At 41.9% G+C, this 144179-nt stretch overlaps 1 protein-coding gene and 1 long non-coding RNA gene across 8 annotated transcripts; one reads left to right on the top strand and one right to left on the bottom strand.

Moving 5' to 3' along the window:
* Positions 1 to 53072: 53072 nt before the first annotated feature.
* On the top strand, positions 53073 to 140580 carry LOC143821096 (uncharacterized). 3 transcript variants are annotated; one of them, XM_077304726.1, is made up of 7 exons: positions 53073 to 53177; positions 53458 to 53625; positions 57554 to 57625; positions 110848 to 110908; positions 111013 to 111165; positions 130662 to 130802; positions 139683 to 140580. In XM_077304726.1, the coding sequence occupies exons 3-7, from the start codon at positions 57613 to 57615 to the stop codon at positions 139750 to 139752; spliced, it is 438 nt and encodes a 145-aa protein (XP_077160841.1). In that variant the 5' UTR covers positions 53073 to 53177; positions 53458 to 53625; positions 57554 to 57612; the 3' UTR covers positions 139753 to 140580. The 3 variants fall into 3 exon arrangements, with proteins under 3 accessions (XP_077160841.1, XP_077160839.1, XP_077160840.1); XM_077304724.1 differs by lacking the exons at positions 53073 to 53177; positions 53458 to 53625; positions 57554 to 57625 and adding an exon at positions 98073 to 98224; XM_077304725.1 differs by lacking the exons at positions 53073 to 53177; positions 53458 to 53625; positions 57554 to 57625; positions 139683 to 140580 and adding exons at positions 98073 to 98224; positions 131245 to 131351.
* LOC143821098 (uncharacterized) lies at positions 70748 to 140448 on the bottom strand. Of its 5 annotated transcripts, XR_013225668.1 has the most exons (6): positions 140389 to 140428; positions 140016 to 140128; positions 75117 to 75230; positions 74106 to 74231; positions 72981 to 73030; positions 70748 to 72900 (listed from the first exon to the last, which is right to left on the bottom strand). It is a non-coding gene; the product is annotated as an uncharacterized LOC143821098 (long non-coding RNA). The 5 variants fall into 5 exon arrangements; XR_013225669.1 differs by lacking the exon at positions 140016 to 140128 and having other exon boundaries at positions 140389 to 140448; XR_013225667.1 differs by having other exon boundaries at positions 74106 to 75230.
* Positions 140581 to 144179: the final 3599 nt, after the last annotated feature.

Here is a 144179-nt window from a genome sequence, read left to right as displayed (position 1 = left end):
ATCGTGGCTTTATAAAATGATGCTCCAGTGACACAACACAGAGAATTTATAAAGCATATTTGTGGATGTGACTCTTGCACTACTTGTTTTTCTCATGTAATAATGCAACTCAGCCCCTACTCTGTTAATGGCAGATAGTTTAAAAGCTATATATTAACAGTCATGTGCTTCAGATGCATTTTACAGGCCTCTGTGGCAGCCATTCTCACCTCATGAATTGAAAACTGTCTTTGAAATTGGGGATTGTTGCTGGTGATGATCTCATCTTCTAGCTTTATGAATTCTCTCATTTCATTTTCCCTTGCAACTCATTCGCTGTATTTACAGCCAGATTTTGCAGACAGGGACAAATAAGCTGGCTGCCTTCTCCTCCCTTTGCATTTCCGATAGCATTCATCACCTAAGGGCAATATAAAGTAATGGTTGCCACTCAGAAAGAGCCATTCTTTGCGATGCTTTCAATAATTTTTTAAAAAAAATTTAAAGGGGGACTTCCCAATTCTTTGGGCTCAAAAACCCCCATGGTGATGCTGAAAACAATGGCAGTTTCAACATGGCAGCTGTAGCTGCCAATTAGACTTTTAACAAGTGGCCTATGAAAAGTGGATTCAGTGTCTAGCCAGTCAAAATGCCGTAAACGGTTCCATCCGGGCAATAAAGTGTATACGAGCAGCCTGTAGGGCTATAATAGAAGGAAACTTTTCCGTGAAATAGGATTGCCAACTTTGGGTTGGAAATTCCTGGAGATTGGAGATGGTGGGGTTTGGGAGGGCAGGAACCTTAGTGTGCTATAATGCCATAGAGCCAATCCTCCAGAGCAGCCATCTTCTAGGGAAACTGGTCTCTGTAGTTTGGACATCACTTATAAGACTGGAGACTGGCAACTATCCCCTGAGCAAGATATGTGAAATTTGAATAGGTTGCCATAGTCATGTGGTGGCACTGGGTCACACGGTGGCACATTTCCATCTTCAAGCAAGCCTAATACAATGCCTGATTTCATAGCCAAAAAACATGTCTGGATGATGATGTTGCCATGGCCTCAGGTTTCAACAATACTGCTTGGTTGCTATATTTTATTTATTTTTATTTTATTATATTTATATATCACCTTCCCTTGTGGCTCAGGGTGGTTTTCATTGAAAGCTTTAATAGAAAGAGTACAATGGCCTCCCTGGGGCCAGAGATCACCAATGTGTTGATGTTAGCAGAGCGTAGTGCTCTCTGGGAGGAGTAGGTAGCGAGGCAGTTTCTCAGGTACTTGGGACTCAGACCATGCGTGGCCTTGATGGTGATTAACAGAAGCTTGAGATCGATCTGGTAGTCAACTGGTAGCCAGTGCAACTATTGGAGTGTGGGCTGGATGTAGGCCCTCCAAGGTGTTCCTGTGAGAATGTTGGCTCCTGCATTCTGCACCAGTTGAAGTTTCCGGATCAGGGATAAGGGAAAGCTCACACGGAGCAAGTTATAGAAATCCAGCCTAGAGGTGACTGTTGCCTGGATGACTGTGGCTAGGTGTTTTGGGGCTAGGTATGGCGCTAGTAGCTTAGCTTGATGCAGATGGATGAAAGTTAGCAAAGCTACTCTGGTGACCTATTCCTCCATGGAAAGGGAGGTATTGAAGTTCACGCCCAGGTTCCCGGCTGAGTGTGCAATGAACAATTGCACCCCATCCAGGTAGGGCAGTCATGCTTCTTCGCCTAAACCTTCCCTACCAAACCACAGGACCTCCATCTTTCGCAGGATTAAGCTTCGGATGGCTCTGCCTGAGCCAGCCCATCCCTGCTCCAGGCAGCTGGCTAATGAGTCTGGATGTGAGTCAAGATGGCCAGCTGTCATTAGGAAAAGTTGGGTGTCATCCACATGTTGATGGTATCCCAGCCCGAAGCTCTGTATCTGCGGAGCAAGAGGGCACATAAAGATGTTGAACAGGATTGGGGAGCGAACTGCTCCTTGTGGTACCCCACATGGGAGTTGCTAGCAAGTAGGACCAGGGTGACAGATTTTATTTTCCTGGGCTCCAAGATCACTGCAGATGGGGACTGCAGCAAAGAAATTAAAAGACGCTTGCTCCTGGGGAGGAAAGCTATGGCAAATCTAGACAGCATCCTAAAAAGCAGAGACATCACCCTGCCAACAAATGTGCGTTTAGTCAAGGCTGTGGTATTCCCAGTTGCAATGTATGGCTACGAATGTTGGACCATAAGGAAGGCCGAGCATCAAAGAATTGAGGCTTTTGAACTCTGGTGCTGGAGAAGACTCTTGCGAGTCCCTTGGACTGCAAGGTGAACAAACCGGTCAGTCCTAGAGGAGATCAGCCCTGACTGCTCTTTAGAAGGCCAGATCCTGAAGATGAAACTCAAATACTTTGGCCACCTCATGAGAAGGAAGGACTCCCTGGAGAAGAGCCTAATGCTGGGAGCGATCAAGGGCAAAAGAAGAAGGGGATGACAGAGAATGAGGTGGCTGGATGGAGTCACTGAAGCAGTAGGTGCAAACTTAAATGGACTCCGGGGAATGGTAGAGGCCTGGAGGATCATTGTCCATGGGGTCGCGATGGGTCGGACACGACTTCGCACATAACAACAACAACAAGGACCAGGGTAAAGTGGCAGGGGCAATTGAATACTGTATTTACCTGAAAGGAAGACAGCCCTAAGACAAACTTGTACCTGAAAGGGTTTATTACTGACATTATGGATGCAAGTGATCACCTAAAACCGTAATACAGTGTCATGACTCTCAACAATGATCACAGTGTGTGCAGCCAGGAAACCATGTTTGGTCTCATTTCTTCACTATTCCTGCAACATGGAACCTACAGAATTTTTTCAGTTCAGTGACACAGTATCCCCCTGGCCGTTTGGGAAACACAATTGACAAGGGAGATTCTCATGTCCAGAAAATCTGAAAAATGCATAATGATACAAAGTGGATCATAATATGACAAAAAATGTGACTTGTGTGGCCATTCAAAGTAAACTCCAAGATGGTTAATATCTCATGGGTAAATCTGTAACAGGTTGTAGCCTAAGGCTGGATCCGGCTGGCTTTTTCACTCAGTTATCCAATCCCCCTCTCTACTACAACCCATATCCTGCATGGCTTTTGCCCACTGAACCTCAACATAGCTGTTTTGGTCGTCAGATGGGGCCTCATTTTCCTTTTTCGCCTTTTGAAGAGGTGGTTGTATCCCTCCCTACGAGTTGAAAACAGGCTGCTTAAAGTCAATATTTGTTCCAGGCAGGATACATGTGAAGCCCTCTGAAATCCTCAGTGGCTCTCTCTGTACATGCTTAACCTGTTTTGACTTGCATATAACACATTGTATATAATAATTATAAAACATTGTTTTAGTGTTATCTCAGATTTGTTAGTAAGGACTGTACTTGCTATATTCCCAGTTATCAAATGAAGAAGCCTTAAGCTTCAGGCTCAGCTAGAGGAGAGGTGACCTGAGTATTAAAAAGACACAATGAATAAAGAGCACGACGAATCAAAGCTAAGGGGTCCTTCTTTCTAAAATTCTTCTGGAAACCTGTGCATTTAATCTGGGAGCCATTAGAAAGTGTGGTATTGCAGATGAAAGGAGCCTGAAAATTCCATATCATAATGTAGTTTGATCAGTAATTCATGGTACAGGTAATCCACAATGACTTGTCGGCCCTTTGATTGTGCACGGTTTATGGCTATTAGCAGTTTCCCCTTTCAAATTTGTTTGCCTCCATACTTCCTTTCTGACCTCTTTTTCATCATTTATGATCCAATTTGGTAGTGAAAAAACATAACTGCTGCTCGAGAGCATGGCTGTCATTCAAACCCCATTACGTTGCCAAGACATTTGACGTTTGTGACTTTGAGGAAAGGGGGGAACATTAAGCAGGTGTACAGAACACTAACCAGGTGCCCTTAACAATGCTTTATGGGATTCACAACTTGCCTGCAGGCTATAAACCTGCTTCAATCTCAGCTTCTAATATAGAATGAATCTTAATATTTAGTCTTCCACGCAAGTTCTGCAGGCATTATGATATGTAATTTGAATAGGAGCTGAGAAGGATTAATAATTTGGGGAATGATTAGCAAGAACTTTCTACGGCTCCTTCATCTTTATCAATGCTTTTAAAGAAACACTTTCTTGCTCTGCCATTCAGCTGCATCTAGGGATGCCAGTCTTCAGATGGGACTTGGGGATCCCCTGGAATTACAGTTCATTTCTAGATTACAGAGATAAATTCCCTAGGAGAAAATGGATGCTTTGGAAGGTGGACTCTATATGGCATTGTATACAATGGAGGTCACTGTACTCCCCAACCTCCACCCCCAAATATCCAGGGCCCATTCTGCATGCATTGGCTAATGCACTTTCAGTGTGCTTTTGTAGCTGGATTTTCCTGTGCAGAAAACTCTGTGTGCAGAACGGGCCCAGGAATGTCTGAACCTGGAGCTGGACCCCTATCCCCCACCAGTGGTCAGGAGGGACTTGGCAATTCTAGCCATATCAGGACATTGATACAAATTGAAAAAGGCTAAAAAGGAAAGCAAGTTCTGCTATAACAATGAAATGCATAGTTCTGCTATAACAATGAAATGCATAACACAAGCATATAGCCTTTTTTGCTTTCATGCTGTTTTTAGGGGAAAACCAAGAAAGTAGTCTAAACAAGGATTCCCCCCCCCCTCCACGCACGCCACTCAAGGTTGAGCAGAAGCCCTGGGAGGAGCTAACATTGCTTTCATAATTTTATAAACAAAGCACAATATTACATTATCGCTTTACACATACAATATTATCTCTATCTAAATTTCAAAACTGTGTTTAGTGAAAATAAACTTGAAAGCCATTTCCATTTTATATTGCCTTTATTAGTGATTATATTTGTCAAGGTAAATCAGAAATACTTGAGAGGGATATTTTGGAGGGCTGGAGATGGAGTATACAGTTTTGGGTGTCTACTTATATTTTACTTCTAGAAACACATGATCAGTCAGTTCCATATTTATTTTTATATGCTGAACTTTCTCCTGTCATTCTTTTACTGTAATTCCATCCTTGGGTTCATTCCTAAACAATGATCTGACAAATTTTTGTCCATATTTCCTTCATTTCCTGGTTTTTTCTTTTCATTCTTTAGGTCTCTCCTTTTACTGTTTTTAATAATTCCCCTCTACATTGAACAAGTCCAAGTGTGACCTTTATTCCTCTTTTTGTACCATGTTTCATATTCTGTGGGGGGGGGGGAATAGGATAGTATAAATCTGTGGATGTGATCCTGTGCATAGTTTCTTGAATGTGTCATGTTGAAATAAATGCTATTTTAAAAGTGAGTCAGTATTTTTTCTACCGGTCCTGATAGAGCTGTTCTGACAGATTAGTAATATCAGGGTTCTCTCAGCCTCACCTACCTCACAGGGTACCTGTTACGGGGAGAGGAAAGGGAAGGAGACCTTAAACTGTTTTGAGACTCCTGGTAGAGAAAAGCAGCATATAAAAGTCAACTCTTCTTCTTCTTCTTCAATCCATATGGCTGAATGGCAGCAAGGGGGGGGATCGTAACCTTAGTGGGTATAGTGAAGCCGCTGTAGAGGACCGGCAGACATGGGTGGAGGCCATGATGTCACTGGCTCATGCTGAGTGACACAGGCAGTCAGCAGCTTGACCTTTTAGCCCTCTTTCCTTCTACAGTAACTTCACAGTCCCTCCCTGTAAGATTGCTTTTCCTCACTCTCCAGTGATGGTGGCAGCCTTACATCCAAACAGGGTTGCCAACCTCCAGGCAGGGTGTGGAGTTTATTCCAGGATTATAGATCTTCAATTCCCATGAAGAAAATAGCAGCCTTAGCAGGCAGACTCTATCGTTTTGCATCCCAGCTGAGTCCCCTTCCCTTCCCAAATTCCTTCCCATGCTGTGCTCCCAAATTTCCAGGAATGTCCCATGCCAGAGGTAACTCTTCCCACCTACCCCTCTAGGAGATGTTTACTGGGTGTGTGTGTGTGTGTGTGTGATGAGAATAGTGAGAGAGTTTTTCCCTTTCTCCCCCCCCTTTCTTTTGATTAATGAATTGTGCTGTTTTTATGTCTAGGGTTTTAATGGGGGTTTTATGGGGTTTTCATTCAGACACATGTAACCTGCCACGAGCCATCTGGAAGTGGCGGGTAATAAATTGAATTAACAACAACAACAACTAAAATAGCAGCAACAACAACAACTGCCCTATAACCAAATCCAAATAAATGTTCAATATTGATTCTTTGTCTATTAAAATATGTCCATTTTTCACAGCCCTGGATTATCTGTGACAAACTTATTTATCTGTTTTAGCTTCTTGGAAGGTGGGAAAGGGGAGGTTGTTGAATGCTGACACAAATCCGTTGTGTTCATGGCTTTCATTTTATGAAGACGCCAGAGAGTGACATCATTTCAACTGTATCTCTCTTCAGCATTTGGTCTGCAACTTCTCCGCATGGTGGAGATGTTGGGGGGGGGGGAGGGGCGATTGATCTTGACTTTTACCAGCACTGCAGTAAAGCAAAGGTAACAAATGGTGTCATTGCTGAAACGGGTGAAACAATATTTTCAGTCATGGTTACAGTTGGAGGCAGAGTCTGCGGCAATGAACCAGAACTTAAAGAAGAAACCAAAATATTCAACATTTCACACAGGATCCTGCACGATTGTTTTAACTCAGCTAAGTAGGTTTTTGATCACACAACCATGACCTTTCTGCTTAACAGTCATGGTGATTTATAGGATTAACAAAAACAAGGGCAATTCCTGACTGTTTTTTTTTTTAAATATATGTTTATTCAAAGTAGTTTGCTTGGTGGTTCAGAGGTGGTTTTTTTTTCTTTCTTTCTGTTTCTCAGCAGTACTGAAGTTGCAGATTTTGCTCACATATTTTCTTAAACTGGTGTATACCATTGTATCCTGGAAAGTACTACTTCATGTGGTCTCCTTGTGAGTATTCTGTAGTACTGTCTTTGTATGCTTTTCACAAATATAGTCCATATTGTCCTGTTGAAACTCAGGTAGAAAGCAGACAATCAAATTTTATTACTGTTATCCTTTCCTGCACACCATCAAAGGCAACATTCTAATTTTAATTGATTTCAAGACTCCAGGATGGGGTCCAGCTACAACTGCAACCACAGATTTACTGGTGTGTGTGCAGGGACAGTGGACGGAAATGTTATTGCTAAGTTGCATAATGCAATGGCAAATAAAATCTAACAACCAGATGCAGCATTGTTCTCCATTTCCATTTCAGCCACTTCCCACTTTGAAATAAAACAAGGTTCCTTGCATGCTTAAAAAAAAAAAAAACAACACATCTGGCACGTACAGCCCAAAAGCCATTGTAACGTGAGCTTCATTCAGAGAAGCAAGTGTTCAAAACTGGATGATTAGCTGCAAGAGAAGTCTAGGCAGCCGCCCTGCATTTTTTTAGTATTTTCATCTGAACATTTTATTTAATTGCTTTGTTTTACTCATCAAATTGTAGCTATACCTTTTAATAACAGCATTAATGTTGTAGTGACAATGAAAATCAGCTCAATCCACAAAAAAGGGTTCAGGGCCTATATATTCCTCAGCAGGATATGGGCAGAGGATGAGACCTGAACTGTCCATAACGTAATCTATATGGAGTGATTGTTGTCCAGTATGATTCTTGTGTCTCTTAAACTTCTAACAACATCCCTGTGACATAGGGGTCGATGGTTCCCATTCGTCAGTGGAACAAACTTTCTGCATTACCTGTTTTCCTGAACACAGTAGGCTCATTCAGGGGTCAGAGTGGTGCCTCCTCCTCTCTTCTCCCCTCACATACATCAGTTCCATCCCTGGTTCCTGTTACATATAGCTTCCCTTGACAATCCAAACAAGCAAACAATGGTTACCACAAACTCATACCTTCTGTATCTTTTTAGAGTGACTGGCATTATGCAGTATTTAATAAACTAAACTAATTGCAAGTTTGCCACAAACTACAGTTTATCTGGGGATTATTCCATAGTTTGAAGGCAAGCTATGGTTTGTGAATAATTTTGATTTTGTGATAAGTTGTAGTCATAAGGATCCAGGAATGGATACAGAAAATTTGTCACCTTTCATACAGACCCTTTTCTCTGTTTTTGAAACTGAACCACAATGGATTGTTTAAAAAGTTCTCACACTCCTTTGTTGCGCCCATGATTTCCTTTGGTGATTTCCTTGTGCTTTCTTTGCTTTTTCTGAAATCTACTTTGATCCAGTGCTTTCTTCTGCTGTGCACATGAATCACTTTTGGCATTCATTTGACAGATATGCCACAGTTAAAAGTGCTGCCCTCATTTTGGCTTCCATTTTCTATGTAAAGAAATAAGCACCTAATAGATGAGGAAAAACTGGAATAAGAGACACTATGGATGATTCCGCATGGTGGTGGTTGCGCCAGGCTGCTGCTGGTGCTGCGGAGCTGCATACTCTGCAGCTTTGGTGTCCTCATGAGGGACACATTTCAGCAAGATACCTGGTGACCCGCTGAAATGTATGTCCCCCGGGAAACAAAGCAGCAGCAGCATGGTTCCACCATGCACGGGGATTTATTTTGCAGGAAGGTGGGATTGCATAGAATAAAATCTCACCTTCCTGCAAAATAAAAATAAATGTCCTGGTCTACCCTGAAGCACGGCAAAGTGACATAAAGCTGACTGGGGCATTTTTTGCTCTTCTGGGCCACTGTAGGGCAGGGAGACCCCCACAGCATGCTATGGGAACATCGAAGAATTTGTGTTCCCTTAGCCCGGGGCAACTGAAGGCCTGATCTGTGGCAGGCCTGAGAGGGGGCTTGCCTGATGGCTGCATCATATGGAAGCAGGAATTAGCTCCACTTCCATTAGATCACCCTCTCAGCCTTTTCTGCCCATGTAGAATCAACTTGTGTGGAATCTCTGCTGCCACCAGTCTTCAGTGGAAGCTGCAGCAGCAATGGACAGATGCTGTGATAGCATTGCCATGTCAAAGACACCTTAGAGCAGGGCTTCTTTACCAGGGTTTTATGAAATCCTGGGGTTTCTTGATGACTCTGGAAGGGTTTCCTGATTGGGTGGGAGTTAATTAATTTTTAAAATATTTTTTAACTTTGTTAAACATTTATTAGGTGATATGACCATGTATGGTCATGTCGGCCCCCCTCCCAAAATGGGCAATGGTGGGCGGGCCTGGAGGGGATGGGGAGGGCCCCCCAGAGGGTATGTGCACAGTTATGCATCCCAACCATGTTCTGCACAATCACACCACTGCTTGGGTTTCTCAATGGTAAAAAGGTTGAGAAAGGCTGCCTTAGAGAACATATGGGTGGGGAGGGGGAGCTAGGGTTGCCAAGTTCTTCCTGGCCACTAGTGGAGGATGGGGAAGCATGTTTGTGAAATCCAGACTGGGAAACTCCTGGGGATTTTGGGGTGGGGGCTGGAAAAGACAGGGACCTCAGTGGATACAATGCCATAGTGCCTAACCTCCAGAGCATCTATTTTCTCCAGGGGACCTGATCTCTGTAGAGTGGAGATGAGCTGTAATTCCAGGTCGCACCTGGAGGCTGGCATCCCTAGGGGGTGGAAGTGTGTCCTAGCACAGCTTTGACAATTATATAGCCTGAATGTCAGATCTTATTCCTGTTTTTGTAAAGAATATTTGAGCAGACCTTACCTATTCCTTTCTCCTCCTCCTGATTTGTGGTCTACTTCTGGGTTTCTGGATGAGAATATGTATTAGGGTGTGACACTGCCAAAAAGAGGATTTTAAGTCTTCCTCCTGCACAGTTTCTCCAGTAATAAAGATTGGAAATGTTCTCTGTCCAAAGAGCTTTTGGGATGAATTCCTGACATACTTGGTCATATTTTTCTGAGCTCCTGTTTTGATGTTTTGGATATCTGATGTTTCGTTCAATATTTTGACACTGTTTTTACTGATTACCTCAAGGATTTCTTTAAGCTAGAATTATGCCTTATGACTGTATAGAAAGAGAAACTGATCTGAGACTAAATGATACTAACAAAATGAAACACCAGTCTGAAGGGGGGTGAAACAAGGGTGTGTGTTGGCACCTTTGCTGTTTAAACTGTACACCAACGATTTAGCAACCAAGTTGGAGGGGCCTGAATTTCTCCCCCATCTATTGGTCAAACAAAGGTGTCAATTCTATGCAGATGACATGGTGCTGATCTCTTTGACCAGAATTGGTCTGAAGAGACTTCTAGATAAACTGGGATTATGCTGTAAGGAGGAGGGGTTAAATATAAACTAAGAGAAAAAACAAGGTGATGGTGTTTATGAGGTGATCAAAAAAAATTAAATCACCTCCTGGAGTATCTTGGGCACACCAACTGAACAATACAGCACCTATAAATACTTAGGTATAACATTCAGTGAGACACTTTCTTGGAAAGCCCATGTAACAACTCTACAGGCAACAACTCTGAGGACTTTGGGGGCTATAGCTATTTTTTTTTCTTAAAAGGGGGTTGCCTGGTGGATCCAGCCATCAAATTATTTGGCAGCAAAGTGATTCTTGGCCTGTTGTACGGTGTCAGAATCTGTGGCTGGGGGACCAAATTCTGACTAACTTAGATAGCGTTCAAAATCTCTTCATGAGAAGAATCCTTACTCTTCCAATTGAGTTTCCAGCAGCCCTTATGAGGACTGAGTTGGGACTACCTTCGCTAAGTGCTAATGCAATCATCCTGAAATATTGGATGAGGCAGGCACAGAGAAACAGAGGGGATTTCTGCATCCATTAAATGTAGCATCATGGCAGTTGAATGTAGGCATCCAGCGTCTGGTCAGCTGACTGGTTGCTACATCCTCCATTTTAAATGTTTCTTTGGGAACTGCATAAAGTGGATTCACCACCCTAAAAAGTACTAGTGATTGGAGAGCAAACAGCAGGCAACCAACAGCAGGAAGGTATGGAGGCTCAAACATGCTAGAGGTATCTGTATCGTCCTGCCCTCACACCCGCCTCCCTCTCCCAGGGACAGGAATTTCTTTTTAAAAATGGCAACATGCTTGGAGCAACGAATAGGCAGGCATGTGTGTAGGTGATTCCAGAAATAAAAGACCTTGAACAGAGACAGATGTGGTGGGGGAAGAAAAGGCGGTGTGGCTCCTCCAAGCAGTGAATAAAGACAAAGGTTTGTTTGTGGCACAAAGTGTGGCTCTCAAAAGTGGCATTCAAAAGCACTATGCATCTATGATTCTATGCATAGGCATTGCAATGGATAAATTTGAATTTTAAAAAATTATCATGCATTATGGAACCTTTAAACTAATTCAAAAAATGGAGGGAGGAGAGTGGTTGCCTGGATTGATTGACTCGTACATATAAATGTTATACATATGAAGAATAAGAAGAGTTGGTTCTTATATGCCGCTTTTCCATACCCGAAGGAGGCTCAAAGCGGCTTACAGTCGCCTTCCCATTCCTCTTCCCACAACAGCCACCCTGTGGGGTGGGTGAAGCTGAGAGAGCACTGATATCACTGCCCAGTCAGAACAGTTTTATCAGTGCCGTGGCGAGCCCAAGGTCACCCAGCTGGTTGCATGTGGGTGAGCGCAGAATCGAACCTGGCATGCCAGATTAGAAGTCCACACTCCTAACCACTTACCAAACTGGCGCGTTGCTCTCTTCCGCCGTTTCCAGCAGCAGATGAGGAGAGTAAGACACGTGAAAAGATGGCAGACAAAGGCAAGCCAACAAAAAATGTGAGAATGGCCGGGGAGGTGCAATATAATTTAGCGCTTTGCACACCGCATGTGTGATGCTATTTTAGCTAATGCGCGTAAATGCCCAGAGATTCCCTTAGTGCAGTGGTCCCCAACCTTTTTATCACCGGGGACCACTCAACGCCGGGGACCACTCACTGGGGACCACTCAACGCCTTTTACTGAGGCCCAGTGGGGGGGTAGTTTACTCCTCTACTCTCAACCACTGCCCTAGTGCTCTCTGATAGCTATGGTAATGTTTAAACATCCCTTCAAAATAAGATACAGACACACCACAACAATGAAGTGTGTTGTAAAGGGCTGGGGGGGATGAAGTAAAGGGCCGGGGCGGGGGGGGGGAGAAGGATTCCTTCGGGGCCCACCTCCAATTAGTCGAAGGACCACATGTGGTCCACAGCCCACAGGTTGGGGATCGCTACCTTAGTGGACAGAGCCTGCTGTTATTACTGAAACAAGATAAAGTCCACTCCAAGTACCTCAGCATAATCCGATCACAATACTCTTTCCCTGTTGACCTAATAAGAACTAGTTGATCAGGAATTGACCTAAGGGACTGGATCTATCTTATGGACACAGTAATTGAGAGAGGGGCAATTGCTCAATCTAAAGTAACATCCTTTTCCAATTTTTTAAAAAAGGGACTCAGATCTGTATATCTAGCCAAGATTCCAACTCTAACCTTAAGGATGGCATTTACCTACTTGAGATTCCAAGCAATTCTGACTGAAGCCCACAGAGGTAGATTTCCTGTTTCAGACTGGCATTGTATCTGTGGCAATGTGGCAATCGAGGACCTCATACACTATGTCCTGGACTGCCCTCTCTATGATGATGTGAGAAACAATTTTATTAGGACATTTTTGCCCTGGGGCACTACAAAAACTGAGACCTTGACCTTTCTGCTGTCAGATGAAGATCCTTATGTCTCCACTAGTTTTCCACCGGCTGCCAGCTCTTTTAATGCTCGATTGTCTTCTCTAAAAATGCCAATTTATCTCTTATATGGATTACACTATTTTTAGATCTGGTCATTTTATGCATACCTATATATACCATTAGTTTTGGCTGTGTTTAATTTTGTATGACCTTGCTTTGATGTGATTAGCCAATGGCTAATACAATAAACATTTCTTAGCTAACTCACTAACAAAATGAGACAGCTTTCTTTGGAAGATGGCAACCAGTTCCATTTTCAAGATTCATTGCTAATTTAGGAATATATGTTATTTTTTTTTAAGAGCCATTTCCCTACAATTATCAGCAACCCTGGAAGAATAGTAAGTGGCCTTGGGATACCACAAAGCAATCACTAGAGTTTAAAACAGCATCAGTGACTGTAACCCATAACAGGTCCTTGTTTGGGGGAACATGCTCAAAAAACATATGTGCCTTTAAGAGGTCTTGAAAGAATTTACACCCATGGACCATTACCATTTCCAAACACCCTGCAGCTTTACCAGCCCAACATGTGCTGACTGTATATCACCACAACCCTTTTACTAAAGCCCCTTTGACTGGAGTGCTTTTAATACCCACTTTCTCAGCTGAGCTCAGGAGTGATTTGTTTTACATGCCACATTAATCCTTTCCACATTTTCTGGATGAGGCAACCACAATTCCACTTGTGAGGTGTTTCTAAAACAGAGTTATAGGAATAAAGCAGCGGGGTCCAGGCTTGACAACTTCCCTCCAGGCAGCTGACAAAGTGACTATCGCGACAGGATTTGGATCCTTAGAAGCCACTATTTGTGCCCAGCAGTAAGGGTGGCCCTTCATGGTCGGTAGGAGGCCCAATTATTATTGACTGTTCTGTCACAATTAAAACCCGGTAGGGTGCTTTGTAGATTTAATGTCCAGTGAATACTGAAGCAGATTAATAAAACAAAGTCCTTTAAAAAAAACAAAAACAAAATAAGGTTAAGATGAAATGCAAGAGAGAGCAGACAGACTGAACATGTAAATCGCAGCTTCATAAAACCTAAGACATTTATGCCTCACACCTACATGATTGTAGAAAAGAGCTTTTTTATAAATAGGCAATTAGCATTTGGTACTCTGGCTTTTATGATGTGGTAATTTTACAGTTTTCACTTGAAGGACACACGCACATGCACACAGAAATATCAAAGAGCAAATGATTTTCTGTTCTATCCACTTATGAGCTTTCCACATTTACGGTGTTGTTACCAAAGCAGGTTTCTGAAATTCAGCATTGTCAACAGGCCATTGAAAGGGGCCCGCCAATCATAAAATGGTTTTTTACATGTCAGCGCTGTGCTAATTTTATTAACAATTTTGTATTATACTTTTTAAAAATCCGCTAAACATAACTGAGCAACCAGCTTGAGGGCCAAGTTATGCTTCCACCCAGTTTTAATTTATTACTCTTCCCCTATAAAAGTTAACTTGTAAGCTGAGTGGTAGGAACTGAACTATAAATTTAAGTAAACCTAGTTTCCCGTATAACTTTAGTTAGGCTTGTAATTAATGAATGAAATCTATGGATCACATTTCCCACTGACCTATACTTTTTGCCGGTGATGCATGCAGCAGGGAAAATAAATTGTGGGCAAATTGAGCCTTTTGTTCTTTAATTAGATGATTTCATATTCATACATCGAGCAGAACAACAGGAGCAGGAAACAGACACTTCAGATGACGTTATTATTTCATAAGTGAACCTCCTACTTCTGACTAGCTTACTGGTTCTGCACACTGACTATGTTACAAACATTAAGTGGGCTCCATAACATATATTCATGGCAAAGGCTGAAATCCCCTTTGCTTTGACGGGTTGGTATTACATTGCTATACTTAATATTATGAGGTATAAACAAGCAACCACCATCATAACAAGCAGTCTTAAAATACGCTACTTTTTGAAAGTTAACATTTTATCTTTGGTTATCATTACAGAAGAAGAGGTTTTTATACTCCACTTTTCACTGCCAGAAGGAGTCTCAAAGTGGCTTACAGTCACCTTCCCTTCCTCTCCCCACAACAGACACCCTGTGAGGTAGGTGAGGCTGAGTGCCCTGATAGGACTGCTCGGTCAGAACAGCACTACCAGGGCTTGTGATGAGCCCAAGGTCACCCAGCTGGCTGCATGCTGAGAAGCAAGGAATCAAACCAGGCTTGTCAGAATAGAAGCCACTGCTCTTAACACCTATACCACACTGGCTCTCCCCATCTCCTGCTTTTATCCTAATAACTCTGCAAGGTAGTTAGGCTGAGAGTGTATGACTTGCCCAAGGTCACGTGACAAGCTTCGATAGCATGAGTGGGGATTTGAACCTGAATTTCCCATATCTTAGTCTGACTGTTTAACCCAGGGGTAGTCAAACTGCGGCCCTCCAGATGTCCATGGACTACAACTCCCAGAAGTTTCTGGGAATTGTAGTCCATGGACATCTGGAGGGCCGCAGTTTGACTACCCCTGGTTTAACCACTACACCATGCTAACTGTTAATCGCACAAGTGGTTATTTGTATGGAAAGCTGATTGCTCTGTTGGGTCTCAAACAGCACTGTGGACATTTGTTGACACCTGATGGCCCCATTCATAAGAATCTCATGTCCATAGGTATGTCTCATCCATCATTAGAACATAATTACATCTCACTTCTCTGTAGGGCTTCTACAGCCACCTCCTGAGTATTCATCCAAAGCACATTGCTGGTTCCTGGTGCTACAAATTGCTCCTAGTTTTAAAAGGGAAATGTCTGATAAAGCATGTTATCCTTATGCAAGGCATTCCCAGGAAAGAAAAAAAAAGTACTTCAAATACATAGCCGGGAAGAAACGGATAAGCTTACTCATTACAATGATTTATAATGGGTCTGTGATAACACCACTTAATGTATAACATGCAAAATGAGTCATGGAAAAGGCTGAGCTGTGAACAGCGTTCAAATCCTCAATGGAGAGTATATGAGGCAAATGAAAAGCAGGGTAGCAAAGGAAAAACAGCTTCCTGTTTTTAAATATATATTTTAGGGTCGTGTTTTTTTGGTGGAGAAAGTTGACCTAATTCTCAGTAATCCACTGTCCACTGAAATATGGCCACAGCCTCTAACAGCAGTTTCTGTTGGTAGGACAGTGAACCCAGGAAAACTGCAGATATTGTAGGAAAATTGTGCTAGTCTCAATTTTTGTTGTTCTACTACAGACTAACATGGCTACCCACTGAAGATAAAGCAGGGGTTATACACATAGGTTAAAATTAGCTAAAAAAAAAGTCTGATGAGGATTGATCGTGCTCAGTGTCCTCCGAGGGGCATGGGATCTTGAGTGCTGTGGAATGCCAGTTTCAGTGGAAGGGTGGGAAAAAGCTAGTGGTGGTGGTGAGGGGGCAATTAGCCTCTCTGTGCCTCTGATAATATGCTGAAGACAAGATCCTCGGTGTTACGATTAGGGATGCGTACTTCGGGCCGCCTCAGCTGAAAAATCTCCAAAGCACAGATCGCCCCAAGGTGATCCAAAGCGGCAAATCCCATCGGCAAACAGATCCAAAGCAGTCTTTCTGAGGAGCGCATTGGGGTGTCTCTGGCTGACTCAGAGCGCTTTGGGGTGCTCCGAGCCACTTTGGACACGGTCATTTTAAAGGAAAGGTGGGATGTCCCTACTTCCCCTCCCCCCGAGGAGGAGGAGGAGGATGACGATGTGCCTGCCTGCCCCCTCTGCTCCCTCACCCCCCGCATGGCTCACCTGGTGGCTGGGCTCCAGGCCAGCGTGCGGTGCACCTCACAATCTGCCCGTTGTAGGTCCTGGGCCTGGCGGTGTGCCTGCAGAAGTGTGCAAGCCCTGTCCATGCCCACCACCAACAGCCAGGCAAGAACAGCTGCTGCTGCCGCCACCCCTACCCTCCCTGCCTCGGCTCCATGGACCTTTACTATAATGGACTCTGAAGTGCTGCCTCGGAGATCTCTGAGGCTTTGGAGATCTCTGAGGCGGCTGAGGCAGTCCGGATCTTTAGGTAAGTGCACAACCCTCGTTATGATCTTTTAAAAGCTCTGAAAGTTTTAAAACTAAGGAGTCCTGAATGTTTTTTTTCGGGGGGGGGATAATTAGGGGGAAAACTGCAGTTATTCACCTCCCCCCAAGGGCTCTAGGTGCTGGCAGGGGTTCATGAGAACTGAAGCCCATGGACCTCTAGAGAGCCACAGTCAGGCCACTCCTGCCATAGAGTCTGAGCAAGTGCTAGACTATTATCCCCTAGTGTGATAACAGCACTCCCAGGTCATGTCATTAGTTGTATCAACAAGCAGGGAATGAAAATCAGTGCCCTCTCTCAGTAAGTTCTAACCTCCCTCACCTTCTTCTGGAATAAGTATTGCATCCAACTTCATTCATGAATATTTTTGCAAAAATTTTATGTTCAGGAATACATTCTTAAAAAGCGAAAGAGGTTTTGATTTGATCCAGTACAAACGGAGAAGACCACACAGAATTCAGCTTTTGACCACTTTTGGATTCTTTCCACTCTTGCGATACCATTTAGATTTGCCTTTTTCAAGGGCTGACTTTTTCATCCGAAGTGCAGATCCTTTTCACTTACCACACTGTTAAGGAATTCCTGGTTACAGCGATTTCATTTTTCAAGGCGGAACTAATTTGGGGCTGCCCAATGGAGAAATGCTTTCATTTTCTCTCCCCCCCCCCCTTCCTCCTTCCTGCTGTCCCAAAACATCTTTTTTTTTTTAAATGGGGTTATTGCATTACTACACTGCCTCTGAGTATAAAAAACAGTGGCCGTCTTGTTCGTTACACTGCAACACCGTTGTAATGAGGTAACCAATGAGTTTGATTTTTTAAAAATATATGTATCATATATATTTGTGGGGAGAGGGGAAGTAATTGATGGCATAGAATGGTTGAATTAAGTGCAAGTAGCACCATTTTGGGGGGGGGAGCTTTTTGAAAAAGGGGAAGAGAGCAAAGCATGATGGGAGGCTGCTTCCTTCCAACTCATGCGGAAAATATATGGTGAATTTCATCCTGGGAAATGAAGGAAGGAAAGCCCAAATGTGGAAAGTCTAGTGTGAACTCGGCATCCAAAGGAAATCTGAAATGAGTCTAAAACAAGACATATCTTGGTAAGCACTTCTAGTTCCTTTAAGATTAGAACTGTCTTTAATCAAAGAATCTTGATTTGGGAGAAGACCCTATTCACTTCAGTGAGCTTACTTTCACACCAGTGGACTGAGATTCCAGCCTCCAGATGAATCTTGTGCTAGCATTTAGCTCGATCCACAATTGCCTGCTTCCCCCCCTCCCTTCTGCCTTTCGGCAATTTTTCAATCTTCAGAAAACTTAAACCAAGGCCATAATGTAGGTCTGCTGGCCAACATTCCAGGTAAATGAGCAGCTTTTAAGGGGAAAATGATGCTGTTTTTCAAACACTTGACATTTTAAAAATACAATACCAGAACTGAAAACTTCAACAATATTTTCATGCTTATATATTGCAAGCAGCACAACATTATACAAATGAATACATCTGGGATTATTTTCAAGCTGTTATTTCCCACTAGGGAAAATATTTAGAAACATGGCTTAGGTTTTGGGCTAAAACTACAAAGAGGCCATCTATCTTGATGCATTTCCAGCTCTTTTTAATGGCTTTCCTGATATTGTATGGTGACTTTACTGCCCTGTTTTCTATGCCCTTGTATTCACCAGTGGTTGTGTTGGGCATATTCCAGCAAGTCTGTTTTATGGCATGTATGGCCTACAACTAATAGAGGCACTGTGCTTATTCTTTTAAAAGGTGGAGAAATTGTGTCTACCAGGGAAAGGAGGATAATGCTTTGAAGATCAGACAAGCAAGCAAAGATGGGGATTTAATTTATTGGCAAGGAGAGGACTAATAGTTGTTTTCTGGTTCAAGCCTAACACCCCTGTCTGGAGCTCACATGGACTCTGACAAGTAGAGGGAGCTCCTCCATTCACTCAAGATGAAGATAGTAGTGAGTGTAGAGATATAAATGCACTTCTTTAATTTGAAATGAATGGTGGTCCTTTCTTACTTTCTACTTGGAGCAGTTTTCTTGTGTGATTGCAGTATACATTCCCCACTTAAGAGCCCCTGGTGCCCTCCTGTTCCTCCCCCCTTCTCATTTTTAATTTGATTTTCATTAATTTTGCCTGTTTGGCTATTTATTTGTCACATTATCTGTGTCTTGTAGTACCTGTTCTTCTTTCTACTTTTCAAAAAGTGTTATAGATATATATTACACACAGCTGGCCTGGTGGGTGAGGTCTGATGTGTCTTTTCAGACAGTACATTTGGAATTTTTCTCAAGATCTTTCATACACCATTCCAGATTTTGGTCTATCTCTTTTTCTCCCTCACTTTTCCTCTGTTCTGTTTCCGTGGATGAGGGAATAGTTTGCAACACATGATAGCCTAATTGTACTTTGGCGGGGTCTTCAAAAGGAAAACCTGTTGGGACTGTCACAAATTGTCTTTGCCTTACTGTCTTCAAGGGAATCAGACCCCCAGTGCATGTTATTATTTACTTACGGCTTTGCTTTATCTTCACATTGCTGCCACTAATAATAGGTTCTTGGCCTAAATAAATGAAAACATGCCCTCAATAAATGCAAACAGATTTTAAGATATCTCTCACAACATATGGTATGTGCAGAACCTCCAACATTTCACAGATGAAACTGGGGATATTTGCATACCCAAGACCACTGCGTAAGATTGCACATTGCTGAAAGCTGTGCTCTACCTGCTGTTTTCATTTATTCTGCCATAGCATGCACTGTGCTAATTTAAAAGCAGAGACGGTATTTGTTCTTTTAGTTAAAGATCTATTAGAAAAGCATATTTTCCCTACAATATATTATCTATCAGCAATTCAAAATGGTATGGGGTATGCAATGGCAGAGTGTGCTATGTGCACTAGAGATAAGATGGTAAGGCAGCAGACATGCAGTCTGAAAGCTCTGCCCATGGGGCTGGGAGTTCAATCCCAGCAGCTGGCTCAAGGTTGACTCAGCCTTCCATCCTTCCAAGGTCGGTAAAATGAGTACCCAGCTTGCTGGGGGGTAAACAGTAATGACTGGGGAAGGCACTGGCAAGCCACCCCGTATTGACTCTGCCATGAAAACGCTAGAGGGCGTCACCCCAAGGGTCAGACATGACTCGGTGCTTGCACAGGGGTTACCTTTACTTTTACCTTTACCATTCCTTAGCCTCTAGAGCAGTGGTTCTGAACCTTGGGGTTGGGACCTCATTTGGGGTCACCTGGACCTTCCCCAGGTTGCCCACTGCTGCAGTGGCAGGCGGCAGCATGTGGTGGCAGCAGGCGGCGGTGGGTGGTGGCGGTGGAGGCAGGAGGAGGAGGTGGTCAGCAGCCAGTGGCCAGCAGAGGTGGGCGGAGGCAGCAGAGCCATGGCAGTAGCTGCCTCCACGCCACCTCAATTGTTTCCAGAACCCCACTGGCTCCTTCTGCAGCTGCCCAGCCTGCCCAGAGGGTTGTGCTGGTACCTGCCGAGGAATGCACCAAAATGCTTCATTCAGCTCTTTTAGAGCTGGCAAGAAAGTTACCCCCTCCTCCCGCAGGTCCAAAGTCGCCCTATCCCACCCGATTCTGTCCGGAAATCCCCGTGTGCTCTGCAGCAGGGCCACTGTGGAAACCACCCCCTTCCGTGGTTAAAAGGAGGGAGAAAGGAGAGAAGAGGCAAGCCAAGGGAGCAAGATGTGCGCCCAAGACTGGTCCGGAGCGGGACAGCAAGCAACGTGGATACAGTGGCGGCGGCAGTGGTCGATTCAATATCAAACAGTTTTATTTCCCGTTTATCTCTCTGCAGTTTAAATATGCGGGGAGATAAACTGGAAATAAAGCTGTTTGTTATACAATTTACCACTAGAGAGAGCAAAACACATGCAGAACAGGAAGCCTCCAAAGAAACAGGAATCTAACAGCGAAGGGAAATGAGAATGTGGAGAAGGCCACAATAATTTTTTAAAATTGTATGTAACCCCCCTTTTTTTAGAAGAATTATCTTACATTCGAGAACATCTTTCTTTTGGGTAAACATGGTTGGCTCCTTGGCTGGGGCCAATTCAGAATCACAATATGGCACCACTTTTCAGGAGAAGTATGGCAAGCTGTTTGCATTCACGACTATGAAATTCATCTATCTGTAGCTGCAATGTTTCTCCTTCTCCTGATACCATCCTGGTCTTCTCAGCAAGGACAAAGCTTCCTAGAGTATCAGACCAACTGAGACAACGATTTCCAGTTCAGATATCTGAAACCGCAAAGGCAATTAGTCCAGATGGCTGTGCTGTTGAATGCTGTGAAGCTCCGCATGGGCCTGTAGTTCGACTCTTATTGAAAACAGTGGTGGATGTCAGGGAGTCTCAAAGTCTTGCTGCTGTAACATATGAGGAGATCGTATCGGTGCTTTTTGAGTTAGGGGAATGAATCGTAGTCTTGTGTGGAGATTGTAGTTTCCTAGCAGGCTAGCAGAGATCAGGCAGATAAGTCTTTTAGAGGGCTTAATTCCCCTTCCCCAAAATCTCCATATTGGCAACTAGAACAACTTGTAAATTGACTAATAATTCTCTACATCAGCTTGCAAACCTGTGTTGTTCCTGTGAACAAAAAAATTCAGAGATTAATACTGCAGCTGGAATCATATTATGGGCAAGCTGGATGCGGGAAGGAGTCTATTTACTATATCAACTTGCTGAGTAATTTTAAGAACAATACTTGGGTGCTCTGTACATTTGTGGGAAAAGAAAGAAAAGCAAGACAGGTTGGAAACAGAAAATTGTAAAATGATTGTTTTGTTTTTAGTAGATTCAAGACTTATTCTCGCTTTCTGTTGCCCAGTGGTGTATTTCAGTGACATAAATAATCAATCCATAGACTTGTTCCATAAGTCTTGGCATAGTGTGGCCTGTATGTAGAACACTGCATAAACCTGACAAATAAATGTTGGCAGCCAAATGAGGGTGCACACACATGGTTCTCATCCTAGGTGATGATCTAACCCACATGAATCTACCTTTTCCCACTTTGAAAGCACATCCCTTGGTGAATATGCTACTGAAATGGCAGATTTTTATGTGTTTAGCTCATGTTCCTCCAGATCATGGTACATTTTTACAAGTTTAAGTGCATCTATTTTATACCATTAATACTAGTAAATCTGATAGGGTTGCCAGCTCTTGGTTGGAAAATGCTTGGAAACTTTGGTTGGGGGGGGGGGAGCCAAGGGTGGACAGGATTTGGGGCAAGGTGGGACCTCAGTGGAGTATAATGCTATGAAGTCCACCCTTCAATGCAGCCATTTTCTCCAGGGGAACTGATCTCTTTTGCCTGGAGATGAGCTGTAAAATTAGGGGATAATCTGACATTTTATTTAAGGGGACTTTTTTTGGGATAGCAGTGGATAAGACAAAAACACTGTTCTGTTAATGTCATGATTACTACATAACTCTGACATGGCTTAGAAGGTTGTGTATAAGACATTGAGTAGGATACATGTCCTTTCTTTGAGGTCATTCATCTATAGAAAACTGTCTGAATCCTTGTTTGTTCCCCAGCATTACCCTTGAACAGTCCTTGGCTACAAAGGCACCAGGCCAGAGCTGGACAATGAATCCAGCATTTATCAAGGCAATCTAGGATTTCAGTGATTGTCTGCAAATCTAACTCAGGTTTCATAAACTGCATTTACTTTTAGTCTTTCCTTTCTACTTGAGATATATTATGGTTAAAAAAAACCATAGAGCTCATTTGGACTATTAGCCTCTCTCTCTCTCTCTCTCTCTCTCTCTTTCTCTCTCTCTCTCTCTCTCTCTCTCTCTCCATCCATCCATCCATCCATCCATTTTGTGATTTATATCCCACCACTCCCATTCCAGTGGCTCATGGCAGGTCACAAAGTCCTCAATAAAAGCCCATTAACCCCAATTAAAAGGGCATACCAGATACAATAAACATGATAAACCTGATCCCCCCACCCAGCAATCTAATAATCCATTATAGGGGAGGGAGAGGAGGCCCTAGTTGACAACAACCCAGTTGCTAGCACTAGCCCTGGGAAGGGGGGCACAGTCACATAATTTCCAGGTTTGTACTGTAAGTGATATTGCAGTATCCGAGTAATATCAATTAGTATGTCCCTGCCTCGAAAAGCTCATGCCAGGGGCTAGCACTGGGCTGGCAAGTATAGCTGAAGTTGGCCTTTAATAGGAAATTAATGATATGATTGGGGAAAAGGAATACATGTGCTGAAAAATAGTCAGGACTAACTGAAATTGCAAATTCTGGACCTTATTTGAGCTTGTAAAATAACTAAAACATAGCCAAAGTATCTTGGTCTTTTCTAATTTTGAAGTGGCAAACCAGTAACATTTACATAACATACTTCTGGATTATTTTTCTTCTCTCCAAAAAGAAATATGGGTATGTATGTCCTGGAAGCTAATAAAAATAGGTCAGTTGTTTTTTTTGAGACTTTATTTGAAAATAATAATATAATATACCCTATGACCCATGTTTTGGAAGGATAAAATACAACTAGTTGTTTAGAGCAAAGAAATCTATTGCCTGAAACAGTGGCATGTCCTAGGCATTGTAGGAATAATTAGAGGCTCGTTACCCACGCTCTGCTACTGCCATCAATAAAACTTGGCACAGAAGTTATTCTGGACCTTTTATGCTTGCTGGAGGAAACTCTGGTGTCTACAGATCAAAGAGAGTTGACGAATTGCCAAAAATGGTAACCTACGCGTAAAACATATGCTTCATTTATTGCCATCATTTGAAAAGTTTCCTGCTACCTCAGAAATGAAGATTTCATTGATTTATGGACCAGAACTGCAGAATACTGGGAAGCTTCTCAATGAAATCTCTTTTATGCATCCCCCCACCAAAAAAAGAAAAACTGGTGCTCGAGTGTTGGGTTTTTTTGTTTTAGTACTTCCTTTTACCTTTGAGACAAGCAATCATACAATGTATGGTTTTCTTTTACTTGGCACACTATGCATGGAAATACAGATTTAATAATTCTCTGGTCTTTGTGCCCCACACCTCTGGATTTAAGCCAATATGTGCAAGCATTCATTGAGCGTTACGCATTCATATTATTGTTTAGAAGATCAATGTATTTTACTATTTAGAATTTGGTAAAACTGCATCTTTCTTCCATGCTCTTGAATAGTTCTGAAATCCAGGGCAGATATGCAGAGCCATTGGCCTTGCTGGAGATGAAACCTCCATTTGCTTTCTGAGGTCCAGGTTTTGCAAAAAAGATGCAAAACAGACAGCGGTCTTTCCAGAGGTAGGATGTGATGATTCCAAAGCGACATCAGTCCCCAGCTCTACTGTGAGCTCCAAAGGTTTGAGCAAGCTTTCCTTTCTCAATACTGACTCCTTAACATATGATAGAAGGGAGTCAAGACTCAAGAAGGTATAGTTGAAATGGGAGGATTTATTTTTTGCCCAGATGGCATCATAGCTGAACTGCAATTGGGACCGTGACTCACTCAAGGTCCCAGGTTGCCGCGGTGGGGGTGCATTTCCACTGAGAGGGGGAGTGTGGCCATCACCAATGCCTTTAAAAGAGGCCAAGCATGAGCGCTCAGTCTCTTTTTCTCCAGACGATACTGGAGGAAGCTTGTTCCCTGCTGTATTGTAAAAACTGAGGTAGACTTCTAGGCTGTGATCCCTGAGTGTGCAGTTAGACGTGGGCTGTTTTTGTGCACTGTCTTTCTTAATTCAGTTCACAGTCTTTCTTAATTTACGTAATTAATTGGATTGAATTTAATTAATATATAATTTTAAAAACCCCAGCAAATAATTATGTGTAGCATTATGGCCCCTAATAGAAGGTGCTGCTCTGTGGGTGGGTGGGGAACAAACTAAGCACTGCGGGACTACCCAGAGCAAGTCCCAGATTTGTGTAATGACAGGGCTTCTTGGCCTGCAACTGTGCAGGGAAGTCGAACACAGTCAAACACAGTCACACAGTCCTGGGACTGGCAGAGGATGTGGTTCAACATGAGCCTTCAGGGAAATTATGTGCAGGAAGATAACACCAACTTGCACTACATCAGATCAAAATTCTGGCTCAGAAGCCATCCATGCAATCGTTGGCACACCAGCAGCCGGGACGCAAAGTGCCTCATGCTGGGCTGCTCCAGCTCCTCCATCCTCATGGAGGGTGTGAAGCTCATTCTGCCTGTGTCACAGTTGGGCACAATGCAATCCAGGGTTTGCGTGGGCTCCAGCCTGCAGAGCAAAGGACCCAACCCAACTGGGATGCTATGCCCATAATGAATTTCCAAAATCACCATCTGACATGGGGCACTCATGGAAAAATGTGACATTCAGTCAGCATTTTGCCTTCTCCTAAGCAGCTGAGAAATATCAACAAGCAGGGAGAAATATCAACAACCTCAGATATGCAGATGATACCACTCTAATGGCAGAAAGTGAAGAGGAACTAAAGAGCCTGTTGATGCGGGTGAAGGAGGAGAGTGCCAAAGTTGGCTTGAAACTCAACATCAAGAAAACAAAGATCATGGCATCCGGCCCTCTCAATTCCTGGCAAATAGAAGGGGAAGAAATGGAGATAGTGACAGATTTTATTTTCCTGGGCTCCAAGATCACTGCAGATGGGGACTGCAGCAAAGAAATTAAAAGACGCTTGCTCCTGGGGAGGAAAGCTATGGCAAATCTAGACAGCATCCTAAAAAGCAGAGACATCACCCTGCCAACAAAAGTGCGTTTAGTCAAGGCTATGGTCTTCCCAGTTGCAATGTATGGCTGCGAAAGTTGGACCATAAGGAAGGCCGAGCGTCAAAGAATTGAGGCTTTTGAACTCTGGTGCTGGAGAAGACTCTTGCGAGTCCCTTGGACTGCAAGGCGAACAAACCAGTCAGTCCTAGAGGAGATCAGCCCTGACTGCTCTTTAGAAGGCCAGATCCTGAAGATGAAACTCAAATATTTTGGCCACCTCATGAGAAGGAAGGACTCCCTGGAGAAGAGCCTAATGCTGGGAGAGATCGAGGGCAAAAGAAGAAGGGGACGACAGAGAATGAGGTGGATGGATGGAGTCACTGAAGCAGTAGGTGCAAACTTAAATGGACTCCGGGGAATGGTAGAGGACAGGAAGGCCTGGAGGATCATTGTCCATGGGGTCGCGATGGGTCGGACACGACTTCGCACATAACAACAACAAAGCAGCTGACTTTTACTTTGTTACTTGTTACGAGACATTTTATCCCCAGGATGATGGGGGTGGGGCATTTAAGAGCATGACTTATGGCCCAATTCTATATGCATTTACTTAGAAGTAAGTCCCGGGATTTCCTGCCCTTGCCAGTTGTTCAGCCTTAAAATATAACTCTGGTTGTTTGGAAGGGCAATGAAAAAGCTGAAAAAGATTGATATTCCAGAGTGGGCTACATGCACATTGTGTAAAATGTAAATACAGAAATACCTCACAATGTGCTGGGCAGAGGGGGAGGGGAGAAAAGTCTGTTCACTGAAGAGACTGTATGCTTGTACACCGTACAGTGACTGAAGGACTCCTCCCCCTTCACAGAAGGGCTTTGAACAAGAAACCACATTCTCACAGGAAGTCCTGTTGTTTTTCTACAGAATCTTCCCCAGCGGTCTTCCCATCCATCAGATGAGACCAGCAGGACCACAGGAAGAAATTATTTCCTTGAGATCACTGGGCAGTAATAGCAAAGCCCATTGCATGTTGGACAGGCGTTTAAAATTAACAGCCATTTAGCAAATGATTTTTCACTGTCTCTTTCCATGCTTAGTGCAGATCCCCATAGATTTAAGCTGTATCTGAATAAAAATGAATGAAAAATACTTGAACCAAACCTGAAAGGGGTTATACCAGAGCTATATATATTTTTCTGTTTAAAAAAGGACAGTGGAAGAGAGAGAGAGAGAGAGAGAGAGAGAGAGAGAGAGAGAGAGAGAGAGAGAGAGAGAGAGAGAGAGAGAGAGAGTTCATCAAGAAGTTCTGGTGATTTTATAAACCAAGAAAGGAAGCATTGATTTTAATGGTGGCCGCATGACGGAATTCCCTTACTTCCCTTTGAAAAAACAGAGGGGTTCATTAGATATTATAACAGGGGTTCCAGACAGCACCATGTCAAATTGCTTCTCTTTCTTCTTCAGAATGGTTTACATGAAGCAAATAAAAGGCTGAAACGGAAAACAAATACTACTTGCCTCTGCTAGGGAAATCTTTTCAAGTAAATATTACAGCTAGATAATTTTTTTAAAGAACAGATAAAACTGGCTGCACAGCTAACAATTAATCTGAAGAAACTTCTTTCAAGGAGAGTTATGAAGGGGAGCAGCAGGAGGAACGCATCAGAATCACTCTGGATCAATCCTTCTTGCTGCAGAAGGAAAATTTAAATTGCCCCAAATCCAAACTGAAATTGCATTCTGTGTAGAAGGCAGGGACTGAATAGATCTGGGGTTGGAATAAAAGCTCTGTGCAGTTTACACCATAGTAACATAAAAGAGCTCTCCTGGATCAGGCCAGTGGCCCATCTAGTCCAACATCCTATATCACAGAATGGCCAAACAGTTCCTCTGGAGGGCCAATTGGAGGACCTTCCCCTGATATTGCCTCCCGGCACTGGGATTCAGAGGGATTTCTGCACAGAGTTTCGTGTTTCTTACCATGGCTAATAGCCAATGATGGGCCTATCTTCCATGAATCTATCTAATTCTCTTTTAAAGCTTCTATGTCTGTGTCCACTACTACATCCTCTGGCAGTGAATTCCAAATTTGAATCACTTACTATGTAAAGAAATTTCTAGTATTTTGGCAGAGGAGGGAAAGTTCTCTTAGTTAAGTCTCTCCACCCCCACTCATAAATTTATAAACAACTTTATGATTAAAACAACTTTCCACCCCAGTCTTTTGGGCAAGGTACTCAGGCAGGTGGTGGCTTTCCGGCTCCAGATGTACATGAAGGAAATCAGTTATCCATTTCCATTTTGTTTCACCTTGACAGAGAGGGATTCTAATGAACCTTTCAGAGCCCTTCTGTACAATTGAACATAGCATCCTTCTGGTTTGTCGGTTTAAGATGGGAATTCAGGGCACTGCACTCCAGTGGTCCTGTTTCTGTCTCTCAGATCTTTTCCAGAAGGTGGCAGTGGGAGACAACTGCTGAACACCATGATGTTTTTCCTGTGCCCTAAACTGGAACTGATTATGGACTGGATATGGTCCAATAATTTGAAGTCTAGTGCAAACTAGACTCAGTTGCTGTAGTCCAATAGTAAAACTAATGAGGGTATACTGAGGCAGATGGGGTTGCACTCCCAGGTTCACAGATTGGGGTAATTTTAGATCTTGAGTTAATGATGGAGGGCCATGCAGTACCTTTCCTCATTTTAGGCTGATATACCAACTGCAGCCTTTCTTCAGCAAACATTATTTGGCCTTAGTTACCAACGAGTTTATCACATCTAAACTGGAGTATTGCATAGCATTCTCTAAGAGGCTTCCTTTGAAAATAATTCAGAAGCTTCAATTGTAACAAAGTGCTGCAGACAATTACTGTAATTACAGTTCTAAATGGCCGTGGGTGAGGTGCATAAAGGATTGCTTTCTCCCATATGGTCCTGACAGAAAATTGAGATCTGCTGAATAGGCCTATCTCCACTTGTCCCTCTCTGCACCTGTGGCCACAAGGGCAAAGAACTTCCTTATGTTGTAGGGTTGTCTATGCAATTCTGTGTTTTTGCCATAAAAGATAAAGGTAAAGGTATCCCCTGTGCAAGCACCGAGTCATGTCTGACCCTTGGGGTGACGCCCTCCAGCGTTTTCATGGCAGACTCAATACGGGGTGGTTTGCCAGTGCCTTCCCCAGTCATTACCGTTTACCCCCCAGCAAGCAGGGTACTAATTTTACTGACCTCGGAAGGATGAAAGGCTGAGTCAACCTTGAGCCGGCTGCTGGGATCGAACTCCCAGCATCATGGACAGAGCTTTCAGACTGCATGTCTGCTGGCTTACCACTCTGCGCCACAAGAGGCTCTTGTTTTTTGCAATAGTTTCTAGCAAATTCCTAGAGAGGTATGATCTCATGTCTGAGTTTTCCCAGAAGTGATGCCAGACTATAGCTGATCGCTGCCCCTCGTGTTCCTGCCGTTATAGCACAAACTCAACTAGCACCTAGCTTTGCTAGGTTTAGATCTGAAGCGGAATCCTTCCTTTTAACATTTTACTGGTGGTTTTGTTTGTGTGGTTTTTAATGTATATTTTGTTAGGGTTCTTATTTTATTAAAAATGTATCCCATGGAAGTATACACATGGAAGTTTTTATTGTGAGCTTAGACTAGAATAACTGTTTCAGACATATCTTCAGTGAGGACTTCGAGTGAGAAATTTGTAACAGTCTTCAGAAGTATTATGATCACCCAGGTGTTTGTACAGGAAGAAGCTTTATAAAGCATTTTGGTTAAATGAAAGGACTGTCTTGACATTTCATGTAGATGGCTACATGTGCCTGGTTTGCCTGTTGTGAATTTTCCAGAATTTTCCAGATCAGATATTGTAGCTTATTCATTTGGTCATGTTAACATGTCTCTTTCCTCCCTTCTTCAGCTTTGCAGTTCTCCAGCCCAAGGCAATACACTGAGGAAGAGATGGCTAACAGAGGAAGGAGCTAAGCTGTCTTCCTGGCAACCATCTGAGGCTCAATGTTGTAATAGCTCCCTAGTACATTTTTCTTAGGCAAGAGAAGCACTGAACAAAAGCTGAGAAACCTCAGCTCTCCCCTAACCAAATGGAAGCAAGCAGCTTTCCTACATTATTGGCAACTTTGGGGTAAATGTGGAGAGGTGGTAAAAAGGAATTATGGCCCTTTGTTTCTGAAGGAAGCAAGTGGACCTACCACTGGAAAAGACCATGCACACTTTGCACCACTGGGATTACATGGCAATGGGTTGCACATATACAGCCTTACTGGGTTTCCCTCCCATCATGGGGGGGGGGGTCATACTTTTCTGCAGACAGAGTTGTTCCCCCAGGTATACAGATACATCCCGGTTCCCTTTCCTTCCTGTTTTGACCTTGTTATCCATACAGGGGCAAGGCATTGTAAACTGTTGCTTCAGTATTTTGTGCAAGAAAAAAGATGGCCAAGATGTCTTGAAGACCAGGGGGTTGAATCAGTCAGTCAGTTTTGGCCCTTGCAATTGTATGATTCCTGGGTGACAGTTGCTATCACTTTATACTCCATGATTACATCTGTTTGCAGTTCTCCCACCATACATTGTCTTTGGTTTCAGAATGGCTTATACTTTCACAGAAGCCTACTGGCATAAGATGCACAGCTGAGCATCTGAGATGAATTTTACATGTGTGCTGGGATTTTTTGATAGTGTATATGTGTGTGGCTTTTTGAGCCCGCAGGGTCTGTATAGTTCTCACACCATATAGCCTCGGTTCTAGCCAATTTTCCATTATGCTTAGTGTTGTGTATCAGGTTCACTCCCTTTCAGTAGAGCAGGTTAGTTATATTGTAGATGCCACAACAGTTCTCTAACACCCTCCTTACCTTCAGACTTTTGAGGATTTCAACTTTGTATCTACATCTTGTGCTGTCAGAGCCTGATCAATTAAATTTATAATTTGTACCAATTTGGAAAAGGCATTGTTGAAGCTTTACAGACTTCTAAAAGAGCTAGGATTATTGGTTTCATTTCTGCTCCTCTACAGAATCTTTAATGTTCTTTCAGCCATCGTGTCTTCTATCCTTTGGGACTACATCCGAGACCTGGATCAGGACCAAGGAATCTAGTAAGAAGAAAAATGGAGAATGGATTACCATATTGCATGAAACGGTCATTTTTTGTGCATTCATGTGATGGAGAGGAAGCCAAAACAGACACACCATTGGCCCTAAAAGAGTTAAAACTCGTTTAGGAGGAACTTCTGCCACTTTACTTAAGACATTCCTGAAGCAGGGCAGAAAATTTATTTTGAAAAAATGACAAAAGCATTTCTAGTCCCCTTAATAATCTCATAAAAAAGATTAATAGCTTTGGAGTAGCTGGACATTTTTTTTAACTTCCTTTCTGGAGGGGACACAAAGGAAAGCTGGGTTATTTGTGGTTGCAGAAAAATCAGGGGTAGCTTTGCTAAAGAAATGCAGGTAGCTGCCAGAGAAGTGCAAGCAATTTTATACAATACCTTCCCCCCCTTTTTTTCCTTTCCTTTCCTTCTTTAATATTATGCTGTCAGTGTTTTTTCTTACTTTTTCCTAAATAAAGTGAAATGTCAAATCAGTAGAGAATTAAATCATATTTTTATATGTAAAAAACAACCCAAAAGGGCATCTGATGTTTTACAGACATTCCAACACCTTCAAGGAAATTTGAACTCACACCAAAGAGTCTGACATTCATTTGGATCTCCATCTGCAGTGAAGCACATGTGCATATAGAATACACATTGAACCACTACACTGGAAAAAAAGGGGGAACCCCCTCCCTATTCTTAAATTATAGCAGCCTTCTACAGTTCTTTTGCAACCACACAAAGGCGTTGGTATTGCACAAATGCGTGCAGTGATTAGGTCACAAAGCTCCATTTTACAAATCATTTTGGGGGGAAAAATCACAAAAACCCTGTTTATTTTGAAGAAGTTGTATAATGGGCACGCAAAGTGCACAATGTCAACAGAAAACCATTTTGAGTAGGAGGAATGGCCACCTGGGAATGGCAGACTGTCCATGGGTGGAATTGTCCTTGCCCTGGCTACATTTTCTGCTCCATTCCTAGTTTTGGCAAGTTAAACTGAGGTCTTCTTCAATGTGCATCTTCCTTATTAATCTTATTATTAATATATATAAGTATCTGTGGTTTCAGAACAGTATTAAATCCATAGTATGTGATCTGTGTGGAAGAATAAAACTTGACTTTCTGGCATTGGCTTATTCCATTCTGAAATCAGTTATGTTACACAAACACACACACACACAAACACACACACATCCCTTTACCTACTGAAATAAAATATTTTCCAGTTTCCAGTCTTACTAAAACCATATCAATCTCCCCCCTCCCCACTTACGTTTCTGACACTTTTTAGGGAATTAAGCTCCATTGACTCGACCTGAGGAGGACCCCCTTAATATTGCTGTCTTAATTATACATTTCTGAAGGCCACTTCAAATGATCCTTTTTTTAATGCTTCTATATGACGCCCAATTACAAAACTCCTCAGGAGATCACAGCTTGAACTGCACATACGTCTGTGATACTCATAACAGGCACTCACATATATATTAAAGAGACAAACAACTGAAAACACAGAAGTGTGTTGTTCAGCTTGAGACCTGCTGCATGTTTTCTATTAAGGAATATGCAAAATATTGTTTGAAGTGCCCCAGAACATGTATTTGAAAGAGTACAGATCTTTGTTTCTTTGTTTTAATGCAAATAAGGATTTCTAAAGTACTTCTGGATGCGACAGCATTTTATCTACTTACAAGCACGCATTCATGCATGCACACGGAAAGCTCTCATACTCTGCCTAAATAACTGAAAACTTCCTTATGATTTCTTTCCTAATCTCAATTTTATTTTTATATCTGTGCAGACAATACGCTCATTGATATTTATTTTCTAAACACTGCACTAAATAGTACCAGTAGTAAGATAGCAGAATTAACCACTTGGGTATGGACTCCATAAACAGTATGTGATGTGATTCAGTTAGATTGCTAGTTAGTATAACACTGGAAACTGTAAATTATTTATTTAATGCCAAGTGGGGATTGTTCAGATTTTAAGAATGAGGGAAGGTCAGCTGGCATATCCACTGCAATCTGTCTGGAACCACAACAAGAGGTCCTCATATCCATAGGACTGACTTTTTCTGTTCATTCTCCACTTGTACAGTTGGTCACGGAATGTGGCAAAGCGGCAGCAATGGGGTGGTGCTTATGTGCCTTGTGCATGGCTGTCTGCATGCATGGAAAGCAACCTACCATGACGAGCACATAGAACTACAGCTAAACCAGTGCGTGCCTAAGCATCTCTGGTTATGAAAAGTCTCTGGTTATGAAAGGCCTAGTATTCAACCGTGTGCTCCGCCTATGGTTGCAACAGTGTTTTATCAGCATATCAGTGACAAATAATATCAAGACTACTGGCTCCAAAATAATTACCAGGCTTTAAAAAATTTCGGTATGATTTCCAGTGTGAAAGTTAGACTGTAAACAACATTCAGGTGTAACAGGTTCAGTTATTGGACCATTCTTGACTTCATGGCTGATCGATGTTGTGATTCATTGAATGGGACAACCTGTGATCTGCAGCTGAGAAGATGGCAAAATTACACTTGGAATTAAATCGTGATGCAGAAATGGGTAAGCAAGAAAACACTCCTCCCAGGCACAGTAGGGACGTTTTACAAATGACTGACAATTGCACTTCATTGAAAGCTGCACTTAGAAAATACACCTGCGACGTAGTAATCCTTCTCTAAATCTTAACTTACATTTTGTCAGCGTTTCAGTCAATTACAGCAGAGCCGCTCTTGAGTTTTCAGATGGTCAGGTAATATGATTTTCTGTAGCTTTGCACTCCTACAAACCACTTTAGTTTTCCTTCCAAATATCACAGATGAATATCTAGATTAGAGGTGTAAATAATAAAAACAAACAATCCGTGGTATATAAACCATAGTAAATTATCGCCCTCCGAGTTGTATTATTACCATACATGAAACATTTATGTTTTTAAACTGCCCTCTCCCTGCTCTTGTCCTAAAGAATATGGTGCTTTTGTTTCTATTCAAAGTTTGATTTTGTTTCATGTATGGGGAATCTCTTTGTAACTGCATATTGCAGCAGCATGGAATTTCTGGGCTTGTTAAAATAAACAAGCCCCTCAGTGTTGAAAAGATTGTCCTCAGGACATAAGATTTTCCACTGGAGGTTGAGCCAGTTCTCATTCAGATTCTGTGTCTCTGTGTGTGTTTTCTGGGAAGTCTATGCCTTGTCTCCACAGAAGGCAGCAAAAGTAACTCTCTGGTTTAAATAAATCAAAAAGACTGCATTCTGCGCATGGAAGGAGCATTCATTCCTAGCCTGTAAAGTAAAATGAGTTCACAAGCCATGGGTTATGACTTGTGAGTCATTTTATCTTGTTAGTGAAACTTAGAGTGAAGCAACTTTACTGGACATGGACACTAAGGTCCATTCCACATAGCGCTAATGGTGCTGAAGTCTAACTGTTGTGCAACGCTATTTTTTTAACATTATGCATGACGTCGTACACAATCCGCAACACTCCTGCAACACTTCCGCAAGAATCACCAGGGAACCTCTGTAATATAATTGTCATTTTGATACATATAAATTGTTAGAGTTTCATTTAATTTTCATGAATACAAAACCCATTACTGCGCGTCCTTTCCTCTGCAGCCAACGGGAACAGCATCCTGACCTCCTCCAAGTGACAACCTTTCAAATACTTAAAGAGGGCTATCATGTCTCCTTTTCTCCAGACTGAACATTCCCAACTCCCTCAACCTATCTTCATAGGGCTTGGTCTTTTGGCCCCAGATCATCCTTGTCACTCTCCTCTGTACCCTTTCAATTTTATCTACGCCCTTCTTGAAGTGAGGCCTCCAGAACTGCACACAGTACTCCAGGTGTGGTCTGACCAGTGCCGTATACAATGGCACTGTATACGGCACTGTTCCTATATCCTGATTCTGTCTTCTGGTGTGTTTGCTCCCCCTCTCAGTTTAGTATCATCTGCAAATTTAATAAGCATCCCCTCAATTCCTTCAACCAGATAATTTATGAATATGTTGAACAACACAGGGCCCAGGACAAATCCCTGAGGCACTCCACTCGACACTCCTCTCCAAGAAGATGATGAACCATTTACAAGCACCCTTTGGGTGTGAACTATCAACCAGTTCTTGATCCACCTAACAGTAACAGGATCCATACTAAATTTTACCAACTTGCTAATAAGAATATAATGTGGAACCTTATCTTACTGAAATGAAGGTAAACAATGTCTGTAGCATTCCCCTGATCTAGCAGGGTAGTAACTTTCTCAAAAAAAGAGATACGGTTAGTTTGACATGACTTGTTCTTGAGTAAGCCTGCTGACTATTAATAATTACAGCCATCTGCTCTAGCTGCTCAAGGACTGATGATTTGTTTCAATTTTGCCAGCTATAGATGTCAAACTGAGGTTGGTAGTTACCCAGATCCTCCTTTTGCCCCTTCTTGATGGGGACATTTGTCCACCTCCAGTCTTCTGGTACTTCACCTGTTTTCCAAGAATTGTCAAAAATAATGGATAGAGGCTCAGAAATTACATCTGCAAGTTCTTTTAGTACCCTTGGATGCAATTCATCTGGCCCAGAAGATTTGGTTTCATTTAAAGAAACTAGGTGTTTGTGGACTAATCTTACAGAGATCTTAGGCCATAACTCCCATCTCTCATCACATGAAATTATTTTGCCATGTTTAGCAAAATTTCCCTTGCAATAGAAGACTGAAGAGAAGTAGGAATTGAACAATTCAGCCCTCTCTTTATCACCTTACACTGTCACTTTCTGGTCCCCGCAATGGTCCTACCATGTCCCTATTCCTTTTGTTATTTTGAATATAACTAAAGAACCCTAAAAGAACCCTAAGATAAAATGCGGGAGGGGAAGAGACCTTGCGTATTAATGAACAAAAGCCTCTTGCCAGACCCGGAACTAGACATAGGACTTCCTGGGGCTTGGTGGGTGAGGATATGCTTATTTTTCACCAGATGGGCAAATATATTTTGTAATTTCACCAATTGGGCAAAGATGTCTTTGCAATTTTGTCTGACAAAAATGAAAAGCAATTAAGAACCAGCAAGGAGAAAGTCCATGAGTTACTGATCTGGTTTTTCACTTATTTCTCTTCATCATGGTTTTTGTCCTGTGCCAGCCATACTGCACCCCCAATTAGAAGATGTGGAATGCCTGACCCTCCACCCTTCCTGCAGCTGTGGAGCCATTATGACTTCAAACAATGCTTTACAGCTGGGGCCTAGGGCTTAAAAATTGCATGTGGTTAACTATTAATGGTATCTTTCAGGTCCTGTTTTTAGGTAGGAAAAATATTGATCTTCAAAGCTTGATTTTCTTTTCACTTCTATACTGTGATGCAGCACCCCCCAACCCCCCCCCCAAAAAAACCCCACCACTCTCAAGTTTTCCAAAATGTCACTCTTTCCCCTGCTACTCATACCGGCACCAACAGATCTGTGAGTGAGTAGGCCTGTCAGTATGGAATCTTTGCTATCCAGTTGTCCTGGATGAATGACATCTCCTGTGCTTATAGGTTTGTGTCCAACAGATCAGCAATCCACTCTAACTTACCATGTCTGGCTGGAGGACACTGACCTGGAATTCACTCCTAGGAAAGGAAATTGCTTGACTTCAGGACAGGAGAATATTGTGCAATAGCTGAGAGCTCTAAACTGATCATTATGGTATTACTTGAGTAATTAGGGGAAGTTTATAGTGGTAGATGGAAGACTTTGGTTTCACCAACTGACACTTAAAAAAGGAAACTATTTGAAGGGTTTTACTTGCAGCCTTCTTTTGAATGGCCTCTGTGATTTGAACAGGAGCATTTTGCATAACAGTAAAAAGATTTCCATTATATCCTGGTTATGGAGGGGGGATTAGATTTCTGCAACTACAAGTTTGGGACATTTATCCAAATGTCTTTATAAAGTTTGCATACTTATTTCAGGAAAACATGAGTCTATGTTCCCTATTTCATTTTTTTATGTCCCCTGCCCCCCGCAGTTTCAGCTCTTTGCCTTTTGATGTTGGCATTATATGTTCATTTATATTGCCTAATCAGGTTCTGATTTCCATATGCAATTTTTATAGTATACTCAGGGCAAAGCCCATTGTAGCTAAGATTACAATGGGCACTAGAGCATGGGAGTGGGAAAAGTAAGTGGAGAGCTGTCCAGTTTAGGAGGACATGTGACTGCAGGGGTGTGTTGGTCTTAAAGGTGCTACTGGACTCTGATTTTATTGCCCTCCCCATTAGAAAAGGTTACACATGCACAAATAATGTTGGTAAATGCATGCATGCATGTGTGTGTGTATGGGGAAATCAGCACATGTTACAGAAACAAAGGATGACATGCTCAGTTTGCCCAAGGAGGAAGCAAAATCAAAAAGGGGATTTCTAAAGCAGTAGGGATAACAAATTGAAAATAATTCCAAGTAACTATAGTGAAGAAATGTTACTTGCTTGTTAGTTATATATAATGGGAAATGGAAAAGCAAACAGGCACATATTTTAAGGAAGGACACTGAAAGCAAGCATTTTTAATTTACAGTATTCTTTCAAGGCCATAGTACCTACATTTTGTATTCCAGAATGACATTCCAAAAGTCAACAAAAGAAAGAAAATGGGTTAAGGCTTGTATCATACCACAACTGTTTTTTCCAACCTTCTATTTTCAGTCAGGTTCAAAAGAGACATTCACCAGGAAAAGTGGGTCACCAATTCCTGTGCATAGTCAGCAATATTTAATTTTATCACCCAGTTCAGTTGCATTCTACAGTAAACTGATGCTCTCACTAGCATTTACTCCTTGAGAAGTTGAGAAGTTAATGGTTTTTTAATGAGAGAGTTGCTAGTGTTGACAAAATGCAGATGGCTGTGCATGTGCTAGTATAATCAATTGATGTGTTTTCTGGTCCCTGTGTGATTATTTGGTTATAGCTTCGGCATGGCTAATGGATATGTTCAAGGTAGATGTTTTTCAGTGCATAAAAAGCTCCCCAGTTCTGACAAAGGAAAATGGTGGTTCTGTGTTAACAGAATCCAAATTCTGCAGCAAAAAAAACTAAGAAAATAATTATATTTTTATATATGAATGCTAAATTATGGAAAGTATTTTCTCAGTTCTGCATATACTATGCCATGCTAAAACTGGACTTGTCAGTCTTTTCCTTGTAACAAAACTAGACTAGATTTTATTGGTGCTCGTAAGCTATTCATTTCAGTGTAAGATTGGTTTTAATATTCGTTGAGCTATTCTTTCAGCACAAGACATTCAGCCACGATTTCCACTGCTGAAAAAAAGATGGAGGAAGTCTTCTTTGGTCACCATAGAAGCTATGCCAAGGATCATGGGATTTGCATGAGATAAGCCATGTGGGACAAGCCTTGTCATGAGGAGGAAAATTGGGCATGATCTTGGTCATTTCCAAACTGCCTTTATATTCCATTTTAGTAACATGTTGCTAATTGATTTTTTCTGCCATTTCAGACAGATCTATTTTAGTAAGTGGCTGCTAGCAGAATTTATTTCCCTGTTCATACAAGCCTGTTTGTGCCAAGTTAGCAAAGCATGGTTGAGTCACTTCTTCCTTCCATTTTCTATCCCTTTCATTGGACTTCTGAATTGCCGTGATGAGTTGTTTAAAATGTCCATAGTGCTTCCTACAATGATGCTTTCCCCCAACCCCCTTTTTTTTAGTGTTTTAAGTTGAACACTATAAAACTAAAACAATATAGCACTTGGTTGAATCCATTGAGTCAAGGCATCTCAATGCTCCTGCTATAGCATGGAAGTGATATATTAGTTTAGCACTATAGCTAAACATAAAACTCTGAAAATATTCCGAGGATTATACAGAGAAAGGGGGTGGGTGTAATCTTCCTTGGATTTTTTTGAGAGTTCTGAGTGCTATAGCACCAAACCAATATATCACTTCCATGCTATAGCAGCATAGAGATGCCTTGACTCAATGGATTCAACAAAGAGCTATATTGTTTTAGTGTTATAGTATTCATTGTTTGAATTGAGCATAGAACTTCAGAAATGGCTCATTAAAATTTGCTGTATGAAACCTCCATCCATATATCACTTTACTGGAAATCAGGCCACCAATGAATAACATACAGTTTAGAACAGTAATGTGAAAATCTTCCTAGTTAAAATTCTGCCTGCGTACAACCTATTGTAAAGTATACATAGATTGAAAATGTTTGCCAAACAAGTGAATGAAAAATAAATTTATGTCAAACTTGCAGAATAACACAAGTGAAAGGATTGTGATTTATACAAACCAAGGATCTATTTCATCTTATTTATTAACATTAGCTTATGCAACACAGTTTTCACTGGTGGTATTACATGGCCCCTGAGAATAGTCATTGCAAACCTCAATGGCTTCCCCCACTCTCTGATTACCTTTTAAAAAGTGCATATGAAGAACAAAAAGCCAAGACATTATATGTTTTTTATTAATAATATAATCTACATGTGATGAATCAAATCAAAGGACAATTCTTGGGATGATGAGAGAGATTACAAAAACCCATTGTTACAGCTTTGACATTTCTTTAGAGCTGGCAGTGCACAATACACCATTTTCAAAGGCTTATAGGGGCCCATTAGAGGTTAATGAATGAATAATTGCTGTGGATAGGCACAGGCTGAAAGTATTTCCTGCATATTTAAGAAAATCTATCAAATTAAAACTAGCCTTCATCAGGACTTCAGATTTTGTTTTTGTTGGATATGGAACAATGGTGAAAGCCTGGTTGCTGAAAAGAACTTATTTAGTATCTAGTGGAAGTGAAAACATCATGGAGAACAGTCATCTCAGTATAAGATTTTTGACCTTCCTTTGTATTGTATGACAGTACTTGCTGCTTACATTTGTCACTGGTAAATCTCAGATTCTTTTTGGTTGTGTGTGTCTGTGATTATGGTGTAGCCTTTATTAATATAACTCATTCACAAGAGTTTGAATCCACCAAGGGATTTTCAAGCAATTTCCGCTTGTGAGTTTTAGCACCTTCCTGCCTCTTTAGGTCAATATGCCTCCTCAAATGCTATTCCTGAAGGTCCTCTGTCCCATAGGAACAGAATACGAGGAGGCCTCTTAGGCTGCAGCTGGAGGAAACGCAACAAAGTCACTCTATTGTGAGAAAACCTCTTGTGGATCCACACCACGGTCAGGAACATAGAATGATGAGCTAAAAGGAAAAGTCCTTCCTGCATTTATCTGCAGCTCTGTGGGCTAATCTGGGGCTCTGCAGCTCTTTATCTGCAGCTCTGGGGGCCTGCAGCAACATCAGGGCTGGAGGAATCCCCCCACACTCACTATTAACACCAGAACCAGGCAGGCAGCTGGAGAAACACTGGTGGGGCAGGAAAGTCTTCCTCACACTCAAACACAGCGCATGGGGGCAGACAAGCCAGAAACTTCAACTGATTCAAAATGTGGCAGCTCAGTGATTGTCAGGGGTTGTTGTGTGGGGAAGATGGAGCCTGATACAGCATAGCTATCCTTCTAGCACAGGTCACTGAGCAGCAAAGAGGCAGCCAGGGAAACCAGAGGCACACCTGCCAGGAGTAATCTGGGAGGGGGAGAACAGGGAGAAGGCCTCACCAGCCCACCCAGGGACAGGCCAAGGGGCTGGACTGGAGTAGGCCAGAAGCCACAGGAGGGGCCTGGAGCTAGGCAGAGGTAGGGGATGGTGACTTCCTGGGAACAGAACCAGTCATCTGGAAGCTGTTTTGAAGGCTCAAGTTGGCCAGGGGGCAATGAGGAAGGGAAGTTCAGAGGGACGCCCATTGGCTCAGTAGCCGGGAGTAAGCCGGCCAAAATGGAGATGCTGCTGCTATAAAATAGAGCCACTTGACTTGTTGACTTGAACAAATCAAGAGCTTACGGATGTTCATAGACCCAGCCTTACTGTTTGCAAAGCAGAATGATGCAGCAGCCAAAATGGGCTCCTGTCAGTTGGATTGCGTTTAACAACTCCCTTCCTTTTTACACCCGCCAAGCTGACCATGCTGATCCATGTCTTTGTAACTTGGTAGCTTGCATACTGTGAAGCACAATGCATGGAGGCAGACAAGCCAGAAACTTCAACTGGTTCAAAATGTGGCAGCTCCGTTATTGTCAGGAGCTTGTGATATGGGGAAGATGGAGCCTGATACAGTAGATCTATTTTTCTAGCACAGGCCAATGAGTATGACTCCCCAGATGTATGCCTTTAGAGTATCATATCTAAAACCATAAAAAAATTTTTTTTAAGTGATGTTGCTGCAGGATCCAGGTTAGCCCCCAGAGCTGCAGATAAATGCAGTGTTTTCAGGTGCAAATGCAAACACATACCTTTTTAAAGAAGTTTGCCTTTCTTAACCTACAGGATCCAGCTGTTGATATGTTAAATAATTTGTTTTCTGTAATTTACTCTCTGCTCTCTCAAACAAACCGTGTTGAATTTCCAATTCCTTTGTTTCCATTCTGCAAAAGTGTATCTTTTCCCTATCTTTACTGTGTCTTAGGATAGCTCCTAATGCAAACAGACATAGAAATCCCACAGGTTTGGGTAGGAATTATATGGTTAAAAAGATAAAACCAAATATTTTCCTTTATTATTGTATCCATTTAGGATGACATACTACATGAATTATAGGCAGTGATCTGAATTTCCTGTTGTACAGCTAAACATCCACTTGTTTCTCACTTAGCTTTTATTGGTTATGTGTTTTTAAAAAACACTTAGCAATTCGACATTTTTTGATGGGTACCTCACACCAAACCTGGTTTCAGGGTTCCTGATACTGGAAACACTATACTTGCTGGTAAAATGTCCTTTGGGAGAGGTGAGCTATGTACATTTTGCATCAGTTTAACAGAGAGACCAGAAAATGGATATTAAAGACGTTCTTTTCAGACACAACAGCAACATAAGAGGGACTCTGGAGCATGCCAGATACTCAAGCCAGTTTTTGGCCATGTCCTCTAACTGGGTGTGTTTCTCATGGAAAACCCTACTGAAGCAGATCCACCAACCAAAAAGATTTCCATCCAATTTAATTTCCACATATCAAAAGGAAATACCATGCCAAAAATAAAAGACAGTCTTCTATCTAGGATAGCAATAATAATCGAGTTGATGTCCTGAAAGCTGCCCAACAGAACCTAGAAGAAGAAGAAGAGTTGGTTCTTATATGCCACTTTTCTCTACCCGAAGGAGGCTCAAAGAGGCTTCCATTTGCCTCCCCACAACAGACACCCTGTGAAGTAGGTGAGGCTGAGAGACCCCTGATATTACTGCTTGGTCAGAACAGCTTTATCAGTGCTGTGGTGAGCCCAAGATCACCCAGATGGCTGCATATTCCAATGTAGAGGTAAGATTTACATCTGAGAGCCAGCTTGGTGTAGCGGTTAGGAGTATGGACTTCTATTCCAGGAGATCCCAGGCCCGACTTGGAGGCTTGCATCCCTAATATCACACGTTACCTGTTCCTTCCACCACATGCTACCTTTTCCTGACATTTGTTGTGGAACAACTACATTTGCCTGTTTATCACGTCTTAAGAGTCTTCTTAATAATTCTTTATGTAGTCTCTGAAAGTTTACATCAGAAAAGATCTGAGAACATCTGTACATTTAAAGGTATTACTGAATTGTAAGAACTATCTGGGAAATTCAGTGCAGAAATGGAACAAGCAAACAACAAGAGTCTGTTTCTCACTTTCCTCTTAAAAAAAAAAACATTTGATGAGCTCTTCCAGGTTACTCCCATAACTGGCTGGTTCACAGTGCTACAAAATCATCTGAAGGTAGCTCTGCTGGCAGGAAGGGTCTGCTGTGAAACATTATTATTGTTGCGAAGGGCAGTAAGACACAACAGGCACAAATGTTTTTCTACACTTTTATAGGCATGATAGATTTAAATGGTGTATACATATTATTTTGCTGTGGTTGATTTGTATAATTCAGAAGTGTCTGTAGAAGTATCTGTAGGACATGGTAGTTTGTTCATTATTTTGTTTAACAATGCCAATGCTATCTTTGTTTATTTTATTCATTCATATCTTTTTCACCAGCCTATGCAAATTACCCAAAGTGCCAATGTTGATTTCTTCTCTGACTTTGAATTTCTGATCTCTATCATTTGATCTGCTCTCAGCGTTAGAATCATAGAATTGGATGGGTCTTCTAGTCTAACCCCTTGCAGAATGCAGGAAATTTACAACTACCTACCCACCCATAGTGACCCCAATTCCATGTCCAGATGTTGCCCATCAAAAAAACTGGAATCCGTGGTCAGTCTGGTCTGGAGGAAATTCACCTTCTGATCCGAAAATGGCGATAAGCATTTTCCTGGGCATTCAAGAAAGGGACACAAGAGCCAAGCTCAGACACAATCCCTTTTGCCTGCCCAATTACAATCTGCCTAAGTTCACAGCATTTCTTTGGTGTAATTAGTTCTCTCTCTGTTTTATAAGGGGTTTCTATGAAAAGTAAATTATTCTGGTACAATGAAAGCTCTTAAGAGGGAGCACTTGAGAATTTTGTCCTACACCCAAATAACTTCTTGAAATGCTGAAAATGCAGAGATGTTCATAAAATATTATGTCCCCTGCTCCTAATATTTTGGTAGTACAACATTTGAGGGGATAAGTGCTAACTTCCGTTTAATTTTGGACAGAATTCATACAAGTGTTTTAAAACCCAAGGGATGGCCAATGGTGGCTAAATGCCAACAAAAACATGATAAAACTGCATGAGGATCTCAGTAATTTGCTCATCGTAACCATTTCTATTATTGATCGGTCATTCTTCCTTCTTCATGGTGTCGTCAAAACGGGACTGTGCAGACAAGTATAATCTCCATTTAAAAAGAGTCTTAAGTAAGCCGTGGAGGTTTCCATGATCTCATTCAATCAATCCCTTATGATTGCTACAAATATCTTTCCATTCTCTTAGGGAATTTATAAAAGGGAAAGGATTTACATTTCTAGTTTATTTTGGCAAAGACACTCCAACCAATTATTACTGTTGGATATGCTATTCCTATGAGTAATACTGATATAATCAGGGTTTTTTTGTTTTTATAAAATTGTGGATAGACGGTTGTCAGTTGGTTGCCATTTTGGGGATGTATTTGTTTCACTTTTGACTTGCTTGATCTAACCAGTTCCTGTTTGCATCAAGAATATAGATTGCTGATGGAGATTCTGAAGTTTGGAGCGGTAACCTCAGATCTGGAACGCAGCCTAATAAGGAACCTGGAACTGTATATATACAAGCTTCGGAGTGTTCTTTTATTGCAGAAAGGGTAGGGATGCAGCATCAGTTCACCAGTTGTCTGGCAGTTGGAAGTCTCTAGACTGGCTGAGGGCAAGTTTGGTGTGATTACTTTCTGCCCATGCCTGGTTCATATCAGACTCCTGCTGCTGACTTTTCCCGTTTTGATCTCAAGACTGTTATCTTGAAAAAAAAGTACAGAAAAATATACCTTCAAGGGCTAGATTTTGGAATGGCTGCCCACAGCTTTGGCCTGGCTGTCCAGACAGTTGCATGAGACATAGTCTCTTGGCCATAACCACTGGAGGGACCTGTTTATCAAGAGGAGAGTCCTGTTCTGGTGTGACAATCAGGCAATGGTAAGCACTGTTAACAGGCGAGTGCTGTGGTGTTCACCACATAAAGACACTGAGGCAAGCCCAGGTGCCCTTAAGAGGTGCCGTGTGTACATGGCCTCTTCATTCCTGTCTGCCATGGGAACAGCTTCTCTCCCACCCACCCTGGTATTTTTGCATTGGAATGATTGTGCTAGTTGCATGGTTGGTTTTGGTTTGGTTAGTACATTTCAATGTTAAAGTTTCATCACAGCTGTGGTTTGGGGCATGGGATGGAGCTGGTTGGCATGAAGTCCGGTTTGTGTATTGGACTCCCTGGGATTCAGGAGTCCCAATAAGGGAAAGTGCGTATACAAGCCCAGCCATCTTGGCTGAAAGGTCAGGGCCTCATTTTGCCAGGTAACCTGGGGTTAGCCAAATGTTGTTGGTGCCCATTGGCCCCCCACATAGGTTGCTTCCCCTAGTTGTGGACTTCAGAGGCAAGAGGATCCATGGCTGGGAACGGTGCAGATCCCCAGGGTGCCTTTGGACTCCAGGGGGTTTGGTGTAGTTGATGGGCTGCCAGATCCAGCTCCCTCTCCCATGCAGTGCCAACTTTCCAGTGGGAGATGAATAAAGGCCATGTTAATGTGTGTTGCATATTATTACAGCCAGATATGCCTTCCTGCCAGTCCACTACATTCAGTAATACTCTGGTCCAATAAAAATATCATCTTACCTACTTTGTCACAAAAGAAGGCTGTAATATTTTCTGCTGTGACTTAAATTTCCAGCGAAGAGTTAAGACTAATTTTGGCACTTTTTGAACTGTAGAATTTCCAGAGGAGAAAACAATCTTTCTTAAAATAATTTTTATTTCTGATTTTTTATTTACATCCTTTAGTAGCTGATCATTTGAAGCAGGTGCTATAAGCCAGGAGGGGATATTAAACATTTATGATGTATGATGATGTCTGTGTTTAGAGACAACTGTGCATATCCGCATTGTTGCTTCCTGTTGGGCCTCAGATGGATATGATGCTCCAACAGCTCAGCAGATTATGTTGAAAACAATTAAATTTGGATAGGGCACTTAACCTGCATTATTAACTTACCTGTTCAGGTTAATTTAGCATCAAATACTGATTTTGATTGCAGCTGAAAAGCAAAATATGGCAGACAAAATATCGAGTCCAGAGGCTCAAATACAACAGCAAAGCTTAGCTCAATTTTGGGGGGTGGAGGGGCTAATATTTTTCAACATATTGTTGTGAATCTTTTAAAATAATATTGTCAAACAGCAGCTGGTATAATAATGAATGGTAATAAAAAGTGAAACAAATGCTACTATGAGTAATGTGATAGTGAAACAATGCCATTTTTCTACACTGGATACATAACTCTGAGACTAAAAAAATATCCTGAGGAGATGTGACTGTCTTATGAGTAGGTTTACCATTTACCTACCTGCAGGGAGTACACCCCTACCCACCCCACCTTCAGCCACAGTCCCCTGCCCTCAATAAATTGAGAAGTGGGAGGAGAAAAAGGTATTTACCATAGAGAATAGGAGAAATTCCTAGAGCATCATCTGTAATTGATGCCATAGCCTCCTAAGACTCTACCCTCTTGAGGTACTGCCCTTAAAATCTAGCAACTAGCAAGGCAGTGCTGACAGAAATTCTTATAAAACTGAAATACCCTTTGCTTTAGTTTTATATGTATTTTTGATACCATGATCTATATATTAGCCCTCCAAGCGAATGCAAGTGAGAGATTGAGAGATTCTGTGTTCATTACCATATCTTAACACAACTGAATCTGTTAATGCTCACACCATATCTATCTATATAGATGTATTGTCTATAACAGGCTTTCTCAATAGGTGTTTTGTTAAACTCCCGATTGGATGGAAGTTGATTAATTTTTTACATTTAATTTAAAAAATAGTATTGGGTAATATGAACATACATCATCATGTTGACCTGCCCCCCTCCCAAAATGGTCAATAATGGGAATGGGAAAGGGGATGGGCCCTGGTCATAAAAATCCTTGCTGGCCAAGGCTTGTGACATGATAGTGACTGTAGTCCAGAGAGGTAAATCATCTCATTTTAACATAATTGTGTTGGGGGAGTGGCAGGGGGTGATGAAGTGGCAAATGCCTGCCCCAGTCCTGTATTCTGTCCAGCGGAGCAGGGAGTGGGAGTGTCTGAGTGATGTCACTTCTGGTGACATGTGACTTCCGGGGACATGGCAGGGAGGCGTGGCCTGCTTGTGCCACTTCTAGGGTTACTCAAAGACTGAATAATGTTTCAGGGATTTCTCTGAAATGCTGGTTTATAGTGTATTATTCCCGTAGAAGAATGTACCATTATGCATAGATATGTGCCTTTCAAAATATTTTTTTAAAAACAGTGATAGCCCAGATGCAGTATTTCTAATGTGTGCATGTAAGTAAGCAGGTTTCCTACTAGCTTTCTAATGCTTATCAGTCATCTGGGATAAGATTTAGGTGATCTCTGTCAGTAGAAAGAAGATAATAAAAGCAGTGCTAACAATGATAAATGCTAAATAACTCATCCTGCACTCTGATGCAGCTGTGCTGAATAAGGAGAAGGTGAAGGGAAAGGAGGAAATATACACATTTCAGTATACAGGCAGGTAACACTAGGTGATTACTACTAAGATTTTATATTCTGCTTTACTCTGCTTTACTCTGGGGTACCCACAGTGACTCATGTCATTCTCACCTTCTCCTCTGTATCTTTACAAGAACCTAAGAAGCTTCCCTAGCAGAGTCAGGATTCAAGCCTAGTTCTCTGCTCTAACCACTACAGTATGCTAGGCTAGTGTCAAAAGGTTAAATGCCAGTTAAGGCCATGCCTTATATTATGATTGTCACTCTCAAGTGGCCTGCATCGTAAAGGCTGCAAAGTAAGCAAATATAAAACAATCAAAATAGCAGTCCGCAGAACATCAAAGTTCAAAAATCTCTGCTTTAGTGGAGTACTGCAGAGAAGATGACCAGCAGTTTTCCTCATTGTTTTTTGTGGCTTCTTCAAGCAGAGAAATACAGACTTCACCTTTCTTCTCCCAGCAGCTGGGATGCATCAAGTGCATTAATTCAGAGTCTATAAAAAGAGAAAGGCAGTAGCCAAACGGATGGAAAAATATGTCATCAACAGAAGTAGCACTAATGTGCAGGACTGTATCCTCCACTGAATAACTTCTGTATGACCTCACCTACTGCACAAGCAGTTGGTGATTGAATTTCTTATTGCATATACAGGGAAACTGTAGCTGTTTCTAGATACCAGGAGGAGGATATACAATGCTTTTTTTTTTATTAGAACAAATAATTCTGTCCACCATTTTTCATTTTCAAATGTTTCAGTCCTCCATATGCAGTCTAATCCAAAGACTTTGAGAAAGCCAAGCCGTCTTTATTGCAGTCTGAAACACTGTAAGTTCAGTATTTAATTAATAAGAATGGGTCATTTCAGTGAAAGATCTTTTTATATGAAAGGAAGGAAAACAGTAACAATATAGAAGGCATGCTGATTTGGAAGCTGATAGTTCAGATGGCATTGTGCTTCCAGTCTTGAATGGAGTAACTCTTTCTTTGGCAGATTGTATGAAGGATTTAATGTGCTTTAGAATCCAAATCTGCACGGTCGTTTTAATAGGCACCCCCTTCTAGAGCCTAAGGGTTGGGGATCTGGAAGTTGGGAAGTGGCATATTTTTCTGAAGGACAAAAAATCCTTTCAATACTAAACTCCAGGATGTGCTTAATTCATATGCCTAATAATTGCTCCAAGGGATACTTTATCAAGGCAATATGAACCATTTCCAGCAGTAGACAGCTGAGCAACACTTACAACTCAGTATACTAATCCGACCATTGTTAAAGACAACATCTGATCCACCCATAATGGGCCATCAAGAGGACATTTAAACCCATCATGAAAAAAGAAATAGCAGTTGTCATTATTATTTATCTTGGAGGATAATTGTGTTCTGTTAAGTTTTACATTTCAACCTTCATTACTAATCTGTTTTGACTACAACAGTAATTTCATCATTACTACGTATTGAATATAAAATTTTCACCACTTCTACATATTAATTAGTATCTTTCATAGATAAGTAGTATAGCAAGATGTAAAAGAAAATCTATTATATATGGCATATTGAGAACCCATTTGTACTTCAATATTATATTTGGAACAGATTTTAATTATACTTCTAATATTATTAATCATTCTATTTCATTTGCATATGATATTTCCACTTTGTCTCCTAGCATACTTCACATTCTCTTCTCAAATTTGTTTCTCAAATAGGTTGTTAATTTTGCCATTACGGCATATTCAGCAAGTTTATTTTCCCATTCTTCTAAACATGGACAGAAGTCTAGTTTCCCTTTTGCTGAATACATGGCTCTAGCCATTGCCACCATGTATTTGAATATCTCTTCTAAACATTTTGGTAACTTGTTAGGCGGAACACCTAATAGCATGCTCTTAGATTCCATTGGAAATTTAAACCCTAATAAGTTCTGCATTTTGGATGTATTTCTTTCCAATACGTTTTTGGTTTTTAATGAGCTGGATGACATTTTTATTTTCAGCCTTGTTATAAGAAGCTCATTTTGGACTTCACAATCCCATGCATTTTAAGGAGGGTCTTCCCAGCTACTCCTTCTCTCTCTGACCTTCTATAGAGCCACTACTCATGAACATTTAAAAAAATCACACTAGCCCTTTGAAACGGATTTCTGTTAGAGGTAAGAAGTGCCCCTTCCTTGCCTATTTTTAGGAGAGCATGGATGATTGCCCTGTTTTGGAGGCTTTTTGCGGATTTGTTGCTGTTTTTATTGAGCATGGGTTGCAATGAAGATTTGGAGTAAGATATTACTAGGCAATACCTTGCTCCAAGCTTTGGGGGTAGAAAAATAAATAAAAGCAATATTCTTTCCAACATCCCTTGTGACTTCTAGAATTAAACTCGAAAATGTCAGAGAAGCTATAGATACTACCAGAAACGCAGTGGTTTTAACATGACTCCTAGAGCAGCTCTTTGCCATTTGTGGCTTTTACACGGAAGCAAGTTTCACATGATTGATCCATGCACCCCCTTCTCATGTCCCTGCTCCCAGTCCTTCCTCAAATTCCCAGGCTCTTCTCTGCCTGCCAGCCCTAGGTCTTATCCTTTATTGTTGTTCTTATGCATGCCTGTAAGTGTTTTCTGTAAAGCATAGTCTGTATGTAAAAATAGTCACTATTTTTTGTAAAAATAGTCACTATTAAATAAATGAGACCACCTATATCCAAACCAATATATTTTGGATAGGATTTTGCTTATCTCTCTCATTGTACTTATTCTGTTTGATGGGGAAATCATTCACCCACCACCTACAACCAGATTCCCTTTCTAACATTTTGGTCCTTCCCTTTCTCATTTTGTCCACTGGGGGCTGCTGTACTCTGCCTGAGACTGTGAAAGGCTTCACCACCACTGCAGAGGCAGACAGACTGTAAGGAAACTTGCTGTTCAGCCAACACCTGGATTGACTTTAGCAACTACCTATGCACACCAAAATAAGGAAGGGCATTCTGTAGCAGACAGAAATGCTTTCATCTTTGCCTTCCTCAAGGAGACTCGTGTTCTTACAGATTGGAGAGCAATGCTGACAACCAGTAGGCAGCTCTCAGCATTTGTCTTTAGCAGTGGCAAACCAGGCTGTTCTACTCAGTGTACAAAGGTCAGTTTCTAGCCAAGCCACCAAGGAAAGCTACTGAGGTTCTGGCAACTCTGTGGGGGTTAGGGTTGCTAATTACAGCTTGGATATCCCTGGAGATTTGGGGGCAGTGCCTGGGGGAAGGTAAAGGTTGGAGACAGGAAGTGATGCCATAGAGTAGGAGTACCCAGCTATGGGAGCCATGGAGCCTGCTGACACCAAAGACTTTTAAAAAATGGGTGGGGACATGCAGGACTCCCACCCAGCAGGGCTTTTGATTATATTAGATTTGCTGTGAGATTAAAACAATATTGTTTCAGCTGCAGCTGCCACTACAATGTTGGTTTTATTCTCTTTCACTATTCTCTCCCAGTATCTGTTTTAAATTACCTCTTTTTTTCTCCTGTGGCAGTGATTTTTTAGTTGGACCACTCTGTGTCCAACTTCCGAAGTGCCCACAAGCTCAAAAACATTGGGCTACATTCTGTGGCTGCTACTTTCTGGGGAACTGATCTCTGTAGTCTGGAGATGAACTGTAATTTAGGAATGCTAGTCCGCAGGTGGGGCTTGGGGATCCTGGTTTTACAGCTCATCTCCAAGCAACAGAGATCAATTCCCCTAAGGAAAATGGCTGTTTTGGGGAGTGAACTCCATAGCATTATAATATATTGAGGTCCCTCCTGTTGTCTCTGTGGACATTCAGAGAGTAAGAACTGGAAAGCTGAGCCTGAGATCCAAACTGTTGTTAAGGATTTGCAAGTTCCTGGGCACAGCCAATCAGTGAAGAGACTTAGGGACCAATCACAGGCCTCTGTTGATGGCTATTGGTGCATCTTAACGGGAGCTGCAAGTGTGTCTATAACTTCCATATTTCTGATTGTTGGTGTTCAGTATTTCTGGTTCCAGTAAAGTTGTTTGGTTGTTGGAGTTGAGTGTCCGTGTCTTACTGAACCCATGGATTTCCCCACCCCAAATCCTGCCCTCTCTGGCTCCATCCCCCAAATCTCCACGTATGTCTCAACATGGAGCTGGCAAACCTATTCTGGGAGAATTCTAGGGCCCATCTGGAGGATGGTATCCTTAGTTGAGAGTTCAGTTCACTCACAAATGCAACTCTCATCTTTCCCTACCACCCCACCCTACTCCACTGGACCAGTCAGTGGTGTGATTTGTTATAAACAATCTTTGGGGGAAAAAAAACAAAAGATGGTACTATCACAATGATTTAAAAAAAAATGGAAAATAGAGTGTTGTACTAGGTGGGACTTGGGACACTGTGGTTCAGATTTTGTCATGGAAGCTCAATGGGTGACTTGTGGCCAGTCACTCTTTCCCTCACAAGCCTGTCATGAGGATAAAAATGACAGATGGGAGAGAAGCAGGGATTCTGCCCAAGCTTTGTGGAGGAAAGGAGAGTAAAAATGTATTAAATAACTACATGGCAATTTCAATTATGTCATGTTCTTTTCCCCTTCAAGGGGAAAATATTAGGCCGTGTTCAGTTTGACTTCCAGGTTTTTGTGGACATTTGGAAAGAAGAGCCACCTCAGTTAAATTTACAAGCAAAGCGATGTGATTGTTTCAAGGGCTATTTGGCACAAGTCAGGAGGAGATGAAAACATTCTGGCAGTGAAAATGCTTACAAGGCACCTCTGACCATGAGAAACACTTCGCGCAAAACCACAGCAAAAAGGTATAATTTTTAGTCCCATTGACAAAAATATAAATTTTCCAGGGGATGTGGAAGTGTTTGCTAATACCTCACACATTCCCCATCTTTCTGCCCTAAGCAACTGGCAGTTTCTGTCTTTCGTTCTGCCTGCTGTGATTGTACCACATATTTACGCTTGCTTCCCCTTCTGAAAACTAGCCAGAAGTGAAAACCTCGGTACCAAGGTGGCTGAAAGCCAGCCAGGACCAGATGTTTTTGAAGGGAAATAAATGACTAGCGTATTGTAATTTTGTGATATTTGTGTAGTTGCTGGCAGGAGTACATACTTGTCTCAGTGCCTGATTAATCATGCTAACATTACAGCTCCTTTGTGGTGAACCAAGTTGCTTGATGCTTCCTTGGAGGACCAGTGCCACTTGTTTCCTTCTGTTTGTTCTTGCTGTCTCTCTCTGCTCTGGTTGTGGACATTCCTTGGTTTCCAGCCAGCATTGTGTAGTGGCTAGGCTACTGGCAAACTAGGAGAACCAGGTTTGAATCCTCACTCTGTCATGGAAGCTCAGTGTCACAGGGTTGTTGTGAGGATAAAGCGGGGGGGGGGGGAGAGAATGATGTTGTAAGCCAGGGGTAGTCCCTGCCAGCAAATGCTGGCAGGGGTTCATGGAAATTGTAGTCCATGGACATCTGGAGGACCACGGGTTGACTACCCCTGTTGTAAGCCACTCTGGGTGCCCACTGGGAAGAAGAATGCCTTTCCCGTGTGTTCCAGTATGTAAAATTCTATCAAGTCACTGTTAACTAATGGAAACTCAACAAGGGGCTTTCAAAGCAAGTGAGAAGCAGAGGTGGTTTGCCGTTGCTTTCCTCAGCAGAATCTTCCTTTGAGATCTCTCATTCAAGTACTAGCCAGGGCTGAACCTCTTTAGCTTCTGAGATAAATGATAAGATCAGGCTGTACCATGCCTGTGAGCAAAACATTCAAATAACAGTATAACAATATGACTTGACATTTTTATATGTAATGCTTTTAGGAGGTCACGGAACTTTGTACTACAGTCCATCAGCAATGCTTACTGTAACTCTGTCTGGCAGGCCAGTATTATTATCTCCCCATCCCAAATGTAGAACGCAGCCAAGGATTAAATATATATAGTAATGGTTTTAAACTACACATAGAATGGTACCAGCTAGATTTTAGGGATGGTACCAGCTAGATATTTTCCTCACCTCTATCAGTCATTGTAGAAGCTGGGCTGAGTATGCTTCTGTGTAATGAAAAAGATCCTAATTACCACCCACCCATAGCATGTTGCGAAATTGTGTTCTGTCCCAGAAACAGGAAATTGACCAGGAGGAACACCAGAAATGAAACTATAGACAAGCAGCACCTAGGCAACTAGAAAAAGTCTAGAATAAAATGTTTCATGGTTTCTTCCCTGTGTCTTCTGAGGGATGCACAACCTATGCTAGCAACAGCTAGCTGTCATGGACCAGAATACAGACTCCTCCTAAATCGTCAGAGACCAGAGACCTTGATGTAGGTCCACTGGTCTGGGTAAGGGTCCCCTGCTTTCTTGATGTACCTTACCCTCCTCCAAACTCCTCCTCAAACCTACCCCCAAACTGGATGTGATGAGGTCACTGGGGCTCAACATCTGTGAAGTGGTTCCGTTGGCTCACCTGAATCCTGCCCTGGCTCCTGGCTTCATCCTTGACCTCAGCTAGCAACACAACCTACCTGGTAGAGACTCCTGTACAGATACAACTCAAATACTTTCTCTCTTATGTTGCTAAGGAAATAGGATAAAAGTGGGATGCTGTGTCTTGTGAAACAGGTTGCAGCAGAACAGATGGATACAGCAGTCTAAGATGAAATGGGTGATAAAGTGCAAATAGAAGCAAGAATGGCTGCAGCATACAAGGTGGAGATCCCATGTGATCTTGAAGCATACCCCTATGAACCCAGAAGGAACACAACCCCGAGTTAAAGTTGAATGTAAAAGGTATTTTAAAATTGTTGTACTTAATATAATTAACATGTGAATTAAAGAGCGCCCCTTCTTTTTCTTCATGACCCATATGAAAAAAGCCCTAGTCTACATTTCAAGTAAATAGGATAGCTGTTGATGCCATGCAAAATTTAGGGACTTACTGAGTTGCCTAGCATAGAAGGTACATTTGTGTACATTTAGGGTATACTTGTCATGGCAACATTCAAAAACTGGACAAATAGGAGGGCACCAAAGATAATTACCACCTAGGCATCATTTGGGTAGAGCCAGCCCTTCCTGGGGGTTTCTCCAAAAGGCCAAGATGCATGTGGGGCCAGTGTGATAGAAGAGTGACTACGAACATTCTAATACTAAGTAATAAGTACAGGGCAAAGACTTCGGCAAATGGGGTACAACCAGTGCAATTTGAAGCACAGATAAATCCTCCTAAATTAATTGAGTTCCACATTAGATTGCACACTCTTCATGAGACCCATTTTGGGTTTACTTCTGACTTCTGGACCTACCAGTTGCTATAGCTCCAGATTTTTCCTGGTAATTCCCTTGTAAGTGTTTTGTACTCATGTGAAGTCTTCTAACAACCTGATCTTATGCAGAACTAGGGATGCCTAAACATAATAGGCTTTGGCACATCATACTCAACATTGCATTGGGCTATAAATCATAAGTCATCAGCTCTGGGCAATAAGTGTATACGAACACATACAAATGCACACACTCCAACACAGAGACATTAGGGAACATTTATAGTAAATCAAAAATGCTGCAAGTTTCCACGAAATCATAGTCTTGCTTTACATTATCAATAAAAAGCTGGCCTTGTACATCCATTCACATTTTTCTTTTGATTGCAGCATGAAGCAGTGATCTGGTGAAATTCAGCCACATTTTGATTCAACAAGGGTTGGATCCTGACCTTATGTAAATCAACCTTGTTCCGTGTTGATTTGTTCCAGCTGAATATCTGGCTGTGATTTTAAGTTAATTTGGGACCATAAATCAAAAGGAATCTCAGTAGGTGTGAAACTTAAAAAGGAAGCAAGTCCTTGAATAAATGCCCATGACATGAAAACCATTCTATTGTTTCACAACTTTTTTTTTTAATGAAAATGGGTAGATCTGATGTATACATTTCAGATGACTTTAATCCGCTCCTTTGTCCATACATCTAAGGACTGTAAGAAGTTTTATTGTTCAGTAGTTTAGGATTGCCTTCACAGTCATAGACTTTAATCCAAAATAATGATTAACCTGTTTCATTTAAAGGAAAAGAAACACTTCAGTAACAAGAGAGCTCATCTCATACCATTGGTATAATTTGTTATAGTTTTGTTGAGAAAATAAGATAGCCTGATTTATTTCAGAGTGAGACTTAAAACAGCTATTTTCACTCTATTTAAACCACATAGTTTATATAAGAATGATTAAGAAGAGCACTGGAATGGAAATCTTTGTCAATACAGGCTTTTTATTTTCATTCGAGGCTGATTTAAGCAGAATCTAATATTGATGTGAGAATAGTGTAATGTTACATGCAGAGAACACACACATGCAGTATAAGATAGAAATGGTGATCTTGCTTCCCCCCCCCCTTGTAACGTCATTTCGGGAAATGAAGCATTTGGATATGTATGGATTTCTATGCATCACAATTTTCTTTGCTCATGATCAAAGTTTATTTATTTATTATTATTGGGTGGGATGTTTCCCGTCCCTTGGTATTACATCAAAGGCTAGCGGTTGGACCCTTGGGGCCAATAACAGTTAGTCACTCAGGAATAGGAAAAGAGACCTTCTGTAACCAGGTGTTGGTGCTACCAGGTGTAAGTCATTTTGCTAGTTCAGGAAGTAGGCTTTTATAAGCTCTTGCTTTTCTTTTACCCACAAAAAGGGGAAATGGCTATGAATAGCTTGAGGGGATTTTAATGCCTGCTTGTATGAGCACTGTGCGTGCATGCACAGCATAAGGACTCCATCTTTATTCATTGCAAACAGAACTGCTCATTTCAATATGATTTCACACTTCAGAAAGTGTTACAGTAGGGTATATTTCTTTCAGAAGCGACACTGCAGTAAAAGTAATGGGTAAGATTCCCACCCCCTCCTTTGAGCACAGCTATGTGTGCAGGAGGAGATAGATCATATTTTAGCTTTTCAGCAAAGTGCTCCCGAAACACCAAGTCTGCCCCTTCTATAGCCACTCCCTGTCAGGTCTGGGCTCACCACGCTTATTCTTAGAGCTGATCTGAGGAAGCTTGGTTGAATAAAGTAAGCTTAAATTAAATAGTAAATTACAACAGTACCCTCTTAAATGGCACTGTTAGTACCACCTAGACTACACTACTGGCAAGCCATGATTTGCCACTGCATGAACCAGCTTAGAATGTATTTCACGCTTGCTTGTGTAAACTCAGCTTGCTCCTCTTATTTTGCAGGACAATATATTGTCTTGACTTTTATCTTGGAGAGAATAAGGAAATCATATGCAATAGTGATGATAACTAACCTCACTGAAAAGAGGCAGAGGGGGAGCATTTTCCATGTAAGCATGTGCGAAGCTCCTTCAGCATTTGTTTGTGAAATAGCAAAATATGGTTAGTTGTTATTCATGGATTATTCTCGAAAGCAAATGAAGGGACTGGAGCAAAGCGATGCACCTAGTTACCTTTTTCCTCCTTCTCAAGGCATATGAGTGTATTTGCATTGGGGTAGGCACCAATGCCTGATCCTATTAGGTTATGGAAGAAGAAGAAGAAGAAGAAGAAGAAGAAGAAGAAGAAGAAGAAGAAGAAGAAGAAGAAGAAGAAGAAGAAGAAGAAGAAGAAGAAGAGTTGTTTTTTATATGCTACTTTTCTCTACTTATAATCTACTTCCTTTTCCCCTCCACAGAACCTCAGGGTTATTCAACTCCAATGCTATACTCATTCCTTAAGGTGGTTGAACAAGAATTGAATAGATATTTCTGACATGTTTTCAGTTTGAAGTGGCCAGAGCTTGGCAGCTTGCTTTCTCTCTAGGGGTAGGTTGGAGGATGTTTTACTTCAACTTTCTCTGTAGTTGACAGTTCTGTCATGACCTCTTCCGTGTCACTGAACATAGGATCATTTAAATGATGGTATAGAACCTAAGTCTACAATGCAGCCATTCTCTCCACCCTCTCTTAGTTAGAATTTGTGGAAGGGTTATACAGGAAACTTCAAAGCTTTACTTTAGAGAGGGTATTGCTTACTAAAAAATAAAGTTTATACACATTCATTAAGTAAATGCAGTAACTATACTACAAATGTATAACTGTACTACAAATGTAATACATTCTTATCCCATCTCTCTTCCAAAGAGCTCAGAATGATAAACAGGGCTTTTCTGCACACCATAAATTTAGCGTCATGCTTACCATCTTAAGACACTATATTCTGGCCACTCCCCATGAAGTTGCCAACATCCCGCGTCCGGCCAGAAAACTGCTTGCTATATCGCCATTTTAAAGCATGAGTGGGTGAATCCCCAAAAGTGGATTCACCAAACTAAAAAGTACTATTCCCCGATGGGCAACCAGTAGGGCACCAGCATAAGAAATGCATGGAGGCAAAGAAGTGCTAAACCCGCTTCCAGTGTCCCACCTTCGTCCCCACCTCCCTCTCCCCTCTTCCTGGGATGGGAAGTTCTTTTGAAAAATGGAGACCTGCCTGGAGCAATGACTAGGCGGACACACACCTCAGCTGTGATTGTCTGTTCCTCTATGAATATTCGGATAGGTGTTTAAACAAATAAGTCTATTTTTTAAAAAAGTTTTGGCGGCTGCTGGAAATTCATATGTCAGTCAGCCGTGCTGGGAGGGGATTGGTTGGTGACAGTGGTAGGCAGGCCAAAGCGAAACAAGACTAGAGCGCTTTGCTCTCTCTTCTCATGTTTCTGGCAGTGAATGAGGAGTGCAAGATGCATGAAAAGAACCCAGAAACATACAAGACAGCTTGAGAGATGTGGAGTGCCGGTGAGTCACGATTATTTCTTGTGCTTTGCCATGCAGCAGGCTTAACGTGATAATGCCCAGTTTGTGGAAAAGCCCACAGAGTTCTCCCCTCTTCTGTTCTATCCTCACAACACCCCTGTGCAGTGAGTTCAGCTTAGGTAGTCTAGTTGGCCCATTATCGCCTAGCAAGTTTCAAGTCTGTTTGATGTTGGTCTGGTCTCTCAAATTCTATTCCAACTCTCCAGTCACTACACTGTTAGCCTCATATCTATTACATACTACAGAAGCAGACTCTGTGCAGTATTTTGGCAGATCCTGTGTTTTGCTGATTCTATGCAGTACAGGATAGGGTCTTATGCGGTCAGGGGCTCTGATAAAGCTGAAGTGTATCCAAACCGAATTTTGATTTGCAAGCTCAAAGTTGTAATAGTAGTGTACCATTGATTTTCAGCTCTTTAATGTATTCGTCTCAGGCAGAATTTGGAATTGTTAAACAACCTACTACTCAGAATTGCCAAAAAGCTTGATTTTACAGGATTAGGGAAATTAAGTTCTGGCATGAAACATTTAAAAAATCAAGACTTGCATTTTCTAAAGAGCTGAGATGGAAACTGGTAAAAAAAATTTGGTCATTATCTCACTATCAAGCATTCCAAATACTTCTTCCACAATTTTGGGAGGTATGTGTGTCAGAGTTTTGTTTTTTTAAGGAGGTGTTGTGCTAAGGATCAGTTGTAGAAAAGTTAATTTCTTGCCCCAGTGGATGACACCTTGGAGTTAACATAGGAATCTTAGAAGCATATGCTATCAAAATGGCTCTCTTTTATAGATAGATCTGTTGCTTAACAATTTTCTGTACAGCAGACCCAGAAATCTACACACTTGATAATGGGGTGGGGTGGTGGTGGAATGTAAGGTTTCTTCATACAACTTTCATAGCAGGGAGGAAAAACAAAAACCAAAGTCAATACATTTCATTTTACTAGCACTAAATATTTGTACCAGTGTAATTTTTGTACCAGTTTTCATACATCACTGTAATGTCAGTGTAAATTAGAAGTTAAGAATGGTGTAATATCAGGATGTTCAGTTGCAAGCAATTAACTTAAACTAGAAGGGTTTTTTAAATTAGAAAAGTAGAGTTGGAAGGGCTCTTAAAAAATGTCTAAACTCAGCCCCTTCACTCCAAAGGCTTGCACACCCACCATTCGGTTTTCTTTCAACATTGGGAGTCAGTCTGCTTGTGGTGGAAAGCGCTGCCAAGTCATAGCTGGTTGTTGCAGATCCCACAGAGTTTCCAAGGCAAGAGTCATTCAGGGGTAGTTTACCATTGCCCATCTTTACGTCGCAACCCCGGACGTCCTTGGTGATCTCCTATCCAAGCACAGATCAGGGTCAACCCTGCTTAGCTTCTGAGATCTGACCTACTCAGGCTCTTCTGGCCATCTAGGTCAGGGATCAGTCTATATAATATCAAATGACTTGCACAGCATGTGGTTGCAGCTAACTTTAAAAAACAAAATCCAGCTCTGTATGGTGCTCGTGGTGGTAATCGCAGGAGCAGCATTTATTATATGTGGCCTAAAGCCATTACAATTGATCAAATAGAAAATAAAGCATGCATTGTAAATAGCATTGTTACAACAACCAACTCTAAAACTACTTTTCAAGTAAAAACCATCTCATTCTACAACTTTGGTTTGTCCAGGCTCTGTGTAGGCGTAGATCTAAACGTCTACTTGGCACTTAGAGTGGGTGGTGGTAGGGGAGGGGTGTTCTCATGATTGTCCCTTCCAGCTACAACACCTCACCCACAGCCTAGCCCATTCCAAGGGATCCTTTCAACCTCAAGAATAGCTCTTCAAGGACAGGCAGGCAGCAGGAAGAACAGTAGACAAATAACAGACCTCTACTTATACTGCACTGTGCATGCTTCTGTAATTGCATAGAAAGCCATTTGAATCAGACTATTGGTCCATCTAGTTCAGAACTATGTACTCCGATTGGCAACAGAGGAAGGTCTTTCCCCAGAGCCATCTGTGATCCTTTAACTGGCAACGTGCTCTTCCAGTGCATTGTGACTTTTAGTTCTCTAAACCCTGCCCATCATTCTGTAACATTCCTAATGAAAAGAATAATGGATAAGTTGCTTACGCATAGCCATGGGCTCTGTAAAATGAAATAATTTTTCTGGGCAAGTTGATGTGGCATTGTGTAGGAATTTTGTGTAATCTTCTATTGTAAATAGATAAAATATGCCAATTTTGGAATTCCTCTCTGTTGGCAAAGTGGTAATTCCCAAGGGGTTTGTGTATGTCTGTGTTCAATATAAACTTTATACCTCAGACGTACCATCATGAGCAAGTCAGTAGCTTTATTGAAACTTATCAAGGATCTTTGTTATTTTTTTTAACTTTAGACTTGGGGAAGAGAAAGAAAGCCAAACCAAATATTTTCATGGGATTGCTCAGAACCTATATCCACCTCTTTTTTGAGAACTAAAGCATACAATCATAGGTGTGGCTGTTAAAGCAAAAGTTTGTTATAATTCTGCCGCTTTATGTTCTGAAAAAGAGTTGTATGGAGCCAATCTGCTAAAATTGCATGCATAAAAGCAGCCAAACATTCCCACAAGCAGATTGACCGACAAGGAAGGCAATTGGCTGCCTCATCTTACCTGTGTTGTGTCTGTGTTCCTAATAGATGTGGTAACTGGCATGGAATGGTATTCGGTATTAGACAGGTGATTGTACTATACTATTTTCTTGCAATACTACAGAGCAACATTTTGAAATAATATATTTGACAGTAGGATGCCGCTTCTTCAGAAGTCCATAAATTAAAAGGATGGAGATTGGAATGTTCTTCACTACTTGTTGTCTGAAATAATCTTTGTTACTAATCCCAGAAGGAAAAAAGCACCAAGAAGCAAAAATTAGGACAGTAAATAGGACCTAACAGCAACGTCTGACATAACAATGGAACTGAATTGGGTCTAAAATGTCAAATATTCCCATAAAAGTATTATTATTATTATTATTATTATTATTATTATTATTATTATTATTATTATTATTATTATTATTATGCGGTTTATTGCCCGCCACTCCCTTGCGGCTCGTGGCGGGTTACAACATTCTAAAACCCCATAAAATCCATTAAAATCCATTTTGGCAGATATTTCTTTTCTTGCCCACTGCCACATCACTATTTTCAGTCTGAAAACCAAAAGTGGAGGATACTCATTGCAGCTCTCCATTTAATACGGCAAAGCAGCTCTGTGCTATATCAACATTGCCTATGTCCTGATAACAGTAGAAAACCAAGCAGATTTTCTTGGATGCAGAATTGGAGGTCCTGAAATGCTTGGAGTGACTGGTCTTTTTGGAGTGTTTTACACCAACAATACCTTCCTGATTGCTTTTGAAGTCTCCAGTCCATGAGTGCTTAAGGGCTCCTGGAATTGCTAAAGCCTCATTTTGTTCCTTCAAAGTGGAAAGAAGCCTGGCCTAAATTAAGGTTGGAGTGCTTTTCCCAAGGCATACCAAGCTTTATGGGACTTAAAGAACAGTATTTCAAACTGTTAATTCAGAAGTAAGGGGAAAAGAAATTGCCACTATATTATGGGTCTGTCTAAACAATTCAGTATGTTTTCTTTCCGTGCAAATGTGATGCAGCTGCTTCTAGGGCCATATTTACAGTATAGAACCTTTATAAGTAAACCAAGGTATTAATACTATATATTTCTATGATATGTCTGATGAGATTTTCTAAATTTAGGGGGTGTTAAATCTATATATATATATATATATATATATATATATATAACTTTATTATTTGAAATGGTGAAGCTGCTGCTCAAGATAATACAACAATGTCAAAAAATAAAAGAAACATTGCTTTAAGGCCATGGAAAGAAGTATGGAAGCTGTTCCACAAGGCAACTTGTTTCTTCCTTAAAGATCAGCCATGACAATCTGCTTTCAAACTTGAGAGACTTTTCAAAAGCTGTTTGTGGTAACCTTCTGTCTACAGAAAAAATGTTCAGAATTGGCGTGGCTCCAGTGGACTTCTTGCACAGGCGGAAACACAAGAAAAAGACCACACTAGCCTTGTATGCAAAGCCAGATTTATTGTATCCCCACTTGTGTTTCCACTTGTGGTAGGTCTCTTGCAACCAATTTCTAGACACTATAATTGTTGCACAATATCTGCAAGTGTAACAAGCCTCTTATGGCGCAGAGTGGTAAGGCAGCAGAAATGCTGTCTGAAGCTGTCTGCCCATGAGGTTGGGAGTTCAATCCCAGCAGCCGGCTCAAGGTTGACTCAGCCTTCCATCCTTCTGAGGTTGGTAAAATGAGTACCCAGCTTGCTGAGGGGTAAACGGTAATGACTGGGGAAGGCACTGGCAAACCACTCCGTATTGAGTCTGCCATGAAAACGCTGGAGGGCGTCACCCCAAGGGTCAGACATGACTCGGTGCTTGCACAGTGGATACCTTTACCTTTTTATCTGCAAGTGAAACAACACTAAGTCCATTTATGTTTCTGCTTGTGCATTGCTGGAGCCAAGCCATTTCATTTTTTTTTAACCAGGTAAGTATATTGTCCACTATTCCAATTTGCTCAAAGAAGCCAGCCATAAAAAGGCAAGTAAGAAAATACAGTAATATGTCATCAAAAGACATAACAGATCCTTTTGGAAAAATTACCATATCTATTCCAGTTTCTAAAGGGAGGCTGTTTCCACAATGCATTCATTTCAATATGAACATTGCTGCTTTGGGATTTATTTTAACAGATAGTGGTGTCTTTCACAGTGAAACATCAGCTAAGTCCAACCCACACATTATCTTGCACAACTGTTTGAGTCTTTCAGTTTTTTAGTTGTTCTTCTTGGTAGCCTGAATGCTGTTTCTAGTCCAAGCCGTGTGTCTTTCAAGCTCAGCATAATTCAGCTTCTAAATCTGAATGCAAGTTAATGTTTGGAAGCAGACAGTTGGATCTGAGCAGGCTCTGGGGTCGTTTAAACATCATCGTACTGAAGTTCACTGGCATCATTACTGTTTTTTTTTTTTTTTAAAGACTGAAAATATGAAATACGCATTCCAAGATTTACAAAGTATAACTTTCATCACTAGGAGAATTTCCATATTCAAAATTAAAACGTGATTTTACATTTGGTCTGTTCTCTGTAAAAGAAACCATTATACGGAGAAGTTTCCATTTTGCTTTGAGTAAGTGCTGTTTAATTTGTAACTTCTCAGAGGACTAATTATAGCAAACAAGAGAAACATAAGGATGAAAAATGGAAGGGTTTGTTGATCTAGATTGGTTTCAAAATAAGCATCATCATGTGCTGGGCCAACTGCTCATGTGTTCCAACGAGTACTCGGGGACACAAAAATAATATGTGTTGAGCCTTGCTTTTTCTGACACGTCTGGAGAGCTTCCAGTTAACCTCTGTACATAAAGGGAGTTAACTTGTTTTAATACAAAATTGTGCATTAAATGCTTATGGATTTGTAGAATTTCGAAACTGCCATAAGTAAGATTTCTAGGAGCCATCTTCTTTGCAGGGGGTGGTTGTGTGTCCACTCATGCATGCTGAGGCAATGAGTCTGATAGCAGTGGTCCACAAGATCAGGGGTAGTCAACCTGTGGTCCTCCAGATGTCCATGGACTACAATTCCCATGAGCCCCATGTGCAATACGTTTGCTGGCAAGGAATTGTAGTCCATGAACATCTGGAGGACCACAGGTTGACTACCCCCTGCACAGGTCGACTACCCCTGAACTAGGTGGTTCACTGTGATTCCTGCCTTTCCAGATGGAAGTCTCCTAAGATCTGTGTTAATATCAGTGCCATAAAAGGCAGTTGTTAATTTATCATCATCTTGGTGTACTTTTCTCTCCACATCTTGAGCTTTTATGCAGAGTTTTTGCTAAGCATGGCTTCTGAACTGCATCACTCATCTCCCCTCATGCACAGTATCACTTGCTAGTTGTTGTTCTTCTAGCTTTTCTTCAAGTTTATCCCCTGTTTTTTTAGACCTTGTTTTTATAGTCGGGAAAACTTGAAGGGAGAAAATGGGAAAGCATCAAGTAACAAATGATACTACATGTAAGGAAAGAGAGAAACCGATGCAGATAATAAGCCAAATTGCAGCAAAAACCCTGTGCAGAAAAGACTCTTTTTGAGTATGACCATCTGAACAATATCACAGATAGATAAAGATATGTCTTACCACTGCAGTTGCCCCATTCCACATAACGTAGAAAAACATCATTTCGGGAACCTTTACAGACATGGCTTTTTCAGTTCTTTAACTGAGTTATGGTAGTTTGCTCATGGGCCTTGTGTAAAAGATAAAAGGCAAAATCCAAAGCAAAAAGGCAGTGGATTGTTAGAATAACAAAACAGTACTATATGTGTGGAAGTCAATGGCTTCTTTTTCTCATTACAGAATCTGTTCCGGAATACTGATTTTTGTGCCCCGTAACTATTACTCTCCTGATATTAATTGTGACTAGGCGGCCCCACTGGAATTCTTATTTCTTAACATAAACCAATGCAATTTCAAGTTTTAGAAGAATTCAACTAGCCATGCAAGATGCATGAATCAAAGAAGGCAAATGGTACATACGGTTGATTTTCTAGGGAGGATGCTAGGCCAAGACATCTGTGGTCCAGATAAAGAAAACAGGATAGTACGTTTCCTCTAGGTTACATGATAAATTATGTCACTTTAATGTGTCACAAAGAGCATACCAGTCAGTTTATAGTTCACATGGGAATGCAGTGTTCAACTAGGTTCAGAATTTGTTCTATTGCCTAGATGTGTTTGGAAAAAGCTACAGGGGCAGTTAAAATTGCCTTTTACAGACATCTTAGTTTCTTGATTAATTTCTCATTTTTATATATATTATTAGGGTTTGAGAATAGCCCAGAAGATAGTAATAGAGTTCAATGAGATCTGAATACACTGGAAAAGTGGACAAATGAGAACAAGATGCAATTCAATAAAGAGAAGTGCAGAGTTCTACATCTGGGTCACAGAAATGAAAAACATGCATACTGGATGGGAGTTACACTTCTGGGTAGCAGTGTGTGTGAATGTGATCTCGGGGGTACTTGTGGAATGTAAGTTAAATATAAGCTGATAATGGCCAATTCTACATGGGGGGGGGAAAGGCTGGGCTAGCACCCATATGACTGCAGGGCTCAGTGTGGATCAGGCACTCCATTGCCACATGGGAAGGGAATGTGGAAATATCTTTGTTCCCTTTTCCACTGTTGGGGGCAATGGAGCATATCCAGTTGCAGGCCCATGTGGATGGAGGCCTGGAGGGGCCACGGGCCCAAATGGGGCATTATTTTTGCAAAAAAACCCCTAAAACTTCCACCCCCGCTGCAGAATGTTTCTGCCATGGCTGCATTCCTCAGGATGCAAAAATCCAGGGTGGACAGTGTCCTCCATGGGGACACAGGAAGTGGTGGAGCAGCATGCTGTGCTGCAACACACTGCTGGCGGCCTGAAGTGGCACCACTGGTGTGGAATCGGCTGATGTGATGCGGCAGTAAAGAAGGCTAACAGAGGCATCAGATCAAAATCACACAATTTCATAGTCACGCTGTATACTGCATTGGTCAGACCTCACCTGGAGTACTGTGTGTAGTTCTGAAGAAGAAGAGGAAGACGAAGAAGAAGAAGAGGAAGAAAAATAGTTGGTTTTTATATGCCACTGATCTCTACCAGAAGGAGGCTTAAAGCAGCTTACAATTGCTTTCTCTTCCTTTCTCCACAACAGACACCCTGTGCGGTGGGTGAGGCTGAGAGAGCCGTGATATTACTACTTGGTAAGAACAGCTTTGTCAGTGCTGTGGTGAGCCCAAGGTCACCCAGCTGGCTGCAAGTGGAGAAGGAGTGGGGAATCAAGCCCGGCTTGCCAGATTAGACGTCAACTACTACACCAAGCTGGAGGCCTCAGTTCAAAAAGGAGGTGGATAAAATTGAGAGGGTTCGAAGGACAACAATGCGAATGATCCAGGGCCTGGGGACCAAGACCTTTAAGAAAGGCTGAGGGACTTGGGAAAGTTCAGCCTGGAGAAGAGAAGGTTAAGAGGGGACATGATTGCTGTCTTTAAGTATGTGAAAGGTTGACACTTAGAGGTGGGCAACAGAGGATAGGACCCAAAGTAATTGGTTTAAACTACATGTAGATATCAGCAAGATATCAGGGTTTTTTCTCCCACAGAGTAGTTCAGCAGTGGATTCAATGGCCTAAGGAGGTGGTGAGTTCCTCTTCACTGACAGTCTCAAGCAGATACGTAACCTGGATGCTTTAGGCTGATGCTGCATTGAGCAGGGGGTTGAGCTAGATGGCTTGTATGATCCCTTCCAGCTCTGTGGTTCTATGGTACCTGTTGTCATTAATACATTCATAATTAGACAAAAAAGGAAGCAATCAGGAAGGCCCACCTTGAAAATGCTTTTGGTACAAGTCATGAATAAAACTGAAGACAAAGGCTAGGATCCAGATGATAGTGTTGCTAAACCAGTGAAATACTGTCTGTTTCTCTTTTTCTTTCAGCGGTCAGTTTTTCCTTTTCTTATTTTTTCTTTCAAACAACTGACATGCAACATATTTAGCTGCTGTTAGGGAAAAACAACTCACCATCTTCCAAGGATGTAAAGAACTTGTTTTGCAGTTCTTTGGATCCTAGCCAGAAATTAGAAGCAAAAGAACAAGACCCATCAAATTGCCCAATGTCAAATTTTAGAAGTGAAGACAGAAGTGAGATAAGCAAGCAGGATAGAAAGGATGAAATTTTAATGTATTATAAACTGAGAGAATAAAAACAATGTTCCTTGGAACTACCAATAACTAGTTAACAATGTTCAAATAGACTTGTAAGGACAACATTTCAGTGCTGTGGAAAATGAAACTGATAGGATAATATTACTGAGGGTGATTCTTTTTTTTTATTCTTTGTAAAGTAACAACCAGATTTCCCCAAACAGCTTCCTATGTTGTACAGAAGACTGTTTTTATGACCTAGGAAGTATAAGATAGATGCTAGCGTCATATATGTTTCAATTTATTTATTTATTACTTTTCCTTTTCCTAGTTTTCCTTTCAGGGCTTCTACCTCCAACGGTGAAATTGAAACATTTCAGATTTTTCTGCAAGCTTGGGAGGTCCCTGAGTTTTGGAGAAGCATCTGATCAGTCTCCATGTGGCCCCAATCCATAGATTTAGCTCTCTGCAGATGGGATCCACAGGTAGCTAATAGTATATAGACAAGTGGGGGCCACATGATTTGTGTGAGGGGGAAATGCCTGGTGCAGCTCCCAATTGGTTGCTTCACAGCAATGGCCTCTGGGTTCTCTGGCAGGTACTGCTGAACCTAGCATGGCCCCTGAGTTATCTGGCAGCCACTGCTGAGTCCAGCACAGCTCCTTGGCTGTTTCTTCACTGCTGCAGCTCCTGAGCTCTCCAAAGCTGCCACCAGACCTGATACACTCTTCGGAACTTTGGCCACCCCCAAGCCTGGCATAACTCACTCACTCACTCACTCACTCACTCACTCACTCACTCACCTGCAGACTGTTTCTTTGCTGCTGTGGCCTCCAAGCTCTCCAGCAGCTACCAAAGCCCCAGCACAGCCACCAGGGTCTCCAGAACCTGTTACGAAGCCCAACACAATTCCTGGGCTGTTTCTTTACTATAGTCATCCCCAGATTCTCTGACAGTTACTACTGGACTCAGTGTGGGCCCTGAGTTATCTAGCACAGATTGCTGAGCCCAGAACAGCTCCTGGGCTGTTCAGCCACCAAGCTCTCCAGAAACTACTGCCCAGCAGCCATCCATCAACAGATAGAGCTGGGTGCCATCAGTGTCCTTGTGACATCCTAGTGGCATGGTTGCTCTTCCCTGATGGCCGCCCTCTAACCTTGGAGTAAGGAGACAAGCCACTGCAAGGCCAACCCCTGTATACACATGGCTGCAAGACAATGAGCTAAAAGTTCATTGTTGACTGTACAAACACTATTGTGAGGTCAAGTAACACAAGCAGCACTGACCCACCTTGATCCAGCTACCTAATGCCGTTTCCACCCTTTGGCCATGCTGGAAACCAGTCTGAAATGGGTCCAAGAGTTATGTTTTCCCCAGAACATTTGAAGTTGATCTGTGGCTGCCTACTCAAGCACTTTATTGATTGTCCACCTTTCTTATTGGGACACAAGACAGATTACACAGAGTGATTCAATACAATTGGCAGGATGGGACTTTCAATAAACCATTCAATAGAATTAGAGTTGCAGAATGAACCACAAATCTAATTCAGCAAAGCATAAGTATTAACACAACACATTGAATGATACAAAATCACACATTAGGATCCTACTTACAAGAAGGTCCACATTCCCAACCGCATATCCAAGTAACTTTGTGAATCATTTTGTACAGTAATTCCTGCGTAGAAAAGCCCTCTTGAATAATTCAGTTAAATGTCATTTTCACAATGCCAGGACAGTAAGAGCCTTTCTGACCTCTAAATTGCTGAAGGCAATTGTATATTTTCAGAGGAAGAATGACCACTGCTTCTTGGTTGCAGCATGGTTTTTTACAACATGTTCTCTTTCTGCAGAAAAAGGGACCCAGTCTGATCAAATCTGTGCAATACGGCCTACATTCCAGTTTAAGATGATCTATTACTGATTGGGGTTTTTCCTAATACCCAGCAACACCCCACCCCATCCCACTGCTTCTGTGCTTTGTTTTGTTTTGCTTAACAACCAGCCTGATGAAGAGTTCTAGGGAACTTGAAAACATGATCATTACTTCATGATGTTTTCACTGATCCAAATAAATGCATGCTACTGTTGCTTTTTGATTTATTTCTTAGCACCCAGAGATCTGAGACCAGGCACTTGGTAAATGAACAAAAATATGAAAACTAAGTGCAATATCTTTATTTATTTATTTAAATTTGTAAACAGTCCTCCCTGTCAAAGTAGACTCAGGGTAATGGACAACATAAACATAATAATATAATTTAATTACATTAAAACCCTTCTAAAAATCTAAAATTCCTCGCAAAAGTATAAGCCAGAACCCTGGGGGGGGGGGTGCTACGGGAGGGAGGCCAATCTGACGTTAATATAGATGTCAACTATTTTACTGGCCTGAACTATAGGCCTGGTTGAATAGCTGCATTTTACAGGCCTTGGAGAATTTTTGGATGAGATGTAGAGTTAGAATACTTGTGTTAAGTATTACAAAAGCCCCGGTTCCATCAAGACCACAAAACGGGAAGAAAAAAAATGAGATGGGCTTGAAAACCAGTTATTGATTGAGATTTTTTTTCTAATTTAAATACATGACTTTTTTTCTAATTTAAATTTTTCTAATTTAAATACATGTGGTCCCATGTAGATTATCTGTAATCTAATATAGATGTTTTTAGGGAAAGTAAACCAAACACAACAATATAAAAACGACACAAATGTATCAATAATACCAGCTATAAATGGTATTATGTGTATGGGGTAAGTGTATGGGGTGTATGGGGGTAAGTGTGTACAAACAAATGAATGGTAAGTATCCTGTGTCATGAAATGGTATAATGGAGAACCACCATTTTAATTTTGTTTCCAATTGACTGGAGAAAAGCAATAGCGGTGCTAAAGAAATCCTAGTGCAGAAGAAACCATGCAGGACTTTGTGCTAGTTTCCTGGTTTTCTAGTAATTTTTTAAAATTAGTAATAAGCATATATTCCTTCTGAACAATGATTGTTCCTTGCAGACTTAAAAATAGAACAAATTATATCACACGGATACTACTTCAGCATTTAGGTTTCAGCGCTGGAAATCTGTGTTATATCTATAAATCCCTCAGGATTAAACATATATATGAGATTAAGAAAGAAAATATTCTCCTGTTCTATTTCTGCATAGGCCTCTGAAAGATTTCCAGACAGTCCCAATTTGGCTCCAATGGATTTGTGGCTCTGCACACTGTTTGCCCTTTAAAATCTAATAGAAACAGCCTGATCTGTGGAAGTACGCTTAAAATGACCATTGAACCTGAAGAATTCACAGCACCTAACCTCTAAGGATCAGGTTTACTTTTGTTAGTTTGTTTATGTCAGACTTCACACTATGCTCTGGATTCAGTCAGAGATCATTTGGGAATATATTGTTCTTGGAATGCCGCTGCCAAGTAAGAGCGGCAAAGCTGCGCATGGTTTTGTATGCTACCTTGTAGATTTTAATATTTTATGCCTCGTTTGTCAAGCGGCGGCTACTTAAGAGAGCTGTTCATAGCATGCTCTCCAGGCCCAATTCTGTACCCAAAATGCCTTAATATATCCATGTTAAACTCTAGAAGATCCTTTGTAAATATTCTGTGACTTGATTTTTTTTAGTGCTTTGCAACACTTTAAGGCAGGAATAGTGATATGGTGTATACCTAACTGAGAGAAAAAGAAAAAGAAAGAAAGGACAAAGGAAAAAAGAAAGTGTGCCTTAATTTTCAGATAACTGTGAGATGAAAGAACAGCATCAAAGTAAAATAAGATGTAGATAACTCTTGCAGGCATTCATATGCAGAATTAGTGAGGGGTGGTATCTAAATTAAATGAATTAATTAAATACCCTGCATATGAATGTTCCCTTTCAAGCATGAATGTTCCCTTTCATACTCTTTATTAACACACAGTTCCATGCTGTTCCTCCACCTCACAAGCGTAGTGCTTCCCGACAACTGGATGTCCCAGAATCCCACTTTCTCTTCACTTCCCTGCTGAAGGAATTCTTTTTCAAGGAAAACACAATCTTCATAGCCCAGGGTCTAACTGGGCCTTTAGGGTTGCTTTGCCTGGTGTGAAATATTGCCCAATTGATCACACGACAGCTGCAAAACCTTGATGTATTTGTATTTATTACACTAAATAAAAAACACAGACACGGGGAGATGAATCTACAAAACACCTGCATGGAGAACAATAGAATTAAATATTGTTAAATACCTTCTCCTTCAAGGCTGGGAGTGATGATGCCCTTGCAGGATGGGCCCACCCCACCCCCATCCCCACCCCACCCCCATCCCCACCCCCAATTCTACCTCCTAGAAACAACCTACAGCCATTATGCCAGCCTTCCAGCCATTATGCCAGCCTTCCAAGTCTTTGCCTGGCACCAATCGCAGCCCCCAAACTTTACACTTTGCCCACTCATGCCCTTTCTTCCTGCTGGCCTTGATGCCCAGGATGCTCAGGTCAGCTCCGTCTAATAACCAGGCCTGCTGGGCAACAGGAGGGTGGTAACAGGCAGCGAGTCCTGTGAGCATTGGCCTCTGTTAGGGCTCCCCCCAGCAACCGGCGATGTGAGGCAGCCGCCCTCCCAGCTGGAGAAGTGCTGCAGTTCAACATGCACCAAGTCACTTAAGGAGGCCCCCAAAACTGGCAAAGCTTGGCATGCAGGCACAAGCTTTGCCCCAAAAGGATCCACCCACTTGAGTATAACCATGAGCTGTAACAAATTATACCATAGTGAAACAACACAAAAATGAAGCCAAATGAAAGGATGGGCGGGTAGGAAGCAGTGATTGGCATGGAGAAAGAAAAGGCCACATGATCTGGCAGTCCTCCTTAAATAGCCAGTAGGATGGACCTACCATGCCCCTTAGCTCACATTTGGACAGAAGTGGATGCAGGCCAGGAGGCCCACCAAGCCCACTGGGCTCCATCCAAAGACTCGATGCCACCTCCTCTTCCAGCCGGAGTCCCCAGCAGCTGCAACCTGAGACTTGCTACAAATGGCGACAGCCACATTTAACAATGCTTTGCTATACAAATGCAGATTTTCATGGGGATTTCTATTAGAGTGTTCTGTAGTTCAAAGGTGTTACATATTTTTAAATGGAAGTTAAGATTCTCAAAAATAAATTTTTGTACATGGTCTTGAACAGAAGGTCCACAGGAAATACCCTGCTAAAAGGTAAAGGTAAAGGTATCCCCTGTGCAAGCACCAGGTCATGTCTGACCCTTGGGGTGACGCCCTCTGTCTGTTTTCTTGGCAGACTCAATTCGGGGTGGTTTGCCAGTACCTTCCCCAGTCATTAGCGTTTACCCCCCAGCAAGCTGGGTGCTCATTTTACCGACCTCGGAAGGATGGAAGGCTGAGTCAACCTTGAGCTGGCTGCTGGGATCGAACTCCCAGCCTCATGGGCAAAGCTTTCAGACGGCTGCCTTACCACTCTGCGCCACAAGAGGCTCTAATACCCTGCTAGACATGCCAAATTCATCTTGGAAATATATGGTCCAGAGCCCTAATTAAGAGAAAAGAACAAGACCTTAAAGACTAACAAAATTTGTGGCAGGGTATCAGCTATTGTGAATTACTGCTCACTTCTTCAGATACAGCTATATACAGCTAGATTCAACTATATCTGAAGCAGTGAGTAATGACTCACAAAAGCTCATACCCAGCCACCAGTGTTTTCCTCCTACTGCTATGGACAAACATGGTTACTCATCTTGATCTAGTTAAGACAGATACACATGCCATAATCGGCTTCTTGTATTCAACTACAAGATTGAACTGCTCATTAGAGAGTTGAAAAGAGAATGATTACGTTCAATGAATTTAACATAGAACTGTTATATCCGCACCCACAATGCTTTTCCTTTTATAGCGGTTTCTCAGAACCAGACTGAAAGCTGTTTCCCCAAATTTATCTTCTGTTGGAGGCCCTTCTGCCCCTAGTGTCCACAAAGCTGTTGGGTAGCCCCAGCCAGAGATAGAGTCTTTGTAGTTTATATTTTCATCAACTGTAGAAGATCTCATAGAATGTGCCCTGATATAAATTGGATTCTTTATGTCTTGCTGGACCACTGAAGTACCAGCCTCATGCATTTGGGCTCTTAAAAGACTTCCTTTCCTTTCCTTTTCTTGCTTTTGGTTGCCCAAGTTAACCAGGTTTTATGATGATTTCTAACTTTGAGATCAGGCAGTCTAAAATTCAAAATACTTTAATAAACAAAGCTACACCTTTTTCATCTGTACTGTCTCCAAAATGTTTGCATATTTATCTTACAAAAAAAATTCACAATGAACAATCAACAGAAAAGAAGGGGAACTTTTCTAAGGCAATATGTTTGTAATATATACAATGAGTCAATACAATGTCTTTTACATCTTTTATATATAAGAAGGAACAACCATAATGGCTTCTAGATTAATTCTGTTTTCTTTGGCTTCGTCAGTGGTTGAAACCTTCAATCCTAAATTCAAAATGTACAGATTATTATTCATATTACTCAAATTAAACAATGCAGCAAAGAATTACCTCAAATACACATACCTCAAAAAACAGTTTGTTGTATCAAAGGTGGCAAAATCCTATCGCCTTTCCTATAAAATTAACAACAAAAATATAAATCTAATATTCTATCTATATATCAATTTGGATTCATATTGTCAAATCACAATATTGAAACCTTACCTTATATTACTATTGTTAATATTTTAGTATCAATTGGCCATAGGCTCTCTAGGGTACTGTGGGGAATTTATCTTAGCAGTGTTGATGTTGTAAACTAAGGATAAGCTAGTTATTACACTTCAGGTATCTTTGGTAACTTCTGACATTTTAAAAAGCTGGATCTGTTTCATTGTTACCCAGGCCATGCTTATTAAAAGGGCAAAACAGGGTGGGGAAGGAAGTATTTTTGCATTGTTTTCATTTTCTAGTACAATGCCAAGGGAGGGGAGAGAGAAACAGGTGGTGACATCATAAATATGGAATTTCAAGGTCACAAACAGGAATTCAGACAACAAATGGGAGTGTTCAGGAATGTACACTGTGAAAATAAATCAATCAAATTCACTCCCTTGACCCGACTCGAAAAGAGAAGAAATGCAGTTTCATTGAAATGTAGGCTTTTCATGACAATATTTGTGTGGCATACTTCCTGTTCAGATTTTAAGTCTCCTGAAAGTCCCTTTGTTAAATGATCTCTGTCTTGCCAGCGGACACTTTGCAGCCCCTGGAGACTCACCAAAAAGTACACAAGCGCTGATGTTTTATTCTTGAACTTACTTCGCCCAATAAGACTTCACCACACTATTTATCCTGATATTTATTATTCTCCTTCAGACATTTAATTTTGCTTTTTGAAGTTTCATATGATTCTGTAGAATTTACTTAATTTTTCCAAGAAACATCCAGGGAATTTTGTGTAGTAATGCTACATTTTATTGAAACCTTTATGACAGGAAGTTTAGTAATGGCACTGAGAGGGTTTCTGAGAGACCAAATATGTATATTCTGAGGTACTTTTTGATTGATACCTATATATAATTAATGGCATTAGTATTAGGAACTCAAAATGCAGTTGTTTTTGTTTAGGGATTTTTGTTTTTCCGATCTTTTGTTAGACTCTCCTGACTAAAAAAGCAGTAAAAAAAGGACTGTATGCTGTTTTACCTATCTGCCCCCTCCCCACTTTCTTCTTTACATTGTTTTCTCCAGATGGTGGAAGTTAAAATCCCCCAGCTATTTTTATCCAGTGTCACTCTCTTTCTTCTTTTCCACCGGCAATGCTCATCAAAGCTAGACAGTGGAGGAAATAACAGCTGTGTTAGCCTCAAATTATAAGCATAAAATAAACTTTAAGAAAACAGGCAACAGAATCTCACAACAAATCCAAAATCAAAAATTCTCTAGCAGCAATTTAAGGGGACCTCACAGCAAATCCACAGGTCCCCATAATGGTGCTGCAAAAGTTAGATGATGACAATCCCAGCTTTTTTTTTATCAGTGCATTCCAGAAAGAGATGTCTGGGTGTTACGCCTGTTACTTTTCTGCCAGTAATGCTATTGTTTCCCCATAATTAATACATCATTCTGTTTATAAGCTTTTTGTCCAGACACACACACACATGTGCGCACGTGTGTGTGCATGCGCGCGTATAATTTTATTTCAAAGCCAGCCACTCTGCTTTTCAGCAAAGACAGAATTGTCAGGCTGGGTTCACTTTCCTTTTACCAAGTCTTTGGTTCCTGCTGTTCACAGAATGTTGCAGATGTCTGCCTTAGCAGGAAACTCTTCCCCCTTCCTTAATGGAACTCGTGGGAATGCAGGGATCCTGGAACTGAAGCCCTCCTTCCCTTCCAAACCTCCTCTCCATTCCCCTGGTGACTCAAAAAGCAGGAGGAGGGGGTAGAGAGAGGCGAAAATATCCCCATAGCCCTGGAAACATTTTTGCCAGCCTGTTTTTCAGTAAATCCTTTAAATTAACCACTTCACTCCTGATTATAATAAAGATTTGTAATTTAAACAGCTTCTCTTTAATGTCCTGAATCATTTCCACTCACTTTCTGAAGTTCTCCATTTGGGTTGAATTACAGCATCCCGCTCCCATTATATAATAATGTTTAATAAATGAAAACAGGTTTCAATTCTGCAACAATATGCCATGTTTGGTGCAGCCCCACCTCCACTTATTTCTCCCTTAAAAGCATTTAAAAATGTCCCTCTTCACAGGTTTTTTTTCTTTCTTGGATGCAACTATTTCAGGTTAGCATTTCCATATCCATTTGTGCTGCTTCCTGAGGGAAAAATATAAAATAGGTTTAGCTCTCTTGTTTTGCATTGAAACAGTTAACTCCTATGAACAGAGTACTTCATTCATATATAATTTAGTCAAGAATCTCCATAGATTGGTATGAGGTGTGTCTTATAAAAGGGTGTTTATATTGGATTTGATAAATTTAAAATATTCTATTACATATAATAGCGTCCTCTAAGAAATATAAAACAGAATGAGTTCAGTGGGATTTGCTAAACTAATATTGTATAAAAGCTTGAATCTTACAGACTACTACCAATTAGAAAGAAATTTGTCTTCCAAAGGAAAGGAGAAAAAGGATAGGCATGACATCTATTATTCACATTTTAGTGAGTTGTTTTGTTGCACGCAACATTACCTTAATTAATTTGCTCAATTTGGCTAAATAGTGTGTAGATACATTATTGAGAGACATAGCTAAAACAATGAGATAGAATGAACTGTTGTCATATCAGGTACATTGATGAACATTTCAGAAACAAAACAGACATTTTTTCCATGATTTATGAGCTCCTATATGTAAGTGATCAGATGGGTGCTTATGCGTGCACTATAAATTAGAGCAATAAATGCACATGAAGTCGTTGTGTGAATTCATCATTAGTCATCAGTCAAATATTATGGAAATAATTACCAGATTCTGGTCTGGTCACAGAGTGAATGCAGAAGTGCGGGTAAGGTGACATGTTGTAAGCAGCATACCACTGGGTATGAATAAAACAAATATGAACTAAATAAATAAAAGGCCTCCCAATTTACTTTAATATGATGATGATGTCATCCATTCAGTTGTGTCTGACCCTCGGCGATTCTATAGGAAAGGCTTCGCCATGCGCCCCTGCCTCTGACTTCTTCTTTTAGTTAGTTCATGGTCATGCCTGTATCGGCTTTGATTGTGTCGAGCCAGCAGATCCTTTGACGGCCACGTTTCCTTTTGCTGCTGACCATGCCGAGCATTAATGATTTTTCTAGTGAGCTTTAGCCATAATAGCTTCCCTTCTAATGGCATAATTGGTTTGCTAAAACTATTTTGTTGGTAACTTTGGCTGTCCATGGTATTCGCAGCATTTGTCTCCAACACCATGATTTGAAAGCATCTATTCTTCTCCTGTCTTCCTTCTTCAGGGTTCAGCTTTCGCATCCACAGGTTATGGGGAAGACAACGGCGTTGACCAGCCGGCACTTTGTATTAAGGCTGATATCCTTACTCTTCCATATTCGGTTCATGCCTAACATTGCATTCCGGCCCATTTTTACTTTAATATATATAGTTGTAATTCTCATGTTAAGTCTAACTATCAACTATCCTTATATATTTAAACAAACATTTAACATTTGATCATGTTAGTATTTAGACAGAAAATGAAAGACCTTCTCTTTTTATAGTATAGAAACTCCATATTTATATTCTGTGCATTAAATATAAACTTCAAAGAATTACAGATGTCAGGTGTTGTGAGGATTCAAACTCAATTTGGTGCCGGCAGTTCCAGAATCTTGCTATATGTACCATTCTTGCTGCCTGCCTTCAGGGAGAGCTGCTCACCCAATTTCCTCTTCACCATTGTGCCATCCCTATGTTAGCCAGCAATAAAACCTGGACACCATACATAGATCCATACTTTGGAGAACAGCTGATTGGAATCTCCACTATGACATAGATTGAAGGTATAAAGCTGCCACTGTGAAACTGGGCACTTCAGTTTGGACTAATTGCTTATTCTGTGTACTCTGCTCTTGACTGCTACCTGTTGTAACTCACTCTATGCCATTTTTTTAAATGATTCTGACTTCTCACCTTACCTTGACCACAGAAGCCTAGCCTTGGGGTTCCTTTGCTTTGATCTTGATGTTTGTCCTAACTGTGATACAATTTCTGCTCCTTGAACTTGTTACTTGCCTCTAAGCTAATATACCCCTGGCCTTTTCCTTCTTTTGAGATGGAGCATATTTCAAGTTGCTTGCTTTTTCTGGCTTTTTCTGGCTTTTAGTATCTGGCATTCAAGAACTCTAGATATATTCTAAAATTCCTTATTGGTACAGTGGTTAAGAAGAACTATATAAGTTGTTTCACAAACCCAAGAGGGTTATTTTCCTTGAACAGAATGGGGGTGGGATGCTGCTATTCAGTGAACACTAGTTTGTGAATTCAGATTTAATAACATAATGTAATTTGTATAAACTAGGGGGGAGGCACAACCTTTTTGAGCACCTTTGTTATTCTGACAGTGTGGTTGGTGCAGCCACAAAATGGCTGCTACAGGGGGTGGAGCCATCCACAAAATAACTGCCACAGCTTACCTTCAGATGCACAGGGAAGATCCTTGAACTGTGGAAACAGCTGCTGCTAAAGCAAGATTTTTTTAAAAATCTACATTGCCAGTCAGATCTGCTATGGCCAATCAGAGCCCCTAATTGGGCAAAAGCCAAAAAAACCCATCTAGCCCCACTGGCTTTCTAAAAAAACATTTGACAGGCACCAGGAAAGGTCTTGGTAGATACCATGGCACCCGTAGGCACCATATTGAGGACTCCACTATAAACTCCGGTTAACAAACCAAATCCACACCACCAGGTTTGAAATTTCAATGTGGTGCCACTCAACAAATATCAGTCAATTGGCTGGACTGTGTCTGCATTCAGATGTATTCTAACTCTGTTTATAACCCACTATTTACCATAATGACTTGAAGGCAGTCTAAATGAGCCCTTGTACTTGAACGTTCAAGGAAAACGGTAAAATAGATTTCAAAGGTAAAAAATTCTATCAAAATTTTTCCATTGATTTCAAAATTCACTAGAAAAAATGATCTTCTTGAACAAAACTGTAATGGCTACAAAAGCAAAGGTATGAAAAAAAGCAAAGCAAGCTGCATGTCCTTAAAATGGGAAGTCTTAAAATGGAAAGGCTTGTATGATGTATGCTCAAGTATGTGGAAACGACTCATCTGAGTCCATTAACTTCACTGCAGAGAGGACGTGAAGAAAGGAAAAATGAATATATGCCTGAATGAGAACCAGTTTTTCTAAATGAAGATGATAAAGACAATAACTTTTGAAATAAAAACTGAATGAAGATATAACGATATTGCAGAACTTTCAAAAATTGTTGGCGTTAAATACCATGAACAGCTGTTTCAGTTGCTTCCAGTGAGGCTGTGATTCAAAATACCACCAGAAGTGGAATTTTTCCAAAACTGCATCTGTGTATGTAATTGCGGAGGAATCTTTAGAAACACTTATTGGGAATGAGAAAGCTTGATGGCTATCGAAGGCACTGGTGAAAGTCATTGGCTCCCTTTCTTGCAACCTGCAAGTACAGGCAAAGAATGGGTTCTTTGGAAACAGATACCAGAACAGTGCCAGCAAAAGGGTAGAGAAAGAACTAAAAATAGCCATTGTGCAAAGGGGGAAAAATTGGTGATGCACAGTTGCCAAATCGAAAGCATATAATCTACCCACTAATAAGAAATAAGTGATGAGTGATGTCACTGTGCAGTCTTATTGTCAAATAGTCAAATCTTTGGGCTTTGTGGTTTTTCAAAGGCAGATTTATTGCTCAAGATGAGGGGAAAGTTCTCCAAAATCCACTCCATTTTTTTTAAATGGATGATCTCATTCATTATAGGTTTGGGGGGATTTTTTACTATAGAGCAGAGAGAGAAAGTAATAATAGAAGAGGTATTTGAAAGCGGGATATGACTAAAATGTTGCGCGGTGCTGCATAATGGATAGTGCATGAGTTGCATTTTAGAAGAAGGGACATGTTGCTCTGGAAATGGTTTAAATGTCTCTGTGCATAATAGTTCCACAGGACTCTGCACGATAATGACGGCCCATTGCACAGAGCTTAAAAGGAAATCCATTTCTATACACTGCCTGTATCCAGGTCCATTAAAAAAATAATGGATCTAAGATGAAAGTCTTGTTAGAATATCAGTGAAAGTGTTTGGCATACAAGGATGAAAAGTCAACAATCAGCTTTTAACAAGAGACACTAGAAAAACTTTGGCTGAAAAAAAAACACTGAAAAAAATATTAATTCTTAATGGCAGGATGCAACACCACCTTCTATAGTTTCTGATCCGTGTCATAAATCTTTGCCATGACAAAGGATACTCCATAGTTACCCCCTGGCAGAAGCATTAGCTATTTTCCAGCCCTTTTTATAATAGTTCTTTCTAAGGCCTTGTAAGTCAACAAACAGCCAAATCCTTTGCTTGGAAATAAAGTGAAAGGAAGTACAAAATAATTTTAGCCCTTACATGAAGTCAGAAATGAATTTTCTTTAAATTCCAATGGAAGAAGTGAATGATTAGTTGCTATTTTTAACCCTGGTTTGCTAGCAAGAGAATTAAAACAACATTATTTGGGAGTTATTTTATGGCAAAGAAAGCAAATTATTCACTTACCAAAATGCTGATTTCCTAGTCAGTATCATTTTATTAAAATATTTATATCCCAAATGTTCAATAAAGTATGCTAGCAGAATTTATTAAACATAAAAAATAACCAAATAATCAGAATATAGACACCAGTTTAAAATCATCAGGGCAATAGTAAAACACGCAGTAAGGTAGCAATAAATATAACAATAAAAATATTTGTTTATAAATAAATAAATATAAATAAATATTCTTAAATATATGACCATGTTACAATTCATGTAGCATAAAACAGAGAAAAAGATAAAGGTTTTATTTTCTGTCCAAAAGTTAAACTGATAGGAAAGTTCATATAGTGATAAAATTCCACCGGCTGATTGTCGTCCTTATTGCTTAAGAATTGCATTGACCTTCTCAGTGTAGCTGGATGTGGAGTTATCCCATTTATTTAAAATTCTTTATAAAGAGAAAATGTTTCCGGACTGCCATGGACTATGAAGTCCGTACTGGAGGGAAAGAGGCTTTTCTAGTTATTCGTTGCTGCATTTAATTATACGTGGTGGCTACCAGAGAAGTTTGCCATTTCAGTTATTTTCCAATATCTGTAAAAAAATTATAAACAGAAAGGTTTTTGCCTCAAGTCCTCAGCTGTTGTGAACAATCATAGTCACTATTTTGTGGCCATTTCCTATTTGCTGGTTATTGTTCCATATAAAATAAATTGCCTTTAATGGTATTTGCAATTGTGTGACCACAGTTAACAGATATTTAAATATTCACAAAGATTGTGTGTGTTTTTGTATATGAACTGCAAGTCAATGAAGACTAAGCTCAATATCTATTTTTGGAGAGGGGGGCAGTCTTTATTAATGGAAATTATATGGTCAACTTTAAAGGAATTTATTCTTTATGACATTTGGTACATTTCAGCTTGCAAGAGTGGGTTCTGGTTTTATTATCAGACAAAGGAGAAATTCAAAGCAGAACATAAGAGTGAAATGTGTAATAAAAATGGGGGCAAGGGGAAAGAACACAACAGGTATAACTTTGTTGCATTTTTCTCTATGGAACTGCTGCCTGTACACATGGTTTTAGGTGTCACTTTTTGGATCAAGTATTGCTAATACTATGCCTCCCCATGACTTTCTCTGATTGCTGTCAAAGACTTTTGAATGATGCAAATATCACACCTCCATCATCATTTTTTCTCTATGGGCCCTTAGCTATTGAAGAAACAAAGGAAATTAAATGATAAAAAGTACATTAAAACTACCCTGAGATTTCCACTGTGAAACTTCCCTTATTTTGCCCAACTAATGCAGCCCATATGGTTCATTTGACCAAGGCACAAGGTTCTTAGACTTTTATAATGCAGTCAATAGCTTCAGTTTATGAGTTTATACTACAGTATTTACTCCCATGCAAGCCTAGGTTCCCCCCCCATATGTCATCATCCACACATACAGAAAAAGGGGGGCCACGTTAAGTTTAAAAAATGGTATATAACATTGTGTGGGGAGTCTTACATACAGAGTTGCCTTTCTTTTACATAAATAGTCACAGTGTCAGAATGCTATGCTTCTGCATAGTGATTAATAGTAGCTCTGTGATCTGTTAGTCGATTAGCCATTTGGCCATGTTTTATCGCCCTGGTCAGTTCCTCTTACTTTCACTCCCTCATCCATCTCCATTCACCTCCTGAATGTGGCCTTGGGCTTTACCTATCTAGCTCTTGTGACTGTTTGAAGTCTTCCCATGTTGTATGGGTTCAAATGGGGAGAGGTATGGGTCAAGGGATTATATGCTATGCCTGTTTGCCTGTGCCTCAGCTTTGACAGGATATTAACTTGTTGAGTTAACTTGTTTGCTCTGAATAAATGAACCTTTTGGACCAAGTCAAGGGTTTACATGTCTGGGCAACTGAAGGAATCTCACACACAGCAGCACTGACAGTATGGTCTTCAGGTTCTCACTAGATAAGGATACAATCACTACTAAATTGGTAAAATACAATAATAAGTATGTAATAGATTTGTGCCAGCACTAGAAGTAGGACCGGGGGCAAGAGGGAGGCACTGGCAGGCAGTCGAGGTGTGGGAGAGGCTCTGCTAGGCAGTCCAATCCCCCCAACACCCCTAAAAGGCCCGCTGAAGCCTGCAGAGGTGAGCATTTTCAGGGTGGGGGGAGGCACTGGCAGGCAGTCCGCTCCTCCTCCTGCCACCCTAGCAGCTTTACTAAGGCCCGGTAAGGCTGTGGCTGGAGTTGCTCATTGCAGTAGGAGCTCTGGCAGGGGGTCCCTCACCCTGGCAAGGGCTTCCTCCCCCCTCTACCCACCAGGCCACAGCCCCAGGCCTTCCACCCTCCCTCCCAGCTCCTGTTTAGTGGGCTGGAATTTCTTCCAAATGGAAGAAGTTGGAGGGGGATATGACCATGGTTAGGATATCCTTCCTGACTGGCTGTTCATTGGACAAACAGCCAATCAGGAATGGGGCAGCTGGGACAGCTGACCTGATTGGTGGTTAAGCGATGAGTCCTAGCTCCTCCTAGCACCCTTTACCGACTTTATTAATGGTTAAGATAACACATCAAAAAAATTAAGGGTACAAGCCAACTAAAATGAAATATTTTAAATATCCCTTTTGCAATTTGATATATTTAAACATGTGTATAAGACAGCAATGGTTCTCAAAATATTTATCTTTGAGTAACACTTGGTAATATTTTCCTGAACAATTAAATCCTAATAAAATTTAGAAGTCTGCTAATATGTATGTTTCCTTATCAGTAAGTTCCCCTGTGTACAATCATATTTATTCCAGGTTAAATGGGACTAAGATTTCAGATAATGCCAATTGCCACTTTGGAGTTGGGAAGTGAATTTCTTTCCAGGGATTCTATTTTTTTGCGGGGGGGGGGGCATCATCTGGACATGGAATTGGGTTCACTCTGTAAGGTCAGGTAGTTGTGTGTTTTGTGCCTTGTGCAGGGGGTTGGACTCGATGACTTTGGAGATCCCTTCTAACTCTATGATTCTATGATTCTTAATATTCAATGTATTTATTTATTGAACCATGAGAAAAGGCAGGATATAAATGTCTTCATAAAGAAATATAAGAAATAAACATCTTAAAATCATTGCTGTGTGGTGTTCACCTATTTTCCATATGTCTCTCTTCAACACACACAGGCATATTTATACTTAAAATAACTCAGTTGCATAGACAATGTGGTTTCCATATGGGTGAAGAAAATATTTCCAGCACCTCAACAGCATTATGCCACATGTGACACAGGGCACAATAAGCCAACAGTCCTGGAGACTGAGACCTATTTTAACCACTACCCAGCTGTACATCTTGCGCCCCTTTATTAAAGGAAGTCAGTACCCTTTCAATATATAGATGAAGAAACTCAAGCCAAAAGATACTCCTTAATTTGTTAAAGACCACACAAGCTATCAAGCACAATCCCTGCCAGAATATAAACACCTTATTTTTTTTTGGGGGGGGGGGTACCAAAACATTAATAACATTTAATTTAGACTGTCAAACAACAGAAAGGATGAGTTGAAATTGCAAAGAGTATTGTTTGATGAGATCTCCTAATTAAATGAAAATATAAAGCTTTATATATACTTTTAGTAGAATAATCTAAAAGGCCCTTTGAAAATGAATTTTGGATAGAGCAATGAGTACTGTTAAAGGGAAAAATAGCTTCAGAGGGTAGCTGTGTTGGACTGTAGTAAAACAGTTACATTTGAGTCTGCTTGTGACTAGGTGTGGGCATTCAGTTCACCAGAACTGGAAAAAAAACCCTTATTGGTTGGTATTTCTAAGGCCAAATGCAGATTCTCTAATCTGCTTCGGCTGCTGATATAGAATTGCCTGTGAGTTTGGTCTCTCTAGCATGCCATGCTTTAACACATCACAAGCTTCACAAATCAAACCAGTTTGTTTAGGACTTAATAGTTTGTGACAATTCATGTTTCGTGAACTGGGAATGCCACTAACCACAAATTGAATTGAACTGCATTGTCCCAGTTTGTGCCCATCCTTAGTGATTAATAAAAGAAGAAAGATCCAGTAGCTGAGGGAGTGGGAATGGCACCAAAGAAGCAACAACTGTGAAAACAGTGGCTATGAATAGGTTAAAAAGATGATTAAAGAAGTGAGTATTGACTCAATATACATAGAAGATAAAAATTACCTAACTGAAATTGCTGGTTTCAAGCCCAAGATTCAAAGTATTCTTAGCAGCTTTAATGATTATAAATATTTATGGTCCAGCATGTGCAGACCAATCAAATCAACTAGTCCAAGTAATCACCAGCCTTATTCTTAAATTCCATCAGTGGTTAGCCACAGCAATGTATCCCGGGCACCAACTGAAAACCAAAGACCTCTGAAGCATGTTAAGCAGCAAATATCACCACTGGAGGTCAAATTCTGAAAGAGGGTTTCCCATACAAACCTGAAAGGGGAAAGTCACCTTGTGGTAATTTTAATACATAGATGACATATTAGGAATAAATGTTGTTTCATGAAGTGGATAATTACAAAAAAAATGGATAATTAAAATGGTTATTTTGCAGATTGGAATGAGTTATTCCCAATACAACAACAGACATGAAATACTGTTGGCTCTGGCTGGGTGCTAAAATAACTTCACTGTTTTCTCATACTTTTCTCACTTGTCTGAAAGTCAGGCTTCTTCTTTTCAGAAAGCAGAAGTAAGGATCTGTGTTTGTATGTTATAATGTTTAATATCATGTAAAAATCAATCAAAGGAGGGTAGGTTAGTTCATGAAAAGCCCAAGATGCCACCTGACCCCTGCAAGATCTGTGCATCCAGAGAACATCCATGGCCTCTGAACCTCTTTCCTGCCCCATTGAGCAAGCAGGAACAGTCCCCCGCCGAGGATTACAGGATTAGGTGGCTGACTGGTCTGATATAGTACAACAGTTCTTAAGGTGTTATACCCACAAATGTCTTTCCCCCACTGAAAGCCCTTAGGATTATAGGCAGTTGAAATAGATCTGGATAGTTTCTGAATGCTGCATTGTGAATGGAATTTCTGTTTGTAGCCTTGTGCTCCAGTAGTCTAGTAGCCTTTTTTATATTCATATTTAGATTTGACTTGTTGCTAACATGATGGGATGAGAGTGGAAGAGAGTGTATCAAAGAGTACACAAACTCTTTTTCTGTTGTTTAAAAATATATGAAGGCCAATCTAAACTCGGCTGATAGCTGACTGCTTTCTTTTTACGATTGTTGGAGCAGATAGGCTTTTTATCCAAACTATTTATCCTAATCAGCAGTTGGAGAAGAAGAATGTAAAATAAACTATGTGATTCAGATTCCTTTTTCTGGATGTTTACTGAACTGTTGACAAATGCCAGAGAATGTTTAATGACTTGGTGGGGTGACTGGAAACAGAAGTGGAGACTTTCTGAGGCTGCACAACTGCACAAGCAATGAAAGTAAAATGATGACAGGCCTCCTTTTGATATTCAGTCTGATTAAGAAAATTTATCATGTTCCCTGACAAAAGTTCAAAACTCGCATATTCTTATTGTATAAACATCACTAACAAAGTCACATAAGACCCAGAGGTCTCTCAGCGAATATGAGGGACTACCATGCTGTCAAAAGAAATATAATCTTGTTCCCCAAGGAAACTGTTGTATAAAACTATCTGACCACTATGGTCACCTTCAGAACCTTTGCTTTGTGTAACCCGGCCTTCTGAGATTAGGCAATGACAACCTGGAAGAGGGCTTTGTCAGTCATGGCACCAAAACTCTGGAACTCTCTCACTAGGGAGGCTGGTCTGTCCCCATGAGTTGCCATCTTCTCCCAGCAGGTAAAGATTGGCATTCCCTCTGTGAACCCTTCATACTGCCCAATGTTTTAATGGCTTTTATGTTTTGTAAATATTTAAGATCTGGTTTGAATTGTTTGAATGATGAGTTTTATTTATTTTAATGGTTTTTAAATTGTAATTTTATTAAAAAGGTAAAGGTATCCCCTGTGCAAGCACCGAGTCATGTCTGACCCTTGGGGTGACGCCCTCCAGCATTTTCATGGCAGACTCAATACGGGGTGGTTTGCCAGTGCCTTCCCCAGTCATTACCGTTTACCCCCCAGCAAGCTGGGTACTCATTTTACCGACCTCGGAAGGATGGAAGGCTGAGTCAACCTTGAGCCGGCTGCTGGGATTGAACTCCCAGCCTCATGGGCAGACAGCTTCAGACAGCATATCGCTGCCTTACCACTCTGCGCCACAAGAGGCCCCTGTAATTTTATTATGTATGTTTAAATTTGTTAGCTGTTTGGTGGCTCTTATTATAAAACTAAGGACCAAGCCCACTGCATTCAGGAATACAACAGGCACTAAATTGGGGGTGGGGGTGGTGAAAGAACTCTGCAGATAGCCTCTCCCTCCCCACAGGACCTGGAAAGGCTGCAGCCTGGAGGGCCCCAGGAAGAGAACTCACCAGCAGGGGCTGCTCTCATGCAGCAGGGATCTGTAGCCTCTGAGCCTTGGAGGGAAGTGGAAGGAGATAGGGGAAAGTGGTCAGGGATAGGGGACAGAAGGTGATTGGCTGGCTGCTGGACAGACAGGCAAGCCGGTTGGAAGAGGAGGCACTCAGGGGCAAGACAGCCGCCCTGAGAGGGTGTTAAACACTGAGTATCTGTGACACACTCCTCCTCCAAGGCCTTACCAAAAATATATAATGTGGAACAGATGGGACAGATAAAATGAATAAAGCAGCATAAAGAATTCACAGTATACAAGTAAAATGTTCTTTATGTTCTGCTAGTTCAAATTCCCAATATCTGGGAAAGTAACATGCCCACAGTTTTGGAAAAATAGTAGTAGAAGAAATAGAGTTGGTTCTTATATGCCACTTTTCTCTACCAGAAGGAGTCTCAAAGCGGCTTACAGTCGCCTTCCTTTTCCTCTCTCCACAACAGACACCCTGTGAGGTGGGTGAGACTGAGAGAGCCCTGATATCACTGCTCGGTCAGAACAACTTTATCAGTGTCATGGCGAGCCCAAGGTCACCCAGCTGGCTGCATGTGGGGGAGTGGGGAATCAAACCCGGCTCACCAGATTAGAAGTCTGCACTCCTCACCACTACACCAAGAAATTAATTTCAGTTCTGTTCATACTGAACAACGTATGGAAAGGCTAAGCAAAAAATTAATAGCAAAGAATTTGTATTCAGGTTCATGTTGTTTTATCCACCAATTCTCACCCCCACCCCCAGATTTGTGTGAGGTATTTTGTGAGTCATTATTGAATTTAGTCTTCACATTGACATCAATGGGAAATATAATTCTGTCTGTCTCCCTAATCAATTGGGATGAAATTTTCAGAGTGCTTAGCCAAAGGATTCTTCTTCCCAGCTTTAAGCCTGACAAAAGAGAAAGGCTGGGAGTAAAAAATGTTTCAACAGCCAAGTGTTCAGTGTGTCAGAGTGCAGCCACAGGCATTGTTGGGCTGCCAAAACAATATTTGGATGGGTTTTTTTCCGTTACTTTCTGGAAATCATAGGTAATTTGATCCAGATTAGCTACTTTTCAAGATTAATTAACAAGGATGTTTGTACCATATCCAATCATTAATTTCTGTATGTGTGTTTATAGCAAGTAGTAAGACAGTGATTTTTCATAATGCAAGCAAATTATGAATAATTTGCATTTGCAGTTAAAATTATCCACGCAAATAACTATACTTGTTTTGTTGTCAGGATAATTGAGGTTTGGAATTTGCTCTCCACAGATACACATGTATGGCATTGGCTTTGCTGTCTTTTAGGCTGCAGATAAAGTACATTTGTGGAATTACCAGTTTTCCTGCTTTTTATATTGCTGATTTGGAACTGGGGCATGGGCTGGGGGACAAGGCCACTGAAGAGAAAATGTTGAGAATTGAATTCAGTGCTGCATAAGCAGAAGACACTAATAGTCACACATCTTCCCCCTATTCTCAGTAGCTCTATTCACAGTGCTGGGAGACCCGTTTTGCTTGTACATCACTAAGACTGGGAGTCTACGGTGAGGAGAGAAAAAGGGGCAAATCACTTTCCTGCCCAATTTTCAACAGATGAAGATGAAACCAAGCATGCACAAAATTGCAAGATTTTACAGGACTCTAGACATGAATATGTGTCAGGAATCTTAGCCCTGAATCTGCAACTGCAAGTACACAAAGGGTTATTTGGGAAGAGACTGTTCCTAAAGGTTGATCCCCCTTCACATCCCTCAACCCCCAAATCAGAATTAAAAAGAGCCTTTCAAGCCTAAAATCACAAGACGGAGTAATTGAAATCACCTGCTGGCTTGAAAGAATAAAAATGTCCTCATCTAATGCTAAAGAAGATTCAGAGTTTAGGTACCATCACTGAAAATGCCCCATCTCTGGTAGGCACTCATTTGTTTGTTTGTTTGTTTGGATTTTTATACCGCCATTCCCTATGGCTCTGGATCTAGATTCAAATTATGAACAAACACAGGGTTGGATCTTCAGTGGTGACCTTAATCACTGATAATGTATCCTCTTATTCCTCCTATATAATAAAATGTACAAGGTACTTCTCACAACATGCCAGCCCTTAGGTTGGCCCTTCTCCACAGGGCCACTCAGGGCAGCTGGTGTGCCATCAATCACTGCCATGGGGCCTCTGATTGACCCTTGCTGGGAAGGAGCCCTCCCATGAGTCCTGCCTGCCTTCGGCATATCCCCCTGCTGTTCTGGCTGGCCTCCTCTCTGCCCAGCCCTTCTACCTCCACACCCATCAAAGGACACTGCCCTATTATCATCCATTCACTCACTGCCAGCTCCCACCCCCATGGTAACAGCTGCTGCACTGGGGCAGGGGTGGCTGGCCGACGGCTTCTAGCCCCCTGCACCAAGAGCTACCTTTGGGAGGGATGCTACAACACACTCCACTGGCTCCCTGCCTTCTGTCATGAGAGCTGGCTCCAGGGCCTCCCACCAACTCCGACTCCACTTTTACAGCCACCTAAATGCCAGCAGCACTCCCTTGGGCCTTCAGGGACAGCGGGGTTGAGAGCACACTGCTGAGGTTAGCTTTATATGTGGCATAGGATCGACTTTCAATGCTGGCCCCTCCTCCCACCTCTCCATGCTGAAGAGGAGATGCACAACCCCACCGTCCGCTTTTACAGCAGCCTGGGAGACAACGTCTTCCCCTCTCATCTCTGCCATCTCTGCCGCCTCTTCCACTCTGCTTTCTCCAGGGTGAATGCTGTCATCCCCTCCCCAGTGGTTCCAGGGGAAACAAGGGGAAAGTGGGGCAGATGCCAGCATGCCACACCCCATTTTAAAGGTGCCCTTTGAGCTGCCGGTTGCTCCACCACCTACCACTCACCATGGGGACAGCAGAGTGGGAGCTGCTGCCCAAGTGCTGGCAGCTCCTAGGGCACTTTTAAAGCACAGTTTGCTGGCCTGCCCTGTGCCCTGCTCTCCCACTGCAACAGCTGGCAGGGGGCATTTCTAGCCTGATGTTAAAATGGGCTTTGCCCCTGGCATATATAATAGAATGTGATTGTTCAGAGACCCCGGTGTAAACTGCACGGAGCTTTTATTCCAACCCCAGATCGATTCAGTCCCTGCCCTCTACACAGAATGCGATTTTCGTTTGGATTTTGGGCGATTTAAATTTTCCTTCTGCAGCAAGAAGGATTGATCCGATGTGACCCTACCTTTATTGTGCAATAATTTATTGTGCTGAAAATCCTCAATATCCATTTGGGAAAGAAAGCTCCGTGGTAGAGAACCTCTGATAGGCTACACCTGGTCATGTGACATGCTTGCCTTAAAGGAGAAGCCACTAATTTCTCTCAACTTCTGTCGGTCCTGGATTTTTCCTCCCTCCTCTGCCTTTTTCGATCCTCTCCCCCTCCCCTCCAAGAAAAGAAAGAGGCTCCCTGCCTGGCTCCTCTCCCCACCCTTCAAGAAAAGAAAGAAAGAGCCCCCCACACCTTCTGAGCCTCCCTAACCACGTGCAGAAGACTTTCCTGTTTCAATAGGGAGGGGGGGGGGGAAGGTAGACCCGAGTTCAAAGTGATCTGAATTCAACAGGATTGACAATGGAATAAAGAAAGTAAGTGCAGACTCTGCCCCAAACTGAATATTTAATCCAGACTTAATATTTAAATATTTAAACGGAATATTTAATCCATTTATTAGCTTACAAAATTTCTACCCCACCTTTTATGCACTCACAATAGCCACCAATTTGACTAGTAGGTTAAAACATAAAGGCTAAAATCTCATTTTTATATTAGTTAAACCAACTAACTCCCCAACACATCATTAAAACAATTAAAACAAGAGCTAAAATGTATACAAAACCACAAAAACAACAATTAACACATTGGACAAGAAGAGATTGCTAAGGGAATGCCAGACAAACAAAGAAGGCAAAGAAGTCTTTGCCTTCTGATGGCAACAGAAAGATAAACAAATCTCCTTGAGGAAAGCATTCTAGAGTTTGGGGGCTGCTACTGGGAAGTCCCTCTCCTGGATTGATAGGTAGGGCACATGAATAGGATCTCAGAAAATCACTGTAGTTGTTGGGTAGGTTCCTGAGGGAGGAGGCAGGCTTTCTGATATGTTCATCTCAAACTATATTGTGCTTTAAAGGTCAGCACCGATATTTTGGATTGCACTTGGAAACAAATTGGAAGCAAGTGTAGTAAACGTCCCTCAGAACGACGTTCTGAAACCTACCTTCCAAGGAGGAATGGAAACATTGCAAAACTGTGAGGCTCCTGTCCAGAAACAGTGCAAAAGGATACCATGATCAATGGTAGTCAAAACTACTGAGAGGTTTGGGTACAGGTCATCTACCAAGGCAACCAACGCTATTTTTGTCCCTTAAGGAGGCTGAAAACCATACTGGAAAGAATCTAAACAATGTGCCTCATCCAAGACAGAATGAAGTAATGTTTTACTTTGTTTTTGGAAGCAAACTGGCAACCTGTAAAAAGTTCTTTAAAATGATGAAAGTATGATCCCTATACACTATATTACTCTCAGCCTAGTTTGTGCATTGTGAACCAGCTGAAGGTTCTCCTCCATTGTTTTTGGCAACTCCATACAGAGAGTATTTCAACTTCAACCTGGCTGTAATCAAAGCATGGATACCTGGCCAAAAGGAAAACTAGTCCTCATTGGCTTGTTAGCGGGCTAAGCCAGCTTAAGAGGCACATTTACACATTTGCATAAAGGAGAACCCTTTCTACAGAAGCATGGTTATGACCAATGAGAATTCAATTCTGCCCCTGCTAGTGATCCTCCTGATGACACCTTGTCAAACGTACAGGAAACTCACAACAAACTTCTTAATAATAAAGAGTTTTATTGATTAGTACTATACGCAAGAGACTGAGAAGTCAAATCTGACCAGAGGCCAGATTTGCCCCAGCTTATCAATACATTTCTCCCGCCCAAAACTTGACAGTTCCCACGGGAGGGGGCAGAAGAGAAAAGACATATGTGTAACATAAACAGGATTTCGTTCACACAACCTTGAGGAGGCGACAACAACCCCGTGAGCCCACAACAAGATAAGGTTAACATAACATCACTATTCATTTTTTTAGCTAGGAAAACTACAAGGCCTGGGGCAAGCAGGCGCCAGGTCCAATAAAGCAATATAACTGACATGGAGGAACTCAGGCTAATTTATGACAGAGATTCTACAATCCTGACATCCCTCCGCATTAAAACAAACTTCCCTCCCCCCTATCCTGCATCGACGGGACGAGGACAGTCGGGGAAAGCCCGATGAAAAGCCCGGAGAAGCCTTTATGTTCCCCGCTTCCACCCACTCATTGTCTCCTGAGGGGAAATCCTTCCAATCAACCAAGTATTGGAGACGGCCCTTGTGCACACGAGAGTCCAGGATCTGGTTGACCTCATAGTGGGTGTCTTTATCGATGTAAATTGGCACCGGTGCAGCTGGAGGGGGGTGCCACCCATCCGGGGTAGGGGCTTTCCGCAGCAGGCTGGAATGAAAAACCGGATGCACATTCCTGTAAGTTTTTGGCAAAGCTAGTTCTACAGTTACAGCATTAATCAGTTTTACAACCTTGAAGGGCCCCACATATTTAGGACCGAGTTTCTTTGATTTTTGTTGGCAGCGCAAGTTCTTGGTGGACAAATAGGCCAGGTCACCCACTTTCCATACGGGCGCAGGTGCCCGTTTTTTGTCTGCCTGGGTTTTATAAGCCTGTTTTGCATCTTCGAGGCTTGTGACTATGGCTGGCCACCCTGCACTAATAGTCTCTGCCCACTTATTGACTTCAGGAGCTTCGGAGGAATTCAGCTCCCAGGTGGGAGCAGCCACCAAGTCAGTACCATACACAACTTTAAAGGGGGACACACCCGTGGACGCATGGGCCCCATTATTGTAGGCAAACTCAGCCAGTGGCAACAGGGAAACCCAGTCATCTTGCTGGTGGTTGATAAAACAGCGCAAGTATTGTTCAAGGATTTGATTCACCCTTTCAGTCTGGCCATTCGACTCCGGGTGATAGCCCGAAGTGAGGGCTTGCTCCACCCCCAACAGTCTCAAGAGCTCCCGCCAGAACTTGGCAACGAACTGGGGGCCCCGATCCGTCAGCAGATGTCCCGGGATCCCGTGTAGACGTAGTATGTGGGTCACGAACAATGAGGCCAATTTGGCTGCTGAGGGCAAGCCTGCGCAAGGGATGAAATGGGCTTGCTTGGAAAAAGCGTCCACTACTACCCAAATGACGGTTTTCCCTTGGCTGGGAGGCAGGTCCGTGATAAAGTCCATTGTGACATCAGTCCACGGACGGGAGGGGGTGGGCTGGGGTTGCAACAATCCCTTTTTCTTCCCACCAGCTGGTTTAGAGACGATGCAAGTGGGGCACCCCTGCACGTAATTCTCCACGTCCTTACGCAGAGTTGGCCACCAGTAATGTCTCCTGATCAGGTGCAGAGTTTTCACAAACCCAAAATGTCCAGCGGTTTTCGCATCGTGGCAGAGTTTCAAAACGTCCCCGCGCGCCGCTGCTGGGACGAAAAGCCGCTCGCCTTTGAAAAACAACCCCCCCTTCTCAGTTAGGTCTGGGCGAAGGGAGTGGAATTCAGAGTCCTGCGATACCTCCTTCTGAACCCAGCCCCCCGGGATGGACGCTCCAGGCTTTGTTTGGCTGCGCGTCACCGCGGCCATCCCCAGCTGGGCGGGGGTAAAAACTGTATCCACCAATGGGTCGCGCTTGCTGTTGTACTGGGGCAAGCGCGACAGGGCGTCTGCCAAAAAGTTCATTTTGCCCGGCAGATGCTTGAGAGAGAAGTTGAACCGAGCGAAAAACTCCGCCCACCTCATCTGCTTCGCTGAGAGCGAGCGGGGCTGCTTGAGAGCCTGGAGGTTCTTGTGGTCCGTCCATACTACAAAGGGAACTGCGGACCCTTCCAACCAATGCCTCCAGGTGGATAAAGCTAATTTTACTGCCGCCGCCTCTTTTTCCCAAATCGCCCAGTTTCTTTCAGCCCCGGAGAATTTCTTTGACAAATAGGCTAGCGGGTGCAACCTCCCATCCACCCCCTCTTGCAGGATCATGGCCCCCATTGCCACATCCGAAGAATCTACTTGCACGGTGAATTGCTTAGTGGGGTCGGCATGGGCCAGCACCGGTTCAGAGGTAAACAACAGTTTCAGCTTCTCAAAAGCGTCCTGACATTGGGTGGTCCACTGGAGCGGTGCACCAGGGCGGCTTGCCGCCTTTCCCCCCTGTTTTGTCTTTAACAAGTCAGTGAGAGGTAACGCCACCTTGGCGAAACTGGGGATGAACGTTCTGTAAAAGTTTGCAAATCCTAGGAAACTTTGCAATTGTCTCCTGGTGCGAGGAGGTTCCCAAGCCAACAAATCCCGCACTTTGCCTGGGTCCATCTCAATCCCAGCTTGGGAAACCCGGAAGCCCAGAAACTCCACCGCATCTCGGTGGAATTCACACTTTGAAAGTTTGGCAAACAATTGGTGCTTCCGCAGACGGCGGAGCACTTCGCGGACCAAATCTGCATGACTCTCAACATTTTCAGAATACACCAAAATATCATCAATGTACACCAACACCCCCTGATACAATAAATCGTGCATAATTTCATTGATCATATTCATGAACACGCCCGGAGCGCCGGCGAGGCCGAACGGCATTTCGGTGTATTCAAATTGCCCCAGGGGGGTGTTAAAAGCAGTCAAATATTCATGTCCTTTTTTTATCCGGACCCGGTAATAGGCCTCCCTCAAGTCAAGTTTCATGAAAATCCGCGCCCTCCCCAAGTGACCAAGCAAGTCCTTTATCAAAGGCAGCGGGTAGGCATTACACGTAGAAACAGCATTCAGACCCCGGTAGTCCGTGCAGAGGCGCAACGACCCGTCTTTCTTTTTCACGAAAAGAACCGGGGCTGCCAGGGATGAGGTAGCGGGCCTGATGAAACCCCTGGCCAGATTTTTATCCAAGAACTCCCTGAGTTCAGCCATCTCCCTCGGGCTCATTGAATAGAGTTTGGCTTTTGGGAGAGACTCCCCTTTCTTTAATTCGATGGCACAGTCAGTCTTTCGGTGAGGGGGAAGCTGGTTGCACTCAGATTCCGCAAACACGTCTGCAAAGTCCCGGTACTCCGGAGGGAGAGTCCCATCCCCCACGGATCCCAACGCTGCCACTACCCCCTTGTCCAGGGGGAGCTGAGGCCGAGCGTGTTGCTTGCAACCAGGGGAGGTGAATTCCACGGTCCCCTCTTTCCACTTTACCGTGGGATCATGCTCCCTCAACCAATCTAGCCCCAACACACATGGGAATGCAGAGTGGGGTGCTACCATGGGTTGGATCTGCTCCCAATGTTTCTTAACGTCCAAGTCCATAGGGCGCGTCTTCACTGTGGCTTCCCCCCCGGGAGCGCACTTCCCATCTAGTTGGGTGATCGGCAGGGGCTCCCCCAAAGGCACCTTGCCCACCCCCAGAGTCTCGGCCAGTGCTGGGCTTACTAAAGATTGGGTGCACCCTGAGTCCACAATGCAGCGGACCCCCACCGTCTTCCCGGATTTGGGATTGGAGAGAGTGGCAGGCAGTAGTATCAAGGGGGAATCACTCACCACGCGTTTGCCCCTGCTGGCAGGGCGCCTTTACAGCAGACCGTCTTCGTTTCCCGACTGCTCCTCTGCTTGATCCTCGCCATCCTGACCACTGCCCTCCTCCGAGTCTTCCACGGCCGTCGCTGCGCCCACCGGCACCAGCAGAGACTTGGCACTTTTCTTCGGGACGGTTTTCTTGGCTGGTTGGGCTTTCACCGGGGGGCTGCCAGTAGGTTTCGCCCCGGTCACCGTCTTTGAGGGGCATTGCGCGAGGAAATGACCAGCTTGGCCACATCCCAAGCACAGCCCCTTCTCCATGCGCCGAGTGCGTTCAGTCGGCCCCAACTTTGCTTTCGGCTTGACTTTCGCGGGGGTCGAGGTTTTCGCACCAGCCTTCCCTGCAAGACCCTGGAACACTGTGGCCCTCTCCAGACGATTCTCCATTTCTCCGGCCAGCTGGATCCATCCGTCGACCGTGAGAGGGTCGTCTAAAAGGAGGCATTTGCTGGACAAGTCCGGCGAGAGGCCCCCCACGAACGCGAGCACGTGTTGGGGCTCGGTCCAGTCCGGCACCGAGGAGGAAAGCTCTTTGAATTCTCTGGCATACTCGACCACCGACAATTTTCCTTGCCTCAGAGCTTTGAGCTTTTTCTCCGCTGTCTCCCTCTCAAACGGTTCCACATACATCTGGCGCATGGAACGCAGAAAATGGTTATAATTGCGGATGGCTCGTGGGTTGTAACGGTACAAGTCCAGGAACCACTTTGCTGCCTTGCCCTCCAGGGCTTCCCCCACAAACCTCACGCGCTCGGCGTCGTCATGAAAAGTGAACCCCATGTCCATCATGTAGGCTTGGAGATGCACCAGAAACGTGGGGAAGGCTGCGGGGTCCCCCGAAAACTTAGCCTTGAATTTGTAGGTGTTCCGCATTTCCACTCCCCGGAGGTGAGGAGGCAGACGTCCCTGGCCCCAATCCGCCGGGGCCGGGATTCTCGCTCCACGGCCGATGCCTCGCCCCAATCCTGCCGCCGCTCTCGCCTCCGCTGCAGCCCTTGCTGCTTCCGCAGCTCGCGCGGCCGCCAACGCCGCCTCTCGTGCCGCCGCCGCCGCCGCCGCTTCGGCTCCCGCAACGTCCGCTGCCGCCGCCGCCGCTCCGTCCGCTGCTCCCGCGCCGTCCGCCGCTCCGGCTCCTTCCGCCGCTCCGCCGCCCCCGGCGCCTTTGCGATCCTCGCCTTCGCCCTCTCTCTGCGCCCTTGCCAGGGCCGCCGCCTCGGCCTCCGCAGCCGCTTGCATCGCTGCTGCCTCGCGTTCCCGCAGGGTGAGCAGACCTCCCGATCTCCGTCCACTGGGTTCGCGTGCAACTCCGCCGTGCACCTCTCGCAGCAGGCGTTGTGTTCGGCGTTGCTCCTACGGATCCAACCGACCCGAGAGGTCCTGCAGCCAGTTGGTCACTCTGTCCAGCTTGTACTGCAGGTCCTGCGTCTCACCGGCGGGCTCCAGCCCATAGCTAGGCATTCCAAGATGATCCGGCCACTGCTCGTCCCCAGTTGGTCGGTCATACTTCGATATACGCCTGCGTTCGGTGACGTGCCTTTCCAAAAAGTCCTCAGGCCCAGGAGTTGCTCCCTCCACGGCCCTGAGCATGCCCGAGCTGTACGGCCCCACACCGGCACCGTCGCCCTGGGAGAGGTCCCAATCCAGGCCCTCTCCTTGTTCTGTGAAAGTATTTCCTTCGCCCTGCATGTTGGCAGGTGAAAGGAGTTGTGAGATTTGACTTAATGTCAAACGTACAGGAAACTCACAACAAACTTCTTAATAATAAAGAGTTTTATTGATTAGTACTATACGCAAGAGACTGAGAAGTCAAATCTGACCAGAGGCCAGATTTGCCCCAGCTTATCAATACATTTCTCCCGCCCAAAACTTGACAGTTCCCAAGGGAGGGGGCAGAAGAGAAAAGACATATGTGTAACATAAACAGGATTTCGTTCACACAACCTTGAGGAGGCGACAACAACCCCGTGAGCCCACAACAAGATAAGGTTAACATAACATCACTATTCATTTTTTTAGCTAGGAAAACTACAAGGCCTGGGGCAAGCAGGCGCCAGGTCCAATAAAGCAATATAACTGACATGGAGGAACTCAGGCTAATTTATGACAGAGATTCTACAATCCTGACACACCTGGGTTTTGGCTACTGTGTAATACAGAGTGTTGGACTGTGTAGGCCATTTGCCTGATCCAACATGGCTTATATTCTTAACTATCATTGCTGCTGCTGGGTCCCAGAGATTTCAGTGCATGATGGAAGGTAATTTGAAAAATAGAGTCATACCCAGCATGGATATGCGTTGATGGGGGGAGCTGCACTTGTTCTGCCTTCTTGGCAATTCCATTGTTAAGTAATGTTGTTCTTTAATTGCTAGAGTACTGCTTTCTAAATGCATTGTATATGTCTTTAGTTCATGTGGAGGCGATATAAGAGGAGGCAGCTTGTAATTAGACATATTGAGTGCTACTCCAAGTATGACTTAGAAATATTCTTAAAAAAAATCACCATTGCTTTTCTGGAAAGTGAAATATGCTTTAATTGAAGCAGCCTGTGTGTGTGTGGTCTGGACTTGAGGTTGGTAGAACAAAGACTTTTATAAATGTGCCAAACTGCGCAAGTTTTTGGTGGTCTCATGATGGGGATTGCTTCTATTTTCTAATTTCATAACAACTGCTTTCTTTTAGCATATTAAACCTGGCAGTTATGACTGTTTATAATTGAACTGTCTCTGACATGAGACTGATCAACACATTTGGCACAGGCAGAATGCATCACAGCAAATTAATAGTGTTAATAATATGAGTGAAATTTTCTTTGTCCTGAGAAAACCCATTCTGTATGACTAGTCACTGGTCTCTAAAAATGCATGTACTTCTCAATCAACACCACAAGCCTCAGAATCAGGGCTGTGGATAGCCCGTTTCCCTTAAATGCTATGTTAGGCTTGAATTCATATGTCTTTCATAGCTTCAGCCATTCATGCAGTTGAGCCAACTACTTGACAACAGCTCTTCTAAAAAAAAAAGTTAATAGTTTAAAGTGCCTGAGGTAATGATGCAAAAGGCATGATTTTTTAGTTCCACATAATGGTTCGTTTTCTTTATGCTTAGCTATCCAGAATTCAAAGAATACACAAAGTTTTAATTCAAGCGCCTAACAATCTCTTCAGCTATTTTCATTATTCTCATAAATAACACAACAATTTCTACAATGTTTTGGGCAGATTATGGTTCGTGACAAGAACTGCTTCATACATTATCAATTCCACATGGAGGCCACTAAAAAGTTTCCATGTGGCAGCATTCCATGTGGCGGGATGTAATGTTGACATTGTACTTACCACAACTGCATGGACAACATCTGCACCAGTCACCATCAGGAACATGCAATACTGGTATGGAAGAACCATGTAACTGGGCTGCCTCATGCATTAAGCAAAATACAGATGTTATATTCTGACATGTGAAGTGCTGTCATTCAGAAAATCTGTTCTGCCACCAGATGGGCGCCATAATATATGAACTGTCCCCAAGGGCATTCCACCAAAACATCTGCTGTCTTGAGCAGATTCCAATTTCTGTGTCTTCAGAAAGCCAGCTAAAAATATTGTAAATACAATATACTCTATTCTTCTGTTGAAATTATTTTAGTCTTCTTCAATGCAATGTATAGTGATCTACCAGACTTGTGTAGTTTTACCCTGTACTAATTTGTAATATCTGAAATAATGAATGCAATATTGAAAAAGTAGCAGGTTTTTTAAAAAAGTAATTATGTTCTGCTACATCTGGATCCTACAGGTAGATAGCATTCAGGGCATGAAGCCCTGGTATGTACCATTTCAGTTTTTCAGAACATCCCACTGTGTCCATCAGGATGGCACCAATTAACCTATTATCATTTAACTGAAAATGCAGAAGGAAAGTATACACTGATTGAACATCCACAAAAGGGATGACAGATCAAACTCAGCTATTGAAAACTCTGCAGAAAAGCAGGGTTCATTTATACCACACTGTTTTCCATAATGAGGACCCAAAGAAACTTATCTCATTCCCTTCCCCTCTCCTCCATTTTAGCCTCACAAAAAAACTGTGTGAAGTAGGATAGGATGCCCTTCCATGACTGAGTGGGGATTCAGTCCCAGGTTCTAGTTTGAAACTCTAACCACTACACCAAACCTGGTTTAAGGATTTGTGGGGCCCTAGCAGAGCACAACAGGCATTGTTACTTGTGCTACAGACAGAAAGTTAGTGGGAGTACCAATGGGCAGCTGTGGCCAAGTGGGTTGCACCATGTGTGGTTCAGGTGGGGGTCATGGTTACAAGAGGGTTCCTGTACCTTCTGATGAGTTGAAAGCCAAATAATCTTTCAGAGACAGGATGGGACAGCCAATTTTATTCCTCTCAATAAAGAAATCATGTTACTGGAGTGGCTCAGTCAGTGAGGAAACAGAATTGGGGGGGGGGGAGAATTTTCCTCTGAGGGAGGAAGGTAGACAGGGTTGCCATAGAGGTCCATTCAAAACGCATTTTAGTAGTGCTGGTAACAAAACTGAAGTTTCTCTGCACTGGGGGGATTGTGGGGCAAAACAGGTGAAGCCTCCCAATAAAAAAGAGGACATTTTAATCCATTTTTTCAAAAGACCCCCCCAAAGAATGGATATCTAAAAAAGAGGACATTTGGTTACCCGGGGGGAGGGGAGTTAACTCCTATGTATGTTTAAAAGATTTGTCTGTAAATCTGGGGCTTTTTCAGGCTTATAGAAAGCTCTGTCTTCTCTGTTCATGGCTTCTGTCTCTGGATGAAGTATCCATAGATATGGCCATATTGAAAATACCCCCCCATACGCACACACATTCAGTTCTCTGCTTTTCCTGTCTCTGAATCTACAGTTAAACACAATTAAACAAGGATGACTTTCTATTCTTGTTCTCTTTAACTTAGTTTGAACGACGTTTTGGCAAGCAAAGTGACTCCTAGCGATCTGGCAGTGGGCTCTGGGTTCTCCTTACTTCCTCTAATAAGAATGTTGAGCCAGGAAAATATGATGCATTTTCTTTCCTCCTGTTAGTCTTTAGAGATTTCTTTCTCCTCCACTACAACCATTCAAATATTGCATTTGTGTGCATTTTTTAAAATGATCTGTACTTGTAACTTCCTGTTTAACTATTAATTCCATATCTTCTCCTCCTCCTCCTCCTCCCTTTATGTGACCATAAGGTCATGCAAAGGTGGTTGACTAACATTTTTGCTTCCAATAACCCTCAGTCTTTCTGCTGGAAACCACTGAAGCTGATCCTGGAATTCTTAGATGTGGGCCTCCCCACTGAGTTATTTCTTAGTGACTTGTTGCTTTCCTTTATAATAACAGACAAACAAGAAAGCACAAATAAATTCTACAAGAGACAAACATTTACCAAATAGTCAAATTTACAACTCATTGATTTTAAGAACGAAAAGTTATTGGCATAGAACTAATTTAAATTGTTGCATTTATACCTCAAGCACAGTCAAAATGTGCAGTGGTTAGACATGCACCAGAAAGAGCTGGGTTCAAATAATCTCTCATTGACTGGCAGCATGGCATTCGCCCAAGTAAGACACAACTCAGTTTTGGTGGTAATAAGGCCACAGCTTTTATTAGATTTTGGTACCCCCAGCTGGAGGGTTGGCCCAGCATGGGAAATGAGCCCTCCCCACTGCAGCCACTTGCCCCGAGAAGGCAGCCTTAATAAGGGCCAATAGGCACTCACCTCATTCGGCCTCCTTCACTGCCTGGCTCTGAGCCCCTGGCCTGCCCAGCTGAGTCAGTTGCACTTGTTTCTGAGCCGGTCTCTTAATGAGACCCCCCCCTCACCTCAGGGATCCAATACGCATACTGGATACCTGACCAAAGGCTCATTTCTGTGCTACTTAAACCACCACTGTGACAATGAACATCATAATCACCGTATTACAACTGCTAACCAATAAACTCAGGGCGGGCGGAAGGGCAGAGAGGGCGGGCACCTCCACGTGGTGACTTAAATAGGTAAATCATGCGCTGTCCCCTATGTTGCTGCTGTACGTGGTCGTTTGGGTGCGCTCGCTGCTAGGCCTAACCACCGTCATGTCTTCTGCATGCCGGCCCTCCGCTGACTAATTCATGCCCGCTCTTTTGAGCAGTTTTCTGAGTGATCATGGGTTAGCCATTTTGTTTCAGTCTAACTATGCTACAATGTTGTGAAAATGAACTAGAATAATTTTCTAATTGCTGTCCAAACTTCTCAAATGGAGGGTGCATGCAATTTAGTAGGATTAATGTCTGTCTGTCTGTCTGTCTGTCTGTCTGCCTGCCTGCCTGCCTGCCTGCCTGCCTGCCTGTCTGTCTGTCTGTATGTCTGTCTGTCTGTCTGTCGCCCTCCCTTGTGGTTCAGGGCAGTTTACACAGAACATGAGAAAATATAGGCTTACATAGAATGAGCAAACATGGTAGTAAGTATAATACAATTCCATAACAGCATCCAGTAAAACAACAGCAACAATAGTGCTTTCAACAGAATTCCAAATATAATCTGATTAACTATGGTCCCATCAGGTGGTCAGTTCATGGAGAAGGATTTCGGTGGCTGGTGGATGTTGCTTTTTTGGTAAACCTCAACCAAATTCCTGGCAGAAGAGCTCCATTTTGCAGGCCCTGCGGAACTGTGCTAGCTCCAGCTATGTAGATATTTCTTTCCAATGGAGATCAAAAGAGATTTGTTAAGTCATTCTTGCCTGCTCCATTTTATCTTCACAACAACAACTACACTATGAACAACAACAATGCTGCTTTAACATAATTAGTCTGGTTTAGTCTCAATGCAATTGGTGAGACTTCAATACTTCCTTCATTTCGTAATTCTACTGGCATCATTAGGCAACAGAAAGAACTGGTGTCTATAATGTAACACCTCCATCCTATAAGGAATTCCACTATAGCAGGATGTTGTGGTGTCACTGCCAGCTTATGCAAATCTAGCTGTTGATTTATATAGTCTACCAAAAAATCCACCAGAAATCTCGCTTATTCAGATGCATACTTTTTTAAGTTTTCAAGAATCAGGGCTGCAAACATGAAACTGAGACAATGAAAAATGTTCTTGGCCATGAGGTTTATGAGTATATTGACATTGGACAGGAGAGACACATAGACAGAGATGTATTATACCACATGGTTTGTGAACTGAAATTATGAGGTGCTAGGAACTGGGTGTAGCACACTGATGACACTGTACTCTAGGCTTCCTCTTCAGACCCTTGTGATCTAATTTCTTTGCTTTTCACTACCTTCCAAAGGGGTTGTCTCTGGCAGGCTGCATAATCTGTAGCTACTGCAGGGCCTCTGGGCTGGGATTTAGGTCAGCTTTGTGATAGCAAATAGGAAAGAGAGAATGCTATTCTGAGTATGCTCCATTCACACACCATTGAAGTTTCAAATGGGAGCCAAAACATGTAAGGAAGCGTGAACAAATGCTTCAAAGCAGCCACAGCAGAATATGCCATATTCTACCTGGCAGTCTGGTTACCAGTTCCTGCCATTTCATCATGTGTCTCATTATTAGGTACTTTCTTAAAACCACAGCTGCTGAATTCATGAGAATCTCACTTTCTGTTTGTTTTTAAAAGCTTGTTACTGATCTCCCCTAGCAATGGGGGAAGCATTCTAGGGCAGCCACAATATTCTGCAAATACTCATGTATAAAAAGGTATGCCATCTACTCCTTACTATATATACAATTTTCCAAGTCATAAATCAGTTTTATGCTTTTCTATGGCTAAAATCATAATCTTTTTCATACTGTGGCAGAGAGGTCAGTTCTTTTAATATTCATTAGCAAGCTTAATGCCATTGGTGACTCGGGGAGGGCTTCTGTGGGGAAAACAATTTATGAAGATTAGCTTGAAGTTGCTGTTATCCATTTTAAAAGTGGCCTAATCCCATTTTAAGAAATTGCAATTTAATAGCCAGTTCTAGTGGAATATATTTCCTCTGCCTGCCCTTTTCTAATTCCTAATTAATTGTATTCACTTTGCTACTTGCTAAGAGGCATCAGGTAAAAAAGTCAATGGGCTCTCTTTAGCTTGGCCAACCCTTGAGGGAGCTTAATTCTGATTATTAATTAGGATAAAGGACAGAATTTCTTATACATAAATGTCTCCATACATGTTTATTCAAACCACTCTCTTGTTGTCATAGAATATGATTTGTTTCCTTGAAATATGTGGGCACTTTGGCCCAATCTGATTGGTTAGGTGTCCCCCTCCCCCAAGAGGCAGAGTTTTGGTCTTCCGTTCATTATTCTTCTGAACCCACTCCAAAACTCAGCTGACCTAGCAGCCAGTTAATCACAATCACTTTAATATGTGAGAGGTTAACTCCCCTCGGCCTGATTCAGAATACCAATTATGCATTTTCTCAGCACACTAGAGAGGAAACGTGTTCCAAGAGTACTTCCTAGCTCTAACTATGACGAGGGAGCCGCTTGGAGTTTCAGCCATTGTTCCTCTGAAAACAGACTTGGGAATATGGAAAGGGTTTCAATGACATATAGTCAGACATTTTCTCCAAGAAGAAATTCACCCAAATATAGAAGACATTTACTGTATGGAAAGTTGCTTGATAGGTAGTTGTGTGATGCAACAGACAGCAATCATGAGGTTTCTTTAAGAATAAGTGATTATTATTAATGAACTTCAGCATATATGCCTTTTTTTTTCAAGAAAGCTACTTTATCTACCTCACTAAAAAAGGAAGTTTCACCACAAAATGCATATACATTATGCTCACAGCATGATAAATGTAAGTAGTATATATAGTATCAATCTCTTTGCTACTTATTGAGTGCTGTACTTTTTTTACACACATGCATACTAAGTACAGTCTGGTCCATTTAAATCTCCTTCTATTCCATATATTTTAACAGGAAAGTTAAACACATGCTTAACATTTGCCAAGTGAAATTACAGTCATCATAGTCCCTATATTTAACAGCTGAGCACTGTCCCCTGGGCAGGTAGTCAAATCCACACAATGGGGCCAGTCACTGCTACCATTTAGCTAGGACTGCAGCCATGGAGTTTCATAATATTAATGTTCTTTTTTGGTAGGCATTTATACAATCCTATTAATGTGTAATAATTTCTATAGTTTTACATCTCCCAGTAACCCCAAATAATTTCCTCACTAGGTACACTCTGAAGGCAGAAGTCTACTTTGGTCTGAAGACCCCAACTGGGCAGGCATATCTGTGGACACATTCCACTGTAGATAAGACAGAAGTCCAAATTGAAAACAACAATTTTACAGTACAATCCTAAAAAACCCATTCCTGAAGTTAGGCTCCAGTTAATAGGCCTCAGTAGGGTTCGGTTCAAGATTCATCACTTATTCTTCTCTGCAATTTAATCAATAAGAAACAACACAGACAAAGATCTGAGCTTTTTGTTTGAAAGCTAGGCTGCCACTTAAACTGGAATTACAAGACAAATCCAACACTGCGCTTCCAAGTGGAGTATTCTGCTATGCCGAGCCTGCTTACCACAGCAGTGATAATGCTTGTAGCCTTTAGATGTATTAACCACAAGAAATCTTTATTCTGGAAGTTGCTGCCTGTGATTAACGGTGCCCTCTCCCCTGATTTCAACAAAGATAATTTGAAAGGCACATGTACCAACTTCCACTGTGTTTTCTGAAAGTCCCCGAAGCACCTCTGATCAGAAAACAACTTTTTTGACTTAATATCCTACAATTGTTAAAAATCTGCGTCATTGAGAGATTGCAGTGAAATGTGGAGGTCCCAGCACATTGGCACTTGATTGTGAGGGGATGTGATTGTTCCACATTTAGACTGGAAAGGGTTAGGAACTCTGCTTCCCAGTGTGCTTAATGAATAAAGAGAAAATTGGGCCCTTGAGCCAGAGTCAATGATCTAACTGAGTGAAAAATGTTTGCAGGTTAGCAAGGGCAACTGTTCCTTGCTCTAATTCCCACTGGGAATGAATGACCAAAAAGGCCAATAAACTGCAGGATGCTATTATTTATTAACCTGTTTTCTTCCTAGAAAATAGACGTTACATTAGATCTTAGAAAACAATTTTTTTTCAGAAATGAACACTTCAAGCATAGGGAAGAGTAATTAAGAAACACACTTTCCCTATTTATGAAGGTGCCAAAATTAATACGTTGCTAACAACTTTCAAGTACAGCATTCTAAGGATTTCAACAGTGGCTTCAGGTGATAGTGATAGTTGGGGTTGGTTGGGGTTTCTTAACTGGTGTTAGGTGATTTTATTGTGTTTTATCCTTTTGTTGTGAGCAATCACAAGCCTTAATATTTTCACAAGTCTTCCTTAATATTTTCCCTTTTCTATTCACCATGTTTTTTTCCTTGAGCTTAAATCTGAGTAAACATTATTAGATGCTACCTATCTTTTTATTGTAAAGATTACTAATCAGAGACAAGCTTTAACTCTGGCCAGATGCTCCATCCTACTCATAGCTGTTTTAGAAGGTCGTTACAGGTATGTTCCTCTAGTCCAGAGGCTGTGTCCTTGTAACAGTAAAAGGTAAAGATATCCCCTGTGCAAGCACTAAATCATGTCTGAATTTTGGGGTGACGCCCTCTAGCGTTTTTCTTGGCAGACTCAATACAGGGTGGTTTGCCATTCCCTTCCCCAGTCATTACCGTTTACCCCCCCAAGCAAGCTGGGTACTCATTTCACCGATCTCAGAAGGATGGAAGGCTGAGTCAACCTTGAGCCGGCTGCTGGAATTGAACTTAGCCTTCGGGGAGGGCGGTATATAAATCTAAATCTAAATAAATAAATCTAAATAAATCTAAATAAATAAATGATCAAAACTTCAGACAGCATGTCAGCTGCCTTACCACCCTGCGCCACAAGAGGCTCTCGCCTTGTAGCCGTAGATAGTAGACAGTAGACAGGTACTGCGTATCTTAATGGCACCACCACAAAATTTGGCAACGTAAACCATTATATGGCTTCCTCCATTATTTAGCAACATCTTTATCTTTTCCCTTTATGGCAGGCCTGAATATTTGTCTAGAATAGGTTTTAGTAGTTTGCCTCAAATTGCATTATGAAAGGGGCATTAGAGGAAGAAAAACTCTCTAGTTTCTACCTTGTAACAGTAGACAGAGATCAGTGGTGAAGTTGCTGGACTTAATTTTTCTCTGCATTTCAACCGTATCTTTGTTTCCCATCTTGATTTTAAATGGTTCTCAGCAATTTTTTAACCCATAAATGAGTTCCTTCTTTAGTGTCCAATGTCTCTAGTTTGTTTCTGCTTCCTTGTGGATCAGTAATCCAATCTGTTATCTGAAACTAATGCTGCTTGCCTATATAAATTAATATTTGGATCCGCAAAGCCACCACGTTTTTTATCATCTTAAAGGTAAAGGTAAAGGTAAAGGTATCCCCTGTACAAGCACTGGGTCATATCTGACCCTTTGGGGTGACGCCCTCCAGCGTTTTCATGGCAGACTCAATATGGGGTGGTTTGCCAGTGCCTTCCCCAGTCATTACCGTTTACCCCCCAGCAAGCTGGGTACTCATTTTACCGACCTCGGAAGGATGGAAGGCTGAGTCAACCTTGAGCTGGCTGCTGGGATTGAACTCCCAGCCTCATGGGTAGAGCTTCAGACAGCATGTCTGCTGCCTTACCACTCTGTGCCACAAGATGCCTTAAATCTTATAATCTTGTAATGCCTTAAATCTTATCCTTGATATTTTCCCATTTGATAGGAATTTGTTTAATACTCTTTGCCATAATCTCATAGTGTTTTCTTCTTATATGGATTGGTAACATTTAAAATAAAAAAGTTTATTTTTGGCAATATACTCATTTTAACTGTTGATATTCATCCCAGCCAAGAAATGTTTAACTTTTCTCCTTCTTTGTATGTCTTCCCTGTGTTATTTAACATCTACATGGGTCCCCTCACCCAGTTGGTCCAGAGATTTGGACTGGGTAGTCATTAATATGCAGATGACACCCAGCTATATCTGTTGATGGATGGTAATCCATCTGTACCCCCAAATTTGTTAGCTAGTTGTTTGGATACCATGGTGGACTGGCTCAAGTGAATCCAGCTAAAGCTGAATCCCGCTAAAACAGAGGTCCTCTGGCTGGGTCAGTATACCCCAGGTGAGTCAGTGCAACTCCCAGCTCTTGATGGAGTCCAATTAACAACCTTGGCCACTGTCAAGAGCCTGGGTGTGATCCTAGATTCCTCTCTCTATGGAAGCCCAGGTCAGAATTGTTGCCCACCAGGCAATCTAAGTTCTTCACCAGACACAGCAACTAACACCTTACCTGTCAGCATCTGACCTATCCACGCAATAGTCTCCTCCAGACTGGATTGCTACAACTCATTTTATGCTGGGCTACTGTTGAAGGTCCTCTGGAAGCTCTCCCAGCTGCACTGGCTCCAGATTGAGGAACCTTCAGATTCAAGGTCTTGGCTATCACCTTTAAGGCTCTAAATGGTCTGTTCTTCCAGGCCTATGTTTGAAGCCAGAAATAACACTGAAGTTCTCGTCTCCCTGCCCAAAACCATCAGCCAAACCATTACCAAATTGTTAAATTTATATATCATCAGACCAAAGGAGGTGACATTTGGAATGAATTTTTTTAAAAACTGGAACATACCGGTAGATTAAATTATAGTTTTACTATTATGGTTTAATAATATTATGTTATTTATTGTTTATTCTTGTTGTTACCATCCTGATGCCTTAGAGAAGGGTGGGCAATAAATAAAATTTTAGTATTTTATTATTATAAAAGTTTAAAAGGTAGTATGTTAGCTGCCAATTAGAGATCTCCCATTCAGCTTTATGGCATCTGAAAACTACAGGAGTGGGTGCAGCCCTATGTTCCTTTGATGGGGGGTTGCAGTGAGTAGGAGAAGGTTAATGTTGTATTTATGATTAATAGCATATGGAAGCTGATCAGATTCAGGCTTGCTGGGGAGGGAAGGGATTGCTTTGCTCTTAGCTGTGTGTGTGCCACAATACCCAGTCTTTCTACTCACATTGAGCAGTAGGGCTTTGTTTGTGAATTCCCCTGAAGATGACCTGGGTTTAAAGACATATCCCTGTTGATCAACTTTATGGGCTGTGTGTGGTATGTTTGCTGGACCAGAGATCTGTGTGCCATGCCTAGCCTGCAGTTTTGCTTTGCTTCTGCTGCAGTTGGCTTCTGTTACTTTAGTCTCTTTCTCTCTGCTGGGGGCTTTGGGTATTTGTAAGTCAGGGCTCTACAGTTCTCTGATAATGCTTGCTGTTGGGTGCCTCATCTGTGGACTCACACATTTACATACCCCAACCCTCCCCTCTTTTTTTGGAGCTTTGGGTGTTTGTGGTTCAGGGCTCTGACAGCCTCCCTGCTCACGTTAGGAGCTGAAGCATAGTCAGCCTCACCTCACATTTACATACCCTAACCCTCCTTTTTTGATCTTTTGGCTCTCTCCAGATTTTATAGGGTTTCCTCTATATACACCAGAACCTGCAACTGATGCTTCTCCCAAAAGCACTTTCCTGGGGGCACCTTCTAGTTGGCAGATTTTAAATATGCAAAGGAGGGGGAGAACCAGCTGCATAAAGAATAAATAGCTTTATTGAGAATTGAAACAACTTTGGAGAGAGAGAGTTTGCCTAGCTGTTCTTCTGCATCTGAAGGCAAGCAGGGAGGAAGTGTGCTTAAAGAAACAGGAAGTCTCCAGTTGAGCCAATTAGGACACAGGAGGAGAGTATTTGAAAAACACCAGAAAGTTCCGGATCTAAATATGCTAACTATGCATACCCTCTGATGCTCCCATAGAATATTCTTCATATATGCAGTTGAATCATGCACAATACGGATCTGCACATTCCAATACTTCATTAGGGAGGTGTAACTCAAACTCCACCCCAGTCCAATCTACACAAAATTTGGAGGACATGTAGAGTCACTGCAAGTTTGATGACTCTAGCTTGCACAAGGTCCATTCTATATACTCCAGAACCTGTTCCCCAAAAGCACTTTCTTGGGGCACATTCTTGGTGGGAGGATCTTGGATGCCCCTAAGTCAAATCTTCACCAAATTTGGTGGGCAAGTAGAACAGACTCATACTGAGAGCCCCTGTGGGGTTGGTGTCTCCAGCACCCCAGAGGGCTATTCTCCTTTGTACTGAATGTCCCAAACTGGTTTGATCTACATGAAGTGAGTTTGGTTTGTGGGCTGCTATAGACCCTAAACTGTCCATTTTTAAGGTCCATACCTATCCCTATAATGGGGACCAGACAGCATGTTGATAAAAAATAAAATATTTATTTTTAGAATAACTGAATTAGTTACCCTAGATAGGCTTGGGGGAGAGGGGATCAAAACCAGGTGGCATTTGTTCAGGTGAGGTCAAGGGCTTGGACCTGAAACCTACTATGCATAAAATGTGTGCTCTACTATTGAACACCAACTGACTGCAACCAATAAATGAAGATCATACAAGATATTGTTTAAACTAAGGTATCTATTCTCTACAAGTCATGAAAAATGGTCCAGTTCAGACTTAAATTAGCTATTCACATGGTGAGATAGCTGAATTGAAAAGGAATTCTACAGTAGAATAGTTAGGAGTCTCCCAAGACACTCTCTGTGCTAAACATCACTTTGATCTGTATATTCCACAGAGTGCAAGTTTAAATATTGAATTCTAACATAAAACATATTTGTTAACCTACTCCTCGCTTTCTTTACAAATTGGTGCCAGAATTCCTATCACTGTGAGTTGTGATCTAGCATCATAAATTAAAGGCAGGGCTGGCCCTTGTCAAGTTTTGGGTAGAACTCCAAGCAAAATACAGATGCTGTACAAGTTAAGCCAAAAAGACCACCTACTGAGTCAGTACTGATTCTGCTTTTGTGTTAAGATGCATAATGTTAGGATAAGAGCCAGTTTAATTCAGATTTAAAATCATTTTCCTGATAGCAACTAGTTGTTAATAATCATTGTTACCACTGACAAAATCATAGAAAGAAGCCAAAGTATTTTGACAAATGTGCATCCAAGTAGCTTCATTCTGCTCCACCTGCCATATTACTGAGCTAATTCAGTAGAAAAAATGAACAAATTACATGTTCTTTTTCTCCAGAGACTTGGAGTTTAATTAACCCTAATATTTGGCTCTTGTTCTTCCAATACAGATCTTAAATACAGTGACTGACCACACAACCTTCAGATTTAAAATCAAAACCAAAGTGGACCTTTGAAGAGATGTGGACATAGGGTGGGGGTAAGAGGTGAAGAGCCTCTTGTGGTGCAGAGTGGTAAGGCAGCAGACATGCAGTTTGAAAGCTTTGCCCATGAGGCTGGGAGTTCAATCCCAGCAGCCGGCTCAAGGTCGACTCAGCCTTCCATCCTTCCGAGGTCGGTAAAATGAGTACCCAGCTTGCTGGGGGGTAAACGGTAATGACTGGGGAAGGCACTGGAAAACCACCCCGTATTGAGTCTGCCATGAAAACGCTAGAGGGCATCACCCCAAGGGTCAGACATGACCCAGTGCTTGCACAGGGGATACCTTTACCTTTAAGCGTTGAAGAGAAATCTAAAACATTGAATTCAAAAACAAAGAAAAGTAATGAAAAAGTGAATGAAAGTAATAAAAAGTAAACAAACCTTGCATATATGAAGAAGGCTTTGTTCTTATGAAGACCAAGCTAGTGTGATACAGTGATTAGAGTGCTGAATTAAGATCACGGAGACCTAAATTCTAATCCCCACTCTGCCAGGGAAGCTTATTGACCAATAGCATACTCTCTACCTAACCCACCTCACAGGGTGGTGGTTGTGAGGATAAAATGGAGGAGGGGAAAATGATGTTGTAAAGTAAGTTGGGACCCCATTGGAGAGAACAGCAGGATTTATTGATATATCCAGTTAAGTGGAATGTCCTCAATTTTACACTTTTTTGCTCTCTTTTACTTTTATCAGGTTGCAAGTTACAAATCTCAGGCACGGCAGGGGCAAAAGATTCTGTCACCCACACAAATTGGTAATAATTACAACTCTGTCTGTGTAAATGTATGAATCATTATACATTTTTTTATGATTTAAATATTTCATGCTAAATTAATAGATATTTTGTCGTCATTTCAGTAATACATCTTTCCTAAATTGGCTCAGGGATTATACATTCTACGGAAGATGGACTTCCCTTCATGGTACTCCTTCTATGTCAAGGAAAAAAGACAGTGCCCAGAAACAATACATAGAACAATCTTCTCAGGGTTATCCTACCTCTGATTACAGGTAGGAATATAAGTGCATGCAAGTATAGTATAAGTATAAAGTATGAAAATATTTATTCATTCTTGGAGGTTTTACAGCTTTGTCATGTCATTAACAAGCTGATTTCCTGTTGGGAATTTTGATGTCCAAGCACTGAAGTACCCACCTGAAGTGGAACATGCTGGGAAGCACCCACAGATTCCCAGTTTGGACATTTGCTCTACAAAACTGGAGACAGGTGCTCAGAATGCCTTCTCTCTGGCTCCAAACCACTTAGATCAGCCATAGTCATAGCATAAACACAAGCATTGTAAGACTTAAAAACAAACAAACTGAAAGAGGATTTCAGAGGGGTGCACATATTTGACTAGTATGTCTTTTTATGTTTGTATTTAAGAGTGGCTTATATTTTTACAATTATATTATACAATTCTTGCTACATGACATAAAAACTATGGGATATGAAAGGTTAAAAACAAAAAAAATATTAAGAATGCAGTTGTTCAGGAAATATAATGTGACAACAAGCAAGTGCTGTATTTTTTAGTCTCTCCAAAGGATAAATGCACATATTTGGTTATAAAACAAAGGTGGGAGTATAGGGTCTCAAGACCCTGCCATTATAATGGCAAATAAGCTACTACTTTTTTTGTTGTACATCAGGATAGAGATTAAAAAGAACTTTATAAAGTATTTATGAGGTTTTGATTTACCACAATTCTTTTCTCTGGCTCTTTGAATCTCTGCATAGTATCGTAATGCTAGATCATATATTTTAACAATAGAACACTAGATATACTGTAATGATTTGGCATTCTGCCTTTTGGAATGAAAGCTAAAGCTAGAGAAATAAATCATTCCACAATAGCAAGGAGCAATGATTGCACTGTAAACTTTGGATAAATCTGTGATATTACAGAAAGCAAATTGCAAAGGGGGAGGCAGGGGAGATCTAACTTACAAAAGAAACACAGGCATACTGTTATACTTTAAAATAATCTTCAGTCACCCCAACCCTAAAAGCTTGTGGCAGGAAACAACAATTGCATCGTTAAACTAGGGTCACCAAATTCCATGTGAGGCCTGGGGATCTCCAGCAACCAGCTGGATAACCTTGGGCTCACGACAGCACTGATAAAGCTGTCTTGTGAGGGCACAGGGAGGACTAGTTCAGGCTAGCCCTGTGAATAATTGGAGGAGCCCGGCTTTTGGCCCAGCTCCTCCCCCGATCTACGGCGTCCCTGCAGAGATGTCTCTCGCCCCTGCCGGCTCTGCGGCTCCATGGAGCCAACACGAGCATCCCCCACTCCCATCATGGTTGAAGAGCAGCATGCTGCTCCCCACCACCATGCAGTGGTGCCCCCATGTCCCACACTGCTGCTGCCGCCATTTCAAAGTGCTCCCGGTGCTTCCAGCCCTGCGTTGCATCTGTGGGGCCATTGCGCCAAGGCAGCCGGCGTGTGCCGGGGGAGCTCCTCCTCCATGCATATATGTGCAATGGCATGGCAGCAGCACGGCATGGCTGTTGCCATGCATAATGGGTCCAGAAGTGATATAATGCCATCACATGACAGTCCACCCTCCATTTCCCCATGCCTAGCAACCTTAAGAATGGGGCAGGGGAAATGACTGTATGCAAGTAGGGCCAGATAAAATCAAGTTTTCCCACCCATGCAGCAGCCATTCTTGCTTTGCCAGAACTTCCCAGCAAGGCAGGCTTGGAAAGGCTGAAGAAAAGTCAAGGGAAACCAAGGAGGTTCATGAATGTACCACAGAGCTGTGGGGAAATGTGTGGAGCATGAAAGAACATACTTTCCAACAGCATCAGACCTGGAGCAAACAACCCTTGTGCAAATGACCATGGTCTCAGCTATAAACACAGCTTCTTTATATATTTAAGGATAGAAACTCACAATGCAATTGCAAAAAAATCTCAGAATACTGCAGAAGTCTGGGGCATCTCCCAGGAAAGTGTTTTACTGATTGTACTGTCATTGTATATTATATTACTGTAGTTTTTAGGAATAGTTTGAAAATTCACATGATGGCATAAAATATTTTCTTTCCTTCAAATTGCTTACTTTCAGAAATGAGATCATGTGAGCCTTCACTAAGGCAAGGTCAGAGGAGAAGCAGCTTGTTGCAACATGAAAGCAAAGCATTGTTTCTTGATACCCATTACAGCCAATTGCGACTTCTCGCATGCTTCTTTATGGGGATGAGAAACCAACCAGTTTTGACTGCCGAAAGCTCTGTACATTTTGTTTTGGTTTGTTTTTAATCCCGGGATCTAGATAGTCTAGAAATCTGTTTTGTTTTGTTTTTTACATGAAATCTGGTAGTCTTGAGATGAACCCTACACACTAAGCATTAGGACAAGCCTGGTTCAGATGCATTTGACAGGTAAGCTGCTAACCAGGCTGTGCAGTGAACATTTAAGGCATTTTAAATATGGGTCATTTTTTTCTCAATTCTGAGTTAGCATTAGAAAGCAAACAGGCACCAAAGGCAAAAATCAAGTATAATAAAAACTGCTGGTGTATTTTTATTATACTGTTTTAATTGTTAACCAACTTGGTGATCTTGATTTGGCAGAAAGGTGGAATATAAATGTTCTAAGTAAGCAAATAAATAAAGGAATAAGGAGAATACATGTTTTTTTTAAAAAAGAATACTGGGAAATTATTGATATAGTACTACAGCAACCTGCCCACCACTCTTTCCCTAACAATTTCAAAAATAGTCATTACAAAGCTACATTCCAATAGGCAATACATTACATTTTTTGTGTCTTTCAAGAACATCCACCCAAGATGAAAGTACAAGAAAGCTGGGTGTTTGATAGTAGATAGTGAAGTCGTTAACATAGTTGGCACTTGATTATATTTTTGCTTCATTGACGACAGACTGTTATGATTAATGGGGGAAGCTGATTTCTCTTGAAGCTATTGTTTTAGTGATAGGATGGCGACTGCACAAGATGAGTAGACTTCGTTTACATTATAGAGGCTATCTTCAGGAGCCAGAAGTTAGATACTTCCTTTATGAGAAATGAAATGTATAGGTGGTATGAAAAGGGGGAGGAAGGAGGGAACAGAGCAAAGGAATGCCCTGTTGGATCATATTGTCTATGTAGTTCAGCATCCTATTTCCAACTGTGGTCAGAGTGATCTCTAATAGCAGCATTTTGGTTTCTCTTTGTAAAGTACACTGAATTCTAGGGGATTGATTGGCTGTTTTGACAAAGGATTATCATTGGCTGTATTTGGTTGACACAGTCTACTGATGTAACAGAATTGATTTTTGCTATATATTCCCTGATGTAAGAAGATTATAGTCTGACGAAGGGTGTTGCACGCGAAAGCTCACGCCTTGAATTAATCTTTGTTGGTCTTAAAGGTGCTACTGGACTCTGATTTTATTGTGCTACTTCAGACCAATATGGCTACTCATTTGAAACTCTATTGGGGCCCGCCTAAGCCACCGTGCCATGTGTGGCAGCCATCTCCGTGTCTGGGAAGATGCTGCTGCTCAAGCACATGTGCAGCTTTGTCAGAAGGATCCCAAGACTAGTTGGAGTCCTTCATGCAGGTGCAGGTTCAGCCCCAAAGAATCCGTCCCCAAACCAAAATTGCCTGCTATGACAATAACAAGTGTTCAAAAAGGCATTCCAACTTACCAATAAAGGGAGGGAGGGTGGGAGCAGCAGAAGAAAACTTTTCAGCAGCACACAGCAAAAGAGGACAGCTCCAGGAGCCTTTTAAATCTTCCATGCTGCCAGCCATGCCCACTGCAGGAATGGGCACATGTTGGGTTGTCATCTTTGAGAAGCTGCAAGAGACGATCCACAGACATCCTTTGCTTCTCTGGAGCCCTCTCTCATCCAAGCAATGACGATTGTGTGCCAAGATAAGTGGGGCCGCGGTCATATTTATATCTAAAATGCACTTGTGTTCTCAAGAAGTCTTTGGCCTGCCACAAGATTCCTATTCATATTTTTCTGCAACAGACAATGATTGCCAATGGCCTGAAGAGGAATTAAAAGCCTTAACATGTGGAAATGGGCCATAGTAGGCAGGTAACTAACCCCACCAGGCAAATCATACTCCATTAAGCTTCTATTATGGATATTTTTTTCCTATGGGCTAGTAGCAATCTTGCAGCAGGCTAATGTGGCTATCCCTCTGGAATTACTGATGCCTTTTTGGTGCAATGATTTAGAGGATCACAAACAAGACTGATGCATGAACTCTCTAGGAGAACAGAGACTTTTATGGATTATTTCCCTGGTAGGAAGCCATTGCCAGTTGTTAGAGACAGCCGTCTGACAAGGCATTCTCATGTTGTTGCTAGGATTAGGCAGATTTTAGATCCTTCCACTCTGAAAGGTTGCCAAATGACCTTGGCCCCATCACAGTCTTTCAGCCTAACCTACCTTTTAAAAGTTTTTGTTGTGAGCATTAATAGAGGGATGGGGGGATGACATGAAAAGCTGCTTTGGCTCTCGATCAGGGATGAAAGCCAGACAAAAGGATTTACAAGATAAAAATCACAATAAAAGCATTAAGAAATAAACATAAACCTCATCCCAGGCACATGGTGATGGCACCACCATGAAACTGGGATTTTAATTACTCCCCAGAGGCTCAGTTCGGATCAGCACCAAACCGGACTGATCTGATAGCTGATCGGAACTGGTGTGAGGAAATGGATTCTTAAAATCTGATACCAAATGCTTGGCAGTTTCAAATGCTGCCACTGTCTGAAGTTACTGGATGTATTATTTCTTCATTGTATCAGGCAGAGTGGAAAATTAATTTTACTATGAATAGGTGAACCACAATGCTTATATTTCAGCAACTAATTGCACTGGAGTACTACACCAAAACTAGATTTCAGTGCTATAAGTCACTGTGGGCATTATATACTGGTTCCTGGACATACCAGGACAGGCAGAAGAGAAAAGGGTATTTTAAACTAGTCACACACAAGATTATTCTTCCTCACAGAACCTCCTGGGCTTTTGGAAGCTGTTCAGTCTAAGCTGTTGAGGATAGGGTTGCCTGGAGAAAAAAAAAAAAGCCCTGTCTCTTTAACAGTGGGATGTTACTTACCCATTGATATTTACCTCCATGAGATTAAAAACTTCAGCCACTCATTTTCGTGCATGAAACAACTATTAAAGAGATAGGACATTTCCATCCTTGTTATGAAGTAGTACATAACATGGAAGCATATTCCCCAGCCTTCTTCTATATCTTACCCCCTTCTTGAGGGAAGACTGCAGGGCTGAGGCAGATGAAGGTATTTTATAACAATTGTTCACTCTGCTCTTAAAAGGAATCACTGAGGATGGAATCTGAACCCTTCATAGGGTTGCCAGCCTCTAGGTGGTAGCTGGAGATTTCCTACTGATCAGTTCACCTGGAGAAAATGGCCACTTTGGGAATGTGGACTGTATAGCATTCTATCTTGCTGAAAAAAAGCCCTAAACCTCACTCTTCTCAGGCTCCACCCCCAAAATTTCCCAACACAGAGCATTTATTTGTTTATTTAATATTTGTATTTGTTGATCACCACACCTGAGCTCAGCTGGCTCACGTTTTTATGTACAATAAAACCTTAAAAACCTGCATAAAACCCAATACATACAAAACCAATATAGTCAACAAAAAAAACAGTCTGCAAAACTCCCCTTTACCATCCCGCATACCCTACCACAACACTGTGTGGGGGGAGGGTATTTGCTGGTGATGTCTGGCCTGTGGGCCTATGACCCAATCTTTCTAGCCCGGCCTCAACCAAATGCCCGGCAGAAGAACTCCATCTTGCAAGACTTGCAGAATGCTGACAGCTCTATCAGGACCCTCAGCTCTTCTAGGAGCTCATTCCACCAGGTTGGTTGAGGCCAGGTGTGCCACCCAGGGTCCAGGGAACAGCCAGCAAATTCATACCCACAGAGTGAAGAACCTTGTGAGGGCCAAAAAGAGACAAATGGTTCCTCAGATAAGTGGGACTCAGGCCGCAGATGGCCTTGAAGATAAGAATCAAAACCTTTAACCTAATACGGAAGCCAACTAATAACCAATGCAGCTGCCTCAGCATAGGCTGGACATGGGCCATTCAAGATGACCTTGTGAGGACCCTAGCAGTTGCGTTTTGCACCAATTGCAATTTCCATGTCAGAGACAAGGGAAGGCCCACATAGAGTGAGTTACAGAACTCTAATCTGGAAGTCACCGTTACATGGATCACCATGGCCAAGTGTTCTGGGAAAAGGTAGGGTGCTAGTAGCCTAGCTTGGCACAGATGGAAAAACACCATTCAGGCTACCTTCATGATCTGAGCCTCCATAGATAAGGAGGCACCAAAGATCACCCCCAAATTCCTGGCCGTTGGTACAGCCATGAGCTGCACCCTGTCCAGGCAGGGGAGGCATGCTTCCTGATCCTGTCCCTGTCTACCCAGCCACAGGACCTCCATCCTGGAGGGGCTGAGTTTCAGACAACTCTGCCTGAGCCATCCAGCCACCGCTTCCAAACATCTGGCAAATGTTTCCAGGGGGGGTGGAGTCCGGCCATCCATCCATCAGGAGATAGAGCTGGGTGTCATCCTTTTCAATCTGCCCACAATTTGAATTCCTTCGTTAGGTTGCAGACTTTATCAGTTCCCCCTTAAACTGCCATGAGAGCTGACAAGTGCACTGTGTGAAACCAAAACTTTAAGTAGGGTGTATCTGTTTTTCCATTAGATGCACGTAATTGCTTTAAAACCTTCTTTGCCAAGACATTTTTCTTTACTATGACATGAACAGCATATACAGTAAAGCTAAAGGAAAGTAATGATTAAAAAATGTGAATTATCTGGAAAAAAGTTATTCCTCTGTAATACAGTATCACTAGGACTAGCGGAAGAGGCCAAGGTGTTTTATGATACCATGCAGTTGTAGCAAGTATTGGCAGACAGCCTAATCAGCTAGTTGTTCTTTTCCAGTATATTTCTGCATCAGACCTGAGCTGAAGGGCCCACAGGAGATTTAGATAACTGGACCAATACTTTTGTTTTGCAAGTAGTGAGTGTTAATATAATTTTAAAAGTCTGTTGTTTTCCTCTTGTCCATCACCTTATTCTGTTAAAACTAAATCATTAAGAAGCTATTTCAGCTAACACCTTGTGGAATTTCCAAAGTGGGCTGTACTTAAGTCTGGTACTAAATAAAGGAAGGCAGAATTTTGAAGTTAATATATAACATATTGCTTTCAACTCAAGGCAACAATACCCTATTTAACACTGTCGTAATCATTGGTCTTGACCCCCATCCTAAACATATTTAAGATGTATCAATTTGCACAAGCATTTTGTATTTTTGTTATTATTATTAAGAATTCTCAGTCAGGTATTTGACAGGTAGATGGTGGTTGGCAATTTGAGATCTAGCCAAGTTCCTTGGAATTGCAGATGTATCTTTGCAAGATTTGTTGTTGTTGTTATGAATTATCACAGTCAGATATTTTAGTGGTAGATGGTGTTCTGCAGTTTGAGATCTAGCCAAGTCCTTGGAAATTGCTGATGTCCTTTCACAGCATTCTTGCTGTGTCAATCAACACTGTTTTCTGGAGCTGAGCTGGTGTTATTTGCTCAGTGCCCAGAATGTTCAGATGTTTCTTGAGACTTATAAGCTCCAATGACAACTGGCACAATTGACAACTGGTACTCTTTTGTGGTCTTTTCCTGTTCTTTCCTATTCTGCTGTTTCCTGAGACTGCAATATCAATTATCCAAATCCTACTTCGTATTTTTTCTACAGTCGTGATATCAGGGTATTATGTTCCATAACAACATTTAAGCATGATTTGTTGATGTGGAACACATCTTCTAGCATGCCCCCTGAAACAGATATAAATAGTCCTGCCCCAGGGAGCGCACCAGAAGAGGTCAAGGCAGCTGCAGGTGGTACAGCAGGTAGTCAACTGGGGCAGCACAGGCCATCATGGGAAGGAGGCTGTACCATTTCTGTGCTACCTGAGGATACCTGGGCAGTTGCAGGGTGGTGGGTTGGATGCCTCGCCCACCACTGCTCCTGCCCGAGGCCTGGGCAGTTATGGGACAGCACAGAAGCCAGGTGGCTCAGTACCACCCCTGCCCGAGGCCTGGGCAGTTACAGGACAGTGCAGAGGCCTGGCGGGCCAGCACTGCCCCTGCTGAAGGTCGAAGCAGTTATGGGGCAGTGCAGAAGATGCCCAGATCAGCACTGCTGTAATGGTGAGTCTGGGGAGGGGGAGGTGGGAAAGAGGAGGGGTTCTGGGTGGGGGCAGGTTTGAGAGAGAAGGGAGTCTGAGTGGGGTGAGGTGGGAGGGATAAAGGAGTCTAGGTGCGTCTAAGGAAGGGGGGGACCAGGAAGGAGGTCAGGTAAGCCAGAGGTAAGGGCGGTGAGGGTGGGAGACGAATGGGGGAAGGAGGTTGTGTAGGTGTTGTGTGAGAGGGACCAGGGAGGAGGTCAGGCAAGTGAGAGGGATAAGGGGATGAGGGCAGGGAGGAATGTGGGGCAGAGGAGAAAAAGTTTGTGTGTCTGTGTGTGTCTGAGGGAGGGGGAAGGGTGACCAAGGAACCCCTGAGCAGGTAGGTGTTCCACATAGCTTGTGAGAGCCAGTCTGTCACTAATTTATTTGTTATCTGGGAACCATTCTTTATGCCATCAGCCATGCTTGGTTGCCACTAGTTCTTTGCAATGAGGCAGTTTGCCCTGCCGCATCCTATGTCTCCACAGAAGATTGTTTTCACTGGTGTACTCCCTGGATTTCTGACTCCAGATGAGACATCCTGGATAGAAAGGTTATGCTGTTTGTGTGTGTGTGTGGGGGGGGCTGTTTAGAAGCACAGTAGCAATACTGTGTTCCTAATCAGAAAAAAATGTGCAGGTAACTCAGCGGCACTGTGCAATGCTGTGGAGCTTCCTAGGGCATTTTGTGTCCCTCCTGGGACACCATAGTTAGCCCAGGGTGGGGGCCAACATAGGCCTTGATGTCACCCATGTGTACAAAAGAGAGCTGGCCGAATGGAGTAATCCAAACTGAAAAAACTCAACCAATTGGCTGGTACAATAATGTAATCTTTTTGGTTATGCTTATTCCAATTTATTTTGTAGATATTTAATGTGGATGTTTGCTGGTTTAAATCAAGGAAACATCACACATGTAAATATGTACTAATACTTTGTAATAACCTGTTTTAGATAACAAACCACTGAAGAAGAGAACATCCTTGAAAACAGGCCACTGAAAAAGATAAAAATTTTGTGTATGTCCAGAACCCATTTTGGTTTATGTTTGCACGTTAAATATCTACAAAATAAATTGGAATAAGCATAACCAAAAAGATTACATTTTTGTACCAGCCAATTGGTTGAATTTTTTCAGTTTGATGCCACCCATGGCAGGAAAGGGAATGCCAAAAGAATCCACATTCCCTGCCATGGGGCAAACGGGGGCTTGATTCAGGTCAGATTTGGGCCAGGGCCAGGGCCGGGCTGGTGCCATCTGGAAGTGGAGATTGTCCCTGCTGCCAGACAGGCCTTTTTCCCTCTTGCAAAAAAGGTCACAGTGCAGAAAAGAAGCCTGTTAGTGGGGAGGGGACATACACAGTGGGCCACTTCAACCCTCTCTGTTTGTGCTCCCATTCCTCCACTATTACAACTACTGTCCTCATCTGTCATCTTGCAATGTCTTGGTGAGAAGCAGCCCATATTTTTCTACAAGACACCACTTGTCAATATATCCTTAATAAATAAATCCCATTAAGCCTTTATCAAAGGGACTGAACAATTTTTCACCAAGCTATTGGTAATCCTCCCCCCCTCCCCAGCCCTTTTAAAACAAAATGTGGCAAACAGTACATATTCCACTGGGGCTCTCAGACTTTCATGAGAACTGAAACTCTTTTGAGAAATTGGTAATTGGAAGTGTTTCCTTGGTCAACATTCTGTACCTCTCAGCAGCTTGCCTGAGACTTCACCCATCTTTTGCAGCGCAATGACATTGGTGCCAATATGCCATGGCCACTGAGACAGTCCCACTTGGAGCTGCAGTCTGTCAGGGCCATGGAGTCTAGAAGCACCAACTGAGCTGCTGGAATCAGCAGTAGGTGTCACAGTCCACAATATTTATATTGACAGGAAGTAGGTGGACATCTGGTTTATATGTCCTTCCTTCCTTCCTTCCTTCCTTCCTTCCTTCCTTCAATCCATTTTTGCTCAAACAATTATTGCATTTTTAAAAATATATATATTAAATTTATTATTGTATTCATCTTCTTCCTGCATACTTTTTGGGTCAAACTTCATTAGTAAGAACAGAAGCATCAAAACTTCCAGCAATCCTTTTTCCAGAGTACTGAGAAAACTCTGGCTGAATCAAAAGCAACTTCACCATATCCAGGCCATCTAAAGCATATTAGGGTTTCATGCCAGAAATTAATATAGGTTGATATACTGCGTATCCTTTTAAAAAGTTCTATCTAAATGCCATCTGTGAACTGCCTATTTATTTCAACTATCCTCCCACAGGATGAGCCATCCTGATTAAAATAGGCTATAAGTCACATTACATCAAAGTTCTAGCGCACCAAATGTCACAATATCATTTGTGTTCACATATATGTCTCTATAGACTGCTTGCTAAAACTTGAACACTGTCAGTGTGACAGACCCCTTGAAGTCTTACAATAGCCTATTGACTTTTCTTTGTGTTCATCTTACTGTGAATTATTTCTGGTAGTTCACAAAACTACCTTCTGGGTATTACTTAAGCAGGCCTTCAATGATTCTGCCATAGATCTTTTTTGCAGAACTCAAGGTACGTATTGTTCCTTAGTGTTAAAAAGAAGAAACTTGAACTTACACGTTGGCTTAAAGATATACAGCCTTCTGCTCTGTCAACTATCTTCACAAAAACAGCAATGCCTCAACATAGTAAAGTAGCTTTTAATAAATTTGGCTGGCCAATTTTACTATGGTACTCAGGGCTTTATCTTCTTCCCCCAGAAGACAAAACCAGTCAATAAATACTGCTGTGCTGAAGATACAAAGAGTTATCAAAAGATCTGGATAAAAATGTTCACAGACTCTTTAATAAAGACATAATTTATGGAAATGGGCAATTGAAGGTTTCCAAGACATGGAGTTAAAGAATACCACCTGATAAGTAACAACCCATTTAGGCCCCAAGGGACTGGAGTAGACATGTTTTTCCCCAAGCAGTTGGTAACCTTGGTTTTCTTTTTATTTCTCCCATTCAGTCTTTCATTTGGAGAAAACTCTTAAGCTGGTCTATTCAGAATCCTCCTTGGAGCTACTCAGTGAGGCTTTTTGCCAAGACAGTATTTTTATAATTACACTGTTATTTGTTATTTAGCCTGTTATTCTTGTAAGAGAAAGCGTTAAGGAAGAAAAGTATAATCACTCCCTGAGGACTGTCTTTTGTATTCACCTTCTCCTAGTGCACTTCCTCACCCAGTCACCACTGTACCCACAGAGTGAGAAATGGACTACTCACTAAATTTGCACAAGACACCAGACTGGAAGTAGTGGTAAACATATGGAAAGATAGAGATATATTTCAACAAGACCAGAACTCACTGGAAAAGTGGACATATGTGACTAAGATGAAATTTAATAAGGATAAGTGCAGAATTCTGTATGAGAAACACACATATTAGATGGGCAGACACACGTTTGGGTATATGAACAAGATTTTTGGGCATGGATGGACTGTAAGCTAAATATGAGCAGTCAGTTTGATCTAGCACCAAAAATAGGCTAATGCATTCTTGGGGTGTATTAGCAAAGTCATGACATACAAATCACAGGATGTCATAATCCTACTACACACCATATTGGTAAAGAAGCATTTGGAATGTTGTGTGCAGTTCTGAAGACCTTACTTCAAAAAAGGATGTGGACAGAATGACGTGGAAAAGAGCAAGGAAGATGAGCAGGGGTCTGGTGGACAAACCCTATGATAAGAGGCTGAGGGACTTGGGAATGTTCCGTCTGAAGAAGAGGAGGTTTAGCAAGGATATGATTGCTGTCTTTGAATATTTGAAAGGCTGTCACTTAGAAGAGGGCAGGGAGTTGTTTCTGTTGGCAGCCAAGAATAGGACTTTCAATAATGCATTTAAATTGCAGGCAGAAATGTACTGACTGGATATTAGAGGGGTTTTTTTGTTTTTGTTTTTTACAGTAAGAGAAATTCAGCAGTGGAGTCGGCTGCCTAGAGAAGTGGTGGGCATCCCATTCACTGGAAGTCTTCAGGCAGTATGTGGATGAACACTTTTCAAGTCAGTCAAACACTTGGGCTGATCCTGCATTGAGCACGGGGTTGGACTAGATAGCCCCTTCCAACTCTATGATTCTTTACCGGGCTGCTATACTTGAGATTATGGGAGCTCATTACCTCTTAAATGGGATCAGCATGTAGCAGGGACAGGATAAAATGTGTCATGCCAGAAGCATGTTATGGAACCTATTAAAATGATGACTGGTTGTGAAATAGGATGTTTGCAGTGCAATCCTGCATAGAGCTACTTCAGTCTATGGTCATTGATTTCTATGGACATAGATGAGAATAACTGCACAGCATTGTGTTGTAGGTTATTGCCAGGGACTATATTTATTTCCTGGTATTGTTTGTAAGAGGAATTTACTTCCCTATTACACCAGTCTTAGAATACCATATTGAATCTCATTGTTTTAAAGACTGAGAAAAGACATATTTACAGACAAGGGCCTATTCTGCATCTCTTGATTTTCCCGCTTTTATTCTTGCCGATCTCCGCCCGATTCGGGCTCGGGCATTATGAGTGATCTGCAACAAACATTATTTCCGAAACAAAACAGCTTTAACATACTTGCGTCATCTGCATCACGTTAGTTTAAATCGATTCCTGACGTTCTGACGTACTTCCCACCAGAGTGCGCCTGGATATGTTTTTTTAATTACTGTATTTGTACACTTTTCCATTTCTGTGCTGTCTCAAACAATCTAAGCTCTCAAAACAGAGCTGAACAGCGTATTTACCTGTGAAACAATTATTCCCCCTTTCTTTCGACTCCGTGAGTCGACCAGTCAGCAGGAGATAAACACGTTCAGTCAGCATTGGAAAGGGGGGGGGGGGTTGTCGACCAATCAGCAAGAGAAAACCACGCAGTGTCAGCATTGGAAACGCAGCGGTTGGTTGACCAATCAGCAAAAGACAGTTCCGTAACGTTACCATTGAGGAGGAGCGGGGGGAGGAATGCCGGTTAATCCGAGTGCCAAGGACATTTACACGTGGATCCTTTGGTGCATCCGGCACGGATTGGTGGATATTCTGGAAAATAAGTGCTCCCTGATATTCCGAGGCAAAGGTACGGTGAATGCGGGTCAAGGCATGACGGTTGCAGATGGAAAATTTGCATCAATGGAAATCAAACTGGAAATCGATTTCAGTGGAGACAGGAGGGACTGAATCGACCTGGGAGTGGAATAAAAGCTCCGTGCAGTTTACACCAAGGAATCATGAGGGATCCTCAGATAAGCTAGATCCTGAGATTGATGGGAAATGTTTTCCCTAGTTGCATGTTAAAATATAGGCCAGTGTAACATGACATAATTTCATTGCTAATGCAGGCCAATGGATATAACATTGAAATGACTCAGATGCTTGAAAGTCACTGCACGAAGTAGTGTACGGAACCAGATCAGAGAGCTAGAAAAAGGCAGAAAATAGCACCAAGGAAGGATTTGTGGCCATGGAGGTCATGGTCCCATGATTCAGATGAAAGGATAGGACAATTAAGAGCTTGAGGAAAAGTGTGGAAACACTGGCTCAGGAGATCAAACAGCTTCAGAGAGAAGTAGCCATATCCTGGAAAGGGGGGGGGGGACCAGAAAACCAGACAAGAATTTCAGTCAAGGCAAAGTTGGTATCCCAAACAGGGATGAGTGGGACCTTGGATGAACTAGCATGTATTGCAAAAGAACAACTCTGCTGGAAATGCAATGATCTAGGCAACTGTCCACACATTTAAATTACTTTTTTTGTTAACATGGCACAAACTGCATAGAAAATTCATGAGCTGAGAGTAGCATTTTTTTCTTTTTATGAGTCTTACAGACATGATGGCACTACATAATCTCAAAAAATTATCAAGCTGTTTATTTGACATCTATTTCTGATAAAATGAAGCAAGACTGTTTTGCAATATGTTTAAAACATCCTATCAGGCTTTCCTCTTCTGATTATTCTCATCACCATCGCAAACATCCCATGCGACTTTTGTCCATGTGGATCCTATAAATCCCAACATTGCCTTACAGTGATCTAAAGAGGTCCTCCATCCCTCTTTCCCTAGAGCAGAAGAAACCATATATTTACAAATGAGTGGTCAGATCCCTAATGATATAGAAGAGGTACGATAAGCCATTCCTTTGGCCTGGTTCCTACAGTAAATCTCTATTGATAGAAGGGATTTATATCATTGGGATTTCCTCACCTTGCCCTCTCATTCGAGCCCAAAATGAGATTTCCTCACCTTGCCTTGTCATTCGAGCTTTGCCCTCTCATTCGAGCCCTGGAATGCTGCTTCTGAATAGGAGACCCCTGGGAACAGCATGAGGAAGGAACCCGAGGAGATTGGGATGAATGAAAATGGTCCACCCTTCTATTCATTCTATGCATTGTGCAGGGGGTTGGACTAGATGACCCTGTAGGAACCTTCCAACTCTATGATTCTGTGATTCTATTCACAGACATTTTTTTAACAAAATGCCAAGCCTTTGTACCCAAACTGAGCATGCCATATATGGCCCTCTCATCTTAATCCTCTGTGTTAAAACATTCTTATGAGCGGAGAGTGGCTGGTTTAAGGTCACTGTGAGCTCCAAGGCTGAGTTGGAATTTTAAATCTGGTTCCCCCTTACAGTTCTAGCCTGACACTCTAACAACTGGAGCATTCTGGCTATCAGGTATGTAAAAATACATCAAGCAGATATAACATTTTGGGTGCCTAAACAATTATTCCAAGGAAATAATTCTGGGGATGAAGTATGGTTGCCAGATCCAGATTGAGAAATTTCTGGAAATTTGGGTAAGGAAGCAGAGAAGGACAGGGACCTCAGCAGGGTACTATGCCATAGATTCCACCCTACAAAGCATCCATTTTCTTGATGAGAAATAATCTCTGTAGTCTGGAAAGGAACTGTATTTCCAGGGATCCCAAGGTCCCAGCTGAAGGGTGAAGAGATATCCTGGAGAAAAGTGAAGGTACATTTTCTTGGATGCTTTAGGATGCTTTGGGCTGATCCTGCGTTGAACAGGGGGTTGGACTAGATGGCCTTTATGGCCCCTTCCAACTCTATGATTCTATGATTCTAAGTGATGCATCAATTCAATAATGTCCCAATACTGAAGACATCATAGAAACCAAAATGCTGTAAGGTCCTTTGAAAATTGTTATAAATATGCAGTGGCCTTGTTTTGACAAATAAACTGTTCAATTTTTTTGCAACTCAGAACACCACTTTTTCCAAAGAATTTACCTGACTTAATTGCTATATTTGGTTTCAATGGGTACACAGCAGGATTAAACCTTTAAACTTAGGTAACAGAATTGTTTAGGTAACATATTAATGCTATAAAACACTGGAGAGAAAAGAACAGCTTTTCATTTGGTACAAAGAGGGATACATAAGGCATTTGTGTGTGGGGAATTAATTTCCTCAGAGAACACTACAAGAAATATTAGAAACATTTTAAATGCAATTAGAGGGAAGATACGTTTGAGCTGGCTGAGAAGTGATCATTATAGTAAGCATCCAAGGAATCAGCAACATATTTAACAGCTTGGCTGTCAGAGCTTTACCCTTTCCTTCCTTCCCTTCCCACCCATAACCTCAGAGCAAGATTTTCCCTACAAATTTGCTTGGTGTAATAGGTCTTGACTTGGGTATTCCAGTCTCCCCCCGTCTGTGTTCATTGAGCTTGTGCAAATGTCAGTGGGATACAGAATGAGTTAAACTGTGTTAACAGATACCTAGAAATCCTGCTAGATGGAATTCTTGAGGGCAGCAGAGTTCTTTGCAATGCACCAAGCGGATCTGAGAAGGCGCAATTTGTCCTGAGAAAGGATTAAGTTTTCAAGGCATGTGGTGCAAAAGGGAGGTGGTGGGGAATTCTCAATTCCAATCCACCCATTCCGGATGAGAGTGTCTGAGCTAATACCCTCGAGTATGGTGCATGCATGTGGCTACGGAAGTAGCGTTAAGTTGGAATTTATGGGCACTTGCAATTGTTTGCCAGGAAATGTTTACTGCTTGCAGCCTTCAAGGATATCCCTGCATTTCATGTGATATGGCTTTATTTCCTTATATTTGGAAAACAGTGTTGCAAGTATCAATAAAGGAATCCTTAATGGAAGTGTAAAACAAACAAGCTATGCCTACTCATGTTTATAGAACCTAGTTGGAAATATTTGGATATCTACAAACATTTTGCCTACATATCTGGACCCATGCCATTTCTGACATATCAGCAGTGAAATGTATGTCCTATTTTTAGAGCCAAATGTTTTCATCACCAAGTCGAGGTATATTTTTTAAAAAGAATCTGGTTACTACAGCTGCAGTGTGATGTTTAATGAAAGAAGTATACATAAACTTTCAAAAGACTGGGTATAGAGCCTTTGAAACTTGCACTTACCAAGGTAAATCAGCGCTGGTCTTGTATTGCTTTTTATTGCAGTTTGGAACTCTGCTGCACTTTATATCTAAGACATTCATCTATCCATTATCACACTGGGATTATTGTTGTGATCAAAGCCAATGTACTACAGCAGAATTTATTTATTTGTTCATTTATGGGGCTTCTATACCGCACCTCATGATGGGTCACCTTGGGGTGGTATACAACATAAACCTGGTAAAAAAATTAAACTAAAAATCAAATAACCACTACACCAAGCTGACTCTCTGGCTCTTTATTGGGGGCAGGGGCTGTGTGTGTTTTAGTTTTAACTTGGGGGATGGAGGGGTGGTGGGGGTTAAGGAGAGGGGCCTGCCTGGGCTTGGCTTCTGGCCACTCCTGGGGTCAAGATTGTAAGTCATGCAGCTGGCAGAAGCAAGGAGGCAGGCAGGACCATGGGCAGCTCCAGGGCTTGGTGGGAGGGAGAGGGGCCTGACAGGGCCTAGTTGCCAGCTGCTGCCAGGGCCTAGTTTTCAAGCCTTGTAGCTGATTCTATAGCTGACAGAATCATGAGGTTCGCATGGCCCTAGGTGACTCCTGTGCTCCGGGGTGGGGGGAGAGAGAGGGGCCTGTTTGAGCCTAGCTGCTCTCTGCTGATGGGGCCTAGATGAGAGCCCATACAACTGACAGAAGCATGAGACTGGACAAGACCCTGGGCAGCTCTGCAGCTCCATGGCTCAGGGGTGGGTGAGTGATTGGATGTTTGTGAAGGATGGATTCTATGGCACTTAACCCCACTGAGCTACATGTTCTCTCCAGGCTCCATCTCCAAATCTCAGTAGTTTATCTGGCAACACTACTCCCCTAAGGTTGCTAAGTCCCCCCTGAACTCTGGTGGGGGACAGAGGTATAGGGTTGCCAGATCCAGCTTGGGAAATTCCTGGAGATTTGAGGATGGAGTTTAGGGAGGTCAGGGACCTCAGGGTGTACAATGCCACAGAGTCTACCCTCCAAAGCAGCCGTTTTCTCCAGGGAAACTGATCTCTGTAGACTGGAGAAGATCTATACTTTGGGGGGATCCTCAGGCCCCACTTGGAGGCTGGCATCCCTAGCCAAAGCAACTACAGACAAAGGCCTGGATCCAGTGTAAGGATGTTGCACAGCCTGTACAAGGATTCCTATGTTTTCAGGTTTCCCCTTGCTCTAGCAACTATCTCTGACCCTGTGAAAATATATTCTCAGGTCTTGCTAGGATTGCTAACTTCCTGGTGATACCTGGAGATCTCCCAAAGTTACAAGTGAACTCCAAATCACAGAGATAATTTCTCCTGAGGAGAATGCTGTTTTGCATGGTGAACTTTATGACAGCTGAGATGAATGCTCATTTAAGGTTCGCCATACTGCAGACATAAAAAAGAAATTAACCTCATTTAACAAGCATTTTATTTTATGAATGATGCCATGCACATTGTCAAGAAATGAGAGGTATGACAGGAAGGCATAGTCAGGTGAGACTTCCAGTATGCCTTGAAGACTGAATAAAATTTCAGGTGTGCCTCTATGGTCAAAAGGTTGAGACAGGCTGTTATATTATGTTGCAAAATCTCAGCCACCATTGGGGAGATCATGGAGCAACCCACATAAACATTGCAACTGCCTTAGTAGAGGCTGGAAGTTTTTTGGGGGTAAAGGACAAATGGAGGCAGTGATGGAAGGAGCTGGTAGCAGGAGGAGATGGGGTTCCCCATCTTGTATTAGTTTTATACGGTGAAAGAGTAAGTTTCTACATTGTTTACTTAAACATACAATGGCTGTACATGAGTGGGAAACTAAAATATCCTCAGTAACCAGGAATGTTTTATATGTGATATTTCTCCTGCTAGAAAAACAATCTAATTATGATACACTTGTATGTAAGTACTGATGACTGTATACATTATATTTTCCTGTTGTACCGCTGTCTGATCGCATAAATATAGCATACTAAGGTTTCATTTGATTAGTATTAGGATCTTAAATACAAACGAAAATCATCATCATCATTTCACATAAATAAAATCCAGGACATGTGTGCACAATGCACTCACTACCTGATTGGCCCTCCAGGATCTCATTCCCCCTAGAGGACCAGTCAAATAGGCAACACCCCACACCCAACTGCCCTTGCCTCCTCCTTCCAGATGCAGGAAGAGCCAGCAGTCAGGAGAGCCTGAGTAGTGGGGTGGCTGGGTGGGAAGGAGGGAGAGGCTGGGCTGCTGAGCTGCAGGCCTGGAGGCCAGTGCCTCAGCAGCTACTGTCCAGGTCAGGGGGATCAGGAAGTCAGGCCTTGTGGCCCAAACATCCTTACCTCTTCCTGGCCAGGCCTTGGTGGTGTCCACCTGAGTCCAGAAGGCCTCCTGGCCCAAACTGCCCTGCCACCGCCTGGCCAGGTCACCCATTGCGTAGAAACATAAGAGAGCTCATTACCCTACCTGGAATGAAGCAGACTGCCACCTCATTACTGAAGGGTTCTTTTGGGTGTGGTTCATTTGCTGCATATATATACATGATGAAATTGAGTAGTTTTAAACATTCTATGAAGGGCCTCACAGTGCATATTAAAAGCCTTATCAATTGTAATTCTTCCAATATCATTTATGTAATTATGTGTTCATGTAAGCTTTTGTATATAGGAATGACCAGCCACTCTCTTAAAGTACGTATCCTTGAGCATATTTCAAGGATAAAAAATGAAATATGGGATGCTCCACTCACAACTATATGGAAAAGACACATTCACTGAATGATTTCTTTTTTTGCAGGCTGGAACGTCTGAGCGACTCAGGACTGGAAAAAATTGACATTGTGAAGCGTCTTCTGCATAGAGAAGCACAAGTGTTTTTTGAATTTGACACTCTGCATCCTTCTAGACTGAAAAGTACTCTGGACTTGTCTTCTGTAAAGTAAGAATTAGAGATTACACTGGCTAATTTCTTCAGTCTGACATTTCCCCTTTGAATGAAAATTGATGTCTCATGGTAGACAACAATGAAATACTGCATGACTGTAGCAGGGCTGGGACCACTGTAGGAAAGGTCCACTGGTTCCCCAGGTCAGCTTGAAAACCATTGTGGTAGAAGTGATATTCGTAGGTAAGCATATATCAGGCTAGAGATTATTGTTTTGTTATATATAAGATTTTGTTATATTTAATGTTTTTGGAAGTATATGGAATAATGTATTTAATTTGGTTGTAGTAGTGGAAAAGTATTTAAGATATTGAATATAATACTTTAGGAGTGGATATAGTTTATATGAACAGGATGTGAAACTTTATTACACATTTGAGACTAAGATCAAATTAGAGAATCATGGCAAACTATATCTATGCATATTTGTCTACAGTCACTGAGGAAGAGATTCGACAATGAGCAGTTTACCTGGGAGCTTGTTTTGACTGACTGGATTGTCCGTGTGTATGAAGTCTACCAATACAGTTTACTGAAATAAGAGTAGTTCACCATCGTCAGTTTTCTTTTCTTCTTTACACACCTTGGAAGCTAAGCAGGTCAGTCTTGGTCAATATTTGGAAGGGAAACTATCAAGGAATACCAGAGTTGCTACGCAAAGGCAGGCAACGACAAACCACCTCTAAATGTCTCTTGTCTTGAAAACCATATGAGCTTGCCATAAATTGACTGTGTTGACAGCGCTTTAGAGACACACATTGCTTATTAAGAGTAGAATATTTAATACTTTAAAAAAAAACTGCATCACCACATTCTATATTTTTAACAGAAATGTCAGATCCTTGGAGAAATACTTCCAGAATTAAAATGGCTGCACTATCATATTCATTTCCATTTCGTTAAATGTATGTCATTTGCTACCAGTTTGCTTAGGGGCATATATGTTCCACTCTTGTTCAATCAAGAATGTCACATGTTGCAAGTTAATCCAATTTGGCTGTGCTTTCTCAAAATTGTCAATTTGAAAAAGTTGAGGGAATGGAAAGGCTTTTGCTTGCTCATATGATTCCACTATTCTAGCATATAAGGAAGAGATTAAGACTGAGAGCACATGACTTTGTCAGTTCTCTAGGAACCAGAGCATGTATGAAATCTCATGGGGTTTTTCTAGGAGAAGGTATATAAGGTTTTAACCTCCAGCTTAAGGACTTTTTGACATCTGTTAGACACTTTGACCGATTATGCACGGAGCTGATAATCCAGAATTGCGGTAGCAGGGCAGCCCCAATTATGCACACTGCTGCCACCATCCCAGCCCTGGCATGGCGCAGCACCCCGGAAGATCTGCAACAAGGATGCTGTGGGTGCCAGCGGGGGTTGGATCAGGCCAGCCTCGTGCATAAGCCTACAGTGTTCCTGGAGGGATACTGCACGTCTCTGTTGGCTTTGTGGAGTCGCGGAGCTGACTGGGGAGTCCCCTCACCCCCACCTTGGTGGGAGAGCGGCATGCTGCTCCCTGCCATTTTCTGGAGAGGGCCCCATTCTCCCCACTCCCCCCCACTCACCTTTTCACTGTTGCTGCCTCCAGGCAGTGAGCTGAGCTTTCAAGCCTCAGCGTTGTGTGTCTGCATGTGCGCACACCCTCACTACGCCAGGGCAGCCTGCATACTCTGGGAAATTCCTCCCTCGTGAGTAGACAGGAAACACCAGGGCATCTTGCCCCCGGCGTGATACCCGGTAGCAGCCCAGCTTGGCTGCTGCCGTGCATAATGGGTCTGTGAGAGACAGGGTATTAGACCAGGTGACCATCAGTTTGAATCTGCAGTGGTTGGTGTAGTGGTTAAGATTGGTGGCCTCTAATTTGGAGAACCGGGTTTGATTCCCTGCTTCTCCACATACTGCCAGCTGACTGATCTTGGGCTAGTCACACTCCTGTTAGAACTGTTCTTGCAGAGCAGTTCTGTCACAGCTTTCAGCCCTACCTATCTCATAAGGGTGTCTGCTGTGGGGAGAGAAAGAGAAGGCAATTGTTACCCATTTTGAGACTCCTTCAGGTAGTGAATAGTGGGGTATAAAAACCAACTCTTCTTCATCTTCTGTTCTCATTTGGATTCTTCCTCCATTATGTCATGACCATTATTAGATGTATATTCCAGAAGTGACTGTGACTATTTATTTGTAGCATGGTTTCTCAAGGCACCTTATATATTTAAGTGCCGTCAGGTTGCTTCCAATTTACGGCAACCCTATGGATTAATGATCTCCAAAATATCCTTAAGAACTGTGCTCAGATCTTGCAAACTGAGGGCAGTGGCTTCTTTGACTGAGTCTGTCCATCTCATGGGATTTCCTCTGCCTTACAAAAGTATCAAACAATGCATTAAAATAGTGTAAATCATCTGATAAACATTGTGTTGGACTAGAATTATAAAATTAGAAAATATTGCCAACAAAGACAGCATAGGACATAAGCAATACAGAGAATGGAATAACCAAAGTAGAAGATGCTGCAGTAAAAGCAAGATAATCATACAGTAAACAAGAGAATAGATTATAATCTTACACTGTTTATAAGAGCACTGTCTTCAACTATTCCTTTATACCAACCTTTCTCAACTTTCATACTGTTGAGAAACCCCTGAAACATTTTCAGGCTTCGAGAAACCCCAGAAGTGGTTTCTCGAATATGGTTGGGAAGCAGAGCTGTGTACCCGCCCACCCCCTCCAGGACCTTCATTGGCCATTTGGGAGGGGAGAGTGGGTTGACATGAACATATATGGTCACATCACCCAATAAATGTGTAACACATTTTAAAATATATAAAAAATTAATTAACTCCCACCCATTTGGGAAACCCTTCCAGGGCTGTCAAGAAATCCCAGGGTTCCACACAACCCTAGTTGAGAAAACGTGCTTTATAAAGGTGTTCCCACTCCTTTATAAAAATGCACACCCAAACTGTTCTGTGGCAGACCCCTGTTTGCATCACAAGTTGGAATCTTTTTATCTCAGGCTATCTGTAGAATCTACAAATTCCTGTGCAGTCTCCCCCTTCTGACTCTGGGATGTGGTCTTTTAAATTACGATTCTCAGTAAAAAATTACACAATTTTCCCCACCTAGCAAGACATAACTCCTATTTATTTACTTATCTACTTCATTATGGATCCTCATCAACACCCTTCCACTTCCCTGAGATGCCACAGTGAGCGGCAGTATATAAATTAAATGAATAAATAAAAATAAATTATACCTCCACCTTCCTCCCCAGTGGGAACTTAAAGTGGCTTACATTGTTCTGTTCACTTCCATTTTATCCTCACAACAATACTGTGAGGTAGGCTAGGCTGAGCATGTGTGACTGGCCCAAAGTCACCTAGAGAGTTTCCATAGTAGAGTGAGAATGCAAAGTTGGGTCTCTAAGATCCTACTCTAACACCATACCACACATGGATTTGGAAAGATGGCCGTAAGATAACTGATCCTAATACCAGTGCATATTTTTCTGAAAGGAAAACAATGATCTTAATATTTTCTAACATTTGTAGTTTGGAATCTCAGAAGGATCATGAATGAAGGCTTGTTTTGGCATTATTAAAACTTCTAGGGATTTTTCCTTTTATTTTAATGGAAATGGGTGTGGGTTCAAAGTCTTTATATAAAAATAATATTTAGTTATAACTATTGTTTCACAAATAATTTGGCTCATATAAAGTATACATTAAAAAGATATGTCCAAAAACTTTACAATCTAAAACCAAGATCAAATCACATGTTGAAAAAAATACATTTCTCCTTCTTGGAAATATTATTTAATGTGACTTTCATGTAAAGGTGTTTAGAGGAAAGTAAAATATTGTTATAGGGTGAAAGCCAAGATGTTTTATGTTGTACCCATGTTATATTTTTATCTCCACAGTATATTACATTCATTGCAAAAGTAATGACACCAACTGAAATAGCATTACCTGTTTTACACTTTATTGTGTATGTGTATTATCTGACATATACAGGGAGTGTATGATGCATGGGGGCTTCTCTATCCACTGGAACTGTAAGATTCCATTCTTAATGTATATCACCATTCTGTAATGCAGACATGTCCTAGTTAGGAAGCCTGCATTCTTCATTAGTTGCATATCTGCACTGGAACACCAGCATATTTCTCAGGAAGGGTATTTATGCAGATATTCTCAACTGGAATGGCAGGCACCCCCTTGACTCTCCTGAGGCACTGGGAGGGGGGCTCGAAATGGGGGGAGGCCGGACATTTTTTAAAAAAACTTTTGCCACCAGGCTATTGTCGATTTTAATACTTTTATATTTTTGTCTGGGGTTATGCTTTTATGGATGTAATTGTGGGGATAGTTTTCCAATAGTTTATGAATGAAAAAGATTTCCGATAATTGTGGGGAGTAAATCTAAATAATTCATAAATATATATGCTGGAAATAATTAACACTCAATATATATTCATAATTTAAGGACACATTGATAATATAAAGATGGAGATAATTAAACAATTCAGTGGCTATTTATTTGTTCACCTAAGCAAGTCTAAAATGAGGGAAAGAGCAACTTCAATGCATAACGTTAGGCAGCATAACAGCAAGAACAGTTTGAGTCCAATGGCACCTTTAAGACAAAACAGAGTTGTATTCAAGATATAAGCTTTCATGTGCAAGCACACTTCTTCAGATACATATGACCTATTTAGTAATGGCATCAGCTTGTGAGATGCATAAAAGAAAATAAACAAAGAATTTATGTAATCTAAAATCAGGCTTAAGGTTTTGGTTATCAACTTTAAGGCCATACGCGGTCTGGGCCCAGTATACCTGAGGGATCGCCACTCTACCAACTCCTACCTCCTGGTGGTCCCTGGCCCCAAGGAAGCCCGCTTGACCTCAACCAGGGCCAGAGCTTTCTCCATTCTGGTCCCCACCTGGTAGAACGAGTTCCCAGAGGAGATCAGGGCCCTGACAGAATTTGAACAGTTTTGCAAGGCCTGCAAAAGGGAGCTCCTCCACCAGGCATTTTGTTGAAGTCGACCTAAACCATCACTTCCCATTGGCCCCCAAGCCCTCCTCCTATTACGACTGCTACACATCTGCCCAACGCACTGGGTTTTAGTAAGAGTTGAGCCAAGGCTCTTTGCAGTTTCCACCATTCTTTAATGCTATTGTTGTTATTATGTTAATGTTATTTGTTGTTATCCCTTTGTGGTTACTATAAATGGAGTTACCTGAATCATTTTCTTGTTTCATGTAAACCGCCCTGTGCCTTTGGGGAGGGCAATATATAAATATAATAAATAAATAAATGAATAAAATGGAGAGGAAAAAGGTAATATAACAGCAAATAATAAAACATTTAACAACCCCTCCCCCCAATTCATATCACTCAAAAGCTTCCACTTACTTTCAGAAGCATATTCAATATTAAGTTAAAGATGTTGAGTTCTTTATATTAAGAACAGAGACTAAAGTGTAAAAATGGAAAAAGTAAAAAAAAATCCTCACTCTATTCTGACTCCTGCCTCTCATGATGGACAGTAACCACTTTAGTCAACCTTTTAGAATGGACCATGAGAAAACAATGGCTGGAAGGATGCTTCAGAAGCCTTGGTACATGCAGGCAAAATCCAGATGGAGCTGTTTCACAAGGAGAAGTTTTGTCCATGATTCTCTGATTATAGCCTATAACATTGCAGATGCTCTATTCTTATCAAAACAAATTCAAATCATGTAATTATATGTTACATGACTGTTTGTTTTTGATAAAGCAAGACATAAAAATTGACAAGAATTTTTTCATATTATTTTAATAACAAGTTTTATAAGTACTATTATATATTATATAGTTGTTTCAATGAATCTTTTGCTGCATCAGACAGTTATCAGAGAGCTCCTGGTGAGGTTGTGATAGTAATCCACAAAGCACTACTGTTGCAATGTATCCATCCTTTCCCCCAAATATGCCCTATTTAAATCAATAACTGTTGCACATGAGCAGTTATGATAAATTGTTTAAAATATTTTAAATGAACATTAGAGAACACTAATGACTTTTTTTAATAGTCATTACATGAATTTAGATAGGGTTTTATTTCAGAAATATGCATTCATTTGTGAAATGGATGTTTCATTCTCATTTTCAATTTTCTGATTTTGATTTGTGGTTCATCTTGAATAACTCATAACATCAAAGAGTTGGAAGGGGCCATATGGGCCGTTTAGTCCAACCCCCTGCTCAATACTGGATCAGCCTAAAACATCCAGAATAAGTATCTGTCCAGCCTCTGCTCAAAGAAAGTTAGTGATGGGGTGCTCACCACCTCCTTAGGAAGTCAATTCTGTCACTGAACTTCTCTGTGAAATTTTTTTTCTTGATATCTAACCGATATCATTCTCCACATAGTTGAAACCCATTACTGTGGGTCTTATCCTCTGCTGCCAACAGAAATCTTTCCCTGCCCTCCTCTAAGTGAAAACCTTTTAAATATTTAAATACAGCAATCATGTCCCCTCTCAACTTCCTCTTCTCCAGGCCGAACATTCTCAAGTCCCTCAGCCTTTCCTCATAGGGCTTTGGTCCTCAAGCCCCAGATCTTTCTCATTGCTCTCCTCTGAGCCCGCTCAAATTTGTTCAGGTCCTTTTTGAACTTGTGAGTACTTGTCGAAGGCTTTTGCTGCACCAACTAATTGCAACTTATAGGTATAAATATAAGATAAACCAATGTTATTTGTAAACATGACTTTGAAATAACATATGTATACTACTCATGTGTGTGTTTTATCAAATAATATATATGTTGTACTATGGAATCCCCTTCCCATGAAAATTCTTGTGTCCTCCTCTATCATTATCTTCTATAGACCTTACTGTTTCACTTTATATTCCAATGCTGACATACCTTCCTGTTATGTTCTTAATTGTTGTTATAGAAAACAGTGTTTTTTATAGTTGATTTTTAATATTTTAATGGTTCACCACCTTGAGAATCCTAATTAGATAGAAAGGTCAGAATTACATATTTTGAATGAATGAAATAAATGCTGTTTAGAGATGACATTGAGAAGGGAAACTGAGATGGTAAGTGCAATCCTGCCTCTTTTAAAGGGATGCCTTGTGCAGAAAAATAAACCCCAACTCTGAGATCAAATAATATTTTTACATATTTACTTAACACATCTAATTTTTATAGGCCCTTGTTACCCAGTTGAATTGCAATTTCTTGTACTTTTGTATCAGTGCAAATAACTTGTGTGTTTTGCTATTCTGGTGTGTTTTAATAAACAAACATGGTTTTTGCCTTGGACAAAGGACCATAGAATCAGGGCAAAGGGGTCTAATTCTAAGTGTGCTTATCTAAAAGCGAGCTTTGTTGAACTGAATAGAACTTATCCCTAAATGTGTGTGTGTGTGTGTGTGCGTGTGTGTGTGTGTGTGTGTGTGAGAGAGAGAGAGAGAGAGAGAGAGAGAGAGAGAGAGAGAGGAAGTTAGATGAAAACTCAAATTGACCAGGTATTGAGATTTTAGTAAAATTACCTATATGCTGGCAGAAGGCCACATATTTCAGACTATAGCACAATAAATCTTAATTTTAGTAGGCAAATAAACTTCTGGCAGTAGGTAATTGTCATGGAATCTACTACTGGCATCTTTTTTAAAAATCATTATTTGAAGTATGAAGTTTAAACATTAACTTCTAGCTGTTCTTGAAATGAAGTTTTAACCATGTTTTTAATACAAGAAGCATACAAAAATATTAGGACTTATGATCCCCTGTGGCAACAAATACACGTCTTGAAACTTACTATAAAAAGCAAGATATGAATATAAGATTTGTTAGATTTGTTTATGTTAATATTCAGTTTTTAATACTGTAATGGAAATTTCATAAATAGGATGCATAAAATTAACCCAGGCATGAAAAGCATTATAAAGATAAGTAGATTCAGATTGTAACCCATGACTTCTTTGGGATAAGTAGATTCTGTTGTCTTAATACATTATGAAACATTCTATTTATAATTTCAGCTTCAGGTCATATCTCTTTTTTCAAAAATAGATCAGATACATATTGCAGAAAGTCTAAGTATGACTCGGTGGGCTCAGTTATTCTGAAGTTGAACTTCCATCTATGATAGTTCAAATGTCTATGAATGTTTTGAAACCCTAACTAATTGAACTAATTTGTAGAATTGTATGAGACAAGGGATATAGATAATAACTCCTTGGTATACATGGATATGACTAAATAGCAGTTACAGTGTGCATTAATTTCTCTAGTTCAATGTACCAATAGCCATATTCCTATCTAAACAAGAATATTTTGATTTGTAAGGGAAAACTTAAAGCTCTGAACACAATCAACGTGATGTTTAAGGAAGAGACAATAATGTCAAACAAGAACTTCTGATGGTTTTGTATCAGTGCAAGTATCTTGTAGAAGAAGAGAAGAAGAAGAGATGGTTCTTATATGCCACTTTTCCCTACCTGAAGGAGGCTCAGAGCGGCTTACAGTCACCTTCCCATCTGTATAAATCGGTATAGCATACAATCATTTGTATTATGTAAAAAAGATCTTCCCATCATCTTTAGAATCTTTCCCTGGCCCCTTGCCAAACAGGTTGCTTTGTTCAGCCTTTTCTTTTTCTTAGACGTTTAATTTGTGAACTCTCCTTCAGCCTTTTCCTTAAATTAGGGATCAAGTGTGAAAGCATCCTTCCCATCTACAGAATTAAAGAGCCATATTTCATATTGTCTTTGATCTGGAACATTAACTACTCTAACTTTTTACTCAGCTGTTGAAACATTTTATGGCTCAAACTGAGTTGTCCCCCTCCTTGCCTTTCCCTTCCTTTCATGACTTCTTGTTCCACACCAACAGAGGTTGATTGACAGCAACAGGTTGAGAAGAAATTTCAGGGCACATTAACATCTGACACTGGGGAAGAAGAGAACTCAGCCCAATCAGTGAATGCATTAGAGAAATCTCACCTATTCAAGATGAAACTTCATCACTGTATTATTTACCTGAAACAGTCGAAGTATGTTGAATTTGTGTCTCTGATATGTATTTCATAAAAACAATTTAAGCAAGTCTGATCCATTTGTTTTTTTAACTATCCGCTTTAGTATTTCATGGTAACTTAGTTTTGTCACACTACATAATTTTTGACATAAAGCACCATGCTATACCTTTATAGCAATCTGTCTCTCCAACTGTATAACATGTCCCGTAAAATGTCCGGAAATAGCAGCTTCAAGTAGCTGAGAAAAAGTTCAACCATTGTATTTTCTTGGTTTGACATCTTTAAGAAAACATATTAGAGCACATATTGAAATGATAAGCACAACAAAAAGCACACAATATTTCAACAGTATTGTAATTGTAGATATCCCTCTTTTCTCCCTGAATGAAAACAAAAATGTGCCTGTACCTTTGAAGTTGCCAGAAACTATGGCCATCATTAGCTCTTCCAGTAGGGCATTAGTGGTTAATCTGCAAAGTGGTTTAAATGTAATTCATACAGTAAACAAAAGATCTCACAAACTATTAAAATACTCTTACCAGCCATAGATCACTGCAGATTCCAGCTCACTCTAAAACTGCAAGGAGTACTGAAGCAGCTGCTGAACAAAACTTTTAGATTTTTTTTTAAAAAAGAAAGTCTGCAAAACTAATTTCCCACAAAATAGGGCTCAATTTCCGTTTAAGAAACTACCTCTTGCAACTCTCATACAAACTCTTGACTATTTTTTTCCCAGTGGCAAATGAAAGCATTGTGCGTTATATGTGTGTGTTCAACCAGGGAAGAATTCGGAATTCTCCTGAATGGAACCAAAGGTTCTGCATTTGGTAAAAAAAAAACATCAACCACAGCCCTCACACAAAATTAGGCAGGAAGGAAAAGAAAGTTCTCATGCCCCAATGATCGTTGCTGGGCAGTACCTGATCCCAATGTAAAAGTGAGGCTGCCCTGTCACATTTTGCTCTTTTAAAGAGCCTCCCAAGTTGTCTCCAGAAGCCCAGAAAATACAATCCCCACCTCCACTTCTCCCCAGCCGGGGTGGGATGGGGGGCGAAAAGTCCTCGAGGCGGGAGGATTTGTTTTGGCGGGCAACCATCTGCCCTTTGTTTGTGCGCCTTGTGAATATTTGCTTTCGTGACAGATACAGATGAGGGGGGGGGGGAATCAGCCATGAGTCAGGAGGAGACTTTCGGGGACGGTGGCGGAACGCGCTCCCTCCTCGGCTTCATCAGCGCGGGGCTTCGCAGGGCAGCGCGCTGAAGGCAAGCGCAGAAATGACCGCAGCCCTTCCTGGCACTGATGCGACGAAGTCTCTCGAGCAGCCCGTCGCAGGCGGGGGACTATTCTAAAGCACGGGGCAGCACGCGGAGTGTTTTACCCCGGGGAGGGGGCATTCCCGGGGATTGTTGCGCTCCGGCTCTGGCTCTCTCGCGCGGCCTTGGCCCTCCTGAGGTGCCCTCGAGACAGCCGCATTTGGGGTTCAGAATGGCGCGTAGGCACCCGCGAGCCGTCCAGGGGCAGAAGCCGGGAAGCTGTCAATCAAGCGCCACAAAAGGGACCCTTTGGGCGGGCAACGGGAGGCGCGCGACAGCGCCTTTGTCAGCTTCAGTCCTGCAGGTGGGGGACTCCCGCCCGCTGCGGAGCGCGGGAAGTGGCTGCAGCCCCTGTGCGGCGCGCGCTCTAAATCTCAGACGCCGCCTCGCAGAACAAGCGCTCAAAGGCGGTCGCGCGTCTGGAGTCCAAGCGCCCAGCCCCAAGGAAGTCCTATTGGCTTCAGCGCCCCCCCCCCCTCCCCAAAATAAAACCCATAAGAGCTTTAAAAGTGGGACTGGTTTGTGGAGGCAGTCGTCTCTGGTGACTGATTTTTCTAACGGACATGCAATCGTTCTTGCTGTAAAGGCGTGGTTTTCAAAATAAGAACATTAAAAAAAAAAAAGATACTCTAGCTGTTAAGATCAAGCGTGCTCAGACCCAAATCTTTTCTGGATGAATTTGGTAATCTCCCAGCAAATCGCTTCTTTTTAAAAGGCCTCCAGGGAAAAGTTGTGAATTGCGAGTTAACCAGCAAAATAACCTCTGTGGTACATGTGCCTATTTTGTTGCTTTTGTTATGCTTTACCTTGAAGCCCTTTGGTGATTATGTCTAGATCTGGCAGGCTATGGGGATATTCATATGCATTGTTAGACATCCAAAGCACCAAATCCTGTCAGCCCTCACTCAGCTATGACAGCCAGACTATTTAGCCAGAGGCTGGAGTTAATTCTTAATAATTGCCAGATCTTAGGGGAAAAAACCCAACGTATAGGTCATTCTGTAACCATTTAATACCACAACTGAATATTCACAGATCAGGAAGCTCATACTTTGTCCAGATGGTAATCAAAATAACTAACATTCCATATCTGTAGTTGGCAAGTAAGAATAACTGATACTCATTTAAAAAAAACAACATTTTCACCACTTAATACAAGATTTTTCAGATATGGAGTTTTTAACACATATACAAACACAGAGTTGATGATTATTTTGAATGAGAACATGACCAGTTAGCTGGGTGAGAACATTCTCTCAACATCCTTTTCACTTAAATTTCTTCATGCTTTTTAGATAGTACCCATTGTAATAAGGAGAAAGAGTCTTAGTCAGAAACAAGACACTGCTTACCATATCTGTAGTACTTTCAAACGTTGATAAGGAGTCACAGTTAACTGGGACTTCACATGATTGTAAAATCTGGGGATCCTTTTAAAAGGATATCAATAAGTGAGGTAGTTTGATTACTCTTGTTGCTGTTGGGAGTGGGAGAGGGTGCTGAACCCAGAGATATTTGGCTACCTAATGAAATGAAGACCTAGGGAAGAGTTGAATTATTGACTTCATGGCCTGCATCCTTAGCCAATATACTATTTTAGCTTAACTAGCTCCTTCTCAAACCCTATTCAGAAAATGAGGAACAGAGCACTTTGCTTGTCAGGGGTTGAAATCACAATGGTTGTAATACGATATAGTAATATGGGAATCCTCCCTCTGAGGGATTTGAGAGAGGTGTCAGTATGTGTAATAGGAAATATTCTTCTGAGCTACTACGACCAGTTAACCTACATTCCAATTGTTGTTGTTGTTGTCAGCCATTCAGTTGTGTCTGACTCTTGGTGATCTCATGGCAAAGCTGTTGCCATGATCCCTGATCCCACACCAACTCACTCAGGCATGCAGTGTTCTGGCCGGTATCTAGCCTGATCGTGTCCAACCATCATGCTTTTTGTTGGCCTGGGTTTTTTTGCCCACTGACCAATCTTAGCATCATTGCTTTCTCCATTGAGCTGGATTGCATGATATGGCCAAAGTAAGTGAGCTGGAATTTTGTGATTTTGGCTGCCAATGATATATCAGACTTTATGCACTGTAGTATTTCCTTGTTTATGACTTTTGCTGTCCATGGAACCCGCAGAACCATTCTCCAACACCAGAGTTCAAATGAATTGATTCTTCTCCTGTCTGATTTTTTCATCATCCAACTTTCATAAGTGGCTACTGGAAACATGATAGATCTAACTAATCTACATCTGGTAGTCAGGCTTCTGTCCTTGCTTTTCCATGTTCGGTTCAAGCTCATAATTGCTGAGCAACCCAGAGCAATTTGACGTTTCATTTCCACACTGCAATCATCACTCACAGCAATCTGTGATCCAAGAAAATGAATTCTTGAATGCATTCAATCTCTTCAAAATTGTTATTGTGACGTGTCTGGTTTTTCCAGTGGGTTGTCTTTTTTACCTTATTAGTGTTTAAGAACAGGCCAAATTTCTTGCTTACCTCATTGACCTTCATAATCAGCTGTTCTAGGCCCTCCTTAGTTTCTGACAGGAGGGCAGTGTCATCAGCAGACCGAAGATTATTTATATTCCTTCCTCCAATCTTAATTCCAATGTTTGATTCTTTGAGTTCAATCTCTATCGCAATGATCTCAGCATCCAAGTTAAACAGGAAGGGGGGAAAGAATACAATCTTGGCACACTCCTCTCTCTATTTTGCGCCAGTCAGTATCACCAAATGGTGTACGTACAATGGCTTCTTGGTGTGCACAGAGCGACTGCACCAGTTTGATAAAAAGCACTGGCACCCCCAAATTTTGCAGGGCTTCCCACAATGTGTTGTGATCCACGCAATCAAAATCCTTCTTGTAGTCAATAAAAATAAAACAGATACAAACATCCTTCTGATACCCAGCGCAGGTTTCAATATTTCAAATATTCCAACAGGGGCCTGGGAATGCTGGGTTCAAGACCCAGCCTGAGGAATCAGCTTAGAGGGGCCACTCTGTCCATC

The sequence above is a fragment of the Paroedura picta genome, chromosome 11 (assembly GCF_049243985.1).
Source record: "Paroedura picta isolate Pp20150507F chromosome 11, Ppicta_v3.0, whole genome shotgun sequence".
Classification (NCBI taxonomy): domain Eukaryota; kingdom Metazoa; phylum Chordata; class Lepidosauria; order Squamata; family Gekkonidae; genus Paroedura; species Paroedura picta.
The sequence above is the reverse complement of the archived record's forward strand: the minus strand, read 5'-3'. Positions and strand labels throughout refer to the sequence as shown.

Coding starts and splice junctions, on each gene's coding strand:
- LOC143821096 (XM_077304724.1), top strand. CDS start 98,122: ATGTGGCAGCATTCCATGTGGCGGGATGTAATGTTGACATTGTACTTA. Junction 98,225..110,847: donor ATCAGGAACATGCAATACTG/GTATGGAAGAAC, acceptor TACTTTTATCAG/GTTGCAAGTTACAAATCTCA. Junction 130,803..139,682: donor CTGGACTTGTCTTCTGTAAA/GTAAGAATTAGA, acceptor CTTCCTTTCATG/ACTTCTTGTTCCACACCAAC.